Here is a 144179-nt window from a genome sequence, read left to right as displayed (position 1 = left end):
AGCCACTGCTAGGAACAAGTCAGAAACTTGGATTTATTTGCAAAGATGTTCACTGAAGCATCCTATATAGTTGGAAAAAGTTGGCACTGGCATATTTGCCTCGTAATGCGGGAATGGTTATGGTACATCCCTACAATGGAAGAAACAGCCGTGATTTCAAGTGGGGATTTCAAGAGCACTTAATGAGAGAACCAGCGATGTGCTGTAATGTTAAGTGGAAAGCTATAGCTACACAAATTATATACACAACTATTCCAAGACTGCAATAAACTGGAAAGAAATACTACTATAAAATGTCAAATGGCATCTCTGAATGGTAAGGTTCATCTGAATGGTAAGGTTCGTTTTTTATTTTCTCCTTTTTCCCTTTATGTTTCCTATGTATTGTCTTTGTCATTTGAAGGGCGCGTGGGTGGCTCAGTCAGTTAAGCCGCTGCTTTCAGCTCAGGTCATGATCTTAGGGTCCTGGGATTGAGTCCCACATTGGGCTCCCTGCTTGGCAGGGAACCTGCTTCTTCCTCTCCCTCTGCCCCTCCCCTCTGCTCATAATCTCTCTCTCTCAAATAGATAAAATCTTACTTAAAAATTAAACAAATTAATTAAAAGGCTATTGAAGGGGCACCTGGATGGCTCAGTGGGTTAAAGCCTCTGCTTTCGGCTCACGTCATGTTCCCAGGGTCCTGGGATCGAGCCCTGCATCGGGCTCTCTGCTCAGCAGAGACCCTGCTTCTCCCTCTCTCTCTGCCTGCCTCTCTGCCTACTTGTGATCTCTGTCTGTCAAATAAATAAATAAAATCTTAAAAAATAAATAAATAAATAAATAAAGGCTATTGAAGAGCAATTTCCACCAAAAATAACAAGAAAAACTTTCTCACAGTTAACAGTGCAAGTATGGACTAATAGCAAAATTTTGTCTGTGGAATTCAGTGGAATCCAGTCCCACTCCAGCTTTGCCCTTGCGGAGCCGGGCCTGGCGTGCTGTGCCAGCCCCTGGCCCCTGTTTGCAACAGGAAGTGGGGCCGGAGCTAAGGCCAGGCAGGGAAGGATCACAGTCATGTTTGAAACTCACAACAAAATGCCTCCATACAGCTGACTTAGAGCCTCTGGTTGCTTTTTGTGGGGTTTTTTTAAGGATTTTTTCAATGCTGTATTGGGTTGCAAGACAAGGTTCCATAATTACTCTGTACATTGGGAGGTTTTTTGTTTCTTTGTTTTTGAAAAAAGGATGTCAGGTGTAAGCCATGAGGTATGTGAAGGTGCTGAAGGTGCTCAAGAACCCCCGTGTGGAAAATGACAAGGTCCACAGCGTCCCTGTCCCACAACTCTGATCAACGGGCACATCCAACCGGAGCGCCGCTCAAGGGTTCTGGAGCTGCGCTGGTTGCAAAAGAGAGGAGTCTGGACAGACGAACAGACGAACAGACGAACAGACGGACAGATGAGCTGGTGTCCCACAGAGACAGCCCGAAGGAGGGGTGGGTGTGTCTCCCCAGGTCATGACCCACGTAGCACTGAAGACCCATCACAGACAGCGCTGCAGGAGACTCTGCATAACCACCCCGCTTCCCCCCAGGGCTCTCCACTTCCTCCACTCCCTCTTCAAATGTTTACATAATAAAACCTGCTTCTCCAATAGAGGCCAAAAAATCTGGCTTCGGACTCCTGCACACCCCAGACCATCCTGACAAACACCAGTGCAAGGAAGCCCGGCTCCTGATGCAGAAGCCAAGCCTCCCGGGGAAGGACGTTCTGCACCCCACTCCCGAGCCTCTGGAAGCAGAAGAACGTGGCTTTGTGTGGCCCTCCTGGGAGCCGGCCCAGACACACAGTGCCGTGTCCACGAGAAGGGGCAGTGTTCCAGCTGGCGGGGATGCTCGCGTCTACCCCGTTGGCCAGGCCACCAAGGTGCAGGGGTTCCTGAAGGAAGGCCACGTGGGATTCCTGCCATTGCCAGGACAAGGTGACAACCGCCCCGGCCTCTTCTGTTCTGTGGGCTGTGGGACCTACAAGACTGTGTAGGTCCTGTGATCACCGCCCTTCCCCACTTGGGGATCGGAGACCATGACGTGAGATCATGAATGAGGGTTTTAAAGAGAAAAAAAAAAAAAAAAAAAGCCACACACGTGCAAATTATCTGGATTTAACAAACAAACAAAGAATTTTCAAGCCATACAAAGTAATAAGCTACGGACATAGTCATTCATGATGGCAGGTAACAGGTAGATGGTTTCTGCTTCAAGCTGAGGAATCGTGGGGGAGGAGGAAGGAACCCCAGGAATCAGCTGAGCCCCGCTCTCCTCAGGGCAGACCCAGGGTGGCGGGGGTTGGGGCAGAGCTGAGGGAGGGGAGAGGCTGAGTCAGCTAATGACAGTGGTCCAGGGGAGGGCTGAGGAAGGCCAGGACCCGCAAGGGTGACTCTGGAGAGCCTGGCAGAGAGAGGATATGGGGTGTGCAGGGCGGGGAGCAGAATGGAGAGGCCCCAGGGTCGCTGCCGCGTGCAAGGCTCAGCAACAGAGATGGTGGCAGGTGCTCTCCTACCCTCCTGTGAGGAGCCGTGAGGATTTCTGGTGCTGAATTCGGGGCTGGGGCTTCAGTGGACGCCGTGCTCCGGGAAGCTGGTAGAGAGGCCAAGCTTCAAACAGAGCCACACTCAGGCCCCCGTCACCAGTGTGCCCTGTGCAGATCTGCACATCACAGGTTCGAGAACAGGAAGGACACGTAGACCCATGCTTCCCAAACTGTACCATCACCACAACCACCATCACCACAAAAAGGGGGGTTTGTGGTCAAAAAGTGAGGGAAATGCTTGCTGAACATCCTGCCAGTTTTCTTCCTGCAGGTATTTGCAGATCAGTAAGGCGCTAATGAGTCTTACAACAGAAGGGACGTGGAGGGGGTGTTTTTTCCAGACATGCTTGACCAAGGAACCTTCCCAGTGAGACCCCTACACGCATCTGGACATTGGTTTACTGTTCTCCTTTGAAAGAAGAAGAAACAGGAATGAGAAGGGTGAAGGACTTGCCCAAGGTCACGTGACCGACTCACCATGAAGTCAGAAGCAGCCCCAGACCCCCAGTCTGCTCCCCACAGGGGCACCTGGCCTGGGACTCATGCCCATCCAGGAGACCACCCAACGTGCCCCATGTTCTTCTTGTGCGACCCCCTTTCCCATTACCCCAAAATGCAATGCTGTGAAGTAAATTTGGTGATCAAACCTTAAACCACGAGTCCCAATGCCACATACACATGTGGGTCGTATATTGTTTGGAATTACACTGCTGCTCATTTCAGCTTTGACATACATAGAGTTCCATCCATTAGGAGCCAACAGAACAAGAGAATCTAACCAAACCAGCAGAGTTTTAAAACCATCGTAGAGTGCTTGCTTCGGCAGCACATATATTAAAACCATCATGGAATCCCTGTTCACTGCCCCCTCGGGAAATCGTGTCGCTTACCCTCAAGGGCACATGGGAAGGGTAGGGCAGAGAAGTGCCCCCCGCTGTGGCTGGGGACCAAGGGTGAGCCCTGGAAAAGAGTGTTTTCTTATCATCCTCACAGAAGGCTGGTGGCTGAGAACACTTTATTTTTTTTTTTTTAAGATTATTTATTTATTTATTTGACAGACAGAGATCACAAGTAGGCAGAGAGGCAGGCAGAGAGAGAGAGAAGGGGAAGGAGTCTCGCCGTGGAGCAGAGAGCCCGATGCGGGGCTTGATCCCAGGACCCTGAGATCATGACCTGAGCTGAAGGCAGAGGCTTTAACCCACTGAGCGACCGAGGCGCCCCTGAGAACACTTTTTTAACATTTGTCTGGGTATATAATTAAAATAACATGGAGCCTGTCCGTTCCCCATCTCCCCTTTCTTTAATCTGGACCAGAAAACAAAAGGAATCATGCTCTTTTCTTGTTGGGCAGAAAGAAACTGCTGAGCTCCTTGTTGCCTCCACGGTGACCCTCGGAGTCAGGATCACCAACCCCTGAGATGGAGAGCACAACGAGGAGAAAGAAAAGGGCTCATAGGATTGCTGCAATGTGGCAAGAAGGGACCGGAGGAAGGAGAGGGCCAAGGGGAGCTTGCTACCCAAGGGGCTCAGGTGGGACAGATGCCACCAGCGCCCCTCGCCCAGCATGCCCACCCCATATCACCCCAATGAAGGCAGTGAAGGGTGAGACTAGGATGCCTGGAGGAGGCCATCCAGCTGGCCACCTGCAGCCATGAATAGCCTCTCCCACAAATGCCCTAGGCCGTGAGACAAACTTTATTCTCTCTGTGGATGAGGAGTGCTGAAGGTTGATGCACCCTTGCAAGGGCAACGCTCTCCGTCCCCTCCCACACTGGGTTAAGTGCCCTTCCTTGGGATCACCACGGGTAGAAATCTTGAGCTGACCTCTATCCGACAGCCCTTCCCGTGCTGCTGTGTACGTACACATGAGTAAGAGCTGCCGTAGGCTTGACTCTCCGTGCTCCCCAGGCTTACGCCTTAACAGACAGTCAATATGACTCCGGCTCAGTGTTGGCCACATGCCAGGCCCTGCTGAAAACACAGTTGTGGTGGCAGTTCAAGATGGCGGCAGAACAATATCCTGAACTCAGCTCCTCCCACAGATCCATCAAATCTAAAAAAGAGCTAAGAGACAGAGGACCAGCCCCCGACACACACAACAAAGGAGAAAAGGGTCACTAGAGACAGGTACAAGAGGAAGAGAGGTGGTCTCCCCCAGAGCCCCACCATTGGCTCTGCGACCCACGATTGGAAGCGATCTCACAACGACAGCGTGTCTCCCCCAGGAGTGAGGAGTTTGCATACCACGTCAGGCACCCCCACCTCAGGACCTGCACTAGGGAGACAGCCCCCCAGACATCTGGCTCTGAAAACAACAGGGCTGACTTCCAGGAGATGCGAAGCACCGCAGGGAACTGAGACTGCTCTTAAAAGGCTTATGAACAGACTCACTCACCCAGCACAAAGGCTGCAGTTTTGGAAAAGCTAGACCTCACTCAAAGGAGAGATTCATGGGCTAATCTCTCAGCATGTGCCAGAGGGACAGGGCCTTTGGGACTCTGTCAGGGATGGAGGCACAGCAGGTACCCTTCCCCTACCTTGCTAGTGCCAGTGGGCACCACTCAGCCCCATGCTCCCCCACCACCCACTAATGCCAGTGGGTGCGCGCCCTCCCCCCATGCTCTCCCACAGCTCCATTAAAGCCAGCAGGCACACAGTTCATGGAGGGGACACCTTTGAACACCAGACTCTGGTGGCTGGGGTAACTGTGTTTCTGAGTCCCTCAGGACTAAAACCATCCGAGAGATTGTTCTTGGCAGGCTACCTCCCAGGGCACAACGCAGACAGCAGACTGAAACACAGCCACTCTTCGGGTGAAGAAAAGGTCTATTTCTTTGTCTGGATCTTTAGTCTAAGGGGCACAAGTCAGGTTCACCACACATCGAGAGTCTGCAGAGCCTCTCAAAGAATGTAGGCTGTTATCTTTGCACTCCTACTGGCCTCACGACAGCTCACTGGTACCTTCCAGAAGGGGCTTATCCTTTCATCTGGAGCTCTGAGTTTTGCAACTGTTACCCAGAGGATACCTCCATAGCACCTGGTTGGAGGCCAGCAGGGTTGACACCTGTGGTCCCAGAAGACCCCATAAGTTTGCAGACTTTAAAAACTATTGCTTTAGAGTGCCTGTGCAGTTCAAGTGGTTCAGCGCCCAACTCTGGATTTTGGCTCAGATCATGATCTCAACGTGGTGAGATCGAGCCCCACACTGGACTCCGTGCTAGGCTGGGCATGGAGCATGCTCAAGATTCTCTTTTTCATTCTCCCTCTGCCCCTACCCTTATTCCCCACTGGTATGTGTGCTCTCTTGTTCTTTCTCTCAAAAATGAATGAATGGATGGATGGATGAATGAATGAAGTGAAGTTTTTTTAAAAAAAGCTATTGCCTGTAGGTCTGGCTTTCAATCAGCCTGAAACTAGGAGCTGGCAGAGATCCCCTCCCTTCGGAACACCAGCACGTCTTGGCACACCCTCAACAACTGGGACCCCTCAAGGATAAATCAGCCTGCTTAGACAACCACAAAGGTTCGAGAGACAGCCAAGAGCGAGGGCAATGTCGTACAATAAGTTTCAACTCCTACACAAAGCTGGTCCTTTAAGACTGGGAGAGGTAGCTCATTCACAGAATACGTATACAAATGCGGAGAGCCAAGCAAAATGAAGAAGCAGAGGAATATAATCAAAATGAAAGAATAAGATAAAACCCCAGGAAAAAAAAAAAAACCTTGATGAAACAGAGGTAAGTCAAACTCTTGGGAGAAAACATAGGGAGTAAGCTTCTTGGCATCAGCCTTGGCAATGATTTTTTTTGGATCCAATTCTAAAGGCAGGGGCAACAAAAGTAAAAATAAACAAGTAGGATTACATCAAACCAAAAAGCTTCTGCACAGTAAAGGAAACTACCAATAAAGTGAAAAGGCAGCCTACTGAGTGACGGAAGATATTGGCAAATCATATATGATTAGAAGTTAGTATCCAAAATATATAAAGAACTCAAACAACTCAATAACAACAACAATGACAAAACAAAAACAATTTGATCAAAATATGGGCAAAGGACCTAAATACACATTTTTCCAAAGAAGACATCCAGATGGCCAACAAGCACATGAAAAGATGTTCAGCATCACTAATCATCAGGGAAACGCAAATCAAAACCACGAGGAGATATCACCTCACACCTGCTGGAATGGTTGTTATCAAAAAGACAAGAAACAACAAATGTGGGCAAGGATATGGAGAAAAGGAAACCCTTCTACACTGTTGGTGGGCATGCAAATTGGTGCAGCCACTGCGGAAGACAGTATGGAGTTTCCTCCAAAAAATTTAAAATAGAAATACCGCATGATCCAGTAATTCCACTACTGGGTATTTACCCAAAGAAAACAAAAACACTAATTCATAAAGAGGTATGCACCCCTATGTTATTGTAACATTATTTACAAGAGCCAAGAGCCAACATATGGAAACATCCTTATGGATAAATGGATCAAGAACATGTGATAGATAGATAGACAAATAGATAGATAGATATAATACAACTCAACCATAAAAAAGAATAAGAGAATGAGATCTTGCCATCCGGGACAGCATGAACAGACCTTGAGGGTATGTGCTATTTTACTTAGCATAAGTAAAATAAGTCAGAGAAAGATAAATATCACCTGATTTTATTCATATGTGGAATTTAAGAAAACAAAGAAAAAATAAGAGACAAACAAAAAACAAAACAAAAAAAAAACCAGACTCTCAAATGCAGAGGACAAACAGGTGGTTACCAGGAGGGAGGTGGGGGGCAGGATGGGTGAAACAGATGAGGGGATGAAGAGTGCACTTATGGTGATGAGCACTGAGAAATGTATAGAATTGTTGAATCGCTATGTAGTACACCCGAAACTAATATAACACTGCATGTTAATTACACTGGATTTTTTTTTAAAAAGGCACAAAACTAATACACACAGAGAACAGATTGGTGGTTGCCAGAAGGAGAAGTTGGGGGGCAGGCAAAATGGGTGAAGGGGGTTAAGAGGTACAAACTTCTAGTTATAAAATAAATGTGCCCTGAGGATGTAATGTACAGCATGGTGACTACAGTCCGTAAGGCTGTAGTGCATATTTGAAAGTTGCTAAGAGAGTAAATTTTAAATATTCTCATCACAAGGAAAAATGTATAACTTTGTATGATGAAAAATGATAATTAGACTTATGACAATGATCATTTCACAGTATACACAAATATCGAATCATATACTCCTAGAACTCATATAATGTCCTATGTCAGTTATATCTCAATTAAAATAATAGTAATAATAATAATAAAAACATTAATCAAGCCCCAGCACAAATGTGTGAGGTAGGCACTATTATTCATCCCCATTGTGGAGATGAGGAAACCGAGGCACAGAGAGTTTATGTGACCTGTCCTGGGTCAGCCTTTGGAGCACTCAAGGCTCCAAACCTGGCAGTTTAGCTGTGGAGTCTATTCCTAATCACTTGTCATTCTGCCCCTCAAGAAAAGTGCGTTGGGGGCATCTGGGTGACTCAGTTGGTTAAGCTTTAGGTTCAGGCCATGAACCCAGGGTCCTGGGATCAAGTTCCGCATTGGTCTCCCTGCTCAGAGGGGACCCTACTTCTCCCTCTCCCTCTGCCTGCTGTTCCCCTTGCTGGTGCCCTCTCTCTCTGTGTGTCAAATAAATAAATAAAATCTTTAAAAAGAGTGTTGAAGGGGCGCCTGGGTGGCTCAGTGGGTTAAGCCTCTGCCTTCGGCTCGGGTCATGATCTCAGGGTCCTGGAATCGAGCCCCGCATCGGGCTCTCTGCTCGACAGGGAGCCTGCTTCCTTCTCTCTCTCTGCCTGCCTCTCTGCCTACTTGTGATGTCTGTCAAATGAATTAACAAAATCTTTAAAAAATAAAATAAAATAAATGAAAATAAGAAGTATGTTGAATAATCAGCCAAGGCCATCAGTGAAGACACTTTTGAAACCAACGTCTTAGAAAATGTTATAGTAGATTCCAGGCCAGGAAGGGGAAGAAGTGGAAAAGAAATGACAACCCAGTGCCGCTCTGGCTCGTTCCCACCACAGTGATGGCGGGTGGGATAGTGTCTGGTTAGGGCCCCGAGAACCTCACCTGGTGTCCCACCCAGAGAACTCAGCGGGCAGACATCACAGCAAACACGGCCAGTGCTTGCTTGGGTGTGGGACACTGGATCTCAACTGAAACTCACTTTCTTCCCTGAGCTTTGCCGTGTTTGAACTGTTTTCATTTACAGTGACTCTGATTTGCTTTTCCAGGAATGTTCCCACCGCTCTGGGGTTCACCATCAACTTGGGGCCATCTGCTGCAAACCAATAAAGAGGCACCGGTGCTGAGCAGTGGGAAAGGAAGCTCTGCGGCCGGGCAGGCTGGGGAGGACGCAGGGAGCAGGCCAGACCTGGCTGAGAACAGAGCACCAGCAGGGGCCAGAGCCGGGACCATGACCGCTGGGTTCAAGAGGCCACATGGTGTTTCTAAAAGGTGACTTCAGTGCAAGGCTGGTTTGGGTGGGTTGTTTTTGCCAAACTAAAAATGTGCAAATTGAGGCAAACAGGCATGTTACTCTCTGTTTCTCTTTTCAACCACTAGAAAGCTGCTCACCGCACACCCAGAAGCTTTCCCTGGAAGGTCGGGGTGTGGGAAGGGGTGAGGCCAGGCTCGGCTCAGTTGTGGGAGAAGCAAGACACACACATGGCTCCCCCCTAAACCCAAATGCAGCAGAATGGGTTCTGGGAACAAAAACCACAGGTGACTCAGCTAAGAGGGAAAACATGTCAACAAAGTCCTCATTCCCCTTCTAAGACTTCAACTTTCCAGGGAAAGGAAAATCTCACCCCCACCCCCGGCAAGTGTGATGGCAGGGGGTTCAGATCCCAGGAGTCTGAACACCGTTCTCAGGGGCCAACCTCCCACCCCCAACCCCCACCCCTGCCCAGGGCGAACAAGGTCTGTCACACCTCTCCCCTAGAAGGAGCGTCGGCCTCGGGCCTGCTGCATGGACAACTCTTCGGAAGGCCTGGGCCACCTCCAGCCACATGTGGACACGGAGGGCCAGCCAGCAGCGGGCAGTCACCAGAGAGGTGACCAGTGAGTGGGTGGACAGCCAGCATGCATAACTCTCATCACTACGCTGAGTAACGAAGCTGTTGATTCGTCAGACTGAATTCCCAGCAGTACAAAACACGCTGCAAAGTCTTAAAGGAAAATGCAAGGAAAGGAGTGAATCGAGCTGGAACGGCAGCTCCCCAAAGGGTTTTGTCTCTCCCAAATGCCAGGGGCAGGGCTGGGAATGGAGGTCGGCCGTGCAAGGTGCAGAGCAGGCCCTTTCTGCCAAAACATCAACAGCGACCTTCAGGGACTTCCTTAAATGCAAAATCCATGGTTCTGACAACACCTGCGAGGCCAGAGCAGCCCAGCTGGGAGGGAGAAAAGGAAGAAGAGGAGGGAGAGTGGCCACGCTGGGGCAGACCAGTCCCCAGAGTCCTGTCCCAGCCGTCCTGTGTTCTCCATAATTTTGCTAGTTGCCATTGGCAGGATTGGGAGGTTTAGCAGAAGTGACTAGAGTATGGTTAAGAAATGCCTTGGGTCAGTCATCCTTCTCCACTGGGCATGTGGGGAAGGTCCCCCCAGGACTCTGCAATTTCCTCGAGCCCTGCCAACAGCCACCCCACTGCAGCCCAAGCCTCTCCTGGGGCCCATGACCACCCCACCTTCATCCTGAGCACCACCACTACCCCCCTCTCTGGCTGGCGGTTCACAGCTCCGGGTCCCTACTCGAAGGAGGGCAGAGGGCAGACCCCGCAGCTCAAGGAGCAGGCCCTTCCCTAAGACACCAGCTCTTAACCCAGGCTGCAGGTCCTAAGATGCCACCCAAGCTGTGTGTTGTCACTGATGGCAGGTCCCGCCTTCCCTGGGATTCTCGGAGGGGGTCACCCCCATCAGGCAGAGGGAGAGTGCCTTAAGGAGCAGCCCACCTCTGGCTCCTCAGCCAGGCTCTGAGAAATCCGAGACAGCAGCCCACCCAGCAGAAAGTGAGCAGGGTCTCAGCAGCTGCGAGCCCAGGGTCTCCAGCAGGGAGGAAGGCAGAGTGGCCTCCCTGGAGGTGAGGCCAGGCTGGGGAAGGGGACTCGACCAGGGCCACACAACCTTCCAGTGGCGCTGCCACAGGCAAGTTCTCTCTTTATTCTTGTGCGATTATTATTTTTGTATTTGTTTGTTAACTACTGGAGTCATACCCAAGTCCTTCCTCACGCACACCTTCCCCAAGTCTGAAGGGTTGTGCTAAGGCACATGCACACCTCCATTCACGCCGCCCTCTGACTCCCATGAATCTGGGACAGGCTGAGCGCACCCCGAGGTCCACGCTGCCTGCAGACTGTGATGGCTAGCAGGTACAGGGAGGAGCAGGGAGCCGGAAGCCTGCACAGGGCAGCTTGAGGAGGCCCACGGCGGAGACAGGGAAGGCCGGATGGCCAGAGGAAGAGGGTGTCCCTGAACCGTCCAGGCCTAGCTGCTTGCAGATCCCAGCCTCCATCACCCACTTAGCGTCTCAGGAATTAATTACCCGATTGCTCCAGGCAGAAGCCGGCAGCTTGAAGGTGGCCGCAGTCGATCTGTGGAGCCTGCAGAGTGGGGGGCGTGGGGGGAGGATATGCCATGTTTGATGCCGAATAGCCACGGAATCCTCGGAGGACGGAGGGTGATAGGTTCACATTTCCGAGAGCTCCGATTGCACCTCACCAACCCTCTGATCGAAGAAAATGTGGTTGTGATAAGTTTATCAACAGAGCACAGTTAAGAGAGGAAACTACTTCAAGGCAAACTCAGTATTTGCGACAGCCTTCCATCAACCTAGTAGTTTGATTTCTTAAAGAAATCAAAGTAGAGGGGCGCCTGGGTGACTCAGTCATGAAGCATCTGCCTTCAGCTCAGGTCATGATCCCAGGGTCCTGGGATCGAGCCCCGCATCGGGCTCTCTGCTCAGCGGGAAGCCTGCTTCTCCCTCTCCCACTCCCCCTGCTGTGTTCCCTCTCTCGCTATGTCTCTCTCTGTCAAATAGATAAATAAAATCTTAAAAAAAAAAAAAGAAAAAGAAATCAAAGTAGAGGGGAATAAGGCAATGCACAACGGAAAACAAAGGAAGCATCAGGGAACGAAACAAAAGCATCAGGGAAGAAAGGGAAGAAGAAATCGAAAGCATTGTGGGGCTCTTCGATCCGTTTCTGAGTTTGTATTAATCCAGATTCTTCCCCTCTCCCCTCCCATCCTATGAAAACTATCTCCCCAAATTGCCTCCCGACAAGGCAAAGGATGGTTTTGTGAACTTGAATCTTGATGAGGAAAAATTATCAGTAATAAAGCCCATGATCACAGAGGAAATTAGCAGATGACAGTAGCAACGAGGCCTCGGAGCTGAGCGATCAGACCCGGGGTCCCCGAGACCAGAAGCGTGTGGAGAGAACTGGAAGGTGCAGATGTGTGCAGAGTCAATAGAAGTTTTGAGGCTACAACTGGTTTTGTGTTTTCTGAGGTTGTCAGGTGGCAGGGGAAGTACAGAGTATAGGTATTATATGATAAGCCATGCTTTCAAGACTATCTGAAATTTCTGGAGGAAAAAAAGTCCATAATATACAAAGTTAAGGTTCTCCTTTTCTCTCAGTCTTTGCCAGTGGTTTAGTGCACAACCTTCCAGAACTTTATGTATTTACACTCATATGTAATAAAAGTTTGCTACATGCATCATCCCATACTTGCATACTTTAACAGTCTGTCAAAGGTCTTTGCATCTCCTTTTTCGGGAGAGTACCATAAATTCGGCCATGTTAGTGGCGTCATTTAAATGCCGGCTAGCTGCACTGTACTACTTACCCAGAACTGTGGGAGGAAATCACCATTTGCAGGTGTCTGGGATTGGGGGTCACGCCTGAGGGCTGGGGCCAGATTTTAGTTCAGAAATGACCAGGGGCAGTTGAGAGGAAGCCAGATCACCCAGTGACCCCTTTTCCTGCCAGATTCTTTGTAACTCCCTTCAGGGCCCAGTTACAGGCAGATGCTTCCAGTAACAGCCCCAGCAGGTCTCAGCTTTGGGTCTCCCATGGGGACACCAGAATGGGCTAGCTTGAGTGCATCGCTGGGGGTCAGAGCTCTTCCAGAACCCAAATGCCTTGCCCCTTGCCTCTCGTCCTGCTCTGAGTAGTGCACGAGGCTTTGTAAGGAGTTTACCTCAGAAGTGTTTTGCTGGAAGACTGTAAGAGGGTCACTCACAAAATCCAAGAGGGTCAGCTGAGGCGAGAGAGGCAGGGCTGGCTTTCTAAGACACAGAGACAAATGACATATCTCAAAACAAGAAGTAGCTCACCCACAGAATTCAAAACCCACTCCTTTGCACGAGAGGGTCTGTGTTCCCCTCCTGCCCCCTCTTGTTATTCCCAGCCACGCTGGGGAATTGTGTCTACCTCAGGCCACTCTCCCAGTCATCACCTGTCACGGAGTTCCTGCTCAGTCTGGGGTAGGTAACCAATCTGGTACACGGAGGCAGAACTCCCAGAGAGCCCCAGGTGCGGCCAGTGGCTCCAGGCCCACAGTCTTCCTGCTTTAGCCAGTTGGGGGACTCACTCCCGCTGTCGTGTAGAAGCCAAGATTGGGAACATTCTTTTCTCCATGAAGGCTGCATCCAGGTCCTCCTCCACGGGCGTGCTGTGTCATCTCAGCCTACCTGCGATAGCGTATTCCCCAATGCAAGGACAACAGTGACCCTCAGTTACTAGCCCTCCCTTCCCAGGAGCCACACACAGGGCTCAGTGCTCTCCACATGATCCTTGCAAGGGTCTTGTGGAGCAGACACAATCATTTCCAATTTCCATAGGAAGCAACTGAGGGCCACATGCACGGCCACTGTTCCAGCCCATGCCCGTCTGAGGTCCATGTGGGCGCTCAGCTACATGGGGGTAAGGCCTCCCTAAAATCTACCACTTTGACCGTAGAAGACACTAGTCCTGCTAGCTCCCATCATAGTATGATTTCATCCCTTCTGAATAATGAGAAAGACCACCAAAACACAGGGATGTGCCTTATTCACTGAACCCAGGTTCCAAAACAAAGCCTCATGGGACTCACTTGTGAAATATTTAATTTAATGGACTGCCAGATGGATGATAGATGATGGCAGACAGGAAACTAGGTGGGGAAGGAGAAATGTGCTAGAGTAGGGTCAGAGAAATGTTCCTTGTCCACAATGCTATTTGATAGAAATGTATCCAGCTGGCTAGCAAACTTACCAAGCATGCCACCTTCAACAGGTGAGGGTAAGTAACAGTGCATTTCCAACGGTTTACTGATACCTGGTCAGACACAGTCAGGGTCAGATGGATGAATAAGACCTTCATTTACTTTACACCAGGCCATACATTCTAACCCTCACAGAATCCACAGGGACAGGAGCTGGGAAGCAGTCACCCCCATCCCAAGACCTTCAAGCGAGGCTCCTGTGGTCACCTTCTCACAGGTGATAGGGCCAAGTTCTTCTTGTGTTCCCTATGGCCCCTTCCCCTACTTTGGTGTGGTTGGGTGGGGACAGGGGAGGCCCTCACTGTGGTCTGGCCTCAGGGTAGAATAACCACAAGACAATCAGACTGCCAAAATTGAACTCGCCATAGCAGAGTTCCTGTGTGCTCTTAGCCTAAAGGGGCCTCTTTGTAGTGTTGAGTTGTACTTCAAAAAATCCTCATGTGTGCATGCGTGTGTGTGTGTGTATTATGGGTGCATACATGTAAGCCCTAGGAAAGAGTGGAGAAGGGAGCGAAACCAGTCCCACTGCATGTATCGAACCACGAGAAAACTTCCAAAATCCATTTGTGCATAAAAGGAGAAGCTGCATCCTACCTGAGCAGGTGAACCTTGAGGTTATTCCAAAATGGCAGCCCCATCTCCATCTCCACCACGGTAACGTTTTCCAACAAGCTGAGTCAATAATGTAAGGCAAACCCATTTTTCCTTGAGGTCAACAACACAGCAGATTAGAAATACAACATCCATGGACATCGCTCCTAGTAAAGGCACCTTGTAAACATAAGCATTTTAAAAGAGACCAAGGAGGCAAATACCTTTACGAGTTACAATCTCGAGAAAAAGAAGTCTTCTACATATCACGCATGGTCCACGATTCCCCTAATTTCAGGACAGGCCAGCTCTCAGATCAGAATCCGTCTGTGAGCTCACAGGGCAACCCTGACCCACTCCCTGGTCCAGCTCTGTCAGCAGGCAGCTGCGGGCCTTCCCCCCCCCCGCCCCCCGCCCCAGCCGCCAGGAAAACCCACCCATTCCTCCTGAAACAAGCTCCACTTGGAGGCCCAACCGCCCCCACCCCCTTCCACCTTTGGGCGTGGCTGCTCACTCTGGAGCCACAGAAACTTGGGCTCGCTGACCTAGAGACTAGCCGGAGACCTTCTCGAGTTTTCTTACGGTGATTTTTTTTTTTTTTAATTTTTGGTTAACAGTCTTAGAAAAACAAGAACCACTTTCAAAGGTTCTTAGAACAGAAACTGTCTCAATTGTTGACCTGAGGAAATGCAAAATGAGGCCATTTCTGGAACACTGTAGCCCCCTGGGTTCCCTCCCCTCCCCAGGCTCAAAGATAAAAAGGTGGTCTTAAGTGACATGGACCCCGTGAATGAAGCAGCCACGATTTCTCCCATCTGCAGAATAATGACCCTGCACAAAGCAGTGTTTTCTGGGGCAACATTGAAAGGATAGGGAGTCATCTTTTACCCATATTTCCAACTCTCAGATAACACTTTTCCATCTGGTGGGGAGGGTGTCCTTCTCTCATTTGTCTCCACACCTCCAGGAGGTGGGCAGGGAGATGAGCTTCCATACTGGCCCTTAGGGGATAATTAAGCCCCACCGGGATATTGGCAACCTTCGTGAATTACACACACAGTGAGAGCAGGGGCAGAACTGGGCCGCCTCCAGAGAGCACTAATGCCAGAGCAAGACAAGGCCATGCACAATAGGTCGACCCAGGCTCTGCACCGCCCCACACAGCAGCTCTGCTGAGGCCTTCTGTCTCCTAAAGCACATGAGATGGGAGACCACACGTCTAAGTCCCAGCCCAACCCCCTGCTCCAAGCAAACCTCGATGTCTAGTTTAGAGCCCCTCAGACGACTGTGGAGAAGGCGCTTGCCAGAGCCTACACCCCCCCACCCCACCCCTGATCTCAATTATAGATTTGGACAGGATTTGTTGTTGGATCATGTTCTTTATGTTTTTAAAAAACAATTGATTAAAAAGGAAATAGGAAGGGGAATGAGCAGAGTAAAATGGTGGGTCTAGCTTGAACTGACAGAGTAACATTCTGTCCCCACCTTTGGACCAGGGTTCCATGAGAAATGCACACGCAAAAATAGAAATAAGATGGGGTCACCTACGTGGCTTTATCCGTTGGGTGTCTGATTCTTGATCTCAGCTCAGGTCTTGATCTCAGGGTTGTAAGTTCAAGCCCTGCAAGGCCTCCACACCCAGCATGGGACCTGCTTTTAAAAAAAAATTTTTTTTAATAGGAATAAGATGGGAGGAAAGTAGCTTAAGACCTTTACATATATAGTCTGAGACACTGACATCATTTTGTAGGTTTGGGTTTACACAACTAGCACGTAAGACATTTTATCTCCTCTGTCAAAGCACCATGTTCAAAATGATGAAATGCAGCCTCATATGGTCAAATATATACTAAGCACATTTATTCAACTCATCAGTGAGGGAGCCAGGAAAATGGCAAAGCTGAAAACAGAGATGGACAGTTAGGGGGCAGAACACTGTAATAAATAGTGTTTTAGTCCATTCGGGCTGTTGGAACAGAACCCCACAAACTGAGCAGCCTATAAGTCACAAAAAATTCATTTCTCATAGTTCTAGAGGCCAGAAAGTCCAAGATCAAGGTGCCAGCAGATCAGGTGTCTGGTGAGGACCTGTTCCCAGGCTCATAGACAGGCATCTTCTCACTGTGACCTCACATGGCAAAAGGGGCAGGGGATCTCTCCAGGCCTCTCTTCCATAAAAGCACTAATCCACCTGGGGCTCCTGGGTGGCTCGGTCTGTTAAGCATCTGCCTTCAGCTCAGGTCATTATCCTAGGGTCCCAAGATCAAGCACCGAGTCGGGCTCTCTACTCAGCGTGAGTCTGCTTCTCTCTCTGCCCCTCCCCCTGCTCATGTGCACTCTTTCTTTCTCTCTCTCTCTCTCAAATAAATAAATAAAATCTTAAAAAATAAAAAAGCACCAATTCCATTCATGATCTAGTCTTCTCCCAAGGGCCCCCACCTCTTAATACCATCACCTTGGGAATTAGGATTTCAACATGAATTTGGGGCCAAGGGCGAGGGGTTGGGGGGAGAAGCACAAACATTCAGTTCATTCCCTAAGTTACATATAAAACTAGTTAATATTCTGTGATACAATAAAACTATAACGTCTGTGGTTATCTTTTCAACTAGACAGAAATGGTTTGAATTTTTACGAAGCAAAAGGTACATGCGACTTACATACGAGTCAACATGTAACTTTACAGAGTCTGAGTCCTAACAGCTAGTAGAAGTCCATGAAACAAAGATACATCCCCCTAGAGATTTAATAACCCTTCAGCGGACCTATTAGACAATGCTCAGGTATGATATTAAAAGGACATGGAGGCATCCTTTTCCCTCATTTCCAAGTTCGAGTTAATTTTTCTTTACACCTTCTAGGCCACTTGCTAGCCATGTGGGCAGCTTCTAGCAAGTCAATGATGAGGCTGAGTTATAGCCTCACAACCAAAGCCATGATTATCGGCCAACTCCACTCCTCTATGAAAATGAACTACATGCTAAAAACAAAGCATAATGTTAAATTACTAATTTCAAATAGCCATCTACAACATTTAAAGAAATTCAAGCACTTGGTACAACCTAGTACCTTTATATACCCTTATGTTTTCTCACATCACAGATCAACTTACTTTGTTTTTTTCTACTTAGCTTGGAATAGACACTTTAAGCTTTCCTCTAAATGTCAGTCTACAACCTCAGGCTTAGCTGCTTGGGTTAGGGTTATGGGGTGAGAGCTGAGGAACTGGGGTAGGGCCCAGGATCACAGAACAAGGGAGTGGCAGGGGGGTGGGCCAGACAGCAGGAGGCATCTAAGCACCTACGGTTAACTCTTGAGTCTGAAACACAACCCTTACAAAATAGAGTCATCCGAGGTGTGACCAAGCGAGCATCCCTCTTCCGCAGTATCCAGTCTAAAGACTCTTCCCTCATTCACCCCTTCCTTCACATCCCTGAGGCCGCCCCTCTAGTCTAGGCCTTAATCACGCCATGCCTAGATCTCCACCATAGTATCCAATGTCTTCCCAAGCCAGCCCCTCTAAACCCGCTAAAGGAGGAGTTCATTCAACTCGTTCAGCAAATACTTACGAACAGCTTACAGAACAAGTGCCAAAACTGTTCTGGGTTCTGCTGATAATCAGAAAAAAAGGCAAAGTTCTTTGCTCTCATGGAGTCCCTTAAGTTCCAGGAGACCATTAACAAAATTAAAGCCAAGCAGTGGTAAGTAAAACTGAAAGAAGCAGGGCTAATTAAGGGATAGAAGAATGATGGAGGGTTATTTTATTGCAAATGCTCATGAAACTTCTTGACTTACACCTGGCCTCTTAACATCCTCATCCCAAGAAGTGAATCTACAGAAACAGATGAAATCCTTCTGTAAACTCAAGTGAACTAGGAAAAATATTTTTAATGCTCAAGAAAATCCCTGGAATAGAAATGTTTCATTAAAAGTTTTCCTGTGTTTTGGTATTTTAATAAAGACCACACAATATGAGGCTTATTTCTTAGTTATTAAAAAAAAGACTGATGGAGGGGAGGCTGCTGTTTTATACAAGGTGGCCCAGGAAAGCCTCTATGGTAAGGGACCTGAAAGGAAAGGAAGAGCCTGCAGAAGGAAATTTTTCCGGGAGGAGAAAACAGCTAGAGCAAAGGTCCTGGGGCAGGTGCGTGCTTACATATCAAAGGACTTCAAAGAATCTGGTAAAGAGGAGAAGATGAAGTAGAGTGAACTGAGTCACAAGTAAAGATACAGAGGTACCACAGACCAGACCATGGAGAGCTTTGTGGACCAAGAGAAGGACTTGGAACGTTATTCTGAGGGAAATGGTACTGAGCAGGAAAGTGGGATGATCTGACTTGTTTTTTAAGGTGCTGCGAGGCAAGGGGAGAAAGGAGTCTAGTGGGGGCTGCACCCCCAGTGTCAGATGGGGCATGATGGCAGCTGCGAGTGCGGGCGTCAGGAGATGTTGACGGATTCTGGTTGTATTTCGGAGGAAGAACTGACAGGATCCCTGACGAATGAAGCACCAGGTGTGAGAGGAAAAAAGGAGTCAAAGACCACTCCAGGGTTTTCACCTGAGTAGCTGAGAAAAAGGCGGGGACTTCCGCAGAGACTGTGGAGGAAGGGGGGACCTGGAGGAAGGTCAGGCTGGGAAGGGAGCGTGGATAAAGGGTTCGGTTCAGGAGATGGAGAGTTCAAGACACCTGAGAGAGATCCAGGTGGAGACAGGAAACCGGCAGTTGGCTGTATGCGTCTGCCGTTCAAAGAGAATGGAGACCCGTGACACTTGCCCTGAGGGGTGGGGAGAGATGAGTGTCATCGTCGGTATGTGACACGTTTGCATGCATACATGTGCACACATGCATGCATGCTACAGGTGGTAGCACATGTGTTTGACAGCAGACGGCTGACAGAACATACGTGTGCAGTGGCAGCTACGTGAAGACTGACTGACGCATTTTGAAGGAATCCAAAGCCAGACTCAGCGACTGAGAGAGTGAGGAGAAAAAGAGGGAAAGGCCTTGCAAATGGGTCTGGGGCCCTCTAGCAGGTTTGTCTGAAAAACGGCATCCCACGGTCACCAGCCTGAGCCATCCAAGATGCCCGTTATCCAATTCGGGCGGATGTCCTCGGGGCCCAGAGCTGGGCCCTGCCCCCCAAGCCCACTGCCGGCCGCTCCTTCCCCCGAGCCCGCCCGCTCACACCGCATGCCCACTTCCTGAGCACGCGCGTTCACACCATTGGCCTTTATAGGAAGGTCTCCCGGCCCCTGCCCCCACAAGCACTCTGGAAGCCCCACCCCACAGAGCCCCCCATGACGTCCCCTCCCCTGGCCAGGCCTAGGCTCCTGACCTTTACTGTTAACCCAGCCCTAACCACCGTCGTCCTGCGCCGGGGTGCTTTCTCTCTCCTGGGGACAGGGTGACGCATCCCTGTCTGTGTCCTGACTTCCCAACGTGGGGCACAGTACCCGGCACAGAGAGGCATCCGGCAGACGTTCGTTCCTCACACCGTTGAGAGCTGTGCAGGCAAAGAGAAGGGCCACCATCGTGGCGCCCCATGTGACCAGTGCCTCTTGGGGGCTCCCAGCAAGGCCCATGGCAGCCTTTCATCTGTGCCAACAGGGTGAGCTTTCCCCTGCTGATAATCCACACTCAGCCCAGCATCCTCCTGCTTCCTGTGAGAGAGAAAAACAGGGGCTTTGTCCTCCGACACTATGACTTTTTGCTCTGTTTGGCCACATTGACGCTGGAAGAGAACAGGATGGGGGTCCCCTGGGGCTCCTCCCCATAGCCCCTCTGACCACCCTCTCCAACAGAAGTGCCCCCCTCAGATGCGAGAGCCCTCCTCCAACTGTAAATTATTTCTAAATTGTATATCCTGTTTAATGTGTTTCAAAATTGAAAGAAAAGACTTCTCCCCCAATTATAGTCATTTTGTAACTCCACCCCCACAGTTTCCCAGCTCCTTCCAAACCTACCTATTTTAAAACAGAAAAATACCACTGTTTCCCAATGTGTTTTTTATTGAGTAAGCAAGGGTGTGCTCAGCAGACCACGTTCCCCTCCAGGATTATCCTAGGACTATCAGATTAGAGACAAATTAGGTAATACTGCCTGCTGCTCTCTTTCAGAGAGATTTTGAAAGCCTGGTCTTAAGCGAGGCGAGGGAACACCAGAGCACACACGGAGGCAGGCAGGGACCTTGTTGCTGAGACGAGCCCCAAGGAGAAGCAGACTCCCAAGAAAATCTCAGCTCCTGGACGTCACGGGGCAGCGTGCCAGGGACAGCCTCTCACTGCCGACTGGGCTGGCAGGGTAGGCCTCCCAGGGTCTTCCAACATTGGAACAGGACCTCCTTACCTTTGGAAAGGACAAGCTATAGCCCGGAAGTTTGTGGTGGAATATTTTCTAGTGTGCAGTCACTGCTCTCAATGAGAAAATCGAGACACACACCCTCCTTAGCCAAGGCTTTAGATGGAGTGAACCTCACCCAAGTCTGACCCTGGGCCTTAACCTCCTTGTGTGTCCCCCAACTGATGCGTGGACTCCCACGACTGAACCATAAATAAACTAGGGGTTCCAAAGGAACCACGGCCTCAGACAACACAAGAGAGGGCACCTTTTTTCCTAGAGGCCAAATTTTACCAGCTAATAAATAAATGACACTGTCTAAGTGCCATAAATTACATGACCTGGAGTGACTATGGGGCCCACAGACAGCAGCAGGTGTCTGTGAGCTCAGACCGACAAAACCCACTCCCCAGGAGACAGCCGAAGGACTCCAAGAGAAGCAACCGTTTTGCACTCTGAAAGTTCAGAGGCACCATGAGCAAGGGGCTTCCAAGGTAAAACACAGTCATTCAGGTGCTGCCAGAAACCAGGAAGCCCCCAACACATGCAAAGGGCGTGTGGGTCGCGAAAACCTTGCAGGGGGCTCTAGCCCAAAGCTGAGTCAACACGTGCTTCAGCCCCCGTAACTCTTTCTTCAATTGGGAGTCAGTTTTCGCCAGGTGTGAGACACAAAGCCACTGACCCCAAGCCAAGTATGCAGCAGCAACCTTCCTTAATCCAGACACTTGTCATCTCGGATTTAAACTTGACCCTGCCTGCCCCTGCTGCACGTGGGAGAAAGGTCAGTTCAGTGTGCCAGGAAAGTCTCCGTGATTAATCACTTCCCGCCAGATTTGACAGCTCCAGATAGTTTTCCTCTGGCCTCCAGGAGTTATCTCAACTCAGGATGAACTTGGAACTGCCATGTGAGGCCCACACGCAAAACTGACAGATGAGAGTTAGAAGGACACGGGGGGAGACATGACTTCCACCTGTGATGTGTCAGGGTGTACCTGCTTTCTTCAGCAGGACAATGCAAATCTTTCTACAGCATCCGGAGTTCAAAACCCAGCTCATCTCATCCACAGAGAGACAATCGTCTTTTGCCTAAAAGTCATGTACCCTCCTTACATGTCCAACAAACTTCTTAAAAAATCATTGCATGGAAATACCCACGGACATCAGGAAGGGCAGTCATGCATCCTGGGCTAAAAGTGCCCCTTTTGAAAACACACTGGTGTGGCCACCTTGGGAAACAGGCAGTATCTTACAAATCGTAAATCCATCCCACCACCCAGCAATCCAGCTCCTGGGCACTTACCCACGAGAAATGAAAACAGACATGCACACAAAGACCTGTAGGAGCTTTCTTCATAATCACCAGAAACTAGACATGACTTGAATGCCCATCAGCGGGTGAATGGGAAGTCGAATGTGGCCCATCCATGCAAGGCAAAACCACTCCACAGTAGAAAGGATCTGACCACTGGTGCACATGGGGACACAGACCCATCTCAAATCGGTTATGCTGAGTGAAAGAAGCCAGATGCAAACACTACATACTGTTTGGTTGTATTTCTATGAAATTCTAGAAAAGGCAAAATTATAGTGATAGAAAACAGGTCTCTGGTTGCTGGGGCGAAAGGGAGGGGGTTATTTCAAAGAAGTTTAAAGGAACATCTCTGGGTGCTAGAATGTTCCATATCTCAATTGTGGCAATGGTTACATGACTCTATATAATTATCAAAATTCATTAAGGGTGCAATAGGTTAATTAATCAAAATATATTGATTTTGTAATGTAAATGATATCTCAATATTTTTAAAAGATCCTACATACCTACTCCAAAAAAATCAGTCTACAGATTCTGTTTCTGTCCTTCTTTACCTTACTTGCCATCTGAGCCTCTGTTCCTACAGAAAGTTATAGGTGGTTATAGGAATAAGAGGCTGGGAGGGATCCTTGGGGTCTTCTCACTTCTAAAACTGGGTGGTCTATGTCAGGACCATGAAACACCTTCAGAAAGCCAGAATGGGGTCCACAGCCTGGCCACCAAGCATCCCAGAAAAGCCAACATAAATAAAGCTTTCCACCGCAGAGATATCGCATTCCATCACCTCTCTAAAGAGGGGTCCCCACACAGGAGAGGGTGTGTCCAAGGTGATGTGATTACTCACGCAGCAACATCTGGAGAACAGGTAAAGTCAGGGCTGGGTGCTCCAGGTGTCCAGAGAGGAACCCTGGCCTCAAGGATCGACCTTGTGAGTTCCTAGGCCATGAGAGAAACACTGGTATGACCTTTAGGAATTCGCCATAAACAACATGAAGGATCCCAAGGAGTATGTGCCATGAGCATCTGTAATTCAAAGGAATAAGACAAGTCTGTAAAAGTCAGAGGGACAGGAACACAGCCAATGTAAGTACTAAAACATGTCACCCCTGTGAGATCTGACCAGATTCTAGAAAAGCAGAATTCTTTCTTCCTCACTAGGGAAAAAACAAAACAAAACAAAACAAAAAACATGAAGCTTCTTCATATTTAGGGGGCAAACAGTGAAGACCAACTATATTATTTTTGCAAACTTACAAATGCCCCAAGCCTGGGCAAATTCTTGAGCAAGAGTACGAGGTCCCACGGTTGATGTCTGCAGGTCAACAAACTCACCACACTCCCTTTCCCACTGCCTTGCTCTCCTGGAAAGGTGTTAGGCAAAAGCAAGAGAACCGAGGCTACCACATTACATGCCAACCATGGGTACCAATTTCTGTGAAATAACAAAGAAATCATCACAGATTCTATTGAAACCAAAACCCCGAATAACGCCAACAATACCACAATAGTCCCCAAATTAAAGAGTGCAGCCGCCAGGCATGGAAGGACTGTGGGAGCCTCCCCAGCCGTGGACGTCAGTCTCGGCTGAACGCTGCCTACATTCCAGATTGCAAAAGCCCGGGGAAGGTGCCGGGCCCTTTGCAACCAAATTTTGGGGAATCTGCAGAAAATAGAGGAGGCCAGCTGATGCTCTGACTCAGCAAAGAACATCCAATGTTCACATTTCCCAGGGCTCCTTGTCAAATGAGCTGGCCCCGCTCTCTGCCCGCCCCCTTTCCTCCCAACAGCTGTGCTCCTCACCATTCTCCGTGTTCTCTAGCCTCTCCAGGAGAAGAAAGGGCTGGTCATTTCCTGCTCCTGGTTAGTTAACCGAAGAGCCCTGAGAAGGGAAAAGATAGAAACGACAGAGTGAAACGCTAAGGGTTAGGTTCCTGGTGAGTAGTGAAGCAGGATCGGTATTCAATCTGCCTTCTCCCTCTGTCCACACCCCAGAGAGAACTAGGTGGTGTTTTGCATCCCCTACCTAAGGCTGAGATATAAACCAAGCTTCCCTCTTGGAAAGGGAGCTTCTAGTGCCCGCAAGTGTGTCCCCGAACCACAGCCGAAGACACACATCAACCGACGGGGACTGGGGAAGTCAGCACCAAGACGAGTGTGCCCTTGAGACGCCCCAGGCACCCCTCACAGCCTGCAGGGGCCCTCCGTCTCAGCCTCCGTTTCCCCATCTAGAAAAGGGGGACCTTGTTGCCACACGGGCGCGTCAAAGGAAAGAATGAGGCGAAATCAGCGAAAGGCAAACTGTAAACTGTTAACCAAGATGATTTGCAGACCCACGTCACAGAAGTTATCACCCTCCGTTTAAAACAAAGCCCTTATCGTGAACAGCCCTTTAATTACCAGCCAACAAACACCTCAAAATGTAAGCTCAATGCTCGATGAATGATGTGATTTTTCTAAAGCAATAAAACTAGAAATTCTCCTGCAGTTCCATAAGTTGTACCTGCCTCTGGGCGGCTGGGCCCCTGGTGGCAGCGACAAAGCAGAAATCAGGGCAGAGCCCTCACTTGGAAAGCTGAGCCCTTCCAAAGGCCAAACCCCAGCTTAACCAGAAAGTGGTGGGTGCTGTGTGGGACCTCATCCCTGGCCAGAGTGAGCCAGGAATCCCCGAGCTGGAGCGCCATCTCCTCCACCTTCCTCTCCCTCATTGCAGGGAGCACATCTGTCTGTCTGTCTGTCTGCCGGGGCAGCTGTCCACCAAAAGATTCCTGCTTTTACTCCCTGATCTTCCTCGTCTCTCTGCCTGGACTCAGGCTCAACAACACTCCCATCTTGTGCTGAGCAGAAGGCAAGAGGGAAAAGAGGGAGACCATGGACAGCACTTCCCTATTCCAGAAGCTTCTAAGCAAGTGCATCCTTAGCTCATTTTAAACTTCCGGGCAACTCCAATGGTAGCTCTCATTAAGCTCATTTTTGTCAAGGACACAGAACAAATTAAGTGCCAATCTGGGACTCAGGCGCAGGCTTACCTGAGGCCATCGCACCCACACCCCCACAGACCCCAGCACTTGGTCACTCACCCTGAGTCACAGCTGGGCCTCCTCCCGAGTCTCCGCTCTGTGGGGGCAGACGGCCCTTCTGAGTGCTATCTGCCACGGAACGTATCTCCCACAAGATGCGCGAGAAAGTTTCACTTTGTTTCTGGAAAGTTTTTTAAATGAAATGCATCTGCAATTAGGAGGCTGCCCCACAGCGATATATAGCAGTTGACCCCAAGAGAATGTTTGGGGCGACTGAAGGCTGGGTGGGCAGACACTCCCGGTGACTCCTGTCACCCTTTGGGTTAATGTGCCCACACCATGTCCCTGCAGATGCTGTGAGATATTTCAAAGCCAGGCTGAGGACTTCAAGCTTCCCAGGCTCCCTAGACTCCTTCCAGGAAGAGGCTTGCTGAGGGAGAGACCCCTGGGACCTTCCCCCTGTGGAGCGGGAGAGCACCGTGCAGTTAGCAGATCAGCCTGCCTTGCTCCCGTCCTCAGAGGAGCTCAAGCTGTAACCCAGTAACACTTCAGGAAACTCTGGTGACTCAAGACTGGTCCAAATGAAGCAGCTCTCAAGTGGGTCCCCTGGTAGAGGGGCTGGCCCTAGATGTACCCACACTTGGAGGGCTCTGGGGGCAGAGGTTCTGAGGAGAGGGTGGGGGCGGGAAGACATCTTCTTTAACATAAGACCACTGTCATAAAACGATATCAGGTGGCCCAGTCCACTCAAGAGAAAGCCCTAGAGAAAACAAACTCAGTGTCCACACACCATCTCATACCCATTAGGATGGCTACTATCCAAAAACAAAACAAAACAGAAACAAGTGCTGACAAGGATGTGAAGAAATTAGGACCCGTGAGCCCTGTGGATGAGATGTAAAAGCTTCTACGGAAAGCAATCGAGCAGCTCCTCAGACACTAGAAAATCGAATTATCACGTGATCCGGCCATTCTGTTTCTGGGTACCTACGCAAAAGAACAGAAAGCACGTCTCAAAGTGATCTTTGTACGCCCACATTAACAGCCACATATTTGTGCTAACTGAAACACGCAGGCAATCCCAGCGTCGATGGATGGATGGATGATAAAGAAAATCTTGTGTGCACACGTCAAGGAATAGCATTCGCCCTTAAAAGGGAAGGAAAGTCTGGCGCATGCTCCACGGATGAACCTTGAGGACATTCTGCTCAGTGAAATAAGCCAGTCGCAAAACTACCAGGATGTACAACTCCACTTAGATGGGGCGCTTAGAGTAGTCACACTCCTAGAGAGAGAAAGTCCAACGGTGGTGGCCAGGGGTCATGGGGAGGGGACAATGGGGAGTTGGTGTTTCATGGGGACAGCGTTTCAGTTTTACAACAGGAGAACTTAGGAGGTGCATGGGGGTGACGGTTGCACCACACGAACGTGTTAAGTACACGTAAAAATGGCTAGGATGGCTAATTTTATGTTATGTGTACCTAACAACGGTGCTTCAAGTGTCCGCACATTAAAATTAAGAGCCCCCGGTCCTTATTGCTCCATCATTGACCAGATTTCACTCTTTGTTTTGTTGTGACGTGTCTCCTCTTCAGCTTCACGATCCAACGCGGGTTTTATTAATGGTAGGATGAGAAAGGAGGAAAGGACAGAGAAAGGAGGAAAGGACAGAGAAAAAACGCAAGACACAGGCAATTTGCCAGGACCAAAGGAGAGAGAAATAAGTCACAGTCAGTTCAGGAGGCACTGGCTCTGCCCCTCAGCCAGGCCTTGCCAGGGGCTGGGAGGTGGGCATGCCCGCCCTGGGCCGGGGAACTGGTCTTTCCTTCTGAAACTGGCTATTTGGGGAAAGGGGAGGGGGCAGTGTAGACAGAGGACCAGGTTACAATCCACAAAATGTGTTATCATTGTCCTTCCGGGTTCTAAATGTTTCTTTCTATGAGTCAGAAAGGTTAACTGGGAGGCTCTTGAATTAAAAAGCCGCAGAGTTTTCCTTTTATAGACTGTCCTCAGGAGACCTCTCCCTGAGTGTTCCTTCTGTCCTCATCCCCAACTGGCAGCTGCACTTAGCATGTGTGTTTACAGAAATACCAGTAGTTATTGCATGTTCCTTTCCATGTGATTAAGCATTGCCATAAAGCCCAGGCTGGATTAGAAATAGACCATTCCCTTCTGAGAACGGCTCAAAAGAGCACAGCCAGCGGCAGTGACAGTGGTGTGAGACTTGCGCCACCTACTGGCCACTGGGGGCATCACATAGCAAAAGCCGAAGGGGTGGACGGGGCTTTGCCACCTACCAATGAACTTATCAGAAGCGCTGCCCCACCCACCCTGCAGGGCTGGAGGTGACCAGGAAATGCCACCAATCAACTGTCCTACCCTGGAACCCAGCTCCATACCTGTGCTCCCTAACAAAGGGCTCTAGTCACCTGAGATATTATCTAAGGCGACCATTGAGTCTCTTGCTCCCACAAGAGGGCACTTCAGGACAAGGGGACCTTACATCACAGAATTATTCTACACATGTGTTCAGACTTAAAGATGAGGGACAGACACCTCCCTATGGCTTACAACTATAACATTTGCCAGGTAACATTTGACAAATAGGTTTTGGTCCTTTGACCCTCATAACAGTTGATATGAGGTGTGTTCTCTTATTCTTATTTTAGAGATGCAAAAACCAAGAAGTTCAATCACTGGGTTCAATATTTTTCGAACATGCAGAGGGAAAGGTCAGGGTACCTGCTGCGAAGTGGAACTATAACATAATAGTTCCTTTTTGGTCTGTTTTCCAAGGCAAACACACCGACGTAAAGATATCCAAGTGTTGTCTTAACAGTTTGGAAGATCCTATTTAAAAGTTCCCCAAGCAAATGAACATCCCCGGCTTTCCACCCCATCCCTGGTTTCTTGGCTCATTTCAACAAATATGAATTGACCACCTTCTGGGGCCCAGCAGAGCAGCTAGTAGAAATGACTTCATCACCTGCCTTAGGGTAGGGACACTATTGATGCCAAAAAACTAATTTTAAATAATGGAAACGTGCCACCACTGAGAATATTCATGTTCTGAAGACCCTTCACAAAGAATTTGGAGCGATAATAGGAACACCGTGCGTGTGTAAAATCTCCAAGCGTGACCACTTCAAACAAGATGACATTCATGAAAGTGTGTGTCCCAATGTGTTCATTAAAAAAAAAAAAAATTAGCAGTGTCCTGTTTAGAGCCACACCTAACATTTAGGTAAAGAGTTCTTACAAGTGCATATAAATCTACAATTATCTCAAAATATAAAAGTTAAAAATTTTTAATCTTACTGTGATCATAGCTAAACAGACATAAGAAGATAGTAAAAATAAACTACCTGAGTTGTTTTTTTTTTAATTTTTTTTATTTTAGATTTTTTTTTTTAATTTGTCAGAGAGAGAGAGAGAGCACACGCGAGCAAGCACAGGCAGACAGAGTGGCAGGCATAGGCAGAGGGAGAAGCAGTCTCCCCACCAAGCAAGGAGCCCGATGTGGGACTCGATCCCAGGATGCTGGGATCATGACCTGAGCCAAAGGCAGCTGCTTAACCAACTGAGCCACCCAGGTGTCCCCTGAGTTGCCTTTATTATGGAGGAGCAATTTGTCAACTTTTAAGTTTGTGTTTTTGATATGTGGGTGCACTGTTTTCATCTGGAATCATTAATTGACTTGGTTATACACAGGATGAGTTTCAAAGCGGAGACAACGTTGGGATAAAAGGAGGTGAGCCCAGTACTCAGGTTGGGACGCTAACTGCCTTCCTTTGAGGTGCATCTTCTTTTTCTTGACCTCCTTTTATAGACCAAAAAGCAGTTCCTGGCGGAATGATGTGATATCATCAGTGACTCGTGTCAAGGGCTCTGGAATCTTGGGAGCCATTTGGTTCCAAAGACCTGGCTACAGTGAGTGTTCTTCTCACACTGTTCTGAGACTGTGCTCCAGGTAAGGGTAAGGGGCCTAGGAGAGAGCCAGGAGGTCCGCTCTGGGTGAGTGTCACTCATTCCTGTACTAGACTGAGTATGTAAGGCCACCCAGCTCGGCCTTCCTAGAAAGGTGACTGAGGCTCAACTCTCACTGCCCCTGGCCATTCCTCCCTTGAGCACTGGTCAGACACGAGTCCTAATCCCAAATCCAAAGTGCTCTAACCTCAGTCAAGGAACAAATCTTATTCAACTCAAGTCACCATTTCCTCATCTGTAAATCATGTAAGTCATACACCTTACCTCACAGATCATTATAAGGATTGAATGAGGTCATTATTCATGCATTGATCAATATTGGAAGTTCAATAAGCAACCAATAACTGTTAGCTATTTTATTTTGTTGTATTGCTTTTTTTTTTTTTTTTTTTTACACAGAGAGAGATCACAAGTAGGCAGAGAGGCAGGCAGGGAGAGAGAAAGGGAAGCAGACTCCCTGCTGAGCAGAAAGCCTGATGTGGGGCTCGATCCCAGGACCCTGGGATCATGACCTGAGCCGGAGGCAGAGGCTTAACCCACTGAGCTGTGCAGGCGCCCCTATTATTGCCATTTTAATTATTATTAGGTTTCACCAGGAGCAGGTTAAGCAAATAGAAATGGCCCGGTCAGAATCAGGTTGAGTGCCCTCTGTTTTTTCCATATGCAGAGAAGACAGGATCCCTCTGGTCTCCACATGAGCTGCCTCAGAGACTGCTCCGAGCCAACAGGACCCAGCAAAGAAGAGTCAGAAGAAAAGGGTATGCATGGAAGGGAAAGCAGATGTGTGCGGTCATCTGGCTTCTGCCCAGTCTCTGAATGATTGAAGTTGCCAGAACACCATGACTCCAACATTACTTCCCCTTCCTCTTCTCTGCTCTCATGTGTCTGGATCTGCATGGGCAGGGGAAAGGGCTTTCGGGGTGAGACAGGGACGTCACTAGCCTGTGCACGTTTGTGGTGATGAAAGACATCACGACGAGAGAATTTTACATCTGTCTCTGTAGAGGTATCCTCCAGGCAGAACAATCCATGGAAAGAGGCACAGGAGAGCAGCTCCTCCTGGCAAAGAAAGGGAAATAATAACTCAATCCCTACGCTCATCTATAGACAGGCGCAAAGGGGTGATGGTCACTCTCTTATCCCTCCAGATGTCACATGCAAAATTCTCAAGGGGAGTGGGAAAAGAAGAGCCTAGCGTTCCCAGGTGGGTCCTCCCGCCATGTCGACAGGGGTCCCTCCTCTCTCCCTGCAGCTCCTCGGAACAGGAGCCCTCTGGCCTCCAGTTCTGCCTCTTCAGAGGCTGTCCCTGAGCGGAGAGCCCAGAGAATGAGAGGCCGGAAGAGGAGGAGATCGATGGATGTCACGGCAGGTATGTGTCCCCGGGTGTGCCTCAGCGTCCCTGCACGAAGCTTCACCTGCTGCTGAGTGACCACTTACCATCTTAGCTTCACGAGGCTGAGTCCGGGTCCGGTGATCAGAGGAAGCGGCAAGGCAAGGACTCCCGTTCCCAGGTGGGTCACATCCACGCTCACTCAGAATCTTCTGTTTCTGCAGCGGCCCAAGGCAGCAGCGTCCCGGCCTCCAACTCCGCCACCTTGGAAGCTGTCTCTCAGCTGAGGTCCTGGAAGAAGAGGGGCCAGAAGAGGAACATCTGGACGGTCAATCATGTTGAGGGAATGAAACTCAGGATGAACAAGAGGAGAAGACCCAGTTACCGTCCTGAAGACCAAGAAGCGTTCTACCGACTTCTGGGTGTGTGCTCTGAGCGGATGGAGTGGTCGGGGCCCTGCGGAGAGTCACACTGGAGGCAGTGGCTCTGGGATCATGTTCAAACCGCCCCGCCTTGGGCTTTGAGCTGTCAGGGGTCGACACAGAGGGACCCTGCTTCTGCTGAGGGGGGCAGGCAGGTTTCTCCTCTCTGAGACAAGTTCTTAGAGGGAGTGGGGGAGGCTACAGAGGAGAGTGCTCAACAGTCAAGACATCTCAAAACAAACCAAGGGCTGCAACTTCTGCCCACTGAGATACATTCCCGGATTCCCTCCAATTAAGATTTTGGAGATCAGCGATGAAAAGACAACCTAGATCTCACTGCCTTTGCGTTCAAGGTGGGAGGAGACAAAAAACAAAGCTATACAGAAATAAGTTGCTCTCAGCTAGTGACAAATGCAGAGAAGTAATGTTTTTTTCCAAAGGCAACGATGCCTGGAGACAGAGTGTGAGCAAGGAGAGGGAAGCTCTGTGAAACGGGGTCCTCAGGGGACATCTGTCTGAGAAGGTGCCATCAGGAGCAGAGGCAGGATTAAGTGTGATAGCCCTGGAGGCACTGTGATCATATTGTCCAATACAACATTCGTTAGCCACAGGTAGCTATGAAAAGCTTACTTAACTCATTTAAAATTAAATTTAAAAATTCAGTTCCTCAGTCTCATGAGCCACATTTCAAGCATAGAGCAGCAGACACACACGGCTAATGGCTACCGTATTGAATGGTACAGATCTAGAACACTTTCAGAAATTCTATTGCAGAGAGCCAGACTCACTGGAGAAGGGTCAAGGAGGATGAAATAATCCTCGACTCCTCCATCTTCTCTGCTGTGCAAGTGTCATTGTCCTAGGCAAGGAGCGAGGGAGACATAGCGCCCAGCATTCTCTCAGGGCTCCCCTGGAAAATGGGACCTCCAGGGGACAACTCTAATCCCAGACAAGGCTGCTGGGAGCAGGGGGCAGGGGAGGCCGAGAGGTCAGGTCATTATCTGCAGGAAACAAGGGGATCCAGGAGGAAGAGGGCAGGACGCCTAGCACCCCAGGGGCTATGGACTGAACACCACAAGCTCAGGGCACTCCGTTAATGGGAGGCGGCGGGAAGCTTCGCCGCGGCATGATAAAGTGACAAGGATAGATGCGCTGTCACAGAGACGGTGGCTACAGCCAAGCTCTGGCTTGGGGCACATGTGTTAAGCATTGAGAGCCAGGTCACATCTCTGGGATCAGTGGATGTATCCCTGCCCATCACGTGGAAATTGATAATAGCAAAATCCAAGACCCACAGCTGAAACTCAGGACAGGAAAGAAAAGCCACTGTCACAAATATTAAGACTCACAACGCTCCTGGCAGAAGGGAGGCTGCCTCCACTTCAGGGAGACAAAGGGACTTGGGGGCGGCTCCAGTTTTCCTCCTCCCCTCTGGAACGTCCCATAGTCCTCCGCTCAGTTCTCCCAGAAGGGCTGCTCCAAGGCCCCCCTCACTTCTCCCTTCCTTTGCAGAGGACCCTGTGATCCAGAACTTCTTGGAAGCTGACATTTTCCTCAAAGTATCTGATAAGGTATCTGCAGCACCCAAATGAGGAGGGGCCGTGGGGTCCACCGAGTCACCACCCGTGGGGGCAGGAACAGAAAACCAGATTTCTGGTCGATCGGGAGAAGCCCTTGGGGGGACCCGCTCTCCATGCCAGAAGACACACCGCCTGCAGCCTGGCCTGATCATGGGCATCTTCTCCTGGCCTCCCGTTGGTTCCTCTCCACATGCCACAGGGCCTCAGCATAGCCGGCCCTGAGGGGTTCCCACCATGGCCGTTGGATGGGGCAGGACCTGTGGCCCATGTGGGACACTCTCCCCACCTCTACTGACCGTTCGCCTGCCTCCCATGTCCACACAGTACCTGCTTTCCATGGTGGTGGAGTACTTCGGCCGTGTCGGGCTGCCTGGCCACCTCTACAACAGGATCCACTTCTTCCTGGCCCTGTGAGTGCCACCTCGGGGATGCTCTCAGTTCTGCCCCCCAGCCGCCCATCCCACAGCCTCACCACCCCATCAGGATGGGCTTAGCCATGCCTATGCACCTGAGGGTCTCAAGTGGTGGTTCCTCTTGGCCACAGAGTACACAAGGCTCTGTGGTGGGGGGAGGGAAGGCAATGAATAAGGTCATGGGGGAGGGGAAGGCTACAAAAGTAGCCAAGAAACATCACTTGTTGCTCAGAGACTGAGTGACCCTAGGGAGGAGCCCCAGGGAAATGGCGAGCAGCCAGAACCTTGGCCTGGGCCAGACACAGCATGGGCCCCACAGGCTGGGTCCTGAGGACGGTCCTGCTGTCCCTCTGGAGCCAGGATCCCCACAGATAGGGCTTCCCAGACCTTCCTTCCTGGACAGACCACCCTGGGCACTGGGTTCTCCGGTGTGACCTCAACAGCTTCTCCTGGCCATGCTGCCTGAGGCAGGCCCTCATTTGGGCCTGACAAGCGTCCCCTTTCCCCACGGCAGCTACATTGCCTCCGACATGGAGGAGGACAACCCCACATCCAAACGGAGCATCTTCCAGTTCCTGCTGGGCAGGGAGCACTGGCCAGAGCTCTACAAGGAGTTCCTGAAGTTGAAGGTGGAGTTCTTCCACGCAATGGGGCACCGAGCCTGGGTCACCCCGGAATTGTGTGAGGAGGTCTGTTGGGGATGAGTGCGGGCGGCGCACCCCAGTGGTGGGACTGGGCCCTTCCTCCAGGTGCTCACGCTGCTGTTTCCCTTTCAGATCCAGGCCCAGAACCCGCATCACTGGGTCTGGAGTCGGGAGCGCCAGTGCGCCCCCTAGGTCCCCAGGGAACAGAGCGGGGGCTGCAGGTGGTGCAGGTGAGTGCAGGTGCTCTGGGGCTCTTCGGGCAGGAGGTCCCCACCTTCTGTGCCCCTGCAGTCACCTCCTGGGCTGATGGGCATGAAGGGGAAGCAGTACAGCATCCCTTCGAGCATATTAGCATCTAAGGGCTCTGAGAACTCCCATGATACAGAAAGTAATTACCTGTATTTATATCAAAACTCTCCAAATGCATTTGACTATGGAATCATGTATGCAACACCAGATCCCAATTTGCATATCAAAAAAACTTTTTGGGAAAACTTCTGGAAATGCTGATCTAAGTAATGAAAACCTCTGTAGGGTTTTGGTCTGAGTTGAAAATTTTAAACAAATACATGGAAGACACTGAAGTCCCCCTTTCTGGAAAGGGGGGCTGTTCCCCTGGTGGCTCTTGGGAGAAAAGAGAGATTAATTCCAACATGTCATCAAAAGTGGTATGTGTTTATCTCCCACATGAAGCAAGCCTAGAAAGCTGGGTCCCTGAAGGATGTGTCAGTCTCGTCTTGTCACAGGCAAAAGGAGCTTCTAGGGTTCCTGATCTCTGCAAAGATCAGATCGCTGGGGGAAACGGGCACCAAGCATCTGGAGAACTGTGAGAAAGCACACAGGAGATGCCACATTTATGAAAGTGGACGCTTGGCCAGCACCACACTCTTTAGAACATGTTTTCTTTTGTTTAAATTTAGTTTTTATTTTTGTGTTTACTTGAAGTTGGAGGGGGGGACCTTTGGTGAAACGCAGAAGGCACACCTTGCCTGGGGAGACGGCTATACCAGAATAATCTTGTGAATTGAGCCACTCCCCACCTCTTTGCAGGGTGTGACGGAGCCTATTCTGACCCTAGGAAAAAGAAGGTCAAGCGTGCTCTGTGATAAACCAAGTTTGGGATAAAGTTTAATTCATCCACAGGCTTCTTATTTGAGGACCAACAACTACTATATATGTCAGAATCTCAAATTCCAGAGAAAATTGCATTATCACCGCAATAAAAGAAAGAGAGACAAATAGTGGCTTCAGGGGCTGCTCTTAGATCTGGTCACTTACACAAGCACTGAGTGGGGGCAGCTGATTTTGCCCGAGCCCCTTTCCAACACGCACCTGTGGTGGGGCACTGAGAACTTCCTCACCCCGGAGTCTGCCTCCTGCTCTGATCTTGCTTTCTTTTCTTGTAGCTCCCGCCCATCCCCTGCCTCTCCCTGCCCTGACACCAAGGTGCTGCCTCCTTGGCAGGGTCCAGGAGGCACAGAGGGACAGCACTGGGCCTCTAGTTTTCCTCAGACCTGCAGGAAGGAGGGTGCGGGGAAAGCCAGGACCACCGCAGCCTGAATAGCACAATGGCTCCCCAACCTTCCGTGGGTGTCAGCTCGCAAAGGCCCTGACCCCAGGTAATCTGGAAGAGTATGGTAGTAACATGGAGGGGCGACCAAAGGAGCCAAGAGACCAGAGCAGGAGCCCCTGTGGAGACTTGAGAACAGGCAGAGGGAGAGGGGATGGAAAGTCTGGGAAGAGGCCTGGATCACTGAGGAGGAGGCCCCTGAAGGAAGAGGCCAAAGAAACAGCTAGAAGATGGTGAGGTGAAGAGAAGGAGACAGGAAGGGGGGAGAAACACATGAGGAGAGAGGATACAGGATGTGGCCAGCCCATTCTAGGCAATCAGCATCTTGGGGACAGTTGTCCTTGGAGGCTTTCCTGACACTCCACTAGAAGAGATGGTGGGGAATTCCAGCCAGCAGACTAGAGGGAGGCCTGGAGCTCACTGATGTGCGGATCTAATGCTGAAACAAGAATGGGAGTAAGGCGGGGGGGGGGGGGGGGGCGGGGAGTCCCATGCCATCATAGGCTCTGACATCATCAAAATAACCCAAGTTTCAAAATGAGAGGCGAAGGGAGAGAAGAAAGGAGGATGTCATGAACGGATGCCTGGGGACAGGTGGGGAGGTCCCAGGGTGCTACTGAGGCCAGAAACAAGGCAGTGGAAGCTGAGGTTAAAAAAAGGGGGGGGGGGTGACTGGAAGAGTCCTATGCGGATATTAGTGTTAAATGTATGCACAAGAATACAAGACATCCTGAATGCCAAATAAATGAATATGACAAATTTTGAGAGAGAAAAAAAAATCAAAGATACATGGTAAATATAAGAAATATAGTAGAAATATAATACAGAAACAATATTAAAAATGAGATTCAACTGAGATCAGTCATATTACTTGTATGAATAAATCTGAACTCACTATTAAAAGACTTTCAGGTTGATTCACAAAGCAAAACCCAGTTGCATATGAGATAATCCTCAGATCATGCCGAGGTGCTAACAATGAGATGAGGGTGTGAGGTGCACCATGCAAACGCCCTCCAGTGAGAGTAGGGATTGTGATCTTGATACCAAGGGAAGGAACATGCAGATGCAAAACCCTTCAGAGACGAGGAAGAACACTTGGGATGGGGTTGGGGGGCAGGATCTGGGGGCAGGTGCCCAGTGTTCCAGGCAATTCCACAGGCCTGGGCTGGTCCACCGCCTCTCCATGTGCTCAGTGATGCTCCTAGATTTTATAGCACTCTTGACAGATGGACGGATAGATGGGTATACAGATATATAGATATGTATTTAACTATTCTAGATAGGAAGTCTAATTACTGGGCAATAATTGCAGTTACCAGACAGACACTGTCCAGCTCTTCATCACTTTTTTCCCATAGAAATGCTGGATTTGCCATAAAACTGCTTAGACTACAAGGTGTCCAGGAATCTCACAGTCAAGCATAGACAGAATATCCAGTCTTGTAAAAAGTTGACTCCTTTCAGGAAGCAATACAGTTGCTGTTCAACCCCGACTATCCCACAAGGGCTTAGCATTTTCTTCCTGAGTCCTCTGGAACTTTGCAATAGCAAATAATCATAGCTCTTACTATCTGTGACACCTAGTCCTTGCAGCCCCAGAAGGCCAAGGTAGACACAGGCTAAGAGGTGGTTTCTCTCCTCACTCATGCATCTAGTGACTCAGTCCTGGGAAATCTGGCACAATACGGGGCCAACCCACACTGTTCGAGTTACTCAGCTGATGAAAGACCATGCGTTCTTCCTTTAGTCAGGGAGTCCTCTCAGGGTGTTAGGGAGAAACCCAAGGCCACTCGGGGGGGGGGGGTCACTGCCACTGTGGCCTGAGTTTGGTCCCATCCAGATGAGTTAGTGTACGAGTTGCAGGACTGTCATAAAATCTTGGTGTTAGAGCACACCTGAGGGTGTGATCATGGGAAAGGAAAGTGAACGGCACGGGGGGCTCAAGAGATAGCCAAGGCGCTGGAAATTCCATGAGCAAAACCAGGGGATACCAAGTGGTGTGAGTGGATTTTATGGGACTTGGGGATGGGGCTGATTTCACACCTGGGTCATTATGTCCCACCTAACAGCACAGGGTTTGCTCAGGGACCTAAGCAGAAAGGGTGTTGATGAAGGGAAGCAGATGGAAATGTTTAGGGAGCAGAAGCCTGAGAAGCCCCTGCAAAACTCATCTGGGGGCAGGGGGACACCTGTCACAGCTGGTGGTGGCTGCAGCCAGGTTTGGACCATCTGCCCTCCTGCCTGCCCGTGACCCGTGAAGCCTTGGCTACCTCTTCCGCCTCCAGGCCTCACGTGGGCACCTCTCACTGGCTCCTCCCAGTGGCACACACTTACCTGGCCCCACACGGGAAACAGGTGGAGGCTGAGCAGCAAGAGGAGGAGGTGGTGAAGATACTGAGTTGACATCCCGTCCAGGCATGGGATGTGAGATGTGATACTGAGTTGACATCCCGTCCAGGCATGGGATGTGAGATGACCCGAATGAAAACTAACTGGAGGAGAGAGGGAGTTTGGAGCAAGATGACACCAAGGTGACAAGATAGCACCCACACAGCCCTCTGGGGTTTTGCAGAAGTTTCAAGTGGGGGTTGGTGCTCATCTCATCTAGATCTTACCAGGCAGAGAGACTGTAGCTAGGGATGCTAATTACAACGATTTGCTAATGATTCTTCCTTCAATTGTTGAAGAGCTATATGAGTTTACCCACACTTCAATTGATGAGATTATCTTCTTAATCTCTGGAATGGTGCCCAGTAAGCAAACAAAAGCCTTGACTGAATGAAAAATACGCACGAATATGAACTCAAGACAAATGAAAGAACATGGGCAGCACTAACTAGCTTCCAAACACTGTCCCTGTGATAAGTATCCCCACTGACGTGATTACCCAGATCATGATCTAGCACGTCTGGGTTCTGGAAGCCCATGGACTACAGCTTCCCAAGGCAGCGTACCTGAATGTAAGACCAGAGATGGATCCATTAACCACAGAGACAAGAAAACAGATTTCACACCTAAGTATTGGAGTAAAAGCAGTGGAAATTATGAATGTGCATTTTTAATAGATTTTCACTGATTTTATTGAACCTGGTATAAATTTTTTTCTAAATTTCCTATTTCATGTTATAATGTGCCACAGAATAGGAAGAAATATTTTCAGCTAAAAGAGACGTTTTAAATTAAGATGGTGGTTATATGACCCAGAAAGCAGCACATAGGCCTAATTTAATTCCAAGAAAGTACACAAAGATCTTTGTTTTTCTAAAGATGCACAGAGAAGGGAAGGGTCCACAAACTCTGTCTGGTGCAACATCCTTCTAATTTACGTTAATCTGCCTCTTTCTCAGCATCTACTGCACTGAGAGAGGGAATAATGAAACAGATTTGGGGGTTTGAAACAGTACGGTCTGAAAGCCCAGGCCTGTTAGGGGTTGTGACAGGAGCAGTGCAGCCTTGGGCCAACCCGCCACCTCCCTCCCTGAGCCTCAGGCGTCTCAGCTATAGAAAGAGGAGCAGAGAGATCTACTGCTGACCTTTCACGCAGCTGCCTGAAGACAGACGGTCCTGCCATCTGGGCAACCCTTACTCCCATCCCAGCCTCCCTTTCATTCAAGGACAGAACATGGAGCAAAGCAAGAGGATGGCCCACAGGCGAGTCCATCCTTACCCACAAGCCAGAATTAAGGATATGGTTTTAAGGGCTTTTCTTTCAATTTAGCAAAAAAGACTTTCCCACGGCTTGTGACTGATGAGAAGCAAGCAACGTATTTCAGAGTCAGGGAAACCTGGCTGGCCCTGGGAAGCAGGAAAAGCCAGTCACATGAGTATCTGCAGGGTGACTGCTACGTGCTGACAGAGGCCTCCAGCCTGGGGGTACCCTCTTAGGAGCTGCCCCTCCAACCTCCCCTCTGCTTCCTTCTATTGCTGGTTGAACACTGAAGATACTGGGGGTACAGAGGTGACCAAATCTCGTCCCCTCCCCCATAGCTGAATTGGAGAGATCTTTATACAACTTGGCATTTTCTACAAAATGTGGTATGAGGATGGAGGAACCCAGAAGACAAGGCCCCAGCCCTATACGCAAAAGGCACATTAGTTAATCTATGTGCTACCAACTAAGTCTTCCTGGTTTGGATCTCAAATTGCTCCATGGCCTTCCAGCTTCCCTCAGCTACCAGCATCCTCTCCTGACTTTGGCCTACTCCTGTCTTCAGATTGGGCTTTGACATAGCTTTCCTCGGAACACATCTCACACACACAGTCCACAAATCCACTCCTCCGGCAATTCCTGCCTTGGATCCACATGCTCTGGCTTCTACTTGGAATCCTGGCTCCCAAACTCTGGACTGTGCCCAGCAGGCACACTGGCCTCCCACCAAATGGGTCTGTACACCGATCAAGCTGAGAGATGAGAGGCCGCCTCCTCCTCCTTGCTTCCACTGGGCTGTCAGACGATCTCTGAGCTGGGATCACCATAAGCCAAGCTGGCTGGTCTTTAGACAAAGGGTAAAAAAGTGGCCCTACTGAAGATCAGGCAGCACTGAGGGAAGCTCTGTAAGGCTTAACCCAACAGACGCTCCTGCTAGGGTCTGGTGTCCATGCGTCAGAGCTACCCACAAGTTCAGGCCTTCACCTCTTCATAGGACATCGTACTCAAGGGAGGGACACCGGTATCAGCCCTCCCTTGCAGTGTGTGTGCAACTATTATTTAATTATGCCCATCTATGAAAGCATGTGTAGCTGTGTAAGTAGAAAAGATGAATGTGGGGTAAGTTAGGAACCATATTGTGACATTAAGTAACCAGTACTCACCAAGCAGCTGATTCTCCTCCCCTTCATGGACACATGGAGGAGGAGTCACACGATGTGGATTGATCTACTTCCTGCCAACAGGCTGTGACTGGAAGTGACATGTGTCACTTCTGGGCCAAAATCCTTAGGAGTCAGACGCACTTCTCCAGCTCTTCCCTTGTCTTAACTTTGAGGAGGCCGAAATATTCTAGATGGTGAGAACTACTTTCCAAATTTTTTGAGAACCCATAAATAGCGAGAATTCATTTCTTTGATGATCCTAGCATGTCTGCTCAAAAGACTGCCCAGAATACCCTCTTTGCTCCCTGTTGCCTAAACACTGGGTCCAAACTACAAAGAAAATGCTGTGTCCAGACCATCTGCAATCTTGTATTCTGCTCTTTCTTTTAGAAAGCCTGATTATTGCTTTTGTTGACAACACTCTAATGACTGTTCTTCCTCATATATGAGAATACATAATGTGCAAGTAACAGTCTCTCAAGTCATCATTCAGAGAAAGGAATACAAATCATAAACAACTGAGACTGAAAATAGCAAAAGTTGCCCGGATACTGAGTTCTTAAAATCTTGATTCAAATGGAATTTCTGTAACCTGTTTTTTTTTTTCTTTTAGTTTTAATTATACAAAAAACTAGCTAAGTGTGAAAGGGAAGCACATTTCGTCCTCCCAGGCAGCCGCGTCTTACCTATGCGGTAATGCCGGAGCAAGTCCCTGGAGCAAGCACGCAGATGGAGTACTGAGTCTAGAGAGAACCCGTCATCACTACAGGTGTGCCCCTCCCCCTTCCCACACCCTGCAGAAGCAAATGCCACCTGGGTTTTTGCCAGAATCTCAATGGAAACATTTCTGTTTGCTTTGATTTTTACACTGAGAGCTAAACAGCAAAATTCAGGATGTGGAAATGTGAAATCACTGAATGGATCTTGCCATTTCTACCAATCCAACTGGCCATTCAGGAAGCGCAGGGCGCATGTCAGGCACCGGACAGCAGGGCGTTTTCTTCTTCCTCTTTGGGAAACCTGAAGCTGCAGGCCTCTCTTTTTGAGTATCTTTCATCATTACCTACACTACAAACTCTCCATACAGATGTACATTCTCTAAATCTTGGGTGGGAATGGACCATCATTTATTTTTAAATGCAATTTCTGAAGACCTCTCTTAGTAGAAATTGCACATTTTCTCTATTTAGAACAGGCTTCACATTGACCCATTCCTCATTAGGGTATAAATGTCCTCCTGTTGAAGGTGACTGCTCATACTATGAGGATGCCTAGCACTGTCACAGAAAGTATACACCAAGTTTAGACCCAAACACTGCGACATCTTAGGAGATGCTAAAAAGCCATTTTCTTGCTGCAGAGAATAAAACTTGATGACACAGCTTCTTTAAAAACCTCGCAAATTTAAACATAGTCACTTCATCTGAATCACCCTAGCTGGAGGACTTAAAAAATGAATATCCACCCCAGTCCCCACTGCTCTACTCTCTGAGATCCCAAACTAAAATAATCAAGAGTTTTGAAAACAACCAAAAAACTTTATTTACAAAAGTAAATTTTAACTCACTTTTATATATCATATAATGTTAATGCTGACAGCAACAGAGCCTCTGGAATATTTAAAACACTTGGATTTTAAAATACATTGAGGTTTGTGCAGCTCATTCCCCACTAGTTATATTATAAAACTTATAAATGTTTCTTTAGCTTTGTTGTTTGGTCATGTTTTTGTGCAGAAGTCACGCTTCAGGGTAGGTCTGCCACCAGACATGATCACATAACCATTGGCTGTGGATTTCCAAGAAGCAAAGGAGCCAATCTTAGCAAAGCTCGCACTGGCATTTTCAGCTGTTTAAATTTGAAGAGGAGTTCAGCAAAGCTTGTGCTCCCTAAAGAAATGGAAATGGGGGGGAAAGTCAAACTTCTAAATAAATTCAGCTGTACACCCCTTTCAAGGAAGCTTCAGAAACATAATCACATTTAAAGCTACATTCTTCCCTTTGAAAACAATTCCCCAAAGGTAATATTTAAATTATGAATTTCCCGAATGCACTGTAAAATATAATTTGATATAAAAATGTCAAATGTATCCTACTCTGTACTTCAAAAAGTGACCTGTAACTACATCTGAAACTGTTAATATTTACATATTACTTAAATATAATTAATAAATGTGCCTGTCTACTTTCAACTACCATAATCTATATATTCCAATACGTATCTAAAAAAAAGAATAAAGGCTTAAAATGAGTATCACAGAAGTTAATCTAATGCCTCAATCTCCAAGAAGCAAAGGTTCTCAACTGTGGTCCCACAGAGATTCCAACATAATTCACGTGGAGTGGAGCCTGGGCATCTGGAGGCCTGAAGGCTGCCCCAGTGATTCTGATGAGTAGCCAAGGTCAAGAAACACTGCTCTAAAGGAAATAGGAAGTGTATAACCTGAAAATCCTATTAAGCATCATCTTCCTTTTTGTCTCCATCCTACCACATACAATGGTAAACTATTCCCTCTCTCCTAGCTCCAATATATATGTGAATATAGTCCCTGTGACTCTAGGCCACAGGAAGCATCCTAGCAGACATGCAGACACCAGAGGCATGTTCATGATCATGGGACCTCATGAAGATGAACAGAAAAGTCTCATAATGTGATCACGCGGCTCTCTGATTAAGGCACGACTAACACAAGAGAGATCTGCTACATAGAATATGAGGGAGGCAACTACTTCTCCTGTTTCCTTTCACTGACTGGCCTCTGCCAGCCAGCTGAAGTAAATATTCAATAAACCTACCTCAACGGAAATTTAGACAAATTTCTTATTTAATTGTTATTCTATGGTGTTCCCCAGACCTTACTAAAACCCAAACACAGAGAAAAAAAACATCCAGGAAGATATGAAACAACTCCAACATACTAATACACTGTGGAATCTAACAGACTATTTACATTCAATGAGATACTGAAATGGTTAGGTTTAAACACATCGTCTTGCTCTTTGTTTTCTATTTGTTCCATCTATGCTCTGTTCCTCACTGTCCTCTTTTAAAAGGATTACTTTTTATGATTCCACTGTAGCCCCTTTGTTGCAGTAAGTTCTGATTCTGTTTTCCTACTTTAGTAATTGCTTTATGACTTCCAACATACACATTTAAATGATCAAAGATTACCTTTGATCTCACCCAAGATCTCACCAAAGTGAGATTATACTACTTCACATATTAGCATAAAGGCCTTCCCATAGTACTTCCACTTCTCCCTTCCCAGTCTTTGAGCTACTATTGTCCTGTTTTTCACTTTTCATGTTTTAGCAACTCCATAGCATACTGCTGTTATTTTTAATCTGTCAGTGGTCTCTAAAAAAGTATTTTTTGAGAGAAATAAACCTTGCATAAATAAACCCATGCCATTACCATTTCCAGTGTTCTGCAATCCTTTGTGTAACCCCCCATCTCCATCTCATATTATTTTCCCTCTGCCCAAAGGACTTAGTAGACAACATTTCCAGTAGTGTGGGTCTGCTGGTGACGAATTCTGTCAGCTTCTGTGTTTCTGGAATTATTTCATCGTCATTTGTTTTGAAAGGTATTTTTGCTGGGTATAAAACTCTAACAAGACATTTTATTTTCCTCTGGGCCATTTACTCCACTAATCTATCACTTAAATTGCTTCCTATGGGAAATACACAGTCACTCTTATTTTTATCTGTATAACGTCTTTTTCCTCTAGCTGCTTTTAAGACTTTTTTACCATCAGTTTTGGGCAATCTGGTTATGATTGCCTTAATATAACTTTATATTTCTCATGCTTGGGATTCATTGAATTTCTTGAATCTGTGGATTTACAGTTTTCACCAAATCTGGAAAATTTCCAGGCATTATTTCTTCAAATATTTTTTTCTGTTGCACCTCTTCCTCCCTCAATTTCTCTCTTCTTCAGGGACTCCAATCGCATGTGAATTAGGTGTTTTAAGTTCCACAGCTCACTTCATTAATGCTCTGTTCCTCTTTTTTCCTTCTTTTACTTTTGCATCTAATCTTGGACAGTTTCTATTGCTATGTCGTCAAGCTTGCTAATTTCTTATTATGGCATGTCTAATCTGCCCGTTAATCCCATTCAGTGTACTCTTCATCTCAAACATTGCTTTCTTCATCTCAAAAAGTTCAATTACAGTCTTTTTATATCTTATATGTCTCTTAATGTTCTGAAATACAGAATAGAGTTACAATAACGGTCTTAACGTCCTTTTCTGCTAATTCGAACAACTGTGTTAATTCCAGGTCAGCTGTAATTGTTTTTCATCTCATTATAGGTCCTATTTTCCTGTTTCTTTGTATACCAGATATTGTGAATTTGACCTTGTTGGGTGCTGGATATTTCTGTATTTCTATGTTTTTGAGCTTTGTTCTGGAATTACATTTCTTGAAAAAAAGTTTAATCCTTTTGTGCCATGCTTTTAAGATTTGCTAGGTGGGACCAAAATACACTCATGTCTATTTAGTCTACAGCTAAATATTTCCCACTACTAGAGCAAGACCATTCTGCGTATCCATGGCCCCTTTAATTAAGAAGTTGTGGGAACAGGCATTATTCCTGAACCTATATAAGTAACTGGTAATGTGTGTCCTCTAATCCATGTAGACTGTTCTTCCCCCAACCTCACACAGTTTCTTCACATGCATGTGCTGACCAGTAAGTACTCTTCTGATAGTTGAGGGAGACCCTCTGCAGATGTCTGACATTTTCTCCTTGTGTAGCTCTCTCCTCTCTGGGATTTCATCTTGTAAACTCGAGCTCCTCTGGTCTCCCTGTACTCTCAGCAACATGACCTCAACTCACGGAGTCTCCCAGGTTCCACCTAGGTTCTCGATTCCTCCCCACATCTGGGACCTCTTGAGGTTATAATCTGGGGCAATCATAGGGCATATCGCATTGTTCTTCATCCTCAGGGATCACTGTTCTTCTTCACCTAATATACAATGTGTCAAAAGCCACTGCTTCATATGCACTATCTAGTCTTTTTGGTTCCACAAAGGACAGCAAATCAAATCCCAGTTACCCCATCCTGGCTGGAAACGTAAGTCTATGCTTGAAAACTGTTTCCTCTTTTATTTTTAGTAGTTTGACTATTCTGTGACTACGTGTGGTTTTCTTCATATTTATCCTGCTTAGTGTTCACTCTAAGTTGATGTCCATTCTCCATTTTTTAAAATTTTTAGCCCCAGTCTCTTCAAACATTGCTTCTATCTCATTTTCTCTCTCCTCTTATTCTAAGATCTCAACTATGTGCATGTTTGACTTTTTCACCATATTCTACCATGTTCCTTTTCTGTATTTTCAACCCATCTTCTCTCTGTGTTTAATTTGCTCACTTTCTACACACCTGCCTTCTGGTTCATTTATCTGCTGTGTCTGATACACCACTTAATCCATACACTGAATTCTTAATTTCAGTTATATTTTTCAGTCCTAGAATTTCCATTTAACTCTTTCTTATTGATTCCAGATTTCCGGTGACATGCTCTATCTTTTCATCTATTTTCTTGGTAATATTAGTTGTAGTTATTTTAAGACCCAGTCCAGTAACTTTTATCTAGGTCACATATAAGTCAGCTTCTGTTACCTTCTTTTCTTGTTATGTCTTGTAATTTTTGATTCAACACTGGATACTGTGTATTAAAAAGTATAAAGGTTCAGGATATATTTTGTTCCTCCTAAGAAGGTTATGGTTTCTTCTATAAGGCAGGCAGAATGCAAACAGATTTCTGTTCTACTTGAGGCTAACTTTAGGTCTTCTCAGTTTCACTTTTTACCTTTACTCTTGGGGCTTGGTCCTGCTGTGGTAATGGCTGGGATGCTTATCAGAGCCACTTCACACCTGAGCAGCCCTGGAACATAACCTTTGTCTCCTTGGCACTATGCTGTTGCTGAAATCTTTGCTCACATTTTTAGTCCCCTGGCTTCTGCTAGATTTCTTGAAGTCTTATCCTGTGCATGTGTAAGATTTGGGTCTCAAGGAAAGAGTACATCCAAGTTTTTGAGTTTTTATTCTATTATTCCCTCCTACCAGGGGTTTAGCTCAAGTTCTAAATTCTTAGGCAATTGTTAACCTAACCTCTGGCTACTCTGCCCAGTAGCACCACTGCCTTTTGCTGGGACTCTACTTGTGCTACAAACTGGCAAATTCCTTTGGAAGAAAGCTTGAGTAAATATGGAGTTTCCTCATTATGCTTCCCTTCTCATGGGGACTGTGGCCCCTCAATCAAGTCTGGCCAGCATGGTTGCTATCAATTCCTTTAAATAGCTGTTTTATGTGATTTGTCAAACTTTTGTATTTGTTTTTGTGGGAGAGTCACTCCAATATAAGCAATTCCATCACGGCTATAACTGGAAGTCTCTAGAAAGTACATTCTTATCCGAGGTTCTCAAAACAGCAATAAACTAGTAATGTTATTAAATTTTAAATGATTAAATGGAGCAATCTTTGCTCTTCTTAAAAACAATTTTTGAATACTCAACTAGTAAGCACAAATTTGAAAGTGATAATAATAAGGGTGCTTAGAATTAATTCTATTTTAGGATTCACGTTACTGGGCAAGCTCCATATCTAATTACATATTCTGAAAAATACAGTAAGGTGCTAATATTTTAAACTCTGTATTATAAGAAACATTCAAATTCATATAAAATCCAGGTACCTGGTCACTTTAAAGCTTTATAATATTAGAAATTAAGATTATGTGATTAAAAAGAAACATCCAGGGGCACCTGGGTGGCTCAGTGGGTTAAATAAAGCCTAGCCCCACCTCGGGCTTTCTGCTCAGCAGGGAGCCTGCTTCCCTCTCTCTCTCTCTCTGCCTGCCTCTCTGCCTACTTGTGATCTCTCTCTGTCAAATAAATAAATAAAATCTTAAAAAAAAAAATTCCAAACTAAAAACTGAAAAAATGAAGAAAATTAAAAATAACTTTAATAAAAATTATGAAAGAAAAATAACATGACCATTTAATTTATTAGTATACACTGGTGTTTGGGGCTTTCTGAAGAAGAACCCATCCTTTTCTGAATGTAAATAAAAGTTTATGCACGTATAAAGTTCAGATAGTCTTTTTAGAAAAAGTTCTCAACAGTAACACCCAAACATGAACGAAGACCAAAACCTAACTAGATAAAATAACTCACTAGAAATGCCTCCTACCAAGAAACTTAAAAAATAAGTGAGTCAATAATACAGGTACTGAAGAGGATTTAGATCTGCAATTACCTTCTAGTCCTATAGACGGCAGGTGCCATGGAGCTGGTACTGAGTGGTAGACGAGGAAACACGCTAGCATGCTCAGCTGAGATTCCTCAAAGGGCTGCCCACTGAGGTAGGCGTGCACACACACATCACCCCCAGCTGTGAGAGAAACACAAACAGAACTGAAGCAACTTGTTTTCTCATCTAGAACTCATTAAGCACTGACCATACACCAGATAGGTACTATGCTGGGAACTAGGGCTACAGCGGTAAGCGAGACAGAGTGCCTGTCACCACAGAGTGTGAAGTGTTGTAAGGGACAGAGACATTATACAAATAATGACACAAACAAATGCATAATTAGAAACTGTGATGAGTGCTATAAAGGAGTGGTGGTCACTGAGGTTTCCTCTCCAGACACGCACTTTAAGCCCCTTCTTCCCTGCAGTATACAACATTTGAGGAGACTGACTTCAGGTCCAGAACTGGGTCCTAATTACTATTAGCCAGACTTTCTCAAACTTTAAGGCACATTAGAATCACCAGAGAAAGCTGATTAAAACAGATGAGGGGGCCAAATCCCCAAAGTTTTTTAGATGGGGTCAGAAAAATTACATTTCAAACAAGTTCTCAGGTGATGCTACTGTTGCTCCAGAGATCACACTTTGAAAACCATTGGTCCAGGACAATCAAGGCAATCCCATCCTCAACACAATGATTGGTTCAGGAACTGGAAGACCTAAGCTATTCAGTAAGAGACAATCTCTGCCACAGGGACTGACTGAAGAATGTGCATGAGTTCCAATTCAAGCCAGAGACATGAGATGTTTGACAACACATTTGCTAGAGGCTTCTGAGAAAGAAATTTCCTCATTGTTATGGCAAAGCTCCTAGAAGCAACTCTATTATTCTCTGCAAAATGCTGAGCTTGAGGAAAGGAACAGCCATTTTATTACCACAAGAAAAAGAACTCTGAGGATAAAGCCATGGCACAGAGTATAAATAATGGAACCTCAGAGAAATGGAGCTGAAGGCACTAAAATAAGATGATCCTTAGACCACCTTACCTATTCCAATAATGTAAGCTTCCAATAATGTAAGCTTCCATGTATCCTTATTGTTAAAGCCAGGTTTAGTTAGGCCCTCTAGTACTTGTATACAAAAGCATTTTGATACATAAAGAAAAGTTGGGGGAGGGGAAGGAGAAAGGAGGCGGTTTCTTCACAGAAATAAAAATGGCAGGAAAGTTGCCTGAAGTAGTGTTGTCTTAGAAGGCCTATGAGAAAGGGGGCACTTAAACTGAGGCGGTAAGAATGAATTTAAGTTGAGTAGGCAGAGAATGAAAGAAAAAGGTTGTAGGGAGAGAAAGCAGCATATTTAACAGTCCCAAGAGAGAAGGAAAAAGAGAAATTACAAATGATACCAAAAAAAAAAAAAAAAAACTACAATCGTAAGAGACTACTATGGACTACACACCAACAAATGAGACCACCTAGAAGAAATAGATAAAGTCAAAGTCCTAGAAACATATGCCTTCTGAGACAAAACATGAAGAAATAGAAAATCTGAATAGACTGATTACTAGTAATGAAACTGAATTGGTAATCTAAAACCTTCCAATAAGGAAAGTCCAGGACCAGATGGCTTCACTGGTGAATTCTAGCAAACATTCAAAGAAAATTCAACACATATTGATCTTTCTCAAATTCTTCCCAAAAATTGGGAGAAGAGAATGCTTTCAAACTCATTTACAAGGCCAGCATTAGTCTAACACCAAAACTAGACAAAGACACACACACAAAAAAATTACACACCAATATCCCTGATGAACATAGATGTAAAACTCAACAAAATATTAGCGAACTGAATCAAAAATACATCAAAAGGGGTCCCCACCGTACCTCTGGCCAAGGTTTCAAAAGACCTCACCAAAATGCTATCTCAAATGGAACATACCATGGAAACCACGATGTTCATGTTCCATCAGTTTGCTGGGGATAAAGGCTACTTAACAAAGGAAGACCTAAGAGTACTCACAGAAAAGCAGTTCCCTGGATTTTTGGAAAATCAAAAAGACCCTCTGGCTGTGGACAAAATAATGAAGGACCTGAGCCTAGACCAGTGCCAAGATGGCAAAGTCGACTTTCAGAGCTTCTTTTCACTAACTACTGGGCTCACCACCACATGCAACGAGTATTTTGTAGTATACATGATGTGGAAGAGAAAGAAATAGGAAGCATTCAGGAACACTCCTGCCCGATGAGAGTTCTCCCAAAGGGACTCTTAAGTAGTCCCTTAAGGAATCTGCCCCACAGCTTCCCCCTGTATAAAGGATTGCACGAACAGGCCAGGATCCTCAGAAAATGTACAAGTAAAATCCAACCATTTGACAAGCAGAGAAAGAAAAGTCAGCGAAAGCTAGATAAACTTTGATTTTTATATTGCTTGCATCCTCTTGCCCTCAATAAATTCTTTTTCAATTCCTCAAAACAATAACAATAACAACAAAAAACCACAATACTTTAAAAGGATCACACACACAACAACCAAGTGGGATTTATTCCAGGAATGCAAAGATGGTTCAACATCTGCAAATCAAAGTGATACAGCACAATAACAAAGAATAATTAAGCAATTATTAATAAATTAAGAGGAAATCATTATTTCCTTATTCCAAATGTAGAATATTCTCATTTATTCTGATTTTCTGTAACTTTAAAACTGTTCATTTTTAAAACATTTTAAACATCATTACATCTAAAGATAATAAACTATTTCTTTTTGTTGTTGTTGTTGACAGAGATCACAAGTAGGCAGAGAGGCAGGCAGAGAGAGAGGGGGAAGCAGGCTCCCCACTGAGCAGAGAGCCTGATGTGGGGCTTGATCCCAGGACCCTGGGATCATGACCTGAGCTGAAGGCAGAGGCTTTAACCCAATGAGCCACCCAGGCGCCCCAGATAGTAAACTATTTCTAATAAAAAAAAGGATAAAAATCACATGATCATCTCAATAGATACAGAAAAGGCATTTAATAAAATTCAACATCTATTTATGATAAAAACACTCAACAAAGTGGATATAGAAGAAATGTACCTCAACATATAAAGGCCATATATGACAAAGCTGTAGTTAACATCATATGAAAAGCTAACAACTTTTCTTCTAAGACAAAGAACAAGACAAGGATGCCCACTCTTGTCACTTTAATTCACCATAGTAGTAGAAGTCCTAGCCAAAGTAATTAGGCAAGATAAAGAAACAAAAGGCATCCCAACTGGAAAGGAAGATTTCAAACTATACAACTAAGCTATAGGAGCCAAACAGTCGGTATCAGCATAAATGCATGACATCCATGGAACAGACAGCTCAGAAATAAACACACACATATAAGGTTAATTAATTTACAACAAAGGAGTCAAGACTATACAGTGGGGAAAGGACAGTCTCTTCAATAAATGGGGATGGGAAAATTGGACAGCCATATGCATCTTACACTATACACAAAAAATAACTCAAAATTAACGACCTGACTGTGAGACCTGAAACCATAAAACTCCAAGAAGGAAACAGAAGCAGTAAGATCCCTGACATCATTCTTTGGTGCTAAATTTTTGGAACTGACTCCAAAAACAAAGGCAACAAAGGCAGAATTAAACAAGTGGGACTACATTAAAAGCTTCTGCACAGCAAAGGAAACCATCAACAAAATGGAAAGGCAACCTGGTAAATTAAAAAAAAAAATCTGCAAATCACATATCCAATAAGGGGTTAATACCCAAAATATTTCTTAGAAAACTCAAACAACTCAACAGGGAAAAAAAAGATTCAATTAAAACATGTGTAGGGAGAGGCACCTGGGTGGCTCAGTTGGTTAAGCATCCGACTCTTGATTTCAGCTCAGGTCATGACCTCAGGGTCATGAGACTGAGCCCCATTTGGGGCTCCACACTCAGCAGGAAGTCCGCTTGAGATTCTCTCTCTTCCTCTCCCTCTGACCCTCCCCCTCCACACATGTGTGCTTTCTCTCTAAAATAAAGAAATAAACCTTTTTAAAAAATGTGCAGGGAGGGGCGCCTGGGTTGCTTAGTTGGCTAAGCATCTGCCTTTGGCTCAGGTCATGATCTCTGGGTCCTGGGATCGAGCCTCGCATCGGGCTCCCTGCTCTGCAGGCAGGCTGCTTCTCCCTCTGCCTGCTCTTCCCCCTCGTGTGCTCTCTCTCTCCCTGTCAAATGATTAAAAAATCTTTAAAAAAAAAAGTGCAGGGAATCCAAATAGACTTTTTTTTTTTTCAAAGAAAACATAAAGATGGCCAACAGACTCATGAAAGATGTTCAACATCACTAATTATCAGAGAAATGCAAATCAAAACCACAATGAGATATCACCTCACAGTTGTTGGAATGGCTATCATCAAAAGGCAGGAAATAAGTATTAGAAAGAATGTGGAGAAAAGGGAACTGTCTTACACTGTTGGTGGGAGTGCAAACTGGTACAGCTACTACGAAAAACAGTATGGAGGTTCCTCAAAAACTTAAAAATAGATCTACCATATATGATCCAGCAATTCCACTGCTGGGTATTTATCCAAAGAAGAAAAAAACACTAAACCAAAAAGATACTTAGTTGCAGCATTATTTACCATAGCCAAAATTTGAAACAACTTAAGTTGATGAATGGATAAAGATGTGGTTATATATACATAATGGAATACTACTCTGCCATATAAATGAATGAAATCTTGCCACTTGCAATAACATGGATAGGCCTTGAGGGTATCATGCTAACTGACATAAGTTAGACAGAGAAAGACAAATACCATATGATTTTGTGTATATGTGGAACCTAAAAAACAAAACTCATAGATACAAAGAACAGAGTGATGGTTGTCACAACAGAAGAGGGCTAGAGGTAGATAAAAAGAGTGAAGGAAGTCAGATGTATGGTGATGGATGGTAACTAACTAGACTTACTATCGTGATCACTTTGTGTATATACAAGTATCAAATTATGTTATACACCTGAAACTAATATAAATGCATTATATTGAAACCAATGCAATCAATTTTACCTCAATTTAAAAGTGATGGTTCTTCACTGAAAAATAAATGCAAGTTTTGGTAATCGCAATGGCAAGTCAAATTTGGTAAAGAGCAATGTTGTAAACTACCAAATGCCCTAACAAGCAGTAAGAAAAACAGTAACTCAGAGCACTGTTTTAGAGACTGCTCTACTCACTGCCAAAGTTCATTATTGATATGAAATGTGCAAATCAGAACCTCTGCAAAGGTTAAGGACATACTTCTTATCAACAGCAAAGGTCTGCCATAGATGATCATGCTGAACTGAATACAAACAAAATATCAAAACCCATGTAATAACTTGTATATTTCCCAAAAAATGAGATTTTTTAAAAAACATTTTAAAACTACATAATCTTTTGAATTCTAAGAGAAAATGACAGAACAATGTAGTTGTTAATCAAACACGAGGAGTTTGAAATTGCTGTTTTCCATGTATACTCTTCATAATCTGGTTTACTATTTTTTTTTCCAGAAATTTATTACCTATATTACAGTAGATAGTTTACACCTAACTTATATACAGGTTCTACTGGCTACTAACAGCTTTAAAACATCAAGAATTATTACTACTGCTATTACTAAGGTTAGTATTTACCCCAAACAGGTTGCTGTCAGGTTTGTATCAGAAGTTATTTGAAGGAACTGAAGAGAATAAAAAGATCAAGATGTTGACTAAAAATCAATTTCAGACATATATCACACATTAGACAGGTTTCCATAAATCAAAAGGCCCCTCATTTGCCTCACATGAGGCACAAGTACTTCTATACTATTCCCCTGACATCTTAAGTCTGTACTTCTAAGCCACAGTCACATGATGTCCCAGGTTCCCACTGACTGAGTTAAAGAGCTGGTAAAACAAACCTTCATTCTAAGCACACATCGAGTTTTCAGTGTATACAAGGAGGAAGGGAAGGGAAGGGAAGAAAACAGCCTGTTGACTTCACAGCTAGGCGATAGGCCACACCCCTAAGAAACAGCAGAGAGAGACACTGGAAAGGAAACAGGATCTGATGCTAGAAAAGACAAGTTCTTAAGTGTCATGTGGTATTTAAAGCCCCGCATTGGGCTCTCTGCTCAGCAGGGAGCCTGCTTCCCTCTCCCCCCGCCTGCCTCTCTGCCTACTTGTGATCTCTGTCAAATAAATAAATAAATTTTAAAAATAAAATAAAATGTATAAATATACATGTATATACATATATGTACGTATATACATTCTCATAGTGTATTAAGCAGAGTTAAATATATTTTTTAAAGAAGTTGAAGTAAATAAGCAGAGTCCAATTCACCTAACTGAAAACATTACACCTAAAGCCATTCTAGCTTATATTCAGGTTTATCTTGGTTAGCAAAGAAAGAAAATGTTACAATTGAAAAGCCTAAGTCCCAATACCTTAAAAGCACCAGGAACTCTGGAAAACAGTATGGGGGTTCCTCAAAAGGTCAAAAATCGAACTGCCCTACAACCCAGGAATTGCACTACTTGGTATTTAACCAAAGGATACAAATATATTGATTTGAAGGGGCAACTGCAACCCCAGTGTTTATAGCAGCAATGTCCACAATAGCCAAATATAAAGAGCCCAGACGTCCATCAACAGAAGAATGGATAAAGAAGTCACACACACACACACACACACACACACACACACACACACACACAATATTACTTGGCCATCAAAAAGAATGAAATCTTGCCATTTGCAATGACGTAGTAGAACTAGAGGGTATTATGCTAAGTGAAATGAATCAGAGAAAGACAAGTACCACATGATTTCATTCATATGCAGAATTTAAGAAACAGATGAACATATAGGAAGGAAAGGAAAAATAAAATAAGATGAAAATAGTGAGACAAGGGACGCCTGGGTGGCTTAGTGGGTTAAAGCCTCTGCCTTCGGCTCAGGTCATGATCTCAGGGTCGTGGGGTCGAGCCCCACATCAGGCTCTCTGCTCGGCGGGGAGCCTGCTTCCCCCTCTCTCTCTGCCTGCTTCTCTGCCTACTTGTGATCTCTGTCTGTCAAATAAATAAATAAAATCGTTAAAAAAAAAGAAAGAAAGAAAGAAAGAAAATAGTGAGACAAACCATAAGAGACATTTAACTCTAGGAAACAAACTGAGGGTTGCTGGAGGGGAGGTGGAGGGGGATGGGGTATCTGGGTGATGGGCATTAAGGCGGCACTTGATGTAATGAACACTGGGTGTTCTATGCAACTGATGAATCACTAAATTCTACTCCTCAAGCTAATAATATACTATACGTTAATTTAATTGAATTTAAATAAAGAATTTTAAAACATAAAAAAGCACTGGGTATAATGCTATTATTACCTTGTAGCCACTGGTCCAGAGTATTATCAATAGTGCATTTTACAACAGGGAGGAACTCAGAGTTCATAAAGAGCCCCCGCTTAGGGTGATTCTGAAGCCGTTCCTGATGGCTCCTGGAGCTGAAAAACTCTAACACCAGCTTTATCTGCCAAAGTTCAGACGTTTCACACATTTCTCTTCTTCCTAGTCTTCTCATAGCCTTGAGGAGATAAAAGTAACAGCAGTCCACTTAATGAAAGAAAGAGTGAAAGTGCTCTAATCGTCTCTTCCTCAGAGTTGTATAATAGAGTATTTTTAAAATATGGCTCATAGATCAATAAAGGGCAGAGAGGAATCCATTCCATGTTTTGATGCAGTCAGCCCCAGAGAAGAGGGTGCAGATACATGCCTACCCTCTTCAGTGTGGTCCCCACATAAGTAGCTTTTAGGTAAAAGCAACAAAGGCAAATGACCTCATTCTTGGCTCAATGGCTCTGAAAAATGAAGACCCGCTAGGTCTACTGTCATCACCTCTGGGAAACCCAAGTAGAGTACAATGACTTGGCCAGGGAACCCAGGGGTCAGAAGGCAAAACAATACTACTAATAATACTGTTCTTGGGACCCATCTGCAAAATCACCAGGGCTGCAACCAGCAGGGATGTTCTTCTGTAGACACCTGCCCATGACTGTGAAGGGGTAAAGGTTCAGAGCATAAAAAGGGAACACTTTCAGCCAACAAAAGAAAAACAAAACTCATTATTTAACTGGTATATAGAGAGGCCCTGTTACAAATAGTATGACAAAATCATACTTTCCAATTAAAAGATGTGGATGGATACCAGACAATAATGCCATTTTGGGCCTATCTGGTTATATTAGAACTTGCCTTTTAATTAAGAATGTAACTTGACAGAATGTGATTTTCAGGTTTTGGGAAATTCTCTCCTAAGTGTCATTTCCTACTTTTCAATAAAGATTATTTTGCCATTGGAGATTACTTCCTTTGGATTTAGACACTGAGTCCCACATGCTTATCTGTGAACTCACCATGTCACATTCACTTAAAGAATTCTTTAAAAATCACAGATCTGGACCTCATCCCAGAAAATTCTGTTTCAGTAGATGATACAGAATAGGACTTAAAGATCTGTATTCTGAAGATTACTCTATAAATTTAAGCCCAGTTAGAAAACTACTGGCTAAGCTTAACCGCAATTTTGGGTCGGAAAGGTGTGATACTATTAAAAAAAGTCTTGTGTATTACTAATAATCCAAAGTGAATAAATTGGCCTGATCCTTTAGGGAAGCAGTTAAGCATCATTTTCTGCATTAACACTTTTAGGCTCTTTTAAAACAGCAATAAAATAAAAGAAATTTAAAAATGAACTCCAGCTCCCTAAATCCCTACATACTAATACTATAATCTCTTGCATGCTTAATCACACAAGCATAATTTCACATTACTGCCATCACTAGAGCACTGTTTGTTCACTTACTGCTCATTTGCATTTCTTTTCCATGAAGAGGCTTTGCAGGAAGGAGGCAAGAGAAGGATGCTAGGGGAGAAAGGCAGGGAACGTGGTCTTCCCCTGATAGTCAAAGGAAGAGAAGAAAGGGGAGACTGGGAACCCTAGAGTTCCTGGCATCATAAATTCTAAGCTTTTTTTGGTCATAAGTAAAGCTTTTAAGTTTTATAGGGTTTCCTTTTTTGAATCGCTAAAAGCAATGAGAAACCAAAAAAGATGGACGCACAGGGAACCTTACCTCACTGTTCAGTATATTAATTACAATACAGTATAAATGTCTTCAGAATTGAACTGGTTTTTGAACCATACCTGATCCATTGCTATGTATGCAGGCAGCATCTCTGGGGTCTCCTGAGTAACACATTCATACAGTACTGAAGAAAACAGATCCAGAATTTCCTGTTTCTGTGGAAAATTACAAACTTTTTGTAGCACATTAATGTATATTCCAAAATCAATTCAACGTTGTAGAGCAACCAAATGGCCCATTCTTAAGCTCAACAGTCAATAATACATAGGGTAAAACAGCTAACTCTTTATAAAAGCATAGTGAATGCAACACTAAACATCAATCAAATGTAATAAAATTAAGTCTGAAGGGACAGTTAGGGCTATAAGTGCTGTGAGGAGAGAAAGTATCGGCTGCAGTAAAATGAGATCCAGAAAGAAATCCCAGAAAGAAAACCCAGCATCCACAAAGATGCACTAAGAACACCGAGCAGAACAGGTATGGAGGAGGCAGCACAACCAAACCCAGTTGGGCTAAAGGACAGGCACAGACTTTCATCAGAGACCTGCAGCCTTGAATGCTTGCCCAGCCCTTACTAGCTGTGCGATCTTAGGCATGTGCTAGCTGAGTGGCAGTTTCCTCATCTGCAAACCTGGAATGATAAAGTACCTACCCTCAGAGTCAGAATCCATAAGAAAATTACATAAAATACTGAGCAAAGTGTCTAATAAATAGTCAAGATTCAGTAAGTTAAAGGGGTTACAATTATCTCACTTAACCATCAAAACAACAATGTAAGGTAGGTTCTATCATAATCCCACTTTTAGAAACAAGGAAACTGCATTTTGGAGAGGCTAAAAAATTTTCCGAGAGCTACACACACTTATAGGCAACAGGCCCTCAATCCCAGATATCAAATTCCTACATCCAAGCTTTGGGTTAAATAAAAGATCTACTGGGCACCCTTTGAATCCTGAAGAGAACAAGTTTTATGACCAAGAGAAAAAAGCTATAAAATGTGAGGGAATAATAAAATTATGTAAAAATAAGAGACAGTAAACAATGAAAATATAAATCAGTACAAGAAGGCACATAAGAAAATATCACCTATTGAAATTAACATCTTAGAAATCTTAAGTTGTTTCTTCTATCAAGGTAGGGAGTTACCAAATTTAATAATTTTAGACTACAAAAAATCTGGGGCACCTAGGTGGCTCAGGTGGTTGAGCAACTGACTTCAGCTTGAGTCATGGTCCCAGGAGACTGAGATCGAGCCCTGCGTCAGGCTCCCTGCTCAGCGGGAAGCGTGCTTCTCCCTCTCCCTCTGCCGCTCCTCCTGTTTATGCACTCCTGCTTTCTCTTTGTCAAATAAATAAGATCTTAAAAAAAAAAGACTATGAAAAATCTGTATTTGCCAAGCAAAAATCATCCAATGTACCTGAGTTTTTTGGTGGTGTTCACAGATAAATAGTAAGTTGTAGGCTGGCAGCTGGGTAAAACATGATACATACCTGACCCATGTTCACAGTTGGTTTGCAGAAATATTCAGCAAATGACAGAAGTGCTGGATCAGAAGTAAATGCTGAAATTGTTTCTGGCTAAAAAAATAAACAACAGCAACAAATGTGAAATATCAGAGGTTATTTTCCTTATTGCTCAAATTGTAGTATATGCAGTTGTAAGAAAACTACCTCACTGTTTTCACACAACATTCCCATAAAGCCCAAGGTTGTACAAATTTGCTAGAGCTTCACCAACCTGTTCTGCTGAGAAGTTACAAGACGCTTTTTCACATAAGCCAAACATAAGCTACTGACTTATCAAAAGGCCAATAATAAACAGGTCTTTCTTATACAACTTGCCCCCAAAAGGCTTTCCCCTCTCTTCCTCATTAACTGAAAAACAAATAAGAAACTAGAACTGAAACTGAAAAGGTAAGGAAAAAAGACTACCACTCAAGCCACTCGCTAAAAGCTAAATATTGTATGGATCCCACTTGTATGAGGATCCTAGAATAATCAAATTCAGCGACAGGAAGCAGAATGGTGGGCACCTGGGGCTGCGAGCAGGAACAGGAGTTGCTGTTGAATGGGTACAGAGGTTCAGTTTTACAAGATGAAAGAGTCCTACTAATGACTGCACAACAATATGAATGGACTTAATATCACTGAATTATACACTTAGGGGTTACAACAACAAATTTTGTGTATATTTTACCACAATAAAAAAAACTGGAAAAAAAAGATTAACACTCAAGGTTTAAGAAAATGGAATATGGAATATATGGAATACAAAGAAAGGTATTACAATTTTCCACTGAGGTTTATGTTTTGCTTCTGAATTCCCTTGAAGCAGGAAATTGAGATGTCTTTTAATCTTTACGGAATTTCCCAATTCAAAATCAAGTATAAACTTTTCTATTTTCTTTACAAATTAGATTAGGGCCTTTGAGATGGGCTCTAATTTATACAAGCAAGAGAGCTTAAGTTAAACCATATCCAAAAGTCCTTCAGAACTATTTCATAGACATCCTATCAAATACTGCCCAACAAAATTCATTAATGTCAACTACATCTACTTAAACCCTGGGAACTATTATAAAGGCTCAGTCATAAGTAACTGGTCTAAAATGAAGTATGAGTTAAATTAAAATAAATGCTATCTCCTTATGTGGAAAAACAAAGGTGGCTAATTTAGTCCACTGGCTACCACTCAGCCAGTCCACCAGCCACATTTTTGCCTCTACCGCCACCCTCTAGGGGCTCTGACCACTTTATACTGCGACTTGATGTATCTTCAGCAGGAGCATATTTGCTCATGAAATTCCTGAAAACTATACTTAAACTGAGAAATTTTAATGTTAGTTTATGGAACACATTTCTTTTTTTTCTTTTATTTTAAGATTTTATTTATGTATTTGTGAGAGAGAGAGAGCTCACAAGCAGGGCGAGCAGGCAGAGGGAGGGAGAAGCAGACTCCCCGCTGAGCAGGGAGCCCAATGCAGGACTCAATCCCAGGACTCTGACCCCGGCAGACGCTTAACTGACTGAGCCACCCAGGCGTCCCTGTGGAACACACTTCTAGTGTGGGGAACACATCTAACTTCTTAAGTGTAGAGTAAAATATGTACTGACCATGATAGGGATGAGATTGTTTCATACACTCTTACTTTAACTGCTTTTTCATTTGAAATACTCTTAAATTAGCAGTCAAGTACTATGAGAATAATAAAGCAAACTGATAAAATAAACCTGTCATCATTTTATCCTCACCAAGATTTAACCAACAAATGGGGGGGTTAAAAAAAAAAACTAATTAGCGCTACCTTGTAAAAATCTTTATCTATTTCTGCCATGAATTAAACAAATCTTAACAGATTTGAAGATTAATAAGTAAAATTACTAAACTAAACATTTTTATAGTGTTAAGATATACTGACCTGGGCGTTGGGTTATGGACATTGGGGAGGGTATGTGCTATGGTGAGTTCTGTGAAGTGTGTAAGCCTGACAATACACAGACCTGTACCCCTGGGGCAAATAATACATGTTAATTAAAAAATAAATTAAAAAAGATATACTGTCCCTACTGCTAAATGTAAATCAACCTTAGAGTCCTGGCAGATGGCCCATATTTTACTGTAGCTGCTACATAAAACAAGAAACAGATCCAAGGTCATTCAGTCTTTATAATCTGCAGTGATGAGAGAGCAGATTCACCTAAATGGTACCATAAATGTTACCACAGAAGTACATGCTTCTCATCCTTCAGTTTCTAACCAGTCAATACTACCTTGAAAGCCCGAGCCTCAGAGTTCCTGTTGGCCACTGTCTGGGCCAACAAACTTTGCCACCCCATTGGATCTTCCTTGTAGGAGAGCTGACCTGCTCTGAGCTTAACATACAGAACTCCATCCTTAGAAAGGATTGATCTGGGAAAAAAAAAAAAAAAGAATGAATTTTATGTGAGGTATTATTTGTAGTTCTCAGCTGGAAACATAGTGTCTCCCAACATCATGTTCACATGAGATGAAGCCTTCATCATTTTCCAGTAGGGTACATGATTATTTACTGTGTCTAAAATTAAATCAGTCCCTATGAGAAAGCCAAAATAAAGTTCTACTACTCTTTGGTATCTAAGTTCACAAAACTTAGTTCATGCTCTGCCTGCTCAAGTGTGTGCTTCAAAGGCCGTATTTTATCTAACATTTCTCCATATTCCCTTTATCCTCTATCCACTGGAGGTACTAGATATCTATTGATTGGTTAGCAGCAGAAAAAAAATGATGCTGCAAATCTAAAGAGAACAATAGAGAAAACAGCCATCATATATAGTTTAAGGGAAACATAAATTAGGACCAAACTATAAAAATTCTTTTTTTAATTAATTTATTTATTTTAGTATGTTCAGTTAGTCACTGTAGAGTACATCATTAGTTTTTGATGTAGTGTTCAATGATTCATTAGTTGCGTATAACACCCAGTGCTCATCACAACACATGCCCTCCTTAACACCCATTGCCCTGTTACCCCATCCCCCACCCCCCAACCCTCTCAAACCAAATTGTTATGGACATATTCAACTTTCTAAAAATTTAAAGACTTAATTTACCCTACTCAAGTTATAAAATTAACACTCTGTTCATTAAAGTAATTACTTGTATATGACTATTTCCACTCAAAAGTTATCTATCATAATCTTAATTTTGTAAGAACAATTCAACAAAACAGTAATAAAAATGGATATCCAAGATGTGGTCTGGCAAATATCAACTATTACAAAGTTCCCTTTGTAGATGGACATACATGCCAGCCTTATTTTTTTTTCCAATCTTACTTTCTTTTTTTCTTTAAGATTTTATTCATTTATTTGACAGAGAGAAACAGAGAGAGAGAGAACGCACAAGCAGGGGGAGAGGCAGGTAGAGGGAGAGGGAAAAGCAGGTTTCCTGCTGAGCAGAGAACCCAATGCGGGGTCTGATCCCAGGACCTGGGATCATGACCTGAGCTAAAGGCAGACAGTGAACCTACTGAGCCACCCAGGCACCACCCCCCAGCCTTACTTTCTTACACTGATTATCTTTTATTACTGCTCCAACAGATAATTCCATTACTGTACCAACTTAGGTCACTACAAGTTTCTCAATAAATAAATATAACTAACTACTTAGGGTGTCTTCTAAACTAAAACTCAGGCACCTGGGTGGCTCAGTAGATTAAGTATCTGCCTTTAGCTCGGGTCACGATCCCAAGGTCCTGGGATCGAGCCCCATATCGGGCTCCTTGCTTGGCAGGGAGCCTGCTTCTTCCTCTTCCTGCCATTCCCCCTGCTTGTGCTTGCTCTCCCCAGCCCCCATGCCAAATAAATAAATAAAATCTTAAAAAAAAAAAAAAAAAACTCTTTTTCTAATATAAACTTCATTTCAAAGTTACAGACCACTTTATTCAATATATACTCTACTGTCCTGCATGAGATCAAAGAATGACAAGGAACCATCCCCGATAATAACCTGCAATTCCTACCTCCCCATTTACTTCTATTCACTTCACAGACACATGTAAGAAATTCAGTATACTTACTTCAAGTGTTGTGTTCCCTTGCTTAAATCTATGAGCAGTTCCCAGTATCGCGGGCCTTTTACTTTAATCTGCCAAGATAAATGTGAACACAGTCAATCAAACGCTAAAAAGGTGCTAGTGTGGCAAAATGAAACCCACATTTCTCAGAGGAAGTAAAATAAGCCAGAAAGAGACACTGAAAAGTTAACAAGCTTCATTTCTACACAAAAATGTATGTGAATCAAATTCTATGGCCATCTAACCTCTCAGTAAAGATCTGCAAGTAAAGACCGTCTCTGTTCATGATAATTCCTCCCGGGACTGCTTTCCTATTTCCTACAGAACGCTGAGAAAGCAGAGGCTTCATCTCAGTTACCTTTGACGCACACTATGTGGCTGAATTAACCTCTTGCACAGATCTCCCTAAATCACATCCCACTCACCTGCTTTAACAGTTGGAGTTCTGGAAGAAGGGTAGGAGCCATCAATTCTTCTTTGGTTTGTTCATACCACTGAGTACCCTTTACAGAAGTAAAAGAACAGCCACAATTCACTATGTAGTTAGGGGAAGCTACAAAGAAGAAACATCTCCATCCACTCCGTACTTCTCTTTCCCCACCGTTTCTATACAGATGGCCAATGGCATAAAATGCTCATTGTATCAAGTCTTAAGGGCTAAGTGTACAATCCTTTGGGAGGCCTGAATCACCTTATACCACTTCACACACTAGCAGTTCAGAAGATCTGTACTTCTGAAGCCTCTGGGTTTACACACATGTCATCTTCTGGGAACGTGCCTTTGCTCAGCTGGCAAACCTCAGCCCAAACACTGTATCTACCAGGACAACTTCCCCAGCCCTCAATAGCTGGAGGGGACATTTCTCCTCTGCTCCCCTGCATTCTACACATACCCCCATGCGCTACTCTTACTGCATCCATGCCTAGCTACCTAATGGAGAGCAGGTCCTTAAGGAATACAAAGATGTAATTTTTATACCCCAGAGCCTTTGCATAGTTTGATGCACAGAAGGTATTTAAAAATATTCTGAATGAAGGAAGGATACACAAGACTTACAATGTGTGCATCTAAATCAAAGATCTCTCATCAAATACACTCTGCAAACAGATCTAGAACAGTTCTATCTCAAACTTGTGAACAAGGACATTTTCAAACTCTAGACTCTGGGACAGAAGAGCAGCTGATGACTTCTACACTATTACCCTCCTAAACTACAAGTGAGCCCAAATGGCCTGACAGGATGTACAAGAACTTCAGAAGCTTCAATTTTTATAAGAGATTAATTCACTCTGTCGTCTTTTAAAGGACAACAGTTCTGAAATATTTTGACTTGCAAAGATGTATGAGTGGTAACAAAACTACAGATAAATGAAAGGAGAGAATGACCTTATAGGTAACTTCTAAAAGGGCATAGCAGGGCATGTTTGTGTCCACATCCACGGGCACCAGGAGCCTTGGTTCCGCAGCCAGCACGTACAGGTGCCGCAGAGCCTGCAGATGATACCTGTTCACAGAAAACACAGACAGGAGGTAACAAACAGCTGAGACAGCGTGAGCTCTCCACCCTGCTGCTGTCGACACTGAACCCCGACGGAAGCTGGGGTTGCTATCTTCCCATGATAGTGGTCCTAAATTTAGGAAGATGAGAAGATTCAATTAAAAACTAACGAAGAGATTCTCTTTAAAAAATTATAGACACATGATCCTTGACTCAAGAATTCTTTACTTGCATTTTCATAGTTACAAGGTTTTATAGATGAGGTAAAAATTACCTTAACATGAAAATATTTAATGAAAAAATCATCACTTATAAAATCAGTTCTCAAATAATCCTTTAATGACCTACACAGGCACCTTTTTACCTTCCAAGGGACTTATTTCTAGGTCTTTGTTTTTCTGGTGTAAGGGCTGGTAGGGAGAAGGAAAGCTCGTCTACGTACACACCCTTATACACAAATACACACACACACACACCTGAGATCCAGGACACCGAAAACTAATGGGGGAGATTATGATGCTTTTCTGGGTTTTCAAAAAAAAATTTTTTAACTACCATTTTTTTTAGCATTTATTTATTTATTTAGAAAGATTTTATTTATTTGACAGAGAGAGAGAACAGGAGAGAACAAGCAGGGGGAACGGCAGAGGGACAGGGAGACTGAGCAAGAAGCCTGACACAGGGCTCAATCCCAGCACTCCAGGATCACAACCTGAGCTGAAGGCGAACGCTTAATGGACTGAGCCACCCAGGCACTCCTCTATTTTTTAGCATTTAGACACAAAAAGTCTTTACATTTTAAGATGCCATAAAAGGATAAAATGAGACTTCAAATTTTCTTTTTAAATTTAAGTTACAGCAATAGCCTCCCTCCTCCCACCCAAACCTACCCTTTCCTATAAATTAATCAGAATTAAAAGCAGAGGGGGGCTCCTGCTGCTAAACTCTGGGTGCAAGTAAGTGGGGCCTATTGAGAAGAGGACTCTTATAAAGACAAATGAAGGCTGTGGTCCAAGGCCATTTTTGCTGGCTATAAGCAGGGTCTCCGAAACCAGAGGGAGCACATGGCTCTTAAAATTGAAAGTGTTTATGCTTGAAATGAAACTGAATTCTATCTAGGCAAGAGATATGTTTATATATACAAAGCAAAGAATGACACAGTTACTCCTGGTGGCAAACTGAACAAAACCAGAGTAATCTGGGAAAAAGTAACTCATGCTCATGGAAACAGTGGCATGGTTCGTGCCAAATTCCAAAGCCACCTTCCTGTTAAAGTCATTGGCCACAGAATCTGTGTGATGCTGTACCCCTCAAGGATTTAACCTTACTGGAAAATAAATAAATAAATAAATGTGTAGATATGTTCTTATTTAAAAAAGAAAAAATTAAAAGCAATCAAGGCCAGGAAGAAAAAAAAGGTATTTATCAGTTACATAAAGGTTCTTGGTGCTTATCACCAAACAGCTTTGTTTAAAATAGCTAAACCAAACAATTCTCCCAGCATTAGGGAAGTGAGGCTCCTTGTTGTACCCTAACCACTAATTACTGACATTAACAACTCAAAAAGTCTTTCCTAAATTGACAAGCAAGAGAACACTTGTCAGAGTTGCATTAATTTAACAAGAATATGCTTGTGCTCCACCTATCATCAGAGTTTAGACATCAGATCAGGCCACTTTTATAAAACTTTCATTTATTATTACTATTTTAAACGACATTACACTAGAGCATGACAGCTCAGTTACTACATTAGTGCTCCATTTCTTGATGCGTCTCTTGAGAGATGAGCCGAACACGCTGGTCACCTCGGATGTCACGGGAACATAAAGAGCTGTTTTCTCCCCCTCCTCCATATGCAGCAGGAATCAGCTATGCCTGAAACTGCCAGGGAGACTGCAGTGCTGAAGGCCGTCTGTGCTCTCAAATGCAGAGCTTCTGTACAATCACTCCTTTCCTACGTGTTTGAAGTTCTAGGGCTCACTGCCACTTATAAGTTATCTCTGATTCTTTGCGCATTTTGCTTTTCATGTCCCTTTAATTTCATTTATACAAAACTTTTCAGCATTAATGTAAAAGAGGGAAAAATGGAATTCATATAGACACTGCCACTAAATCAGACCAATTTCTCTCTTAGAATTAAACAATTATGATATAAAATATATCATCTTGCTTCTGTTGGCTACTATCTTTTGTTTGATGAATTTTTCCCTAAAGGTAATCCTGTTTGGCCCACTTCTGGGTTCAGAGCAGTTCTACTGATTAAAGAATGGTGGAAGACGGATCCATCAGTCCATCAGACGTCCAAAGTTCTCTTTTGGTCTAATACTTGGAGAAACACTTTAGAAGATTTAGTCAGGAAGGTAACTAAGTCCAAGAAGAGAACAAATTAATTTGGAAATGAGTCCATGGAACCAAAGCACCATCAAATTATCCCTTGGAGACCTTACGGAAGATCACACTGAGGACACAATCATCAGACTCACCGATTGTCAGTGCTGTGAGCTGGGAAGTGCGGGTAAAGGGCACAGAGGAGAGCAGCAATGGAAGAGTTTGACGTACTCAAAGAGTACCTGTGAAACAAATGCAGGAGGGAAAGACGTTATTAAATACACTGTGCAAACTTCCAAGGCCTTCTTGAGAATCCGATAATTGGGGTACTATAGCAAGGCCCACTGATGAAATGCTTTGATAGATACTAGTGTGCCAGTGCTATCGACGTTTCACTTTTCAGTGAGTCTTTTTTTTTTCTTAATATTTTTATTTATTTATTTGACAGAGAGAGAGAGATCACAAGCAGGCAGAGAGGCAGGCAGAGAGAGGGAGGAAGCAGGCTCCCTGCTGAGCAGAGAACCTGATGTAGGGCTCGATCCCAGGACCTTGAGATCATGACCTGAGCCGAAGGCAGAGGCTTTAACCCACTGAGCCACCCAGGCACCCCGAGCCACCCAGACGCCACTTCAGTGAGTCTTTAAGCCATTTTAAGATCATCTAATATTGAAAGCGGAAGCAACATTCCACAGATGCTAACTTTCAAAACCTGAATTAGTAAACAGGGTTTTTTAACTGAAAATATCATAATAGTGAGGACCATGAATGAAATCCTAGAGATTACAGATATTGAAAGTCATGAATGAAGACATGACAATAAGGAGGTATGTACAGAACTCCAAGTATAAACAGTTTTTTTCTTATCACTGTGACTAACTTATTTTTATAAAGGCCACATACTCTTAATAAAATCTTTTGAGATTTTCCTTATGTTATTTTACCGTTGCTCAAACTCTGCATGGCCAACAGGCAGATTACTCTAAAGTTCTAAAGTTTTTCTTACAAAGGTTCTGTAAGAATATTTTTATTTTTACAAATATTTTACAAAAATCTTGAAATAAAGATGGTATTGGACATCACATAAAACCACTGTTGCAGATAATCAATAAATATTTCATTATATACATTCACATACACACATACACACATATATCCCCAAGTCTTTATCATTTTAATAATTTAGGCATCAAGTAAGAACATAGCACTTATCATATATAAATATATTTAATGAATTAGGAAGAAGATATTTCAAAATTTAAGTAAGGAAATATATCCATTTTCACATGTGCATAAAATAGGCCTTTGTCTCTTTACCATTTTGACAAAACCAAAACCCAAAGATAATATTAGATAATAATGTTAGAAATTCTGAGATTAAACATAGGATGTGGCTATGCAATGAGAAATTTAAATGTCACTAAGTACACATAACCATTTAAAGACCACGAATCATTAGAAAAGCAGAGCAGAGTGGGAGAAAATTTACTCAATATGAAAGCAGAGCAAGTAGGGTCACAGTGTGAAACAATGAAAGATTAAGATTGAATAAGGCTACACTGGAATTAAAATTAAAAAGAATGAATAAGAGAACAAGAGATGCAGGGGTTTATTTTGAAAGGAAGTAAATTTTCAAAAATCCTAAAATAAGAGGCGCCTGGCTGGCTCAGTCAGTTAATCGTCTGCCTTTGGCTCAGGTCATCCCAGGGTCCTGGGATGAAGCCCCACATTGGGTTCTCTGCTCAGCAGGAGCCTGCTTCTCCCTCTCCCTGCTGCTACCCTTGCTTGTACTCTCTCTGTCAAATAAATAAAATCTTTTTAAAAAATCATAAAATAAGAATTTTCATAGTAAGTTTTTTTTAACTATTCTTAATTCTAAACAATTAGAGAAAGAAAAATTCTACAAAACCTCTTAAAAGGGAAAGCACCCTTTCTGATAATCTTTACCTTTTATACTTCTAGAAAGGTGAGCTCCAACGTTTAATTCAGTCTTAGAGAAGAGAGGAAAATAAACCTATATGACTTGTAGAAATTGTATCAGTTGACCAAGGTTACACACACTAAAGCTAAATAAATGAAACAATACACTGAAAAACTCAATAGTATAACAGATTTCAATTCCTCCCAAACCAATATATAGGCTCAATGCAATTCTGGTCAATATTTTATCGGGTTATTTAGTGTGGAAAATCATAAACAAATTCCAATATTTATATAAAAATTCAAACAGAAAAACACACTTTTGAAGAAGAAATCCCAGTTTGGAAGATTCATTCTCCCTGACATCAAGAGTTACTACAGAACTACAAGCACTAAGGCTGTGGTATTGGTGCAAGTATGGAAAAACAGACCAGATGAACAGAACGGCCCAGAAATAAATGTATATATATGGACACTTAATTTATAATAAAAATGGTATTGCAGAACAGTGGAGAAAGGATAAATTTTTCAGTAATAGTGGGGCATCAATTATCAAAAAAATCACATAGACGGGCGCTTGGATAGACACCTTAAGTGTCTGCCTTCAGCTCAGATCATGATCTCAGGGTCCTGGGATCGAGCCCCACATCAGGTTCCCGGCTCAGGGGAGAGCCTGCTTCTCCCTCTCCTTCTGCTGCTCCCCCTGCTTGTGCTCTCTCTGTGTCTGTCTGTCTCTCTGTGTCAAATAAATGAATTAAATCTTTAAAAAAATTTTATAGAAAAATCAAGTACAGGTAGATTTATATCCAAATGTGAATAGAAAAGCTAAAAAACTGGGGCGCCTGGGTGGCTCAGTGGGTTAAAGCCTCTGCGTTTGGCTCAGGTCGTGATCTCAGGGTCCTGGGATCGAGCCCCGCATCGGACTCTCTGCTCCGCGGGGAGCCTGCTACCCCCCCCCCTTCTCTGCCTGCCTCTCTGCCTACTTGCGATCTCTGTCTGTCAAATAAATAAAATCTTTTAAAAAAAAAAAAAAGAAAAGCTAAAAAACTTGTAGAAAATAGAGTATCTTCATTTGGGGGAGGGGGGTAAGGAAATATTTTATCCAAAGGACAAAAATGTACAAACCATAAAAGAAAAATGTTAACAAATGTTCATCACAAGACACCAAAAAGGTGAACCACACAGCAAAAGGTAAGTACAACATGTAAGAGTGACAGAGGGTTCAGGATCATAATGATAAACCCATAGAGAATAGTCAGATGAATAAAACAAAGAGTAGAACAGAGGCTGTCAGGGGCTGGAGGAAGGGGGGAATGAGGAGCTGTTGTTTAAATGGGACAGAACTTCAGTTCCACAAGGTGAAAAAGTTCTGGCAATTGGTGAATACACTTAACTACTACTACTGCACATTCAGAAATGATTAAGAAGATAAATTTTATGTTATGTGTATATTACCACAAATAAATTTCTTTTAAGATTTTATTTATCTGACAGAGAGAGAGCACAAGCAGGGAGAGCAACAAGCAGAGGGAGAGGGAGAAGCAGGCTTCCGTTGAGTAGGGAGCCCGATCTGGGGCTTGATCCCAGGACCCTGCAACCACAACCTGAGCTGAAGCCAGACGCGTAACTGACCGAGCCACCCAGGCGCCCCACCACAAATAAGATTTTTAAATAAATAACTAAGCCAATATGAAAATGGGTAGCAGAAGACTTAGGTATTACAAAAGGAGATTTCCAATTAGCCATTAAAAATATAAAAGGTGCTAAATATAATTATTCAGAGAAATGGAAATTAAAACCACAACTACTACCAGATGGCAATATCAAAAAGACTACCCAATAAAACTAGTGTTGGGAAGGACAGGGAACAACTAGAACGGTATACAACACTGATGGGTGTATTTGGAGCACTGATGGCATTATCTACAGAAGTTAAGCATACATACATACATATGCACAGATCCACGCATAGATCTACATATAACAAAATCAAAGACATGTACAAGAATATTTATAACAGCCCCAAACTAGAAACAACACATCCATCGAGAGCAGAGTAGATTGAGAACTGTGGTATAATCAGACAATGGAATTCAACAGCACAGAAATATGAATACATCATTGCTCCATGCAACACGGATAAATCTCAAAAGGTTGAGCCAAAGAAGTACAGCTGACCCCTGAACAATGTGAGGGTTAGAGGTACCAACAACCCTGCATAGTCAAAAAAGTCCATGAATAACTTATAACTTCCCCAAAGCTTAACTAACAGCCTACTGTTGACTGAAAGTAGATAAAAGTAGATAAACACATACATATTTTGAACATATGTACTATAATCTGTACTCTTACAACAAAGCTACAGAAAAAAAAATATTAGAAAAATCATAAGGAAGACAAAATATATTTACAGCACTGTACTGTATTTAACCAAAACAAGTGTGTGTAAGTGGACATGCACAGTTCAAACCCATGTTGGTCAAGGGTCCACTCTAAGTATGATATAACACACAGTGTATGATTCCACTTGAATTTCTAAAACAGGCAAAGCCAGTCTAAAGGTGTTAGGAGACTAAATAGTGATTATCTTTGGGTAGAAGGTAAGTAATAGTTAACAGGAGAGGCACAGCAGGGGTAAAGACAGGTATTCTGGGGAAGTCTTACAAAAAGATGAGGTGGTCAGGAATGACAGATGCTGGAAAGAGCAAAGAAGGGGAAAACCAAGAAACTCTCATAGGACCTGATGACTGACAGTGTTACAACCTTTATGAGAGAGCAGTTCAGTAGAAAGACAAAGTCATTAAACAGTGGGGAACAAGAGGTGACGTGTTGAAGAAATAAGTACTGACTCTTCTGCAAATACAGAGCAAGGATGGTAACTCTACTAAGTAAGGCATAAACTGATGGTTAAACTACAAACAAACAAACAAAAAAGCCCTTTTAAAGTATACTAATGTCCTCAATATGCTAACAGTCAGTCAGGATCAAAAATTTTCAAGTATTGGGGCGCCTAGGTGGCTCAGTCGTTAAGCAACTGCCTTCGGTTCAAGTCATGATCCCAGGCCCACATGATCAAGGCCCACATGATCAAGGCCCGCATGAGGCTCCCTGCTCAGAGGGAAGCCTGCTTCTCCCTCTCCCACCCACCCTGCTTCTGTTCCCTCTCTCACTGTGTCTCTCTCTCTGTCAAATAAATCAAATCTTTTAAAAAAATTTTTTTTCAAGTATCTTCAAAACCAAAATAACTCACTCTTACAGATCTTATTCATGAGATCTTTTCATTGAAGAAAAAATATATACTCACTTACCTTCCTCCTCCCAGAAAGAGAAGTCCAAGGGCCATGTGATGGGCTAAGTGGAAACCATAGTTCATTTCACCACCTGTTTTCATGTGTAAGAAGCGACAAAGCTGCAAAACTTTTAGGTTCCCCGAGCCAGCCATTACCATGGCAAGAGACAGAAGCACCACACTCAGGCAGGTTTCTAGGTTGTAAGGACCTGTCTGGAAATGCAAAAAGATAACATACTATAACTGCTGCATTATATTATTATCAAAACTAAATTGGCCATCATGAGACTACAAATATTTACTACTTTAAAAATATCTGTAAAAACAAAAATTTTCTCTGATTATGAAATTTAAGTTCAACGTAGAAAAGTCAGAAAATAAAGTATCAAAAAGGAAATAATTCCTTGGAATACTAACACCCAAAGAAAACTGCCATAAATATTTTGGCCTTTCCCCAAATCTTTTCCTTTATCTATGAATTTTTTTTTCAAATGAAACTGAGATATCACTACACATATTTTTAACTTTTTAAATCTATTATATGTAACCAATCTTTACTCATAAAAAATTCTTACAGCATGAGTATGATAGCTCCATTGTATAACAATGTCTGGATACACCATAATCAAATTTACCTAACTACTTTCAGATTTTTTGATTTTCTAGTTTTCTCATATTATAATGTTGCAGAAATCTGTGTGGTTTTTATCAGGAAAATCTTACAATCTCCTGTTATTAGAGCAGCAATGCCTCAAAAGGAATTGTGTTTTTACTAAGGACTTTCTTTTTAAAAAAGCAGTTACCAAAAAAAAAATAGCAGTTACCAATATTCAGTCCTGAGATCCCTGCCATAGGGTATGACAATCCATGAAAGATATGGTTTTTGATATCAGGAGAATTAGAGACCTGCATATTCTTCAAGGGTCAGCATACTTTCACCTAATTAATACCCCAGACCACAAATACAAAGATGAGCCAAAACTTCAAATCTTCCATACTCAACAAACTGCAGAGATACTTAACAACACATAAGTAACTAAATTATCAGTAAATTTTTTCCAAGTTCAATTTTATTCCCAAGGAGAATGATCATTAAAAAGACTTACTACAGAAGCATTAGGTGCAGACAAATAAGTCATAAAATCTTTTGCAAATTTATGCTGGAAAAACAAAAGAAAAAAATCTGAGGTTAAAAGAAGCCTATTAACACTTTGTTTTAAAAAAGAGAATAAACTAAGATACTTCTTACCAAACAGTTAAACGCTGATAAGTTTTCTGAGCCAGCAAATCGAAAACCCAGAGACAAACAGGCTCCTGCAATGATGTAAACATGTGCTTGCCTGAAAACAGATTACAAAAAATTTAATACTACCATTATTTTGCTTTAAAATTCATTATTACTATTTTCTGGGGGTAAAAATAATAAATATTCCTGTTCTCAAAACTAGTTTATATTCTTCTGGAAATGCTCAACTGTGCCTCTATTCCATCAGCAAATTTCTTCAGCAGAAGGACCATGTAGCCCTTACTGATAAAGTATGCCTCTTGACTGCATGTTTCACACACAGCAAAGAAGATAATTTTTAAAAATAACTGCCAATATTTTTAATGAAAAGGATAAATGAGGACTATGTACAAGCTAAATCTCTGATACTGTTTTCTGAGGGCAAAAGCTCTACACTTCAGAGACCTAAACAAAAAACAAAGAAAAAATTAACTCTGTGAGCATCTGGTAAGTAATGGTTAGAAACATGGGGGATTCAGAATTACTCAAATCAAGGAGTACTTTTCCCACACAATATATTTCTATTTATTTATGAGAGATTCTATAATAGCTCATTTGATTTACATATTTCCTGACTTACGATAAAGTTTCCAAATTCAAATCCTCTGAGCAAGGAAGTTCAATTTCACTGAGAGAGATACTATTTTCTCTTATAATCTGTTAAGAAAGAAAGCAAGAATACCTGGACATTAATATTCAAGTCACAAATGTTACATGATTTGAAAAATAACATAGTGCTTTTGGGGGCACCTGGGTGGCTCAGCTGGTTAACCATCTGACTCTTGATTTCAGCTCAGGTCATGATCTCGGGGTTGTGATATCAAGCCCCACAAAGGGGTCTTCACTAGGCGTGAAGCCTGCTTCCGATTCTTGCTCCCTCTCCCTCTGCCCTGCCCCACAGGCCCCTTCACCAAAAAAAAAAAAAGAAAAAAAAGAAAAGAAAAGAAAAGAAAAAAAAGAAGAACATAACTGCTTTTCATGGTCATATTACATAAAATAAGCCATTTCATTCAAAGGCATATATTTTAATCACATTGAATGCAATCCAATTTCAAATCTAAGACCCAGCAATAACTGAATAGGACTGAACGCATATGAACTGGAGGACTAAAGTGTATTCTGAGTCAGTAACAGGCTGATGTAATACTTCACACCAGTGAACTGAAATGCAAAGATGACTGTAGAATAGGGCTGGAGCAAGGATATGAGAAAGCAGTGGGAAGAGGGGAAAAAGCAACTGGAAAGAACTCTAATCAGAAATATATACTTCTTATTCATGAGGTATTTCTAGCCTTATGCCTACCAGAGTAGGTTAGTCACTAAATTACCTAAGCTAAACTAAACCATCAATATGTTTATCTTTAACTATTGTTGAGAAACACATCCCTTTCCTTATAGTTTAAGTAGTAAACAACTTTATCAAATTTAAATTTGATTTAAATTACTCAATTAAACCATTTAATTAACTTTAAAAGCATTCTTTTTTTTTTTTAAAGATTTTATTTATTTATTTGACAGAGAGAGATCACAAGTAGGCAGAGAGGCAGACAGAGAGAGAGAAGGAAGCAGGCTCCCTGCCGAGCAGAGAGCCCAATGGGGGGCTCGATCCCAGGACTCTGAGATCATAACCTGAGCCGAAGGCAGAGGCTTTAACCCACTGAGCCACCCAGGCGCCCCTCATTTAATTAACTTTAAATTAAATTTTGAAAATTATTCTTATAATCTTTTCAAAGACTGTTTATTCAGGAGAGTAACATTTCAGGATGCTTTCTATAATAAACCAAAAAATATTGTAAAGTCACTAACAATACAATCTTCTTTTTTTTTTTATAAGATTTTATTTAGGGGCACCTAGGTGGCTCAGTCGGTTAAGCGTCTGCCTTCGGCCCAGACCATGGTCCCAGGGTCCTGGGATCAAGCCCCATATCAGTCTCCCTGCTCTGAGGGAAGTCTGCTTCTCCCACTACCTCTCCCCACAACTTGTGCTCCCTCTCTCTTTCTCTCAAATAAAATCTTTTTAAAAAAAAGTATATAAATCAAGATTTTATTTATTTGAGAGAGAGAGTGAGAGAGCACAAGAGGATGGAGGGTCAGAGGGAGAAGGAGACTCCCTGCTGAGCAGGGAGCCCGAAGCGGGACTCGATTCTGGGACTCGAGGATCATGACCTGAGCCAAAGGCAGTCACTTAACCAAGTAAGCCACTCCATGTGCCCTTGATACAATCTTTTTACATACTGAACATCACCAAATCAAAAAACTTGAAATACCTTTTCTCTCTGATTATCTCAATGAGGTAAGCAATTATGCTGGCTGTGTAATATAGGCTGATAACTACTTCCATCTTTCTTCCTTCCTCTTCAGACTTTAATTTTGAATGTTACTTACTCAGAAATTGAGTGACATTCTGAAAAACTGCTATGACTCCAACGTGAGTAATTTATATATACATAGATAACCTAATTGTAACATTTATATAAAGTGTCTATTATACCATATAGGAATGGAATATTTCTATTTTCACAGCAGGCATTTATAAGCTCCTTTTGTCTCTAAAGCTGGGGTTTAAGGCCTAGGTTCAGCAGGGCCCACACTAGCTCTGTGACCATGAGCAATTTTCTTGACTGCTCTGTGTCTTGTCTGTAAAATGAGCACAATTTAAGTGCCTACCTTCTAAGTTCCTTTGAGAATTAGAAGACTCAATGTACTCAAAGCTCTTAAAATTAATGCCTAAGTCTTAAGTGTTAGCTGCTATCATCATCATCATCATCATCATTATTAACCTAGGTATTCTAACACTATACTTGATCATAAACCATTAAAAAGCATCACTAAGAGAGGGATGCCTGGATGGCTCGGTTGGCTAAGTCGCGGCCTTCAGCTCGGGTCATGATCCCAGCGTCCTGGGATCGAGTCCCACATCAGGCTCCTTACTCCGCAGGGAGTCTGCTTCTCCCTCTGTCTGCCTGTGCTTGCACGCTCACTCGCTAGCGCTCGCTCTCTCTGACAAATAAAAAGCATCACTAAGAACTTGGGTTGTAAACAATTGGGGGAGGAGAGGGAGAACCCCTCCTCAATTTGGTCCTTGTCATCTTTCCTATGGTCTCCAGAAGTTTTTTTTAAAAAATCAAAAATATAAGGAGTAATCAAAGGGAGAAATGTAGTCCTTTAAAGGTAAGGTAAGGCATACAAGAAATGAACAAGAAAAGACCACCAAACTCCTCTGTCTTGTAGAGAGTACAGTGCAAAACTCTTAAGATCTGAGGTCCTAATAGCTAGTTTCCATTTTACCCCAGCTCTGACTAGCTGGGTGACTCTAGTCTAGTCTAGTGCCGTGGTCTGCCTTCTTTCAATTAAGAGTCTACTGTAACAGTGTCACAGTAGCTCTTGCTACTAAGTGCTAGTTGCTAGGAGGGAAAGACCGAACGCACACAGCAGCTGACTTTGAAGAGTTCACAGTCTTATGGATGCAAAGACACACTGATAACAAAAAGAGCACACTGTTCCCACCCATGCACAGAGGGCAATACCTGAACAACTCACAGTACAGCACTGCCTAGGAGCATAACATAAGGTTGTAGAGCAAAGCTTGTGATGAAGGAAAAAGTGCTATGAAGATGTAGTTATTGTTATTTTAGATGTGCCTTAAGTCCAAACAAACAAAAAAAGCAGTTTGGGGCGCCTGGGTGGCTGAGTGGGTTAAGCCTCTGCCTTCAGCTCAGGTCATGATCTCAGCGTCCTGGGATCGAGGCCCACATCGGGCTCTCTGCTCAGCAGGGAACCTGCTCACACCTCTCTCTCTGCCTACTTGTGATCTCTCTCTCTCTCTCTCTGTGTCACATAAATAAATAAAATCTTAAAAAAAAAAGCCGTTTACAAAGTGACTTTTTAAATACCTCTTTTGACACTAGGTTGTATCCTACAAGAGGCCCTGCTACAGAATCAGTGAAAGGAATGGGTGAAAACTAGGAGAAAGTGGGGAGTGACAGAAAGTATCAATGAACATAACTGTGAATTTATTAACATGTATTTGAGGATCCCTGATATAAAAAGGCCAAATTTAAAAATATTGAGTCTGAAGCAAAAGAAATGTGAGAAAGATAACTATGTATTCAAAGTCCAAGGACCACATTTCCATAAAAGTTAAAAAGAGAACTCTGGCATGGATTTTCACCTTCTGTTCTGGAATACAGTTATTGTGTGTATATCTTTAACTTTGTAAACTAAATTTAGTAAATTTATTAGAGTTTCTTGAGGACAGTCCACATGTCAGATCCATGTTAAATGTAACCTAGAGTTTAACATTTATAGAGTTCATTTAAAGAAGATCAACAAATATGCACTAAATGAAGGAATGGGGAAAAAAGTTTAATTTTATCCTACAATACAGATTTTAAATGGCACTTTCAGAAAGAACTGACATCTCTGAATATTCAGATGTGCTAGGAGTTAAAATTTTGGTTGACAAATGGCTGAGTCAATTAAAACAACTCTTCCTCACCTGTTCCTCACTAACAAACTGGAAGTATCAAACAAATAGAAATAAATCTAAGAGTTTAGGTAATGGATGAATAAACTATCAGAGTGACTCTCTTGCAGAAAACAAGTATGGGTGGGCACCTGGGTGGCTCAGTGGGTTAAGCCTCTGCCTTCGGCTCAGGTCATGATCTCAGGGTCCTGGGATCAAGCCCCGCATCAGGCTCTCTGCTAAGCAGGGAGCCTGCTTCCTCCTCTCTCTCTGCCTGCCTCTCTGCCTACTTGTGATCTCTGTCTGTCAAATAAATAAATAAAAATCTTTAAAATAAAATAAAAAATAAAAATTAAAAAAATTAAAAAATAAAAAAAAACAAGTATAGGGGCACAAGGGTGGTTCAGTGGGTTAAGCCATTGCCTTTGGCTCAGGTCAGGATCTCAGGGTCCTGGGATCGACCCCACATCGGGCTCTCTGCTCAGCAGGGAGCCTGCTTCCCCCTCTCTCTCTGCCTGCCTCTCTGCCTACTTGCGATCTCTGTCAAATAAATAAATAAAATCTTTAAAAAAAAAATAAAGGAAACAAGTATAAACTCTAGGCAAAATATAAAAATTAACTATTATAAAAATTAACTATTATGGCAGGGGTCAGCAAACCTTTCCTTAAAGGGCCAAAGAGTAAACACTTCTGGGTTGTAGATCATATAGTATCTAAAGCAACTCCTCATTTCTGCTGTTTTAACACAAAAGCAGCTATACATAGTAAGTAAATGAATGACATGGCTGCATTCTGAAAAAACTTTACTTATAAAAATAGGTGGGCCATGGTTCCCCAATCCTTAACCTAAATGCACTAGAGATCAAACAAAAGCAAGCAGTTTCTAGAGGAGAGGTGACACTTGGAAGACAGGAAAACCACTGGGTAAGTTTCCTCTTTCATGGCTTCTGGACTGAGGAATAAAATAAAAATAAAAAATATTTTTTAGGGTACTTTGGTATATTTAATTTTTAATACTACAATTTCTCAGGATCTGGGGCCAGAAGAGAGGACTGTAGTCTGGTCAGCACACAATCTTAAACCGAAAGGTCCCACGTTTTCAAGAGATACTATAATTATCAATATTGCCTTTATTAAAAATAAGTATTTTATAGGGTTTTGTAAAACCCCACAAGAAATCATAATTTATGCTATTAAAGATATAACAGTATTTATTATATATACTCACCTGAGGAACGTTGCTATCAACCCACTTGGAATTTGGTAAAATATCATCCCACAGAATCAGGCATCGAGCAAGTGTCTTAAAAATGTAACAGATAAAATCAATTAGAGCAGGCAAAGTTCACGGATTTTATAACAATGATCATATTAAATAATGTAAAAATCAGTTCCCAACTGAAGGCAATTTGAAAAATACGGTACAAAATATCAACCTAAGCTAAACTCATTAAAATAAATTGAAGATTTAAATTTTAACACACAGGGGCGCCTGAGTAGCTCAGTGGGTTAAAGCCTCTGCCTTCAGCTCTGGTCATGGTCTCAGGATCCTGGGATTGAGCCCCGCGTCAGGCTCTCTGCTCAGTGGGGAGCCTGCTTCCTCCTCTCTCTCTCTGCCTTTCTCTCTGTCTACTTTGATCTCTGTCTATGAAATAAATAAATAAATAAAAATCTTAAATTTTAACACACAAAAAAACGCTAAATTGAGTTAACTGTTACCAAAGTTTAAAGAACTTTTAAACACTCACTTCATAAAAGAAAAATCACAGAGAATCTTAGCACTGTCTATATAACTTAAAAGCTTTCATGGGCTAAAAACATACAAGTTTAAACATTAAAGAATAAAGGGAAAAATGTAGACAATTATGTCAAATAGTTACTGTCACTAATTATACCCTTTAGAGTAATGCTGCATCCTTAATAGTGAAAGAATGTAAAATAAAGCAGCCCCAGCCACTTACTGCTTGTTGAATAAAGTAAGAAGTTGAAATGTTAACTCCTAGTACTATATAGCAATATGGTTGTGTTTCCTGGCATTCCTACAAGTTACTTTGGGAAATTTCAAAAGATTACTACCAATTACATCTAGATGATGGATTAATAGCAAAAGGCTCCCCTGCGGAAACATTTATATTCACGAGCTAAACTTGAGAAACACAAATAGACTCCTCATGTTAGCAGAAATAAAAAATGATAAAGTGCCATACCCGAAGCAAGAGAAATTCTGGCTTCACAAAGTCCAGCAGATACATGGTGTCAGGAGCGCGAAGCCAATCTGCAATAGATCTATTGGTGGAGGATATCAGTAGGCATTATTGCTCAACTAGAGAACAAAAAAATGAGGAATCCCAAGACACTCGAGAAACCCCCACTCCATCTATTACCATATTTGCTTTTCATAGTACTTCATACCCTCTAATACAGGATTTGTCGTGTATGAATGCCTGTCCTATGACAACATATGCTTTATGAAAACAGATATTTTTAGGGTTTTTTTTTTTGTTCACTGAAATATCTCCACTACCAAGAAAGCACTAACATACATAGTCACCAAAATAGATGAATAAATACCTGTTTTTAAACATTTTGCTAATTTTACATACATTCACTTTTTCTAACAGGGGAAATTCACAAAGCTAAAAAAATTCTTGAATCTCAGAACATTTTTTAACTTAAAAGACTTAAAATATAAAACATAGTTTAATGTCTCCTACCTTACTCTTCTAAATAAAATATAAAAAAATAAATGCCAAAAGTCTACTTTTATGTGTCCAGCCCTAATTATTGGGAGTTGGGAAGGAAGCTGGTTATGCTTATTAGGCAAGTTCTTGAACTAAACAGAAATCATTTTTATACACGGTAACCAAGAATAGAATAATGCTAAGTGATTCTGGTTTAACCAATCCTCAAATAACATGCATAATTAATGAAGAGGACTTTGGGTATTTTCTAGTTGTGACATCAACTACAAAACAAAAATCAATAAAAATTGGCAACTATATTATCAAAGATTAAAATAGCAAAATATACTGTTTCTAGATAAAAATCTGTGGGGGGCACCTGGGTGGCTCAGTGGGTTAAGCCTCTGCCTTCAGCTCAGGTCATGATCCCAGGGTCCTGGGATCCAGCCCCGCATCGGGCTCTCTGCTCATCAGGGAACCTGCTTCCCCTCCACCCCCTCTCTGCCTGCCTCTCTGCCTACTTGTGATCTCTGTCAAATAAATAAATAAAATCTTAAAAAAAAAAGAATATTTCCTTTAAAAAAAAATCTGTGGAACTTGAGTACTGGAGAGAATCAAAATCAAGTTAATCTAGTACAAGGAAAATAAATACATTAAATAATTTAGTTTTACTACTGAGGTCATAAAAGAAGTCACACTATCATAACAAGGGGTGAAGTGGGGGAATGTGATACCTGTTATTGGTTTTTAAGTAGATCATGGCCAAAGCAAGAGTGGCACCTGGACAAGTTACATCCACATTTATGGTATCTCCTTCCTATCAAAAAAAAAAAAAAAGTTTATTTATGTAAAAAAGTTCTGAACTATTACAAATTCTTCTGCATACTAGCCTATGCTTAAAATTAACAGATTTACAAATGTTGGTAAGAAAATTACTATTTTCAAATTAACTTCTTAGCTTTCAGAATTTTGATCTGTTGCTTTATTTTGAACTTACTTTGATTTGATAACTTGGAGATTTATGCTTCTCCCTGTGCATTCCTGCTTGAAAGCGCCTATGACCTCCAACCATGTACTGATAAAGCTGCTCAGGCACATTGAGATCAGACATACCTATCAAATTACTGCCATGCTGGAAAATGAGATAACAAACATATGAAAGGAAATCTTATGGAATAAGACTCACAACACACACCCATGGCAAATAAAGAATGAACTAACTTCAAACAAGGTATTTTGGGTTTTTTAAATTAAAATAACTATTACTCAAGACTTAACATTCAAACAAGGTATTTTGGGTTTTTTAAATTAAAATAACTATTACTCAAGACTTAACATTCAAACAAGCTCTTAATTATTCACATTAAGAATTACTATACTTGGGACGCCTGGGTGGCTCAGTTGGTTAAGCGGCTGCCTTCGGCTCAGGTCATGATCCCAGCGTCCTGGGATCGAGTCCCACATCGGGCTCCTTGCTCAGCAGGGAGCCTGCTTCTCCCTCTGCCTCTGCCTGCCTCTCTGTCTGCCTGTGCTCACTCTCTCTGACAAATAAATAAATAAAATCTTTAAAAAAAAAAAAAAAGAATTACTATACTTAGGGATGCCTGGGTGATTCAGTAGGTTGAGCATTCGACTCTTGGATTTGGGCTCAGGTCATGATCTCAGGGTTGTGAGATCAAGCCCCAGGTTGGGCTCCATGCTCACTCAGCAGGGAGTCTGCTGGAGATTCTCTTTTTCCCTCTCCCTCTGTCCCTCCCCCTGAGCATGCTAGTGCACATGCTTTCTCTCCCTCTGAAATAAAAAATCTTTAAAAAAAAATGACAAACTTATATGTTTAATACTTTCATATCACAAAATAAAGGCTTCAAAATACAGTTAATTATACTAATAATAAAAAAAAATATGAGGCATGTAAATGAAACTTGAACTTTGAACATCTGAGTTCTTTCATTATTGTACCTACAAACTATTTCAGCAATAATAAGTACAATAATAAACTTACTGAACACTGTTTCAGGTACTATTCTATGTGTTTAACATGGATTAACTTACTTAATATGACAAATCTACCAAATGGCTACTATTTTACAGATGAGGAAAGTGAGGCACACATAAAGCCCAAGGTTACAGAGCTAGTACCCGGCAGGGTTGGGTATAAACAAGGATATAAAACAATCCATGGAGTTGCTTAACCACTAGACGATACTGTAGTTAAAGGACATGACTCACTGGTCAGAACCAAATCAAGGTCCCAGTTCCCAGTATGCTGCTTTTCCACTATACCACCTGCTTCTTTAGTTCATGGGTCAAACGTGAAGAATCAAAAACCTACCAGACAGTGAACTTTCTTTTTATAATTTAGTTTCAGTATAATACGGTATTGGTGGTTCTTAAGAACCCACATTTCAGGTGACATAGTCAATCTGATCAAATGTTTCCGATAATTCTACACTATGTCTCATGGATGTGTTTAAAGATGGAACAAAGTCATACTGCATTCCGTCACAAAGCAAATACTACGGTGACAACATAATGAGATCCCAGTGAATACCAAGATGTCAAAAGGACATGGTTTATCTCTAGCAACTACTACAGACACTTAGAGCTCCTGATCATATATAATTTTCTTTTTTCTGTCTGAGGGGGCTATCACTTCATCTTATGTCTTAAATTCTTCAAGATAGTTCATTCCCTTGGTTCATTCATGAACAATGACATCTAAGCCAGGGGAATAAAAACCTTAAAGCCCCACTCTTCACTTCAAATTCTCTCCATTTCCAAATCTAGCACTTTGAAAAATATCCAGAAAGAAAAAAAGAAAAAAGAGCTGAGAATCAGGTTAAGTCACAGTAAGGCAGAGTGGTATTCAGAGTTAAGTGTCAAGATCATTTGTCTCAACATGCAGACATCATAAATGAAGCATGTGAAGGCACAGAGAATGCTTACCCCCAAGCAAACCATGCCCAAGGCCAACCCAGCAGCTAAAGAGTAAGACTCCCTGTCAGTGCAGTATTCCATTTCAGGACCAGGGGGCCGTCCTATAAAATAGAAAATAACACAGTTCAAGCTGGCCTCCTGGCCTCTTAAAATTCTATCATAAGTTTTAGAATTAGCTTTCTAGTAAGTTGCATAAGAACCATGGATTCAATATAACCCCACTCAGAAAGATATGACATTATCACAGATGATATGCACAACTGTTGGTTTACTACAATGTAAAGCTCAAGATGGGTCTTTCAATGTATCAATTTGAAAGCAGTGACTTTTATACACTATGAAACCTTGGGTTTTATTAAAGAAAAAAAACAAAACAACTTGACCATTTCCAAGTATATACATATGAGAAAAACTGAGAATAGAAGATAATGATTTAATACAGTATTTCTAAAAGTTGTCTCAATAAAAGGAAAAGTCAGCTGATTCACCAGGGAGTGTGTGAGATCTCATATAAGTATATATCTCTACATGTAAGGTATTTCTTGTTTTGTCTTAAAATATAAAAATCTGTTTTATTTTTAAACATTTTAAGTGGTTTAGTATAAAAAGGATGTGTTCACATGTTCTCCATTCTTAAAGTAAAACTGATGTTCTGGGGGGAAAAAATTATCAAGAAATAGAAAAAATTTTTAAAAGAAGAGCACTTAAAAATGTTTTAATTTTTAATCTCCTGCATTTTGTTTTTATTTTACTATTTCCAATCCACTGTTCAAATACTAATAATGGACAGGAAGGACTCTAAGTTTTTAAGCTAAATATTTTGTTTTCAGACACTTAGCTCATTTTTTAAAAAAGCACCTGTGATTCTAATTCTACCCTTTAGGACAGCAAAATGTATTATACATAAAGACCCCTCTGTCCAAAACAAATTTCACACTCTTGGGATTTTACCCACAAGAAAAAGGTAATTAAAAAAAAAAAAGAAATATTATACAAAAGTAACCAATATTATACAAAAGCAGTATTTATATATAATAGCAAATAATTAGAAATAAACTAAAAAGTCCTGAAAATCATAAAATAGGCAATTTACAGAACACCAATTCAATGAGATTACACAATATGAAATTAATTTTAAAAAACATTTCTGACAATGACATATATAAAGGACAATATAAAGTAGTATATATATCTGACTATAATTACATAAAAGAGCATATGCATATGAATCTAGATGAAATCTTCTATATACCATGTGAAAGAGGTGTGCTTTGATTCACCTTGCAGATGAACAAGCTTTAAAAGCCACTCTTGGGGTGCCTGGGTGGCTCAGTGGTTAAAGCCTCTGCCTTCGGCTCAGGTCATGATTCCAATATCCTGGGCTCCAGCCCCGCATCAGGCTCTCTGCTCAGCAGGGAGCCTGCTTCCCTTCCTCTCTCTCTGCCTGCCTCTCTGCCTACTTGTGATCTCTGTCTGTCAAATAAATAAATAAATAATCTTTTAAAAATGAAAAATAAAAAATAAAAGCCACTCTTGAGTATCTTCTGAATAAATGTTTCTCAGACCAACTTATGCTATTACGTATTTTGGTAACAGAAAAATGTCAGTTTTGTAAATAATTTATTTCATCACTGTAGTAGATTAAATTGCTGAAATATTTCACTGCCCTACAGTGCTCATATGTACACATCCATACTCTTGACAGAGCCTGATGGTTGGCTTAACACGTGACTAGCTTTAACCAGGGATCTTAGCTGGCACAATGTAAGCAAAGGCCTGAAATGTGCTTCCATTATTTGGCTCTCCCTCTTGGCCTTCTGTTATCACCATAAAACAAGCACATCCTCTAGCCTGGGCCCCAGAATAAGTCATCTGGAGCAGGAGACAGAGCAGCACACCCACGTTTAGATCTATGGCCTAAAGCTGAGATGCTGGGCCAATTTTGTGGTTGTTTGTTAGGTAGCATTATTTAGGCAATAGCTAACTAACAGAATTCCAGAGAAAATATATCTTCAACAACATATCCTGAAATATATGTAGAAAAGACCCTGAATATAGAACAAAACATGGAACTATGTATCTAAATTAGGGAATATATTAGTAATGCCAACAGTATTTCCACTTGTCAGAAAAAGATAACAATACATAAGACACATTTCCAAAAGGTTTAGACTCAATTACAGACAGAGCAAATGCATTTCATTAACATCATAACCACCAGCATGGAAAGGAGGAAAAGCAAGAGTCAATCACTTCCATTCTCCTAAAAGTAAGAATTGTCTAACATAATGAACACTGTTTCTAGGGATCAAAGTAATCAACTTTGCATTTCAAGTGCAGATCACTGCCAGATACTGCCTAGCAAAGACAAAGCACCATAAACAGCACTCTCACTAGTGATTAAGAACACAGGTTAGCTCATTCAATAGGATCTCTAGAGCTCAACAACAGGCTGACCAAATAAACATCCAGATAAATTACCTGCACACTAGTATCAGCCTTGGAAAATATTACTTACACTATTTTGTTAAATTAGCATCAGAATATTCTAATAAAAGCTACTATTTTTCCTTAACTTTTATAATTTTACTATCATTTTTACTTGGGTTCCTGTGGAGAGGGCAGTATATGCTTATGAAGACACAGCACTGTTAATGCCATACCTATTTCAGCCAATAGGACTTCCGCAGTATGCCTGTGAGCTGTCCCTTGATATACGAGGCCAATGCCAACCACTGCAGCCACTTGGACATTGTGAGGAACATCAAGCTCTGTGGACGTTGGGGGTAAGAGGGCAGGAATGTGAATGCTAAGAAGCCGAGTAATTGACATATCCATGGTGCCTAGTTTAGCAGCAGAAACACCAAGGAGCAGTCCAATGCTTGTCATTTCATGACCCTATGGTAGAAAGTAAAATGAAATATAAGTCACTACCAAAACAAATATGCAGTCTTGAATAAAGTAAGGCCTGCCAGACTTTCAGTAAGTACTTTTATTGACAAGCACAGTGAGAAGCACCAAGAATACAACAGCAAATTAAAGAGACATAGTCTTTACTCTCAGGAGGCAAGCGCCCTAATGGGGGGAAAAGCATCGAAGTAAAAATATAAAAATAAATACATTATTAAAAAGCAGTATGTTGAAAAAGTACAAAGTAATATGAAGTAGTATTTCTTGAAAGCCTAATTTCGATTAGGAGGAGCTGAAGAATTATTAGAAATATTTAAAGAAGTAAAACTTACAACAGGACCTGAAGGATTAATACAAATTAACCAGGAAAAGTGGTAGAAAGGGAGGTATGCAGCTTTAGAAAATAAGAGAAAATTAGGTCAGGTGAGAGAACAACGTATAAAAGGTTCTGATGCGATCCAGAAATAAACCCTCACAGTAATGGTCAAGTGACCACAGGATGCCAAGACAATTCAGTGGGAACCAAACAGTCTTTTTAGAAAATGGTGCTGTGATAATTGCAGACCACATGCAAAAGAATAAAGCTGGACACCTTCCTTAAATCCTTCCCTAAAATTAACTCTAATAGGACCACAGAACTAAACCTAAGAGCTAAAACTGTAAAATTCCGGGAAGAAAACATAGGTGTTAATGGGTTAGGACCACAGGTTTGGCAATGAGATATGACACCAAAGCAAGCAATTAAAGAAAAAAATAGACAAACTGGACTTCATTAAATTAAAAACCTGTGTGCTTCGAAGATACCATCAGAAAGTGAAAGACAACCCAAAGAATGGGAGAAATTTTTGCAAATCCTTTATCTGTTAATGGCCTTAGTATCCAGAATACATAGAGAATACAATTCAGTAAGATAACCCAACTTTAAAATAAACATAGGATCTGAATAGACATTTCTCCAAAGAAGACCTACAAATGTCCTATGAGCACATGAAAGAAGCTCAACATCATCAGCCATCAGGGAAATGTAAACCAAAATAATGAGATGTTACTTCACACCTACTAGGATGACAATAATTAAAAAGACAGACAAATGTTGGCAAGAATGTGGAGAAACTAGAATCCTTATGTATTGCTGGTGGGACTGTAAAAAGGTTCCAGCCACTCTGGAAACAGTTTGGTAGTTCCTCAGAAATTTAAACAAAGAGCTACCGTATGACCCAGCGATTCCACTCCTAGGAATAAACCCAAGAGAAATGAGAACATATGTCCACATAAAAACACGTACATGTTGACAGCAGCACTATTTGTAACAGTTAAAAAGTAGAAATAACCCAACTACCCACCAACTGATAAATGGATAAACAGTCTATTCACAAAATGGAATTATCTATTCAGTAAAAAAAAGACATGAAGTGCTGATACATGATACAACATGAACAAACCATGAAAACATTATAACAGAAAGAAGCCAGCCATAAAAGACCACCTACTATAGGATTCCATTTAAATGAAAGGCCCAGAATCAGCAAATCCAGAGACAGAGAGTAGATCCGTGGTAGCCAGGGGCTGGAGGGAAAGGGAATGGAGGGTGACTGCTACTGCTATGACAGTCCTTTATAGACCGATGAACTTTCCAAAACTAACAGCAGGAATGGATGCACAACTCTTTGAACACACTAAAACCACAGCATTGTATACTCTAAGTGTATTTTTATGGCATATAAGTGGAAGAGTTTATGCCAAGAGAAAGAGTTTGTTTGCCAAACTCTGAAGTGAGAGAATTTGGGTTGCCAAGGAGCTGAAACGGCCAGTCCCTTGGCTAGAGTGTGGAGAGCAAGGGGATGAGTGGTACAAAGTAAGGCTGGTAAGTGAGGGGGATCACATAGGCTCCCAGAATGTACATCAAGAGCAACGAGAGGTCTTTAAACAGTTTTGACCAGGGAAGTGATACATGCTAATTGACACTTTAGAAAAATGACTCCGCCTCCTGTGGGAAGAATGGACTGAGAGGTACAAGAATGAAGAAGGAAGAGCAAATAGAACAATTAGGAGCTACTGCAGGGGCCTGGATGAGGCACACTGCCAGGTGCTGGGAGTCTCACCTTGGTTAAGTAGTCATGGATATTGAGAGTAGCCAGCTTGGTAAGGTGCCCATTCAGACCCAGGGCCATGAGAAAGCCAGCATATTCATTGGCTAACTCCGCATGTTTGGGCTTATTGTAAACAATCCAAGCTGAGTCGATCTGGGAGGCGGGCGCTATCTTCAGGCCAGCAGCCACACCATTATGGAAGCTGGCCCAGCTTGTCATGTTGGGAGGCACATCGATGTTTCCACTGTTAAGGTCTACTGTTGTGTTCCGAGGAGGGGCCCGTCCTATTCAATCAAACGAATTTAAAATTGAGAGAATAATTCATAGATCCAAAATTGCTCCATTTAGATTTTTGAGAACAGTGATTACCTTTTCTACATTCAAAACCCTTAACCCCATAATATCTGGAATGACATTATTATTATGAGTACTTAAACTTTAACTTGTACATCAAATTTGATGCAAGGTAAAAAAAAAAAAACCGTATTTAAAATAATTCATCATCTGAAACTGGACCACTTTCTTACACCATATACAAAAATAAACTCCAAACAGATTAAAGACCTACATGTGAGAACTGAAACCAAAAACTCCTAGAAGAGAACACAGGCAGTAATTTCTTTGACAGAGGCCAAAGCAACATTTTTCTATGTATGTCTCCTAAATCAAGGGAAACAAAAGCAAAAGTAAACTATTGGAACTACATCAAAATAAAATGCTTTTACAAAACCAAAGGAAACCATCAATAAAACAAAAAGGAAACCTACTGAATAGGAGAAGATATTTGAAAATCATATATCTAATAAGGGGTTAATATCCAAAATATATAAAGAACTTACAATGACTCAACATCAGAAAAAAAAACTAATTAAAAATGGGCAGAGGATCTGAATAGACAATTTTCCAAAGAAGACATATGATGGCTAACAGATATGAGAGGATGCTCACCATCACTCATCATCAGGGAAATGCAAATCAAAACCACAATGAAATATCACCTTATACCTGCCAGAATGGCTAGAATGAAAGACAAGAATTAACTAATGTTAGTGAGAATGTGGGAAAAAAAGGAACCCTCATGCACTGTTGGTGAGAATGTATATTGGTATAGCCACTGAAGAAAACAGTATTTTGAGGTTCCTCAAAAATTTAACAACAGAAATACCATTTGATCCAATAATTTCACTACTGGGTATTTACTATCCAAAAACAAAAGCATTAATTTGAAAGGATATATTCACTCTATGCTCACTGTAGCATTATTTATAATAGCCAAGATATGAAAGCAGCCCAAACATCCACCATCAATAGACGAACGAAGATGATGTAGTGTACGTACATACGTACACACACACACACACACACACACACAGGAATATTACTCAGTCACTAAAAATGATGAGATGTTGCCATTTGCAACATGGATGAGGGTATTATGCTAAGTGAAATAAATCAGATGGAGAAAGAAGAGTCCACTTATATGTGGACGCTAAAAAACAAAAGAAATGAGTAAACAAAGAGCAGAATCAGGACTATAGATACAGAGAACAAACAGATGATCAACAGAGAGAAGGAGAGTAGGACGATGGGCAAAATGAATGAAGGAGAGTAGGAGATTTAGACTTCCGGTTATGGAACAAATAAGTCATAGAAATAAAACATACCACATTGGGAATACAGTCAATGATATTGTAAAAACATTGCATGGTAACAGATGGTAGCTATACTTGTGGTGAGCATAACATACAGAGTTAATGAATTACTATGCTGAAACTAATCTACCACTGTAAGTCACCTATACTCAAATAAAAATTTTTAATAAAAAAAGTTTAAAAATAAAATAATCCATTATCCCTTTTGCTAAAATACATGAGGTTATGAAAATGGATACCAATTTAACTTTATACAGATCTGATTAGGATACCCACTACTTCAAAATCTGTCAGACAGAAGTAAGCTTATTAAAAAATAAAATGAAGGCTAACATCACAGTCAAGCTATACGAATAATAAATTTCAACCTGTGATTGATGACAATGAGGTTACTTTCAAACATGTCAGCCTATATTTTTCTCTGAACATTAAATACATTGTAAAAAATATCTATATATAACACCTACCCACCTACATATATACATAATATAATTGTATACCTATGTATGCTAGATATGAAAGGATGCTTACTCTAAATCTGAAAACAATTTCTAAAACAGAGTTAAATTTTCTGATAATTAAAAATATATAAAATTATAAACTAGAAGAATAAAATTGGGAACCATATATACCAAAATGTTAACACTCTACCAAGTGGGACTACTATACTATATGTGAGCACTGTTTCTTTCTGCTTAGTACCTTTTTGTGTTTTTGTACAAGGATCATATACTCAACATATAACAAGACACATTAAGATACAACGTTTTTATATGTTATACTTTAAGATTATTTAAAGTCCAGTAATCTCACTATCATCAATATCATCTTTCTAAACCTTCCCAAGTGCCTTTTTGTATCGTGGAACAGTCTCATTAAAAGCAAAATTTAGTAATGGGCTGCATGCAACTTTCCACAGTGTTTAGTCTGATTTCCTATTTGTGCTCTGACATCTGCTAGAGTGGCTGATATTTTAAAACAGTGGGGATAGAAAGACCATTCCTTTGGTTTTAACTAAAATAATTCAATAACTCCACTAAAAATATACTTAACCATTTCCTTTCTCACTGAGCCCAGAATTTAACATACCAGTCAAATTCAATTTGGGTATAGGCAGTGGTTCCGTTGGAACAGGGTGGTATGAAAATAAGGTAAACATTCCTCGTCCTACTGGAAGGGCCATAGTTCGTTGACACAACTGGAGCAATCTATAATTAAAATCAAAACCAACATGTGAAAAATCTTTAAGAAAAAAAAAACCTGGAATATAATCTGTAGTTAAGCATTCCAAAAGAAAAACTGCTATGTCAGAGGAAATCACATAGTAAATTCACACAAAGATGTAGATGAATCATCCACACATGGTTATTCTCATTTTAATATTCCTGTTCTTTGAAACTCTAAGGGAGATACACATTTCTTTTGTTCCATACTTGCTTTGAGTGACAACCAGCTGGTCTATAAACCAAGCCAACTCTCCCTCAGCAACCAAAAAGAGAAGCCCAAAATGCCATTCTGATGCTAACCTGATCAAAGGAAAATATTATGTTTTGGGTTTCCTCATTTTGTTATTTTCAGTCTAGCTGCCTTCAGTATATCTGGGATCCTCCTGCCATCCCTTTTGCCAACATAGCCTCAGATGCGCCACCTCTGGAGGCGCCTGGGGGGCTCAGTCAGTTAAGCATCTACTTTCGGCTCAAATCATAATCCTGGGGTCCTGTGATAGAGTCCCACATTGGACTCCCTGCTCAGCAGGGAGTCTGATTCCCCCTCTACTCCTCCCCTACTGCTTGTGATCTCCTTCCTTTTTTTTTTTTTTTAAGATTTTATTTATTTGACACAAAGAAAGAGAGACCACAAGTAGGCAGAGAGGCAGGCAGAGAGAGAGGGGGAAGCAGGCTCCCCGCCAAGCAGAGAGCCCAATGTGGGGCTAGATCCCAGGACCCCAAGCCCATGACCTGAGCTGAAGGCAGAGGCTTACCCCCCTGAGCCACCCAGGTGCCCCTCATGATCGCTTTCTCATGCTCTCTCTAACAAATAAATAAAATCTTAAAAAAAAAAAACAAAAAGTGTCACTTCTGTGACCTGTACACAGAATGGAAGAAGTTCCTATGTTAGAAGTCAGTGGATTTCATGGTATGTCCAGGGAAACAAGAATTAGTTTCACTTACATGATGGCTAAGACAGGATTTTTTTTTCAAATATCTTTTTTTAATATATATATTTTTAAATTTTATTTATTTGACAGACAGAGATCACAAGTAGGCAGAGAGGCAGGCAGAGAGAGGGGGGAAGCAGGCTCCCTACTGAGCAGAGAGCCCGATGCGGGCCTCGATCGCAGGACCGAGATCATGACCTGAGCAGAAGGCAGAGGCCTAACCCACTGAGCCACCCAGGTGCCCAAGACTTACAGGATTAATAGCAGTATAAATGTTATACTAGAGTTAAAATGGCTTCAATAGACTATATTTTGAAAACTAATACACCATACTTAACTTGTTTCTATGTAGCCCCTTAAAGCAAATTCAAACAGGAACTGTGGAAATAGGGGCATTTATAACCAGGAAACACTCAACAATCAAACTCTTGTTAAGATATTTGTGTTGTTAAGGTACAGAAATACCCAAGCAGAGGCTAACATTTTTCTCTTCAAAGCTATTCATAAGCATGTTCTCTCCCTAACTTGTACATACATACAGCTGCTTTTCTAGTTTTTTTTGGTGCGAGAAATCTGTTGGTCCCAAGATTATTTAGGAATAGTGCCCCATGTTAATTTAGAATCCGAAAAACTCAAGGCCATATCCCACAGAACTTTGCAACAGAAACCTTAAACATAATCCACAAAACTATAATAATGAAAACAAAATGCTATAATCCCTTCTGAGATGTCACTGATTATAAAGGTAAAAAAAACCAACTAGCTTCATATATCAATGAACTCAGTTAATAATCAAGGCTAACTGCACTGAACTTTACTACATACGGAGCAGTATTCTAAGCACGATATAGACATAACTCATTCTATACACAGAGCAACCCCATGAGGTATGAATGCTACAATTATGCCTACTCTTAAAGTTGAGACAACGGAGGCAGCAAGAAGTTAAGTAATTCATGCAAAGACACCCATCACAACCAGAGCCCACAATAACTACTATGTTTTCACACAATTTCTCTGTCCCTCAGACTCTTCAATTATGGGTAACTAACACCTAAGTACAGATGGAGAGGAAACAGTGAGAGGCAGATTAGGACAAACCCTGCAGCTAGGTAATAGACAATCCTCCATAAGGCAGGACCACCATAAGAAATGCAAGGAGAACCAGAGAATAATGGTGGAAAGTGACAGGTGACAGAGACACAGCAGGTAATAGGACAGGAGAGAATTTTCAAATACAAGTTGAATTGTCCCAAGGCAAAGACTCTGAAATGTCACAGGATGGTTACTACTGAGTATTACTATTATCAAGGGATATATGTTAGAGATTGGCAGTAGAGAAGATTTATGGAGTATTACCTGTCATATCAGGTAAAAAATACTGGTATAAGTTTAAGCTACACTAAAAACTTACACACACACACACACAAACACACACACATATTTTTTTCCTCCTCAAGATACAGAAGAATGAGTTCAGAGTTTTGCTTTGTTAGTAAATTCTTATGGTAGCTAAGCAGAATGGTCTCAGAGTCACCTTTTCTAAGTAGCACAAAGCTGTATTTTAAGAGGAGGAGGGTCACTTATGTCATCAGATACTCTTGGGTTACCAAATGCCAAAATATTTTGAATAAAATGTATGGTTTACCAAGGATAGATTAAAAACTTAAAACACGTGGTACTTTTAATTCTTAACTATCTTTTTAGGGTTTTCAGTGTTAAACACTGATAACAAATAACAACATGCCTCTTTTACCTGTTTTCTTTTTCCTCAATGAACTCGTGGTCACTGAGTTCTGGGTACTGTACTACATTGACACGGACGGGATGCGCACTTTGAAGAAGCCTTCGCACGTCCTGCACTCTTAAATCTTCACTCCATATTAATGACATAACCTCCTGATTCATGTCATTCATGCCATCATCTTCCTCCTCAGTTTCTGTTCCTGAAGGAACATCTGATGAGAGCACCTGAGTAACAGACTTGGTTGTAATAATAATTTAAAAACCAAACACCATGCACTTACTGAACACAAGGATATACACGTGATGTACTTGAGAGTTAAAATGGCTTCAATAGGCTATATTTTGAAACCAATACACCACACTTAACTTGTTTCTATGTTAAATCACATTCCATGTAGCCCCTTAAAGCAAATTCAAAAAGGAATTGTGGAAGTAGGGGCATTTATAATCATCTATGTCTCTATCATACAGAAAAAATATGCATTCCAAAGCAAGGCTGGTTTGGGTTCCCATGTATACTGGGGCTCTTATCTAGAAGTCTTTTTTTAAAGTACAATTATATTGCTCACTTGGGAAAATTCTTTATTGAACCAAGGGAAAAACATTAAATTTAGGACAATAGTCAAGAAGCTGATTCCATTTAAACATTCTAAATAACTTATAAAAATCTAACTATATCCTAAACTGTATCTTAAAATATAGCTTTCCTAACTATATCTTAAAAAGGAAACGAATTACTGCAAGTGGAACATGAAACCCACTCACTATTACTAAAGAGCCCATACAAACAAATATTATCTTTGATTAATATAAGCAGAAGAGAACAACCTGGAAGGATATAAGCCAAGGGCTGGAGGAACTTGAACAACATTTTCTTACTTTAGTACTTTAAATGGATCATTACTGATTTTCACCTTTTTTTTTTAAGTAAGGATGTCTTAAATAAAAATTTCTTAATCAGAAAGTGGCAACAGCAAAACAAATGGAAGAAGGTTAATCTCTTGATTATCATTCTGCCCTCAGAAGCTTAGCATGTGTTTTCCTATGAGTCTTCCCCATCCAAAAAATTCAATCGCACTACAACCTCGATGAGCATAGTATAAAATCTTCTCATTTTCTCTCAAGAATTTTACACTCCTTTAACAAGATTAATTCCCAGTTAAAATGCTAAATTTTTGCAACATTTAACATGGAAGCAACATTAGCCTATAAAAAATTATAGCAGGGGCACCTGGGTGGCTCAGTGGGTTAGGCCTCTGCCTTCGGCTCGAGTCATGATCCCAGGGTCCTGGAATCGAGCCCCACATCAGGCTCTCTGCTCGGCGGGGAGCCTGCTTCCCCCCTCTCTCTCTGCCTGCCTCTCTGCCTGCTTGTGCTCTCTCTGTGTCAAATAAATAAATAAAAACTTTTAAAAAAAAAGTCAAAAAAAATTATAGCAGATATGACTAATTAACCCCTAACTTAGTTCATAAATATTCATTGTAGGTCCTATGGAATATCTAACTTTAAAAAAAATATATTCTACTGGGTGAGTTAACTATAAAGTATAGATCCAAATAGCTGATAAACTGAATTTCAATGAGTCATAAAATGTAGCCTCAAATAATATAAAATGTAACCTCAAATAATGGAACAAACTGAATTTAGATAGAATTACTCAAAACAATATCTAAATAGATCAAAGATTATCAATGCCATTTGGTTTTAGTGCTAATGATATTAAACTGCTCTCACTCATAGTAACAAATGAGGTCTAAAGCTAAAACTTACCTTGCTAAAGGAAAGGATAATCATATTATTAGCAAAAAAAAAAATGGTTTTCTGTTTAAAGTAGGACAAACACTAATTCAACTAAGAGCTATTATATGAGTGCAGATTAAGAGAGAGATGTGCTGGACCAACCCTGCTGGAGATGGAATCCCATGGAAACTGCTACTCTCATAGGTTCAGTAGGCAACTCTGATGTTAGAAATAAAATTTTGATAGACTCTGAAGCTCTGAAGAAGCATTAATAGCCTAAGACCTAATGTGGATTATAAATAGTTACACCATTTTGATGAGTATGTGTTGGTTCAAAAGCTAATATGAGATGAGGCAAACTTGTGCTGTTCTCTTGGGGATATAAACAAAGTACAGTCTGCCTGGGTGGCTCGGTTGGGAGTCCAACTCTTGATTTCCACTCAGGTTATGATCTCAGGGTTGTAAGATGGAGCTCCATGTCAGCCTTCATGCTGGGTGGAGCCTGCTTAGGATTCTCTCGCTCCCTCCCTGCCCCCACCCACCCCACTCACTCTTGGGGGAAAAAAAAAAATCCAAAGTTAAAGAATTATCAAGAGTGGGAAAACCATCCTTGAATCCTATGACCCTCAGAGTAATGCAGTGCTACCATTTATTTATTTTTTTTTTAAGATTTTATTTATTTATTTGACAGACAGAGATCACAAGTAGGCAGAGAGGCAGGCAGAGAGAGAGGAAGGGAAGCAGGCTCTCTGCTCCATTGAGAGCCCGACGTGGGGCTTGATCCCAGGACCCCGGGATCATGACCTGAGCCGAAGGCAGAGGCTTTAACCCACTGAGCCACTCAGGCGCCCCTCATTTATATTTTTTTAACTTAAACAGAGTTCTAGAAAAAGTCAAAATTCCATGTTTATGTTTTAAAAGAGGCTGATTTTAAAAGAGAGATAATCGGAGAGTAATGATGTATTTCATTTTCTACTTGAAGGCTTCTTAGAACCCATTCTTTATAAAAGCAGAGGAAGACTGATGAAGGATAGAAAATCAGGAGGAATAACCTAAGACATCTTCTAAATAACTTCTGTGTGTCTCATCGCAGCTCCCAAAAAAACTCTTGCCTGCAACTTCAGTTTTATGTGATTAAACATATATTTACACCTAAGTTAAATTCTAGAAATTCAACGCATCAAAAAAGTATAAAAGAGAAAATAGTTAACATATTCAAACTGAAGATACATGTGCTCCCTCTTTTTCTATGTAATAGTTACAAAGTAGTTAATAACCAGTACAGTACAAGTAAAGAAAGAGTCATGGTAGTGGTCTACTGACTCAGTACTTGTCCTGACTCGAAAGAAAGTTCTAGGCAAGACAAAACCTTCACAAAATCTCTTATTCCCATGTTCACTTTACAAGTAAGAAAATCTGCCCAATAATAAACCCCATAGGGCATACAATGTAAAAGACAAACCGATATATACACTTGTAAAAAGACTTAAGAAAAAATGAAGAGTATTTCTACTTTGATTTTGAAACTAAATCTGAACTTTGAACTTTCTATGTTGATACTCACAGATTTCCCTTTGGGTAAGTTTCCTTCACAGGCCTGCTTGGAAAGATCCTGACGTCCGATCAGGAGACAGACAGCTTCTGGCCAGTCTGAAGCAGGCTGCTCACGACAGTGGTAAATTGCATCTCTGATGGGAAGAGCAATTCCAAAGGGAAGAGTTTCCAAGTCTCTTAAAGTGAAACCTTGTGATGAAACGAAGGGAGAAAATTTTTCATTTAAACCTGCCACTGTCCCAATTATCCTCAGACTCAAGTTAATCAATATCTATTCTGACAAAAGACAGATCGATTTTTTTCATCTTACTACCAGACTAGTGTCTAGACAGCAAGGATTAGTGTAAGAACTAAAAGAACTAAAAACAGCACCAGGGTGCCTCAGCCAGTTAAGTGTCTGCCTTCAGCTCAAGTCATGATTCCAGGGTACTGGGATTGAGCCTTGCATCAGGCTCCCTGCTCAGTGAAGAGTCTGCTTCTCCCTCTCCCTCTGCCCCTCCCCCTCGTTGTGCTCCCTCAACTCACTCTGTCAAATAGATAAAATCTTTAAAAAATAATAATAAAAGAAAGAAAAACCTTAAGAAAGAGAGAAACAACCAGAAACCCAGAAACATTTCCCAGAGAGGAAACACAAATGGGCAATAAACATATGAAAAGTGATCAAGAAAACTCAAATTAAAATTACTACAATTATAATTTCACACTCACTTGACCAATACTAAGGTAAATCAACAGAAAGTGTTGGCAACTATGTAGAGCAATATAAATTCCCACCCACAGCTGGTGATGGTACGATCACTTTGGAAAACACATGGCAGGTACAGATAGGTCCACCTCTATGGTCCACTAATAGGCTTAACAGAAACTTGTACACAAATGCACAACTATTAAAACATTCAGTAACAACACTATTCACTATGACAAAAAGAGGGAAGAGAGGAAACAGCTACTCTCATCAACAGAATGGATAAATAGTGCTATAGTCAAACAATGGAGTATGTAGCAGTGAAAATGAATGACCTACTGCTATACAAGTCAACACGGAAGAAGTGAGTGAAAAAAATAATTTATCTCTATATCCATTTATATGAAGTTCAAAGACATACAACATGGAAGATGAAACTACAAAAAAAAGAAAGAGCTAATACAAAATTTAGGTAAGGCCATGATTATGGGTAGTAGGAAGGTGTGTGAGACGAAGATTACATGTGGAGCAGAGGTGCAGGGCCTTCTAGTACACTAGCAATGTTCTATTTCTAATGGTAGATAACCAGTATACAACAATGTTCACCTTACTATTATTTTCTACACACTCGATAGATTCATATTTAAAATTTTTCAGATCCTCAGATAAAATTTATTTTTCTTATAATGATTTTCTAAATTTTATACTATTATATATTATTTATTAATATTGAAAGTTAATTATTGAGGTAAAAATGTTTCCTTATAACACTTTTACTAAATATTATACAGTATACAAATATAACTAGCTTATCTAATACTTTCCAGCCTAAGTATCCTATCTGTAATTTTAAATGACAATTATTATAATTTTCAAGGAAGCACACAAAATAAAAGCAAAAACTAAGTCATTTAAAATATTCTTTAAATAAGAGTTCAGACATCCTGTAATATTCATTACTTTATAACATACTATTCTAGAACACTGCCATTTTTTTATATCTTCATATCCATAATTTAAAGTTTTTCTTAGTTCTTCATTTTCAAAAAAAATTTCTAGGGGCACCTGGGTGGCTCAGTGTGTTAAGCCTCTGCCTTCGGCTCGGGTCATGATCTCAGGGTCCTGGGATCACGCCCCACATCGGCCTCTTTTTTTTTAAAAGATTTTATTTATTTATTTGACAGAGATCACAAGTAGGCAGAGAGGCAGGCAGAGAGAGGGGGAAGCAGGCTCCCTGCTGAGCAGAGAGCCTGATGCGGGGCTCAATCCCAGGACCCTGAGATCATGACCTGAGCCAAAGGCAGAGGTTTTAACCCACTGAGCCACCCAGGCGCCCCCACATCGGCCTCTCTGTTCAGCAGGGAGCCTACTTCCCCTTCTCACTCTGCCTACTCATGATCTCTCTCTCTCTCTCTCCCTGTCAAATAAATAAATAAAATCTTTAAAAAAAAAAGTCTAGTATTTTACTCCATTTAAAGCCTAAGAGCACCGGCTTTGGGAAAAGGGAATAGGGAACTCCTTTCTTCCCTTTGCCTCCCTCCCAACTGTATCCTCATCTTGGAGCCTAAATCACTAACCTATATTCTTCAGAAGCACCCTGAAATGTCTGTATAATTACTTTTAGATTTTGCCAGAAATCCTCCCTTCTGATATGAGAGCACTACAATGGCTTCAAGTTTGAACGTGTAATAACTACAGTCCTCCATTCTGAGGCCAGTCTGCAGAGTCACAGCTTTGACTGCCCTAAGGTGAGAGGCAAATTACCCAGTGAGAGATAAAAAGCTGATATAGCAGGATTATGATATGGAAGTTGTGACAATGTCAGGGAAAGGAAGTGTGGCTTGATGGGCCACAATCTTGGTCCTGCAGGACACTTACACAGAGTGAGAGCCCCTGTCCTGCCACACAGTTCTAGCTCACTGGGAGGAAACAGGGCCTACTAACAAGGACGTGTCTGGGGAAAGCAGGTGGCTCTCACCAGCATCTCAAAGACATGTAGAAAGTAACAAGGACTACCTTACCTACATTAGTCATCCAGACAACTAATTGTTCAGCTAGACTAGAAACTGATGTAGAATGCTTGAAATTAAACCTGTAAGGGAATGAAACATGAAGTAATTCAACAGTAAAACACAACAGTGCTTTCTATTTTTAATATATAAGCACAATCTGAACAAAAGTCACCTGTTTTCTTCTTGTTCTGCTTGTGACTTTTGAGGGGCTAAAAGGCAACAAAATGAAATTTTATTTAGATAGTCATCCTCATAAAGCAAACATATAACATGTAGAAGATATTGGGAAATAAAAATTCACAAACATCTCCTAAAACATAACAAAATAAGCAGTCCATTGGCAGACTGGAAATACTAACCCTAACCCTAGCCCTTTTTACATTCATTGAGAAAACAAAAAACTTGTTAAATCTGAAGTACTCCTGGTCTCTGAAAATCAGCTGTGGACTGCAGGCTACAACAGTACAAGAGGTCACCTCAAAAATGAGGCAAGACATGGCCTCTAAAACACACACTTAGGAAGTTTTTCATTTTTTAATTTCAACTCTGATATCAACATTTATGAAAATTTGTTTTGGAAAAAAAATTCATTTTGGGAAGCCTATCACTACACTGACTTACCTATAGTTATTCTGGATAAATACTGTGAGGAATCCTCAGAAACAGAGTTCTCATTACCAAGTATGTAGAGTGCAATACTCTGCAAAAGGAGAAAATTAAAATTATTTTTTAAAGGAATGAGATATAATTATGTATAGGAAAATCCATCCATTTTAGGTGTACAGCTCTAAGTACTGACAAACATTATATAATAATATAACCACTAATACAATCACGATATACAACACTTCCATCACACCAAAAACTTCCCTTATAGCCTATGTAGTCAATCCACTCCTCCTATACCCAGCACCTGAAACAACTCACCTGTTTTCCTTCCCTGCAGTTTTGCCTATTCTACAATGTTGCATAAATGGAATCTTAGAATAGATAATCTTCTGTGTCTTTCTTCTTTAACTTAGCACGCCTCTGAGATTCATTCACATTACTGCATACAGCAGTGGTTTGTTTCCTTTTATTGCTGAGTAGTATTCCATTATGCAGATTTACCAAACTTTCCCCACTCATAAACCTGGACTGCTTCTGTTAGGTGAACCCTAACCCACACCCTTCTCCATTTTGGCCTTCAAAGTTCTCCTTTGAGTATTTGCTACTTGCTACTACCACCAAGAGTTGTACCTGCAAGTAGCTTTTATTTTTTTTCTGGAAAAAAGTAGCACAATTCTATTAAAATTTTACTACAATGCTGGAGAATCTTAAAAATCCTATATAAGCATCACAAATGACATAATCCTGAACCTAACTGACATCATTATTTAACAACAACAAAAAAAAGGCCATAATCGTAGTATCTATAAGTTGACTAACATAATTTAAGTTGGAGGTTGACCAACTTGGTATATTCATATTTCTCCAGCTCCTCTTTGTGGCTAGAGACTATACCAAGTCTACACCCCATTCAGCAGAGTTGGAAAAGACCAATGTATTTGGTGGTTTCACTTAAATGTCTCGACAAAAGCATCAAGGGATGTGAAAGTCTGGGATTAACCTGATCTTAATATTCTGTGAATGTATTTAATGCCACTGAATTAACTGTACACTTAAAGTTAAAATAATAAATATCATGTTATGTAGATTTTACCACCATATTTTTAAAAAAGCAGAATTACTATTTTACATGCCTGTTTCAGAGCCACAGGGGACTCTGAAGCCTCTCTCAACATGAAGCAAAGCAGAATGCAGAATAAGGAAAAGATGTGGGATACAAAGACATTTACATTCAGGTGGTATCTGTGGAGGAAACAAAAGCATGGGGTTCTCCTATAAGCCTAGGAAGGCCCCACCTCTGGAAAGCTACACAAAGGACCTGTAGGCCAGCTGCCCTTGGGAGAAGGGACTCACCTTTACCAAAGTCCTTTGGTTCTATTTGAAGGTTTGACCTTGGACACGTATTAACTATTTAAAGTGAACTAATTTTTTTAAAGTAAGTAAAGATGTTTCTTTGGAGAAAAAATTCAAGCAGAATTTTTTGTAGCTATAAATATGCTGAACATAAAATTTAAATGAAAAGGCAAAGGAACTAAAATAGCTAAAACAATTTTGAAAAAGAAGAGTAACAAAAGGAGTAATTACACTAACCAATTTTTTTTAAAGATTTATTTACTTATTTGACAGACAGAAATCACAAGTAAGCAGAGAGGCAGGCAGAGAGAGAGGAGGAAGCAGGCTCCCTGCCAAGCAGAGAGCCCAATGTGGGGCTCGATCCCAAGACCCTGGGACCATGACCCAAGCTGAAGGCAGAGGCTTTAACCCACTGAGCCACCCAGGTGCCCCTACACTAACCAATTTTTAAGACTCACTATACAGCTACAGGAATCAACACAGTGTGGACAGCAATACTATCAATGAACTACAATAGAAAGCCTAAAAGAGATCCACAATATTGTCGCAAATTAATTTTTGACAAAAGTGCAAAAATTATAGAGAAATGACAGTCTTCTCAACAAATGGTATTAAAAGAATTGGAGGGCACCTGGGTGGCTCAGTTGGCTAAGCAACTGCCTTCAGCTCGGGTCATGATCCTGGAGTCCCAGGATGGAGTCCTGCATCCAACTCCCACCTCCGCAGGGAGTCTGCTTCTCCTTTTGACCTTCTACCCTCTCATGCTCTCTCTTATTTGCACTCACTCTCTCTCAAATAAATAAATAAATAAATCTTAAAAAAAAAAAAAAAAAGAATTGGATGTCCAACTATCACCACTGCTGTTCAACATAGTACTAGAAGTCCTAGCCTCAGCAATCAGAAAACCAAAATAAATAAAAAGCATCTGAATCAGCAAAGAAGTCAAACTCTCACTTTCTGCAGATGATATACTACTTTATGTTGAAAAGCCAAAAGACTTCAACCCAAAACTGCTAAACCCATACAGTAATTTAAAAAGGTCCCAGGATATAAAATCAATGCACAGAAATCAGTTGCATTTCTATACACCAACACCAACTTCTATACAGAAGAAAGAGAAATTAAGGAATTGATCCCATTTACAATTGCACCTGAAACCATACAATACATAGGAATAAACCTAACCAAAGAGAGAAAGGATCTGTACTCAGAAAACTCATGAAAGAAACAAAGGCAGACACAAAGAAATGGAAAAAACGTTCCATGCTCATGGTCTGGAAGAACAAATATTGTTAAAATGTCTATGCTGGGGTGCCTGGGTGGCTCAGTGAGTTAAAGCCTCTGCCTTAAGCTCAGGTCATGATCCCAGGGTCCTGGGATGGAGCCCCACAGCAGGCTCCATGCTCAGCAGGGAGCCTGCTTCCCTTCCTCTCTCTCTGCCTACCTCTCTGCCTACTTGTGATCTCTGCCGGTCAAATAAATGAATAAAAATCTTAAAAAAAAAAAATGTCTATGCTACCTAGAGCAATCTACACATTTAACACAACCCCTATCAAAATACCATCAACTTTTTTCAATGAAAAGGAACAAATAAACCTAAAATTTGTGTGGAATCAGAAAAGACCCTGAATAGCCAGAGGAATGTTGAAAAAGAAAACCAAAGCTGGTGGCATCACAATTCCAGACTTCTTGTTCATTACAAAGCTGTAATCATCAAGACAGTATGGTGCTAGCACAAAAACAGACACAGAGATCAGTGGAACAGAATAGAGAACTCAGAAATGTACACTCAACTCTATGGTCAACTCATCTTCAACAATGCAGAAAAGAATATCCAATGGAAAATGAAAAATACTTACTTTTTAACCATCAATCCTATCTCTGGATATCTACCCTTAAGAAATGAAAATTTACATTCACACAAAAACCTAGGCATGAATGTTTATAGGAGCTGTAGTCATAACTGCCAAAAACTGGGACCAACCCAAATATCTTCAACGGGTGAATGGGTAACCACTGTGAAATACCTGACAAAGGACTAGCACTCAGCAATTAAACGCAACAAACTGCTGACCAGACAACAACTTGGATGAATCGCGAAAGCTTCTGCGAAGTTTTGAGGGTGACGAAACTGTTCTATGGCCTAATTATGGTGGTACTACATGAAACTATACATTTGCTGAAATTTACAGAATGTACACAAAATGAAAAAAAAAAGTTCATTTTTTGTATAGTTTTTAAAATTAAGTTTAAAAATAAAAAAATAGGGGCGCCTGGTGGCTCAGTGGGTTAAAGCCTCTGCCTTCAGTTCAGGTCACGATCTCAGGGTCCTGGGATCGAGCTCCGCATCCAGCTTTCTGCTCAGCAGGGAGCCTGCTTCCTCCTCTCTCTCTGCCTACTTGTGATCTCACTCTCTCTGTCAAATAAATAAACAAAATCTTTAAAAAATAAATAAATATGGGGGGACGGGAGAGGGTGGTGGGGAAATGGACATTGGGGAGGGTGTGGGCTATGATGAGTGCTATGAAATGTGTAAACCTGACGATTCACAGACCTGTACCCCTGGGGATAAAAATACATTATATGTTTATTAAAATAAAAAAATTTAAAAATAAATAAATAAATAAATAAAATAAAGAAAGAAAGAAAAAGAAAAAATAAACAAGGTAGGCAATACATACCAAGACTACAAGTCTGCTTCTTTCACAGATTCCAGGAAGGTAAGGATAGGGAGGCATTCCTTCACCCTTCAGACAAGAACTCACCCACTGATAAATACTTGGTGGCTCAGAAGTAAAAAACGATGGATGATGCATAAATCCTGTTTGACCTTTAGAATTAGAGCAAACATTTATAAAGAATGTAAAAATAAGAATACATTAAGATAATACCATTTTATTCCTTTTTTTAAAAAGAAGGTTCCATGACTAGTGCAGAGCCCAACATGGGGCTTCAACTCTTGAGTGTGGGATGAGGACCTGAGCCGAGATCAAGAATCGGATACTCAACCAACTGAGCCACCTAGGCACCCCACAATACCATTTTATTCTAAAGGAAAAATGGGCAGTATGTGCCATTTGGAAACAGAATAACATTTTTCTCCAAAATACTTCATGTTTTCTGCCACAGAAAATATTTTACTATAATATGTAGACCAAATGACTACTATCCCATTCTGGATGGAAATTTAACAAATTCTTGTACTCAAGGCATAAAGAATTTAACTAAAATTTCGTACCCTAATCCTAACGGTGAGAAAACAGGAGAAACCTAGGATTCCACTCTTAACAATTGGGCCCCGATCTTGAGTACCTATAGTTCAAGGTCTAGGGCAGTAGAGTGGTGATGGAAATGTTCTATAACCTGTACTATCCAATATGGCAGCCACTACCCTATGTGGTTCCTGAAAGTTTGAAATGTGGCTTATGCAACTAAGGAACTGAATTTTCAGTACGAAATAACAGATGGTTGTTGGCTACTGATTAGACAAGTCTAAGGCAAAATCATCCTTAGCACATGGGGATGGGTAGAATTTTTCCCACACACTGAAGAAGTTAATGTTATCTCTTACTATATAAGTCAGAGATCAAACACTATAAACTGAAATCTACCTGATGGAAAGATATCACCTCTGACTTAGAGACTAATGGTAGGAAATATAGTGCTATTCACCGAGAAAAATACAAGCAAACATCATTCACCATTTAGAAAATCTTTAATGATATAAACACTTACCTTGATCAATTGTGCACACTTGTCCAGTAGTTTTGACAAGTGTTGGGTAATCTCTATAGTAATGATCTACATAAGGCTCCAATTTTAAATCCCTAAAACAATAAAAGCATATAAAAAAGAAATCCCAAGAAAGGTAGTAGAGTATTTTCCCCCAAAGAGAGGATTCATCGGTTCAACTTCTCATTTAAAAAACTTACGACAAAGAAGATAACCAAATCTAGAGTCCTTTTATTCTATTTCTGGACCTTGAAGTGCCCAATACAACAAATGCAACTCAAACATTTTGCTAGGTAACTTTTATGGGGACAAAACTAGTTTCTCCTCTATTATTTGTTAGTTTTGTTGTCTTCAGCAAGTTATCTCTACGAACATCAGTATTTTCTTCCAGGAAGTAGGCAAATTCTCCTTCACTCACTCAGAAGTTTTGAAGATTAAATAATAAATGTATGTAAAAAATAGCTTTAAAATGCAAAACATTATAAAAATGTTACTTATTTCAGAAAGCCATGGTTAGAGTTTGGAAGTCATTTCATTACAAAAGAATTTTCATGATAGTAATGATTCATCATAAGAGAAACTGAACCATCAATTAAAACTGCTACATTTCAGAAAAGAATTTCAGAGTTTCAAGGAAGACCATAGAAATTAGAAAATGTGCTATAATCTTAACTCAGAGGTTGACATTTCAATTCAAATTCAATTTTCTTTATTACCAAGGGTCACAAAGGCTGAAACAGCACCTAAATATGACCTTCAGAATTCAGTGCCAAACACAATCTTAATGTGGATACACTACAAGAGCCTCAAAGACAGGGACAACCACAGACTGAGATAACAAAAACACAGCTAAAGAACTCTCAACTAGCAAATAATATTCATGTTCTTAGGAACAAACTTAGACAAGTTTCATCATCATTAAAATAGGGGTCATGATATCTATAATTCAACTATGTAAACTACAATTATGTTAACCATACCTCCTATTTGAATTTTGGTATTATACAAAATAGCAGGTGTTACAGAACCCCCACCACAGTGTGCCAAGTCATCTCGTCAAAATGAAGAGCTGAACAGGTCACCTCCATTGTTTAACACAGTTTTGTGACTTCCCACTAATCTTAGGACAAAGACTAAGAACCCATTAACAGCCCACAAGGCTTTACATAGCCAGTACCTTAAAACACTTCTGTGGTTTATAGAAAATGCTCTGATTTTCTGAAAAGGTAGATTTCAGAAATTTATTTATAAGGTTCCTATATGATATTCAGGGCTGAGATCAAGTTATCTCAGGACCTCTTGGCAGTTTCTGATCCACAAATAATATTTACCTTGCCAACTGAACAAGAAGGCCAACAAGTGAACGAATTCCTTCTCCCATTAGAGTATTCAACTTAAGCTCCTCATAGACAAGGTGAAGAACAAAAAAAATTGCAGGTATATGAGTAAACAGAAGTGTAGAAGAATCCAGAATGAGATTCTGTGAAAAATCTTCATCCTTCATCTGGGAAACTTCCAAAGGACTTAAACATAAAGATCTATTCAAAAGATGAGACTCAACATTCTGGTGGTAGTCTGAATTTAGTAAATACTCCCAGTCCTGAGAAAATAAAGAAGATATTAATTTTTTAAATAATGCCTCCTTATAATGTCATCATTAAAATAATACAAGTCCTATTTTTACATTAAGTTGAAAAAAATTAAAACCTACATCAAAATAGCTAAGCAATTTCCAGATGCCAGCAATAGACATTAAGACAAATCACTTCAAAACCCATTTGAAAAGTTTTAGTCGTGCCGTATTAGGAAAGAGACGGAGAGAAGAATTCCACTATTTATAGAGATTGAGGAAGAAATTAAGATTATCTTAGGTGATCTCCTATGAAGCCAAAAGTAAAGAATAAAAGGTGGGAAGTACAGGTAGGTAAGTTTAGTGACCACTACACTGATCTGTTTTGATAAGGAGAGAAGTCTACTTGTATTCAATTAGTATATTTATTTATAAGATGCTGGGGCTAGCAATTACAACCTAATAATCAAATGAATTTTACATTCACACTGATTGTACTCCATTTTCCAAGTACTGAGTCTGTTTTGGTTTCTACTTTGATTTACTGTGTTGTGTTGAGAATATGGTTTATGCTATTTTCAGGTCTTGGAATTTACTGATGCTTTTGTAAGGTTTAATACAGTGTGTTATTCTAACTTAAACACTCTTAGACCAGATACAGAAAGAATAAGCCATAAAAGTAAAAATTGATAAGAGTAACTAAAATTTTTAAAGATCTGTTCAGGGGTGCCTTAGTGGCTCAGTCGTTAAGCGTCTGCTTTTGGCTCAGGTCATGATCCCTGGGTCCTGCGATCGAGCCCCAAACCGGGCTCCCTGCTCGATGGAAAGCCTCTTCCCACTCCCCCTGCTTGTGTTCCCTCTCTCACTGTCTCTCTCTCTCTCTCTGTCAAATAATTAATTAAATAAAATAAAAAATCTCATTAAAAAACACTATTAAGCCATATACTAAGACATACAAAACAAAGAACTCTTATTCGGAATATATAAAGAACTTCTACAGCTCAATAAATATTTCTAAAAATCCAGTTAAAAAATTGTAAAAGGTTTGAGCACAAACTTGACAAAAAGATATGTAAGTGGCTAATAAGCACATAAAGAAGTGTTTAATAGCATTAGTCCTGAGAAAAAGGCATATTAAAACCTCAGAGAAATTACTTTATACACATTCAAATGGTTAAAATGAAAAAGACTGACAACAGCAAATGTTGGCCAAGATGAAGAACAAGAGGAACTCTCATATATCACTCGTTAGAGTGTAATGTAGTATAATGAGTTTGGGACCCATCAATTTCAGTGCTAGGTATCTATCCAGAAGAAATGAAAATATATGTTCACAGATAGTTGTCACTGAATACTGATGGTGGCCTTATTCATAATGGGCAAATAACGGAAACAGCCTAGGTATCCATCAGCAGAATGTATAAACAAACTATGGTATATTCATACTACTCAACGATAAAAGGTACAAAGTGCTGATATCTGCAACGCCTGGGATGAATCTCAAAAATATGCTGAATCAAAGAAACCTTATACCAAAGATTATGTACCACATCTAATTTCTATCAAGTTCTAGAACAGACAAGATTAACTTATAGTGACACAATTCAGATCAGTGGTTGCTTCAAAAATAGAGAAAGGGAATGATTAAAAATGGCACTTGGAGGGGCGCCTGGGTGGCTCAGTGGGTTAAGCCTCTTGCTTCGGCTCAGGTCATGATCTCAGGGTCCTGGGATCAAGCCCATCATCCGGCTCTCTGCTCAGCAGGGAGCTGCTCCCCCCTCTCCCTCTGCCTGCCTCTCTGCCTACTTGTGATCTCTCTCTCTGTCAAATAAATAAATAAAATCTTTAAAAAAAAAGTGGCACATGGAAACTTTATAGAATAATAGAAATGTTTTGTGTTTGAGGGGGTATGGGTTACTTGAGTATTCATTTGTCAAAGTTGATCAAACTGTAAACTTCAGATCTGAGCATTTCGTTTATGTAAACTATACCTCAATTAAAAAAAATTTTTTTAATCACTTAAGAATATAACCGTGGAATCTAATATGATTGAGAACCTAAATCAGAGGATTAATTAGCAGGAAAACATCAACAAATCCAAATTCAAATCATGCAGTATTACCTATGTTCAGTAATTTTTAGATGATCATTAAAGATAAAAGTATGTGAATAACCACAGAAAACATAACATATTCAACCTTCAAAATAACTGCTATACAGTATTAAAGCAAAAGGTGTTAAAAGTTACACAAATCAACAAGAGTACCCAAAAATGAACTTGTAGTAGCAAGAAATAATAATGCTTACATCATCAGATCCTGTCTCAGAAGGCCTTGCCTTTTTGGGTGCAATGACGGGGGAAAGTGATCCTTCAAAGTCAAACTGAAAAAGACAACCCCAAAAAAGATAAAATCATACACATTTATCACTGTTAGCTGTTCAACTTAAAAAATTCAAATATCAGTTCCATGAATTATGGAAACTAAAGAAAATCACCAAAACTCATTTTTTCATCCAGAAAAACATGGTATGAATACTTTTCCTCTCAGGTCGCTATGAAAAAGAAATGAAATCATATATGCAAGGCATCTACTACAGTGCCTCGGCTCATAGGCACTGCCACTGTGGTTTCTTTCCAACTCAACTTCTGTGATGACACAGATCAACACTGCTGTAGTAGAACGAGGACCTTGAGCCATATCCCAAATATGCTAAGTACACCCAATGTTAGCCAAATGTCAGAACCAAGCAGACATTTATTTAGAGTCTGTCTATAGTGGACAGGCTAACAATTCTAGGGCAGAGGCAGGTAGCTACTCTTCAAAGTGAAGAGTTCTCCTCCTCCTCCAGGACCCACAGCCACGCTACATATCCCTGCCTCCCTCAGAGTTAGGTATGACCCTGTGACAGCATAACTATGAATGAAAGTGGATGTTAGGGGTGCCTGGATGGCTCAGTGGGTTAAGCCTCTGCCTTCGGCTCAGGTCATGATCCCAGGGTCCTGGGATCAAGTTCTGCATCAAGCTCCTTGCTCAGCAGGGAGCCTGCTTTTCCCTCTGCCTGCCACTTCCCCTTCTTGTGCTCTCTTTCTCTCTCTCTGATAAATAATAAATAAAATCTTTAAAAGGAAGGAAAGAAGGAAGGGAGGGAGGGAGCGGATGCTACCATTTCCAGGCCCCCCTCTATTCATGAAAAATTCTGGTATATGCTCCTCTAGGCTCTTCTCCTTTGTACCTAACTGATGGAGTCAACCCCAGGGCAATCTTTGGAGCCTCATGTTGAAGATGGCAGCTGCTGCAACAGCCTGGGTCCCTAATAACTGTGCAGCCTCTTTACCTGCTAAGTAGTGTTATCTGAGCAAGACTTACATTTTTATTGTGTGAGCCATTATATCTTTTAAGGACTTTCTATCATATTTAGCCTATCCTAACTAATACAGTTATATAAAAGCACTTTTCTCAACATTTACTCTTATTTGTTTCCCCCCATCACCTTTGCCACCTCTGCTACTTCACATGGGCACTGAACTACCAATGAATCAACCATAAGCCCATAAATGACAATGGCTATTTTCCAATGCTTTATTAAAAAAATTTACATTTTATCAATCAATATCACTCATATGAAAGTTGATTTCTATAAAAAAACTAAAGATAACAATAAAGTAATTTTTAAAGCTGAATATTTAAATATAAATATTTTAATTTTTATAAATTTTTTTTTAATTTTTTTTTTTAATTTATTTATTTGTTAGAGAGAGAGAGCGAGCGAGCACAGGCAGACAGAGTGGTAGGCAGAGGCAGAGGGAGAAGCAGGCTCCCCGCCGAGCAAGGAGCCCGATGTGGGACTCGATCCCAGGACGCTGGGATCATGACCTGAGCTGAAGGCAGCCGCTTAACCAACTGAGCCACCCAGGCGTCCCATAAATTATTTTTAATATTTAATATAAGATATTTAAATACTAAATATAAAGTGAAATAAAGTATTTTTTAACTGAGTAATTCTTAAAACTGATCAATAGAAAAGGTTTTCTTACGAAGTATTCAAAGGAAACACATCCAACTCAAAGACAAAACTATCAAAAAACAAAATGACAAGAGTAAAAGTCAAAGCAAAGGATGCATTTCTGTTAGCTATCTTAAAGCTTCAACCAAAATATAGCGCATACGTGCACACCTACATACACACCTTCTCTCTCACACATATTCTAAGTACCACAGTCTAAAGAACGTTCATTCCTGCTATGGTTACCACATTTCAAGACCTAGGGTTATGAAAACAACAGAAATTATCTGATACGGATACCTCTTTGTAGCATATATGGACCTATTTTATTTTCATTATTTTAATATTCTGCAGGCTACCTACCTGTTATACACTTCTGTAGTAGATCCCTGACCTTTATCATAACCTGATGTAAAATACTTATCTGCCTTCTCCTGACACCGTCGATTCCATGAGAGGAACTACCTTGCCTAATGCATATCTGAAAAGCCTGGCATCACGCCTGGCCTCCAGCAGAGGTTCAACTTCTAACTAATGAAAATATGGGCATCCTGAAGGACACAAAACATTAACCCCAGATGCAACTGTTCACAGAATGGAAGAACCAGGAAACATAATCTGGCCCAGTGCTCTCATCTAACACACCAGTAAATTAAGGAAGGCCCAAAGAAATGCCAAAAATCATTTAACTAGTCATTGGCAAAAATTCTATACTGCCTACTCTCCCCTCCATTGTTTAAATGAAAACAAAAAAGAATAAATCTGAACAAAGCAAAATGAAAACTATTTGCCATTGAGGGCCATTTCATCCTGAGCTTTGATGTAAGGACAAAAGAATAGCAAGGGTTTAATTATGCAGTCCTATAAATAAACGTGCAGCAACTCAGCCTCAGAACTGATTTCCTTATTCCTTCTTTTAGGACTGTTATCCAATAAATAAGTCAGAGAGCCCCATCCCTCTTTACAAAAGAAAAAATGGTGGGTGCTCCATCATAACAGGGAAACCTGAGGGGAGGCACTGGCTCTCTGCCAGAGAATGGGGCAGAAGAACCTGTATTCATCAACGAGTTCCACAGCACAGTCACACACAACAACCACAAAAAGCTGAAGCACTACTGAAATCCTCAGTTCCTAGTAAGGCTCAATTTCTTCATATTTAATGAAGAATGAGAAAATGTGGAATAAAGTAGTTTTCATGCAACTGTTTAAAATAAGAAAATTGTCCCTATTTTCCCAGGAAGGTTTTTCTCAAGGAAATTTCAGAGGGAAATTCTTCCATATGATAAAATAAACACAAATTCTTAAAAACAGTATCTCATTCAGACGTAAAAGGGCATTCACTTAACAAATTCACTGAGTATCCATCTATACCAAGCACTACTATAGGTCCTAGAGATAGTGAACAAAACTAAACAAAAATCCCTGCTTACATAAAATTCACATTCCAGGGGCGCCTGGGTGGCTCAGCAGGTTAAAGCCTCTGCCTTCGGCTCAGGTCATGATCCCAGGGTCCTGGGATCGAGCCCCGCATTGGGCTCTCTGCTCACCAGGGAGCCTGCTTCCTCCTCTCTCTCTGCCTGCCTCTCTGCCTACTTGTGATCTCTGTCTGCCAAATAAATAAATAAAATCTTAAAAAAAAAAAAATTCACATTCTAGAAGGAAGAGACACACACAAACAACATAAATAAGTAAAATATGCTGCATACTTAATTAGTGCTAAGGGAAAAACAAAACAGGTAAAGGAGATAAAAAGCATGGGGAATAGTAACAATTCCACATGGAATGGACAGAGCAGGCTGGACTGAGGTGCCACCTGAAGAAGACCTAGGCTTGTCTTGTCTGGGGAAAGGCTTTTTCTCTGGAGTTAATAGCAAGTGCAAAGATCCTGAAGCAGGAATACACTTGGTGTGTTCTAAGAAGAGAAATGGATGCCAGTGTGGTGGGGACAATGTGAGCAAGGCAGGGATGAGGAGACAAGATGAGAGAGGTAAGAGAGGGATGGGTCACATAGCACCTTGCACGCTTCTGGCTTTTACTCTGAGTAGGAAAGAAAGGTACTAGAGGATTCTGAACAGAGTAATATGACCTGACTTTGTTAGACAGGATTACTTTGGCTGTTGGGCAGAGAAGAAAATGGAACAGGTAAGGACATGAAATGTGAGTCAAAAACCAGCAAACATAATGACCAATGAGAAGAGCTCCTGCCTGACTCAGCTGATGGAGCATCTAAGTCTTGATCTCAGGGTATTATGCTGGGCATGGAGCCTATATAAATAAATGACCAATAAGAATCTGAAAAGCCCATTCCCGTTTACTTAGACAGGAATGAGAGAAAATGTCTCACTAAGTTGGCAAAGGTTCACCACACCACAAATCATCACTATGCTGAAATGGGCACTTCTAAATAAAGCTAGTGAGAATGTCAACTGGACAACCCTTTTTGAAAATTATTTGACCTAGTAATAGCTCTTCTAAGGTTAAATTCTTAGGAAAGGACTAGAGCTATAAGATCTGTGTTTGCAAACTATTCCTAATGAGAAAAAAAAACTAATTTAACAATGATCCATTAGCTGTTGGTTAATTATGATAAAACCACTTGGTAGCCTATTATGAAGATGATAAAATGGGGGGGTTCCTAAGAATTTTTAATGATATTGGAATTTTTCATTGTTGTTTTATCTAAAAGGCAATACAAAGATGTTCAGAGTGGTTATCTGAGTAGAATTATTTTCTTCTTAATTCTTCAATTCTCCAGATTTTCCTCTGTAAGAATGTACAGTCATAATAGAAAGAAAAAAATGATTTTTTAAATGAATTTACTAGTATGAGACTAAACTGTAAGCTGAGTTACCAGACAGAGGTAAGTATGTTCCAGAGTGATTTTCTTCAGAGTAACCCAGGCAAGGTTGTCCTAGGAGCGATCTCTAGACCCAAAAGGAATCACCAATACTGCTGGTTTTGTAAATAACCCTGTTAAAGGCCTATAAGAAAGTTTCTGGGATAAAACGAGGGATAGAATGAGGGATACAGCTTTGTATCATTAACAGAGTAGATACTTAGACTAAAGTCCTTTAAATCGCCCTCAAATCAAACCTTCCTCCCCAAAGACTAAGCAATTTGTGTTGTGAAAACAGTATAAACTACAGAGAAGAACACTAAGCCATCATTCAGAAGACACTGTCTAGGCCCTGTTTGGAGCAAATCACCAGTCTGTGTTCTCTCTGTGATTCAGTTTCTTCATTAATAAAACCAAGATGATTACTACTAATCCTAGCATAACTTCCAGTCATTTTACAAGGATGAAATGAGAAATTATAGTCAAATATGTTCTCCCATGTTACAAAACTCAGTAATTATAATTACTAATAAAATATGATCTTTAAATATTAAATGACATATGATTTACCATACAGGTAGACACAATAAGCCTTAGTATTATTCTACTTTGTTGATTAAATACTCAAAATACGCAACCTCAAATAGCAATGCTTAACTATCATTAAACAATGTTCCAATGAGTTAACATCCCTGTTAACCAAAACTTTATAATTTTTAATTATTTCTGACACCATTTGCTTTATAAATATCTTATATCATGGGATCAGCCAATATTACATAATTTATACCTTCCTTAGTGACTTCCTTAGTGCTGTAGAAATATCAGTCACAGTGCTACACTATCATGCTCTGTGCTGAAGAGGCCTGGGTCTATTCTACCTATTAGTAAACTGATCTGTTACGTACTCTAAATACTATATTACCAATTATGCAAACATTACATTGGTAACAACAGGATAACTCAGAAAAAAAACACAATTATATGTACTTACATTTCGGGTCCATGCTAAGCGATCTGTGTTATAACCCATCATGTTCATGAGACAAGTCACAAATAAATTCCACTCAGAGTGATAACTGGGTCCTCCTGGAGCGCTGTGGACACTGTACCACTTGACAAGCATCTGAACAGCTATTTCCTTTGGCAGGATAAACTTAATTGCTTGCAAACATGTTTGCACTATTAAAAGCAAAGATTAATTTTAGTATGCTTCCCATATGCATTTCTTTTCCCCTTTCAATAAGAAAGTTTTTTTTTTTTTTTTTTTAACTACTTTAGTGTAAATGCCAATTACTCTGAAAAGAGAACTGTCATTACAGACCCAGTGGGACAAAAACATTCCCAGCCGATCACTTGAAACTTAAACCAACTACTGAATCCAACAGGAACTGCAAGAGATTAAGGGCAGCTTTCCTCTCCCTCACTGATTGTGGATCAGAAATAAGACAACCAACAGTCCAGATTAACCTGAGACAGAACTGATTTATACCCACTGCCCTAGCAATTACTAACAGCTCCGTTTTCCTCTCAGAAATACTCTAGTTTGGACAATAAAGGACATTGTATCAAAAACATGTAATTTCTACGTGAATAAGTTCATATAAAATACTGCTGAAATACTTCAGTAAATATGCAATACTCAAAATATGCAACCTCAAAAAAAAAAAAAAAAAAAAAAATATGCAACCTCAAATAGCAATGCTTAACTATCATTAAACAATGTTCTCGATGAGTTAACATCCCTGTTAACCAAACTTTATAATTTTTAATTATTTCTGACACCATTTACTTTATAAATATTTTACATCATGGGATCAGCCAACATTACATAATACATAGCTTCCTTAGTGACTTCCTTAGTGCTGTAGAAGTATCAGTTACAGTACTACACTATCATGCTACTGTGCTGAAGAGGCCTGGGTCTGCTTTTCGTAGTTAAGTGGCCTCAAACCGCAATGTTTTTGTATTCTCACATCTTCTCTTTAGAGGATTCTCTTCTTCCCTTCCCACTGTCACCAGGCCCATCCTCAGCAGCATATCCTCTCTCATCAATTTGCTATGTGTGTATACATATAGCAAAGATTAGAGTCAAATAGAAGAAATGCTAGAAAAATCAAATAACCAAGTTTGTCATGGTTGAATCCAGAACAAGTGTAAACCAGATACTGCCTAAGGGGCTGAGGAATGTTTTTAAGTAAAGTACAGAAAGTTCTAAGCAAAGTACAGAACTTATGTGACTTCTATCTGGCTATGAGAGAGTAAGATTTTACTCTGCTTTCATTTATTTTATTTAGTCTGTTATCTGTTTTCATATTTTTTGTTTAGGTTTATACTTCTGAGGTATATGCCCTTGAAATTACTTGGTTAAATACCTCTTAGAAAAGCAAGGTATCTCCACACCTTCTCACAGTATCATTTTACCACACCAACGAAAGATAGTTCCTAAAATGAAAAAGTCATTCTATCCTACTTAACCAAATTCCAGAAACCACTCAATCTGCCAATGCTTTGCTTTGCCACTTAGATTTTGAAAGTAACAGATGTTGTGAATTTTCTTATACATTCTTTTCTTAACTCAGAACTATTGATAAATCCTTCCAATTCTGAAGTTTTACTATTCTCTATCAGAAATATCCTCCTAGTATTTTTCAAATTGTGTTTTAATAACTTAAGCAGACTCTAATTTTATTAAAATAAACCTGACTGTATTTTGACTCTAACACTGAGTTTTATTCAATTAAGGCAATTATGTTAATTTCTCAATTTATCTAACAATAGAAATATTTATTTATTTTTTAAATTAACATATAATGTATTATTTGCTTCAAGCATACAGGTCTGTGAATCATCAGGCTTACACAATTCACAGCAATGTCCATAACCCAGCCACCCTATCCTCCCCCCACCCCCCAGCAACTCTAAGTTTGTTTCCTGAGATTAAGAGTCTCTTATGATTTAAAGCCACCACATATGCCAAAAGATGTTTTAGCTGCTTAGGCTTCCTTGTTTCTCAGGTTTTCTTGCAAGAGGCATATCTACTCACTGCATGGCCTTCTTCAACATAAGAAATCTCAGAGAAACAGAACGAGTACATCCTTCAAGTATACTCCTAGTCTTAGAGCACACATGGAGGAGACACTGAAAAGTGATCCCCAGCTCTTCACAGCTTCTCTGCTAAGTAAAAACCTCAATCCCACAGCTTCAAAAACAGCAAATTTTTAAAAATCCCAATGACTAATTGCAAATCAGCAAATACTACAAATCTTAGCACTCAAACTGAGAATACACGGAAGCGAGGTCTGACCTCAATCATACCTAATTCAGAGGTGGCAATTTCAGGAATAGTGATCCTAACCATGGAGCCATTACTCAATTCCTAGGGGAAAGAATGAAAACAAACAGGAGCACATAATTAGAATTTGTGCATTCTAAGTCTCTGAATGTCTTAAAAATGGCTATGCTTTCTAAGACTGCCTGTCAAAGTAAAATTCATACAATAAATGAAAAATATTTTTCAAACAGAACTGATTTTCAAATTTCAGAAACTGTAAATGTCCTTATTTAAAAAACATTTCCAGGGGCACCTAGGTGGCTCAGCCGTGTTAGCATCTATCTGCCTTTGGCTCAGGTCATGATCTCAGAGTCCTGGATTAGAGCCCTGTGTTGGACACCCAACTCAGCGAGGAGTCTGCTTCTTCTTCTCCCTCTACCTCTCTCCTGCTATGCTCTCTCTAATAAATAAATAAATAAAATATTTAAAAACAAATAAATAAATAGCATTTCTAAAAGTTCTTGTTTTAATGAAATGTTTAATTTTTATACATACACTAAGACTCATCATCACTAAAAAAGATTAACTTTTAATGAAAAGATAAAAATACTGGGGCGCCTGCGTGGCTCAGTGAGTTAAGCCTCTGCCTTTGGCTCAGGTCATGAGCTCAGAGTCCTGGGTCAAGCCCCGTGTGAGGCTCTCTGCTTAGCAGGGACCCTGCCTCCCCCTCTCTCTCTACCTGCCTCTCTGCCTACTTGTGATCTCTCTGTCAAATAAATAAATAAAATATTTGTTAAAAAAGACAAAATCCTATTAATATAAAATTTAACTATTTTTTTTAAGATTTTACTTATTTCTTTGATACGAAGAGAGAAAAAGAGTACAAGTGGGGGAGCAGCAGGCATAGGGAGAGGGAAAAGCAGACTCCCCACTCATGAGGGAGTCTGATGTGGGACTCAATCCCAGAACCCTGAGATCATGACCGGAGCCGAAAGCAGCCGCTTAACCAACTGCGCCACCCAGATGCCCAAAATTCAACTATTTAAGTAAGATTTGTTTTTTAATAATTTTTAATAATAAAGCAACTGTAGAAAGGTAAGCAGAATTACTTCAAATTACTTTAAAGTAAAATAGTACAAAAAAGACATATTTTTTTAAAAAATCATAAAAAATATGTTTTCATGTTGCAAACAGAATTCTCCATTCTGACAAATTTGAAATGATAGTCGTATTTCTTAGAGAGCTACCTAATCTTTTAAAAATAAATATACTTACCAGAGTTACTCTGTTACAGACAGGGTCTCTTATGGAATGAATGTAAGTTCCAAGCTGTTGGAAAGTACAATCCTCATTATAGAGAGAATCATGAAGTTTTGAAGAATCCCTCAGTTCTGGAACTGGGGAGAACAGAGCCACCTGTAAACAGTTATAAACACAGATGAAATATTTTTTGAGGAATTAAGGATAAAAAAAAGCTCTTTTTGTACATGGTCTAACAATTGTACATAATTATTTAAAGCCATTCTGTTCTCGGTATGATGAAGCACCTTACAGCAGACCAAGATCTTCACCAAAGGCAACTTGAAAAAGTCAGTAAAATAGTAAAACATCTGATCAATAGCACTGGAGAGCTATGGAGCCAACCTAGACCTGAGCAGCCAAGATCTAAGAAGGGAGTCACAGGGAGATGGTCCAAAATTCTTACACCACTTTTCCTGGTCTTGGCATGTGCGATATTTGGTGGGGATTTGGTAGGGAGTATGGATACACTGAGTGTGCAAGGAAGGCCAGTGCTAAGAGGAAGAAGAGACAGCAACACTTCTGGCAATCTTACAGAGCTAGATACATAAACTGTAACTTGAGGCAGCCAAGGGAGAGATGACTTGAGGATCTAAGACCCCAGAGTGAAAGGAGAGCAATGAGAGAGCAAACAAACAAGACAGGTATATAGTGGTATCTCCCCTACAGCCAAATGTTTGTTCTGAACATATGAGAACATTTACTGCTCAATTGTAGACATGCAAACAAAAAACTTATATGATCTTAATTACTAATTAGATACACATGCTTCCAGCTTTAGATTGAGTCCTAAACACTGACCCTTTTTGTAATTCCATAATTCAAATCACAGGACATCTCTAAGTGAATATCTTATCAATACTGTTAGCCCATCAAGATTATTTATTATATTCAAGCTTCTACTCCCACAGCTGCCACAAAAAAGAGAGCTGAGCTCCACTGGTCCTGAATCTAAGTCTAACTGCACAATCAATGGGAAGTCATCAGCTAATGTATAATACAGTGATCTTGTGACTCCACGGCTACCACAAAGACACTAATCATTCCTGGGTTAATGGAATTCTAAGAAAGTTAGGAACCATTTTACATTATAAAAGACAAAAATTGGGGTCCCTGGGTGGCTTAGTGGGTTAAAGCCTCTGCCTTCGGCTCAGGTCATGATCTCAGGGTCCTGGGATCGAGCCCCGCATTGGGCTCTCTGCTCAGCGGGGAGCCTGCTTTCCCCCCCTCTCTCTGACTGCCTCTCTGCTACTTGTGATCTCTGTTAAATAAATAAATAAAATCTTAAAAAAAAAAAAAAAGACAAAAATTCCTCCAAATCACACAAAACTCTGACACTTCTCCAGCTCCCTTTTGAAAATTCTGTAAATGTCCTGCTTTAAGGGAAAAAACTCAATAATGCACATATTTAAAAAACAAAACCAAGGCCTAGACATTGACCAATGAAACTGCTTGCACCAACCTTCATTTTCAACTGCCCCTAAACATCTGCACCCAAATGTCTCTCAAATACAAACCCCCTTTCTCCAGGCTTCCTAACTTGGTAAGCAAAGGTGTCCACCTAGCTTGCTCGGAGAACTCTGAGCCTTGTTCCCCAACACCTCTCCCCAGCAGAGCACAAAACCAATCAGCTAACAGACTCTGCCATTTCCACTTCTCTAGACCTCTCATCTCACTCCCCTCCTTTCCAATATGCTGGCATAACTCCTCAGATCCTCTTGATGCCTCTTGTATTAGCACAGAAAACAACACTTGGAATCTCTTTGGTCTAAGTCCCAAAATAAACATCTAAAACACAGAGCCTAATATTCATAACTCCATCCTCAAAAACCTGTAATGTTCTGGCGATAGCATTCAGAATAAAAACCTTTTCATCCTTGCTGCCTTTAAGAACATGTTAGAGTCTAAATCCCAACTCTAACACTTACTAGCTATATGACTTTAGATAAGTAACCTTTTATCTCTATGTACCCATTTGTAATATGGGGAGCAGTATCTTCCCAACAAAGCCATTCTAAGGGATTAAATGAGTTAATACATATAAAACATTTTAGAAAAGTGCCTAGCACATAGAAAACACTCAAAAGCAAGTTATTATTACCCATCCCCTGCCCTGCCCCACCCAAGAGGCGACTTGTACTTTTATTAAGCATTCATTCATTCCACAGTCTTACACACTACATGATGGAAATATGAATATTCCAAAGAAATGTTCCGCACTTATCTGCCTCCACACACATTTCCCATGAGATTCCTCTTTGCTCCGAATGCCCCTTTTAATCTATAGATATCCTACTTACCGTAAAGGTCCAAACCAACTTAAACATGCCCCTCAGATACAAGCTTCTGGTTCTGCCACATCAACCCATCAGGATATATCTTTCTATCAACAAATCTGCTGTGGCACTCTCTATTCCTCATTCCTAAATCTTAATAATCTACCTTAAATTATAATTTCTCATGCAGCAGTACACTTGTTCCACCCAAATCAATTATGAGGTTCCTAGAATGAAAAGAATGTCTCATTCTCATCTTTGTAGTACCTTACACATCACAAGGGCGATCAGTAAGTTTACTAAATCATTTGTGTTTGAAAACATATATATTCTACCAAATATTTCCTGAACTTCTAATTCTGTCATTTTTAAAACAGAAAAAAGTTAACCATGGGAAGAACTAATATTTGAACCAAACTTCTTTAAAACACTATTGACTTTTTTAAATTTTAAGTATTTTTTAATTGAATTAACATATGGTGCATTATTAGTTTCAGAAGTAGAGCTCAGTGATTCATCAGTCTTAGATAATAACCAGTGCTCATTACAACATGTGCCCTCCTTAATGTCCATCACCCAATTAACCCATTCTCCTCCCCCATCCGGTCCAGAAAACCTCCGTTTGTTCCCTATAAGTAAGAGTCTCTAGGGCCACCTGGGTGGCTCAGTTGGTTAAGCATCTGCCTTCAGCCCAGATCATGATCCCCGGTCCTAGGACTGAGTCCCACATTGGGCTCCTTGCTCAGCAGGGAGCCTGCTTCTCCCTCTGCCTGCTACCCCCCTGTTTGTGCTCTCTGACAGATAAATAAACTCTTTAAAAAAAGACAGAGTCTCTAATTTAAGACAACACCTAATTCATTACTCACCTCATCCAAGGATCCAAGTAGTTTACTAAGAGGCTTGGGAGTACTGACACTGTCAAGTGGAGTGCTAGGCCGAGGCATCGTGTTAGACATTGTCAGGGAAGGAGCTGGAAGTCCAGGAATAAAAACCTTTCCTACCTTTAAGCAATAAAAAGATGTGGGAAAAAATATTGGCTTTAATGTATCATATCCTTAAATAAAATGTTATGGCACATACGCATAAATTTCTTTTCATATTCTAAATTGTACACACACCGAACACATCTAAAAAATGAATTTAAAAGAACTAAAATTTTAGTAATTCCACCATCCCCTACAAATATCTTGGTACAATTTTTCTTGGTCTGATTCCTTTTCTTCATTACTGAGGACTTATTTTGGCATAGGAAAGTGGATGAATGCTAATATAGTCAGAACATAATACAAAATCCCATATACTATGCATTTTCCTACCATATTGGTGGTAAAGACAGCAGGGACACTAAGCGTTCTGAAACTATAAGCAGCAATCTTGCTGATGACATCTCTGGTCAGAAAGAATGAACATCAATTACTTTCAAGGGGCTAAAAAAAATGAAGGTGATGCTCCACATATTAAACCCAATGTAATCAGAACTGTGCTCTTGAGCTCATAATCTGCCTCCTTCCCTCATAAACTCTCAAATATTTCCTCAAAAAACTTTATGTATATTCTTCATTAAAAGAGTTAGTTGACCCCTTATTTTGGCTATTCATGAGGTTCTCAGGAAAAACAACAGAAGTTCAGATCCACACGGGCTGAAAACTCTGATAAGTCTCAAAAGAAATAATCAGAACTCAAGTGAAATTCTAACAAAATCCATATTTATGTCCATATATTACCCCAAAACTAATAAAATTACAAAGTTACCCAAACAAAATCCTCAGGATTAGAAAATAAAATGAGGGTGACACCCAGTATATATAAAGTTTTTAAAAAGCTACAAGAGGGCGCCTGGGTGGCTCAGTCAGTTAAGTGCCTGCCTCCGGCTCAGGTCGTGATCCCAGGGTCCTGGGATTGAGCCCTGCATCCAGCCCCACATTGCCCTGCATGGGGCTCCCTGCTCAGTGGGGAGTCTGCTTTTGCCTCTGCCTCTACTCCTTCCCCTGTCATGCTCTCTCTCTCAAATAAATAAATAAAACTTTTTAAAAAAATAAAATAAGCTACAAGAGACCTCCAGTTAATGAAAATATGGAGTAAGCACATTTCATGCTATCCCTCCCACTATTTACAATAGAATCTGCACAAAATTTATAATGCAATGGAAGACTCTGAAAGCTGAGGAAAAGAAGACACTGGCTAGCGGAGAGAGGGGAACCCTCCTACACTGCTGGTGGGAATGCAAGCTGGTGCAACCACTCTGGAAAACAGTGTGGAGGTTCCTCAAAAAACTGAAAATAGAGCTACCCTACGACCCAGCAATTGCACTCCTGGGTATATATCCTAAAGATACAAACGTGGTGCTCCGAAGGGGCACGTGCACCCGAATGTTTATAGCAGCAATGTCCACAATAGCCAAACTGTGGAAAGAGCCTAGATGTCCATCAACAGATGAATGGATAAAGAAGATGTGGTATATATACACAATGGAATACTATGCAGCCATCAAAAGACATGAAATCTTGCCATTTGCGACGACGTGGATGGAACTAGAGGGTATCATGCTTAGCGAAATAAGTCAATCGGAGAAAGACAACTATCATATGATCTTTTTGATATGAGGAAGTGGAGATGCAAGGCGGGGGGGGGTTGGGGGGAGGTAGGAAAAGAAAAAATGAAAAGATGGGATTGGGAGGGAGACAAACCATAAAAGACTCAATCTCAAGAAACAGACTGAGGGTTGCGGGGGGGAGGGGGGACGGGAGAGGGTGGTGGGGAAATGGACATTGGGGAGGGTATGGGCTATGATGAGTGCTGTGAAATGTGTAAACCTGACGATTCACAGACCTGTACCCCTGGGGATAAAAATACATTATATGTTTATTAAAATAAAAAAATTTAAAAAAAAAAAAAAAGAAGACACTGGCTAGGGACCTGAGAACCAGAAATAACCTATGATGAATTCCCTAGGTGTTTTTGTTTCTTTCACTCTTTCCATAACTAGTTTTTGCGTTCTCAAGGGGCCTGCAACCCAGAAATGGCCACAGAAGCAAACCAAGAGAAACCTTGCTCTTTGTAGAAAAATGTCAGGAAAAGAGGGACGAAGCAAGACAGAGACATCTTCACCATACCTACCCCACTCCAGGAAACACTAGGAAAAAAGCCACGGCCCTCAGTTTCCTCTGTACCAGGAGCTGTTCTGGAGCCTATGGGCAGAGTTCTATCATTCCCTCTGCGAGGAACAGGTGGCGTCCCTCCCTCAGCACAAGGACTGTGGGCCAGGCCTATTCTGCATGGTGGTAACTAGGTGGTATCTCCTCCCCTCCTCATCAGGCACTGCAGGTGCAGAGACTATGAACAGACCACTGCTGCTTTCATAGCCAAGAGGCAGCCGCTCTACATCTCCCCATGGTGCAGGGGGAGGAACACTGGCTTTCATCCTTACTCTACAATAATAAGGCAGCATACCTTTCCCCTTCTGTCCTCCACAGAAATTATGGGTGGAGCACTGTGTTCCATCACCACCCTACAGTAACAAGGCAGTAACCCCTCTCTGTTCCACCTAGGGAGTGAGAGGAAGAATGGAAAGGAAATAAGAGAAGGATTTCTTAAATATGTGTATGAAATCCTGGGCAGACCTCTGAGTGAGCTATGTGTGAAACTGACCAAAAATGACACAGTAAAAGATCTAAGAACTAAACACTGATCTGTAACACCACTCAGTTCAACAAGCTGGCCTCTGGCTAGCAAAGAAATTGGGCAGATACAATCTCAGTAAGAGCAGACCAAAAAAACAAAAACAAAACAAAACAGGCCCCAGAAATACCTCTCTCTTTGGCCAAAAAAAAAAATCAGGAAAGGAATAGCTTAACAAGATCGAAAACTTTTAGACAATAAGTGATCTACTCCAGACAAACACCATGGGAAAGGGATGCCTGGGTGGCTCAGTCAGTTAAGCGTCTGCCTTCGGCTTGGGTCATGATCCCAGAGTCCTGGGATTAAGTCACACAGTCAGCTCCTTGCTCAGCGGGAAGCCTGCCTCTCCCTCTGCCTGCTGTTCCCTCTGCTTGCACTCTCTCTGACAAATAAATAAATCTTAAAACAAACAAACAAGAAAAACCCACCATGGGAAAAACTGTGTCCTACCTCTCAGTCCTGTCAGCAAAGTCCAAGTGGGGAGCCTAGATTTCCATTCTCACCTGACTCTAACAAGGCACCAATGTGAACGCTACATAAAGCAGCATTCAGAACTCCCATACACTGTTGAATGCAAGGATTAAGGGGACATACTGTAAACTGGTACAACCTACATCCTGGGAGACAATTTGGTGCCCCGCCCCCCGTGGCCAAATTGAACATGCATATACTCTGACGGTTAAGAGACATGTGTAAGAACTTTTTTAAAGCATTACCAGAGGAAAACAGCAGAAGCAACACAAACACCCCCAGTGACGATAAAATGGTAAAAGTTTTGGTATAACCATACAATGGACTACTAGAGAACAGTGAATAAATACAGCTACACATGGACACAGACAAATCTAAAAATAAGTAATAACGTTGAGCAAAATAATGAAGTCCAGAGAAGATCATATGGTATGATCTCCTTTATATAAAAATTCAAATTTAAGGAAAACTAAACAATTTACTCCTTAGTGACATGTACATAATTGCAAAAAAAACTTGTAATAAAAACAAGATTTTCCTCAATGTATAGAGAGTATGTTAAAAAAAACCCAAAACAAAACAAAACCTAGACCTAACATCAGACTTAATAGTGACAGGCTGAAACTTTCCTCCTAAGATCAAAAACAAGACAAGGATGTCCACTCTTGCCACTTCTTTAACTCAGTAAATGACAATAAACAATGAAAAGCTTTCCAAATAAAAAACAAACAAACAAGATTTATTGCAAAAAGTCAGTCTATCCAGGGGGAGGCGGGAGATGAGGATGTAAGTAAGGAAACAGCACCCTACAGACAATAAAGATACTGCCCTGATTGGTGGCCAGTGGTCATTGTAAGGGCCACTTCATTAGTCTTCAAACTGTGTATATGTATTTAAATTTTGCAATCTAAATTGTTAAAAATTTACATAATTCTATATATAAATTTCACAAGTGTTAAAAAAACTATACGGTGAACATATTACACATTTAATGAAACTTTATAAAAACCTTGAGACTTAACAAAGCTACCCATACATCAATTTCAAAACTATGTTCTTTATAAAACTTCAGGTTAACTTTTGTTTTTTCTTTTTTTTAAGATTTACTCATTTATTTTATATATATATATTTTTTTTTTAAATAATCTACCTATATTCATTAATGAGTCCCCATCTGTGCCAAATAGCACCAATCCATCTAACGGCAATGAGTCTTAGGCCTCCAAATTGGGACCAACCTAACTGGAGACTTCATTTTCTTTCTTCTTTCTTCCTGGATGGGAACTTCATTTTCAACTAAAAAAAAAATCTTCTGCCAAATTCTACAACCAAATTTAATATTAGGTCACTAATATTAAATATTAAACTAAACTCACATTAAAAAATAATAATCAGGGGCGCCTGGGTGGCTCAGTCAGTTAAGTGCCTTCAGCTCAAGTGATGCTCCCAGGGTACTGGGGTTGAGCCCCGCATTGGCTCTCTGCTTAGCAGGAAGCCTGCTTCTCCCTCAGCCCCTGCCTGCCACTTCCCCTGCTTATGATCACCCTCTGTCAAATGAATAAATAAATAAAATCATTTTAAAAGAATGTTTAAAAATAATAATAATAATAATAATAATCAAGGAGGTGGTCCTACAAAAGGATGAAAGGCTACTTACTACTTACCCGAACCACTCCTGTGTACAGCACCAGGTTTCCACTGCCTTCAAGGACCAGCATGGTATCTATCTTCTGAGAGAAAGACAAAAATTTTATTTTCCAATCTGTGCAAATTATAGAACATAATGATTTTCAACTCTCAAGAAATGTGCCTGCATTTACCTCCACTGGTGCTGCATCCTTTGCGTGTATGTTGGTGATGGAGCCAAAGATGAGCTGAGTTTTATCATTACTCTCTTGAAACTTTACACAGCTAGATATTAAAATAAAAAGAGAAACAAACTACTGATATGCGCAACAACTTATAGTGATCTTTCAGGTATTATGCTGACTGGGAAAAGCCAATTTTGAAAGGTTACATATTGTATAATTCCATTTATGTGACATTTTCAAATGACAAAATTTTAGAAATGGAGAACAGATTCCCTGGTCGCTACGGGTTAGGGATGGGGTGGGTGGGTTTAGTGTATGGGACTATAAAGGAGGGACATCTTTGAGGTAATAAAGAAGTTCTGTATCTTGACTGTGGTGTTTGCACAAATTTACACGAGAAAATTTCATGGAATTATAAACACATACAAATGAGGACACGTAAAACTAATGAAATCTGAATAAGGTTGTGGATTGTACCAATGCCAAGTTCCTTATTTTGATAATGTACTATAATTATATAAGATGTTACCCTTGGGGGATAAAGAGTACAGGGTACACAGGACTGCCTCCCTACTATTTTGCAACTGCCTGTGTTTTATAATTATTTCAAAATAAAAAGGTAAGTAAGTGGACAAAAGATATGAATACACATTTTTACCTAAAAAGATAAATGACTGGCCAGTAAGAATATGAGAAGACGCTCAACATCATTAAGTCATTAGGGAAATGCAAATTAAAAACACTTCATCACACCCCCTAGAATGGCTACAAAGAGAAGGACAACATGATAAAGAAAGTGGAACCCTCACAGATTGCCAGTGGGAATATAAAAGGAGGTAACCTATTTGGAAAACAGTGGCAACTTCTTAAGAAGTTAAACGTGAATTTGAATTTACTGTTCAACCCAACAATCCCACTCCTAGCTATCTCAAGAAAAAAGAAATCATGTAGGTCCACACAAAGATTTCTGCTCCAATGTTTACAGGGCCATAACTCACTATGGTCAAAAAGTGGAAACCATGTCCATCAACAGATGAACGGATAAACATAATGTGGTATATCTACATAATGTACTACTACACTGGGAGAGGAATAAAGTTCTCATACATGTTACAACATGGTGGATCCTAGAAAATATTACGCTAAGGAAAAGAAGCTAGCCACAAAAAACTATATTTGGTATGATTTTATAAAATCTCCAGAAAAGGCAAATCTACTACACAGAAAGCCTACATACAGAGTGATCACCTGAAGTTGAGAATCAGAAGAGAGACTAACTGCCAATCAAACGCAAGGGTTCTTTTTAAGGGGACAGAAATGTTATAAAACCTGATTATAGTGATGATTGTGTTAACTGTAATTTTACTAAAAATCACTTAATTGTACACTTAAAAAAATGTCAATTTTTTGGCATGTAAATTTTTTTTAAAGATTTTATTTATCCATTTGACAGACAGAGATCACAAACAGGCAGAGAGGCAGGCAGAGAGAAAGGGAAGCAGGCTCCCTGCTGAGCAGAGAGCCCGATGCGGGGCTCGATCCCCAGACCCCGAGATCATGACCTGAGCTGAAGACAGAGGCTTTAACCCACTGAGCCACCCAGGTGCCCCTAGCATGTAAATTATTTCAGTGAAGCTACTTAAGTTAAAAAAAGAAAAAAGAAAAAGCAGTCCTAAGTTTATTTGTACAGAATCAAAGGGAAGTAGGCGTACTTACCGTAACTGAAGCTCAGACTCCACTAAAAAGCACAAGAACTTCTGCCCACACAGGTCAGATGTAATAAACACTTTGGAGGCCTGTGAATTTTTCTCTCTGTAGCAGATACATTTATAAAGTAACTGTCAGCATTGGTTCCAAAATCTGCCACTGTAACTCTTAATGAAAATATCCTGCAAGAAATCTTAAAACTACTTGGGCCAAGCAGTAACACTGAAGACCCCACAACACTTCTAATACTGGAACTTCATGATCTCTGAGATTCCTTTCAGTTCTTTGATTCTGAGTCCATTCTACAGCTTTTGGGGGAATAAATTATAATAAATTTAATCCTTAACAATGACCTTTTTAATTCCATACTAGTAAAGTTATGTACTGTTAAAGCTGCAAACTTGGATTCCTATCCTTTAAAGGTTGTAAGGGGTCAGACCTCTTATAACATGACCTCTCCTATCCATCCTCTCTCAAATTAGGTTCTACTTCATCCCTCTTTCTGAAACCATATCTTTAATTTCCAAAGATTTCTTTCTAGAGTGGTACAGGAGACCATAATTCTGTAAAATAATAATCTGCAATATATTAAATTTACCAACAGATATTTAAAGACAAACGATTTTTAAATGTAGGAAACTTTTATTCCAGTTACGAGGAACAAAACCAGAGAAGCTACTTCAACACTGTATTCACACTTTACTTTCCACACTTTACTATTCCCTAACCCCTAAGAACATGCATTTGCCTTATGCGTCACAGAGATAATGCGACTGTAAGGCTTGAGCCCAGCCTCCTGCCCTATGTATCTAATAACCATCACTGTCTTTTGTCTTTCTCCTGAAGGCTAATCTCTCTGCTTGCGCGCCTTTCTGGTTCCTCGTTCTATCTGTCATTTCCTCTCTCCTGTACTTCCAGTGCTTTCCCTACATTGAGTATCGTCCTTGCAGCCTACTCTCTTATATGAAGATAAAAATCTTGAGATATGAAGATGGACTAAATAATAAATGATACAAAGGACATACTGTTAATTGGGTGTAAAAAATGGTATTGTGGCTAGGTAAGATGTCCTTATATTTTAGAGATGCTCGCTAAGGTATTTAGTCACAAAGACTAATTTTCTCTAATGTAATTCAGCAGGAACAAAACTCTCCCTTGACCCTGAGACTCCCTCTAATATTGTATCCCCATCCCCAATCCATAAAATAATCTATATGTCAACGTTCACTTCCTCAGTACCCATTCACACCATTCCAGTCCACAGCACCTCTCCCAAGTGCTCTGGCCAAGGTCACCAGCGAACTCACTGCCAACCAGGTACGTCCTGAGTTCATTGCTTAATGCCATACCTCACCAACACTTGGCAATACTGGCAACTTTCTTTGTGAAAGGCTCTCTTTTCCAGTGTCCCATGACACTTCTGCTGCCTCTCACACCTAAGCTTTCTTGTTCTCTCTATAGCAGTTGTATTTTTTTTTTAAGATTTTATTTATTTATTTGACAGACAGAGATCACAAGCAGGCAGAGAGGCAGGCAGAGAGAGAGAGGTGGAAGCAGGCTCCCTGCTGAGCAGAGAGCCCGATGCGGGGCTCGATCCCAGGACCCTGGGACCATGACCTGAGCTGAAGGCAGAGGCTTTAACCCACTGAGCCACCCAAGTGCCCCTAGCAGTTGTATTTTTTCTCTTTTTACCCCCAAAAGCTTAGGTTTCCAAGACTTCAGTCCCTAGCTCTCTTCTGACTCTACACAACCAGATCAATTATTTGGAGGTCTCGGACCCCCTATGAGAATCCAATGAATGTTAAAACCTTCTCCTTAGGAAGTCTTATAAACTAATGTGCACATGATTACTGTATGATGCTAGGTCACTAGACCCTCTGCAACTGCAAGCTCATCCCCAGGCCCTCTAGGAACCTGATGTCTACACAATCCTTAACTTCTAATCTACTTCCCTTGCCTCAATCACCACGTACAAGCCAACAACTCCCACATTTATTGCTCTGCTCTTTCCCCTAAGTTTATGACCCACACATAAAGCACCTTAACAGCCCTCATCAAATAGAGCAGCCCTAAAGGGCAATCTTTCTCTCAACTGTCCCCATTCCCAACCCTTGCCCTTCCTTCCGGCATAAGCAAAGTGAGAGTATTTGTACATATCACACACTCATACATCTGAACTTCTGTTCTGATCATCCTGCCTACTGCACCCTTCTTCCCTTTCCCACCCAGCAAATACCTACTATTCATCTTCCCAAAGCCCTACCAGCAGAGTAGGCAGTGCCTCTGTGTCACCAACTTCAGCTGTTTCTTTTCCAGGATAGGGACAGTGACCAATTTGCCTGTTAACCCACAACCACTAGCAAACACACTGGAACTGGCTGAATGAATGATTGACTAAAGACAACATAAAAGGAGAAAGACCACCCAGAATAGAGGTCTAAGCTGCATATCCCAGAAACAACTCCTGGCACTCAACTAACATAAAGATAGACCTTTAAAAAAACACTATTAAAACACCGAGTTTCTTAATCTACAGAAATTAGTTGCTTCTCTCTAAAACATCAAACACCTCAAATCTAAGAGATTCTTACTATTATAGAAGAAACAGGAAATGATAAAAGAATACTTTTATAATCACTTTTAATACCATTAATAGCCTCTTGAAACTGAGGCAGCCTTAACATTTATCTCTACATTTTTATAAGTAGTTAATAACTGATTATATTAAAATACTAAAGAAAACTCTAAGCAAAACACCAAGGGTTTTCTAATACTTGTACCAACATTTTTCTTTGAATATAAAAATATATATCCCAAACCTTATGTTAGTAATCGTTTCTGTCCATAAATGGTCAATACAAAGTTCAGGAACAATTGGCTCTGTTTCTGGTGCAAGGAAGGAGCCGTTAGAATTACTATTTGGAGAATGAGAAATACTATGTCTCTTTGGAGACTGATTATGGCTTGAAAGGTTGAACCTCTGCACCCCTGAAAAAGAGTGCACTCCTAAGGCAGGAGAATGAGCACGACTGCAAAATAAACAGAGAGAAGGCATCACAATTAAAAAGGCAGGCTGACAGAACATGCTTTCCAATCACACTTCCTGAAACTCTTATGTAACAACTGCATTCCTGGTATAATCCCTGTCAGGAATAAATTTTTTTAAAAGGGAATAACTATTTAAATGTCTCACATTACGCGTTTTATTGTATTCTAAAGATTTAAAATTCTTCTTAAAATTCAATCTTTATACTTTTAAAAATGAAAATTTGTTCATTTCTGCCTCAGAACATGAACTGTTTTTATATTCAGAAAGGTCCAAACAACATTCCTACATATTGATATGTACATACCAACAAAAATATGCCCCCATATTACCAGATAGATACTAGTAAAAATGAAAAAGCTCATACAAAGACCAAAAACAAGAAAGGAAAGAGAAACCAAAATATTTTTGCAATTAATATTCATCAAATTGCTGCCACTTAATGATGGAAATGAGGCAACGAATTTTATGACAAGCACAGGCAGCTTCTAAATAGGACTCACTTAAAAAAAACTAACTTTTACTTAGCAACACAACTGGGATAATCACTATTTTCCCTAAAAAAAAACCCAAGAGCTATCAACAGAGATTTTAAATCCTTCAAAACATTAAGAGAAAGTTTGAAAAGAAGGTATCTCTTTCTTGGGATATCTTGTTTAAAACAAGGAAAAACACTTCCACACTTAATTCCCACCTTAGAGCTGCCATGTTGGAAATAGAAGGTGAACGAGAGTGTAGACTGGGTGAGGAGGTCGAGCGACTCTGACTGTGAATGGAGGAGTAATTCTGGAAAGGTGAAGCCACGGGGGAATCTCCTTTGGAGAGGCTTCTGAGGTGTGCTGTGAGGGAGCTACTACTGGCCACATTCTGTGGGGTTCCCCCCTGTTCAGAGAACTTTAAGACAACATTCTCTTCCTTAAGTCAAAATGATGAGAAGGAGGAAAAAAAAGGCAATAATTAGATTAAAAGGATAATTTCCTGGTGAGAATTCAGGGTAGAAGCCAGTTATTAAAGACACAATACTTCTTTTTTCCTAAGAAGCTCAATGCATTTCACAAATGATTCTTCCAAATACATGTGAAAGTTTTCAGTGTTAACTATCCTTTCATGCTAAGAAGTGACTTGCTTTTATCCTTACCTCTGTTTTGACTCTCCGGAGAGCCCACACAGAATGCAAACTTTGAACAGTGTCATAGGTCATTATAATGGAGGGGTCAGTGTTGAGAAAAACAATTTTCATTGCATGATCTACAACATACTGCACTCTTGATGAACCAAAAAGACCTTAAAGATAAAACAGAAATGACCAGGTATTGAACAATGAACTTCACAAGACAGTCCTTTATGAAATGACTTTCTGTAATTCCTAAAGAGAAACCCAGCCAATTAAGACACAAAAATCCACTAATATACAATTACCCTGAATTTTTAAATTTACTTTGGGCATCAACTTCTTCAACCTACATACAGAATATATTACCAGTTTCAATTCACATACATGCAATTACATGTTGAAGATGTGTGCTGACTCACTGTCCTGTGGGCCACAGGTAGGTCTGTGACTACTCAACAACTAACTGACTGATCAGCAAACTGCAATCAACTATCCTGCCAAGTTTGACCTCTTGACTGTTTTTCTTCTGTATGCAATCTGTCCTCTGTAATAACTATTCAAACAGAGCTGAACAGTACACTATTTACTAAGTATACTTGCAAAATAAGTTTTTCCTAGTGAGTTTAGCTTTTACTTCTATAGTACCCTGAGCTGATTTCTATAACCTTATCTGATAGCTTCCTAAATGCCTCCCTTCCCTCTCAGTTAAAATATTTTTTAATTTTAAATATTTTATAAAAAATAAGGGGTATTTTATAAAGAAACAAATAAAAATCACTCATAATTCCACCATCTCAAAATATCCATTCTTAATACATTAGGGAATATTCCTTTTTTAGTGTTTTTTTCCTACATGTATATACACACTTTTTATGCCTTTACAAAAACTAGAATCACTGTATTTAGTTTTCTATTCTACTTAACATTATACACAAGTAATTCCTGAGGTCATTAAATATTACTCAAAAACATGATCAATAATGCTTCACACCATTCTAACATGTTTATTTAGGTTGTCTGTAATTGTTACCAGTATAATACAGAATTATCAACAAACTTTTCAGTAAAAGGCCAGAGAATAAATAGCTTAGGCTTTGTGACTGTTGCATAATGCTTTTTTCTAAAACCCTTTAAAAAGATTAAAACCATTCTTAGCTCATAAGCCATACAAAAACAAGCTGTCGGCTGGATTTAGCCCATGGGCTGCAGTTTACCAAGCCCTGATACACAAGATTAAAAACCTCACTGGAATTTCAGAATATGTTCTTGGGATAAAGTCCTACAAGTAGAATTGGTCAAAAAATATAAACACTTTTTTTCAGTTTTCAACTCCTCATTATTTATAATTACCTATCATGTTTGGCCACATTTAAATTTTTAAGAAAAGCAACTAGAAATACCTTAGGAAATATTAAAAGTTCTGCATCTCAGCAAATTGTTTTATTAAGAGCACAGAAAATGAGTTATTAAAATTTACACAGAACAGGCCTAAAAACCTATACTTTTTTCTTCAACAACAAAAAACAATTATAGTTCATTTAAATATTGTTCATTTACTTATTAATGAAGAACAGAATCCAGAGTCATCTACAGATAGGGTAGCAAATATATCAATATTCCTGATTGATTATAGGCCCTATTTTTAATAAAAGAATAACTATTAATACAATTAATAACATTTAATAACATTTAACAATAAAATTGTTAATAAAGTAACAATTAAAAAACAATACCATAGTATTCAAGTTCTTGCTTTAATATAAATTTTCATAATAAAAATGTTTAAACTACATTATTTCTACAAAACAAGCCCAATTTTCATAAAGCTCTTCCATTTCCTCCTATCCCCCAAATTTAAAAAAGTTTATGTGAAAGAATTTATTTAAAAAAAAAAGGAATGAAAGAATTTATAAAAATACACTTACTTCCGGATTTACAAACAAGTGGGGTTATTTCATCTAGTGGATGCAGCATGCTGAACATAGTGGGTAAAGGTTCTCTAGTAATAAACAAATAATCAGTCAATCACCAACACAAAATGATTCCACTTATTTTGTACTTTCCTTGCAAAGAACTATCTTCTCCAGATACTACAAGCAACTAGAAATCCATCATCTCAAAAAGCAAGCCTCTAAACTTTTTACATACTATTTCTCACAGTATCTTCTATTTCATTCCTGGAAATCTCTCTTCTTGTACATGGTAATTCTATGCACGCATTCTTGTACATGGTAATTCTATGCATGTACATACACAGGGAAATCAACATAGCCCAGGGAATCTCTACATACAGGAATCATCACATTACAGAGCCAATGGAGTAATAAGCATAAGGTAGTCTTTTTTTCTTTGTTTTTTTTTTAACCTTCCTTAGTGGCAGTGTGTCTCTGGCAGCTAAGAAAGAAATTTGGTGTCCTATATCCATTTACAAAAAAGTGTTACAAAAAAGTGTCACAAATAAGGAAGAAAAACATCAAGTGAATAAAAAGGCTGTATTTTTAAGGAGTGATTAAAAAAGGACAAAAAAACAGGCCTTCTGTCTAAACACAGAAAGATTAAAATCTACGAGCAATTTTTTAAAAACAGTGTCTATTACTTACACCAGACTATGACAAGTGAGCTCACAATTTATTAAGGAGACAAGGTAAACATGCTACCAATAAGAACCTACCATTTATTGTGCATCTAATATGTACTAAGTCTTACGTCAAATATTACATACATCAGCTCATTTAATCTTTACATAAATCCTAAGAGGTAAATGATAGTACTTCTCTGACAGATAAGGAAACTAAAGCTAAGAAAGCTCTAATGACTTGCCCAAAGTAACACAGTAAAACAGTGATGGCTCTAAGAACAGTCTTTAGATACAGTATGTGCTCGTTTAATTTTACTATGGAGGGGAGGAGGGAAGCAGTAGATAATTAAGTGCCGTGTCAGAAGTAGCCCTCATAAGTGTACAGTACTGAGATGAGAAAATCGCATTTATCTATGCTGTCAGCACGGAAATTATCATCGTCCCGAACTTTTAGGTAAACAATTTTACCTCAAAACCAGCATCAAAAAAGCCCAAATAATAATATACTGAACTGAGTAAAATGGATACCTGGGTGGACCTGGAGGTACCTCATGTGTAGAACTGCTTCGTTCAAACAACAATCCATACTTGGTGGGCCAAACATTTGCAACCTACCAGGTAAAAGGATAGGAAAAAAACAGAAGTAAAAGAAATTATTCTTTATAACATGTGCTCAAGAAACTGTAGAACATTAAGATTTTCTTCCAACTTAAAGCTTCACAAAACAATGTGATCATTAGCAATATTTTTTTAAAGTCCAAGACAAAATCAAATTTAAGAAAGAGTTCAATCAGAAATTCCTGCCACTGGCTAATAACAGTACCAAAATGACAATGTGATGATGGGAAAAGGAAAAAGACAATAATCTTCTTCACATGCTTTAATATTCCAAAATGCTTTCTTTTTATAACTTAAACTGAAAAAAATCTCTCAGGAAAAAACTCCATAATCCACTTCATTAAATAATTTATTTTTTATGCAAAGGATGGAAAAATGGATTAAAACTGTTAAAATTTGGTTACTTTATTGGAATAAAAATGACGGTCTTGATTACTACAAAGCATAAGAATAGCAATAGTTCTGCACCCAATTAATTCAAGAATATTCTACAACAAAACACAAAAATAGTGAAATACTCAACTTACCTGAAAAGGTAAAGAAGCTATGTAATCCTTTCCTTCTATGCTATGCATGTTGATACACGAGCTTTGCAATATACATATGCATTTTTCTACTTCATCACTACCTGAAAAGAAATGATACAAGATTTATGAATTAAAAAAAAAAAACAAAACAACTCAACAATCACAAACCACAATTCCCAACAGGACAAATTATTTAATATAAGCAAAAAAAAAAAAAAAAGATTAGGCTAAATCACTATTATTAGTGGCTACTTACTTTGAACAACAACAACAAAAAATAAGCAAGGAGATAAACATTTGGAGTAAAATGAAGTAAAATTTCAAAAAGAAACTTACTGTAGGCCTTCTCAGACTTATCCTGTGATATGATGAAGTCACACCACAATGCCTAAAATCAAAACAAAATGCTTACCTGAGAAAATTGTATCTAAATAATAACCTATTCACTAATGGTATCTGATTAATAACAATTACACCTACATAATACCTGTCTCTCCTTATCAGCTCAATATATACACCACTGGAACAAAAAAGAATAAGATAAAATAAAATCAGATTAATGATAAATATAAGGAAAGACAAACTGTGTTTGCAAATAAGTTTTAGAAAGCTAAAGAATTATCAGGAGAGTTCAAAATTGCAAAGCCATTTTATAATCTCCAGACTCACCCAATGATCTTAACATTCTCAGACTCTCCTAGACTCGTTTTAGAAAAAAGCTTTAGAAAAATTAACATTTTCCTTTCTTAAAGGCCCCTCTTATAAAATACAAAATAGGAAAAACCATCAGACTTCAACTGGCATGCTTGACAATCACTTACTGAAACTGTTTAACAGCATTTTTATGTTTTTTTTTAATTGTGGTAAAATATGTGTAACATAAAACTTACCACTTTAATCATTTTTTTTTCTTTTTTGGGGGGGGTTGTGGCGAGAAAGAGGGAGAGAGAGAATCTTAAGCAGGCTCCATGCCCAGTGCAGAGCCAGACTTGGGGCTCAATCTCATGACCATGAGATCATGACCTGAGCAGAAAATGAGTGCTGGATACTTAATCGACTGAGCCACCCAGGCATCCCTACTTATAAATAATCTTAAGAGAAAGGAGATAAGAAAAAAGAGACAATATATCTAACCACATACCAACGGAATCTAGTAAACAGGCAATCATTCTTGGGAGAAATTAAGATGGAAACACAGAAGCAAAGAACTATTTGGACATCATCAAATCCATTTTTCACATCTACACTAACCATATGAATTACATATAGAAAAATCATCATCAAAAAGATCACTGGCAGGGCATCTGGGTGGCCTAGTTGGTTGAATATCCCAACTCTTGATTTCAGCTCAGATTGTGATCTCAGGGTCATGAGACTGAGCCCCACCTAGGTCTCCATGCTGGATGTGGAACCTGCTTGGGATTCTCTCTCCCTCACCCTCTGCCCCTTCCCCACCTTGCAAAAGCATGTGCGTGTGTGCACTCTCTGAAATAAATAAATAAAATCTTTAAAAAAAAGATAATTGACTTTAACACTTCTGAACAAAAACACTTTCACACATGCCCTCAGGTTTCAAAATAATTCAGTTTATCTATCCCAATAAATTTAGTGCTCATCAGGAAAAGAGTTAATGGAAAAATAATAAATAATAAGTAGTATCAGGTAAAAGGTTTCAGTGTTTACCAATAAGAAATTTAATATTAGTCAAAAGCCTCATCTCATAAACAGCCTAACAATTCAACTACTATAAATGTATTCCTTTTTCCCTCAACTTTCTAAAAATTCCCAATAAGTTGAAGTAGTACACTGAAAATCTGTCTCACCTAAATCTAAGTTATTAATATTTCACCATATCTGTTTGTGTCCATGTGGGACTGAGGGGCACTCTTTGAATCATGTCATGACACTGTACCCCTCAACATTTCATCATACACTCCCTGCAAATAAAGATGTTTTCCTATATACCCACAAAATCGTCATCCTGCCTAAGAAAAAAATAACTTTCTAATATCACTTAATACCCAGTCCATTTGCAAGTTTTGCAAATTTTCCCAAAAAAATGTCTTTTTTGGCCAATTTTCTAAAACCAAGATTCAACTGAAGTTCATTCAAGAAGTTTCAAAAAATACTCCATTTGATGCCCCTTTACTCTTTTTTAACTAGAGCAGTCCCCACCTTTTCTTTCTTTCTCCCTGACCTTTTTTTTGTCCCTAACTTTTTAAAGAGACCAGAATTGTAGACTATCCCCCCAACTGTTTTCTCATAGTGTATTTTTTTTAACTTTTTATTATGGGAAATTTCAAATATGTATTAAGTAAAAGGAATAGCAATGAATTCCCATCTGCCAGCTTCAATAATTATCAAGCTTTGGCCATTCTTGTTTCATCTACACCTCCAACCCACTCCTCATTTACCGATATTTTAAAAACCGATCCTATTGTCCCCATATTTCCTAAAACTAGAAGTTAACTCTAGATAGTCAAGTATTTCCGGGAAGAAAACTTAGTAGATGACAATATGTATTTCATGCTGCATTACAGCTCGAGGTGCATATTACTCCTTCACCTCACTACGAGTGCCGATAAACTCAATCAATGTGGTTGAGGCAGAGACCAACACATACCTCCAAAGTAGAGATACATTTGTTCCTTCATATTAACAAGTAAGCCACAGGGTGACACCTTGGCGCCATGGTCACATCCTTTTACTCAATAGTGTTAGTGTCCATTAACAATCACTGTCTCTTATCAGTGTACACTGGAGGTTAAAAAATGGTAATTTCTAATCCTACCATTCCCTTTTAATGTATTCACCAGCATTTTATAAATAAGGGTTTTCCCTCATTAACTGGAGATGGACTGCATGTCTTCCAAAAAGGCAGGGCAAGTGCTTAATTCTTTCCCTTTAATTACAAATTTTAGAAGAGTTCATTTTAATAGCCAACTATAATGATAGCAAAGTAGGCTATTTTCCTTTCCCTTTCTATTACTCTGAACCCAAATTTTTATTCAATACTCTGCAATCAATTATAATCATCATGTGTTAAAACATTTTTGTACTCTTAACATCTTATAAATTTTTTTGACAATAAATCAAATTAATCAAGGACAATGTTTAAAGATTATCATTTGGGGCGCCTGGGTGGCTCAGAGGGTTAAGCCGCTGCTTTCGGCTCAGGTCATGGTCTCAGGGTCCTGGGATCGAGTCCCTCGTTGGGCTCTCTGCTCAGCAGGGAGCCTGCTTCCCTCCCTCTCTCTCTGCCTGCCTCTCTGCCTACTTGTGATCTCTGTCAAATAAATAAAGAAAGTCTAAAAAAATAATAATAATAATAAAGATTATCATTAAACTGATAAAGGACAGTATTTAAAAAGTGAGGACAAAGAAAACAAGTGAAATTTTTATTTTCCTACTATTATCTTCACTACATTTTTACATATAGGTCCAGCTGCTGGGATCATTCAGCTATGTTTTTATCATTTCTGTTAAATTCTAAGACAAAAGCTTTTCTTAAAAAAAGTGTTAAATAGTCAACAAAATGCTAAAATTCCAATCAACTCACCTGCTGAACAGGGCTGTCAACTGTAAACGCTTTATAAACAGCCAATGCCTGGCTTTTACTTCCTTTGCTCCAGATCACCATATTTCCAGCCACATAGAGTTCCTCGTCATAATCCACTTCTTCTCCAATTTCACTGACGCCTTTCCTTAACTGCCAGCTTTCCTTAAAAATTAACAAATATAAGACATGTTAAAGCACTCTCTTTTACAACAGTATGGAACAAGATTTATTAATTAAATCAAGTGGTCATCCAGATACAAGTCTCCTACTCTCTCTCTGCCTGTGGAGTAAGACTCAATCTCTCGGAAGGTCTGGTGCCACTGATTAACAGAGTGGGTGTGTATTATAAATCTTACATGACTTCATGAACAAAAATTTACTCAAAAATTCTCTATATTAACTGCCTTATAACACATTATCCTGCCAAAAATATAAACAAACAAAAATAATCCTTATCTGTAGAATGAAACCAACATACTTGGGACGCTAAAAAGGTGTATTAAGCATATGTGGGGATGATGGAAAGGGAGTAGTGAGGTACACATGGGAATCACCAGCAGAGTTAATGCATAATGCAGATTTCCCTGTTTCACGACTGCATATACGCTCACCTTCCTTCCCTTGTCCTAGCCATCGAAAGGAATGGGAACCAAAAAGGTTTAAACCTCCCCTCTCTGAGATTTTGGTATCACAAAGGGATAGGAAAAGGGCATAAGGCAGGAAAGACTGATTTTCTGACACACACTTGCATCTCATTCCCCTACTCTATCTACTTGTGTAGCATTTCTTTTCTCCTCTAGAAACATGCAGGTCTTTTGCAGTAGGGACCATTTCTAACTCTACAATCTATTCATCAAATAACATGAAATCTGGTCTCCACATACTAAGTGAAGAGGTTTAAAATAGACCATAATCATACTACTGAAATTGACACTCATTATGATACCATGAGTTACACATGTCTAAATAAACAGTTATGTGGAGCGCGTGGGTGGCTCATGGGTTAAGCCTCTGCCTTCGGCTCAGGTCATCATCTCAGGGTCCTAGGATCAAGTCCCACATCGGGCTCTCTGCTCAGTGGGAAGCCTGCTTCCTGCTCTCTCTCTCTGCTTGCCTCTCTGCCTACTTGTGATCTCTTGTCAAATAATAAATAAAATCTTTAAAATAAATAAATAGTTATGACCCTATAATACAATGTCATTATTTTAGCCTTGACTGAAATTTGAATCTCTACTCTACAAGTTGCATCATATTCCTTTCTGTTGAATCTGAGTAGCCTTAAATTACAAAGAGATCACATCACTCTACGTTTCAAAAATATAATGGGAAGCTTAATGGAACCTTCTGTTTCTCGTGTATTGTAACCTCCTGAAGGGATCCCACCAAGCCAGCAGCACCATCAGAAGACCATAACTCAGATGCTGGCTGTAGCTGGCGAAGCTGAAGGTTCAAAGCATTAGGGTGGTGCTTGCAGTGGTCTCGACCGAAAGGAACAAATTCCTGCAAATCCCCGGCTGCAATCATCGTTGCCCTTTCTTCATAGAAGTTCGACATGGGTTCCAAATATCAACATTATTTCTGCATGAATTCAAACACATTCTGGTCAGCTTCTAAAGTCAAAACCAGAATAAAAATATCATAAAAGTTTACAGAAGAGTCATTAATCCTTAGATGAGTGTCAAATAATCCTATCATATTGTGAGTATACAAGTAATCATAACATCAAAAGGCACTCCAGATTTCATGAGAAGCATACCAAAAGGATCACTGGCATATTGAAAGGAAACAACAACAAAAAAATTACTTCTAACTCATCAGTAGTTGAAGTACTGCTTTTGGTTGACCAGTCCACAAAAGACCTTAATAAACTGTCAAGTGTCATCCACAGTTTTGACACCCCAATTCATTTAAACATGTAATTACAACCAATTCCAATTTTTGGTCAAACCAGAACCAAGGCGTGAATAAACCTGGCCATGAAATATTCATGCCTGTAGCACATTTAAGAGTGCTAGCTTTTAATCTATTACAGCACAGTTCATTAGATGTAGATGAGCTGTGGGTGGAAAAATACTCCTTTACCTCCAAAACATTTCTGTATACAGCAACTGACAGCTAATAAAATTCTGATACTCTGCAATATGGTATATAAAGTGGATGCCAGTTCTGTCTCTGAGACAACACCTACATTAAAAATAGGTTTTGCGGCAACACATTTAAACTGCAACCCTCGAACAAAGAAATCAAAACAAACACTTGATGTCAATACCACAGACAACGTTTAGTATCTGGAAAGCACTCAAAATGAAGAGTTTAATTAAATTTGATTTAATGATCTCATCTGAGGTGTTTTTTTTTGGCATCAGTAGTTTTCCTTGCTGCACTATCTCAAAGCCTCTGTAGCTCCTATACAGCAACCAGGGTTGCAAACTTATTTTGCTGTGAATTAACATTATTCCTGAGATAACTGTATGTCACAATGGTGGCACTTACTTCCTCCTGCTAAAATTCAGAATTGAGAACAGTTGAATTTAGGACATAACTAATAACGTGCCTTATAAAACTTACAAGAAAACAACAAAACTCTGCTGGTCTTCCTATTTCCTAGTCAACAGGCCAGCCAGCATTAAACTTGCGACTTTATCCAACTTCAGTTGTGCAATTTCGAAATGTTAGTCTATTAAAACTTTGAGAAAATTACATTATTACAAAATTATTTTAACAGTGCAATATCTTTTTGTACGATTAAGACATATTTAATACCTTTATAGTACCCCAAAATTCTATGTGTTTACTTATTAGGGCAACATAAAAAGCTACATATAAAAGTACTATATTACATTGATAAGCTATAAATCAAGTTATCGGCATTGTTTACAATAAACAAAAACTACCCTGCCAAAGGTAACCACAAAACTGCTTCGAGAAGAGACCCAAATGCACAGGAAAGGCATCTTGCGTAGAGTCTCCGCAAAAAGGCAGAGCAGGAACAGCCTCTTTAGGGTTAGGTGAAACCCAACAAGCTAAGCCCCTGGGCCTCAAAAAATCCTGTCCAAGAAGCAAGGGGCCGATATAGAAGCTGAGGCCCACATGGGACACTGCGTCTAGCTCTGGAAGGAAGTCGGCGAGGAGCGGCGCGGGGAGGTGCACCCCGGAAAGCCCAGTCCGCAGGCCGGGGGCCACTTGGCGCAAACGCGCGCTCAGGGCCTGCCCCTAGGCTCCCAGAAATCTGGTCACCGAACGCAGGTCAGCTCGGGGCGGGTGCAGGGTCACAGGACACGCGGTGAACCACCAGACGCTGCGGGCCCAGGCCCACACCTGTGTAACTCGGGACGCGTCAGGCGCGGCGAGCCCCGGCTGCTCCCCGGAGGCGCGGGGCCGAGGGGGCCCGAGGGCAGCGGCGGGGTCGGTCACGGTGACTCCTCGGCCGCTGCAGCTTCTCATTCCCTCTCCCTCCCCTATTCCGGAGGAAGAACGGGCAGCAGCTACTGGCGCGACTGCGAATGACAAGCAGGTACAGGCAGGAGTGCTAGGAAGCCACTCAGGCGAGATGTTCAAATGAACGCGTCCATCTTGGGTTTCCCGTCCTGCCTCGCGCAGGGGCGGGGCGGGGTGGAGCGTCGCGGGAGGCGCGCGGCAGGGCCTGGGTCCTAGCGCCTGCGCAGCTGCGGGAAGAAAGCGTAGGGCAAGATTTGCAGGGTGCTTCATCTCCTTGCGCGCCACGTGGATCTCCGAATCCGGCCTGCGTCTGCTGGAGTGTGTACCGTGATAGGTCCCTCCTAGCATCCAAGATCTTTCTCCAGCTCATGTCGTTACAACTGAAACTGCCTCTTAACTCTGAATGAGGAGATATTCAGGCTAGTTTCACTCCAGTCTCCTGGTCCCCAAACGGGAGCTAGGTGCTTCCAGGCTTAGGACAGAAAGGGACGTGCTGATTTTCTCTCTTTGGCAGGGCACTTTAACTTTTTTGGTTCCGGACCCTTTGAAAAGTTGACGAAAGTTAGGCAGCCCCCCCCCATAAAAATGTAGGGTGCAATTTCTGAGCTTCACAGACACCCCAAGCTATTCATAGACAGGGGTTAATCCAGCTTTATCCCTCCCTCTGTGTTTGTGGATTCAACTGTACAATACCACAGTTACAGAAACTAGAAAACTTTTCCTAAGCTCTAATCTCCCATTGCGTGATATCTCTGGGTTAAAAGTAATGATAAGCGTGTTATTGCCTAAAAAATAAAGTTCAAGTGCTTCATCCAGAAATGTAAAGTGGGCCGAAACTTTACGTCCACTGGGATTCCCCTAACACGTTTTGCACTTCGTGGCCCTGGTATCTTGGTTCATTATCTTCCTTTTATTTGAAATGTCAGCCTTCAGGGTTTAGTTCAAATGCCCTTTCTCAGAATTCTTCGCTCCAACAGGAAAGAGGCTGCTGAGGACTGAAAGTTTCTGTCCCATCTAAATTCGTGTGTGGAAACGTAATGCCCCATGGGAAGGTATTAGGAAATGGGACTTTTAGGAGGTGCTGAGATCATAAGGGTGGAGCCTACATGAATGGGATTAATGTTCTTCTAAAAGAAACCCCACAGAACTCCGGGCCCCTGCCACCAAGTGAGGACACAGCAAAAGACAGCTATCAATGAAGCAGACAGCAGGTGTCACCAGATACCCAATCTGCCAGCGCCCTGATCTTGGACATCCCAGGCTTCAGAACTGTGAGAAATAAATATTTGTTGCTTATAAGCCAGGCAGTTTATGGTACTTTTGTTACGGCAGCCCTAAAGGACTAAGCCAGAGACTCTTTAAGAAGCTTGAGTAGACCTGCCTTTCACTATAGTCATTTGCCTGAAACCAAAATACCCCAGACTTCCCTGGCATGATACGAGGAGCAAATTTTGATCAAGGCAAATTGATCAGCAGGAACAAGGCCAGAAGGAGCCAGACAAATAAATTCCCTTTTCTTCTCCCCCAGGTGGACTAGTGTGAGGCATGGTTTCTCTGCACCACCTGTCAGGAGATGTGTGTGGCTGAGCGCGCCACCTGCCAAGCTGATCCCTGATGTTCTGGCATCCTGTGTGAAGCAGCTTCAACTCAGCACTTCTTGTCCTTCCTGCTTCCTTTCCCTTTTCCTTCATGCTCTCCAGCTTGAACATCAACACTCATCAAACTTGTCTTTTAAGGAATGCAGGCAGCATAAGCCATAAAGAGCTTCTTATGCTGCTAGTTATCCAATATGTAAAGCAAAGTCACTGAAAGGATTCAACTCAGCTCTCTGTCCTGAGTGTTCCCCTGCTGTTCGCAAATT

General features: G+C 41.0%; 2 protein-coding genes and 1 pseudogene across 3 annotated transcripts; 2 read left to right on the top strand and 1 right to left on the bottom strand.

Annotated features, from left to right (window-relative positions):
• Nucleotides 1-41427: 41427 nt before the first annotated feature.
• ANAPC1 (anaphase promoting complex subunit 1) lies at nt 41428-140468 on the bottom strand. The gene is made up of 47 exons (XM_080813136.1): nt 140222-140468; nt 138881-139042; nt 135658-135709; nt 135322-135422; nt 134705-134787; nt 133524-133597; nt 131623-131768; nt 131179-131399; nt 130258-130467; nt 127448-127543; nt 125741-125831; nt 125585-125650; nt 120638-120772; nt 117472-117612; nt 116241-116301; nt 113917-114104; nt 108389-108463; nt 105843-106111; nt 104515-104606; nt 103461-103609; nt 99439-99517; nt 98990-99026; nt 98827-98897; nt 96131-96309; nt 92837-93051; nt 90012-90130; nt 87283-87554; nt 84934-85168; nt 82280-82371; nt 80331-80465; nt 80068-80150; nt 78860-78938; nt 77881-77955; nt 72768-72844; nt 72152-72242; nt 72009-72062; nt 70922-71115; nt 65852-65938; nt 63257-63374; nt 62295-62372; nt 61873-61940; nt 60086-60224; nt 57806-57892; nt 56375-56470; nt 54559-54757; nt 47171-47305; nt 41428-41796 (listed from the first exon to the last, which is right to left on the bottom strand). Exons 1-47 carry the CDS (start codon nt 140432-140434, stop codon nt 41681-41683), a joined length of 5835 nt encoding a protein of 1944 aa, XP_080669262.1. The 5' UTR covers nt 140435-140468; the 3' UTR covers nt 41428-41680.
• Nucleotides 49080-49379, top strand: LOC308348543 (protein S100-A10-like; the record flags this gene model as incomplete). The annotated part of the gene is made up of 1 exon (XM_080812677.1): nt 49080-49379. The coding sequence occupies one exon, from the start codon at nt 49080-49082 to the stop codon at nt 49377-49379; it is 300 nt and encodes a 99-aa protein (XP_080668803.1).
• Nucleotides 63627-64690, top strand: LOC308349858 (large ribosomal subunit protein eL33-like; annotated as a pseudogene). Its single transcript has 2 exons — nt 63627-63631; nt 64372-64690. The product of its transcript is annotated as a large ribosomal subunit protein eL33-like (transcript).
• Nucleotides 140469-144179: the final 3711 nt, after the last annotated feature.

The sequence above is a fragment of the Martes martes genome (genome assembly GCF_963455335.1).
Source record: "Martes martes genome assembly, chromosome: 9".
Classification (NCBI taxonomy): Eukaryota; Metazoa; Chordata; class Mammalia; order Carnivora; family Mustelidae; genus Martes; species Martes martes.
The sequence above is the reverse complement of the archived record's forward strand: the minus strand, read 5'-3'. Positions and strand labels throughout refer to the sequence as shown.

What these genes read in the sequence shown, in the direction of transcription:
- ANAPC1 (XM_080813136.1), bottom strand. Translation starts at nt 140,434, where the DNA reads ATGTCGAACTTCTATGAAGAAAGGGCAACGATGATTGCAGCCGGGGAT. An exon ending in CTCCAAGTTATCAAATCAAA is followed by an intron (nt 80,151 to 80,330) that starts GTAAGTTCAAAA and finishes TTTTTTTGATAG; the next exon opens with GAAGGAGATACCATAAATGT. An exon ending in CTGCACCTAATGCTTCTGTA is followed by an intron (nt 71,116 to 72,008) that starts GTAAGTCTTTTT and finishes TTGCATTTCCAG; the next exon opens with ACAGGTCCTTACAACCTAGA.